The sequence below is a fragment of the Pteronotus mesoamericanus genome, unplaced genomic scaffold (assembly GCF_021234165.1).
Source record: "Pteronotus mesoamericanus isolate MK-2021 breed Mesoamerican mustached bat unplaced genomic scaffold, CSHL_Meso_final contig_46, whole genome shotgun sequence".
NCBI classification, from domain to species: Eukaryota; Metazoa; Chordata; class Mammalia; order Chiroptera; family Mormoopidae; genus Pteronotus; species Pteronotus mesoamericanus.
Genome location: NW_026555170.1, coordinates 7,780,867 through 7,925,045, shown reverse-complemented (window position 1 = coordinate 7,925,045; position 144,179 = coordinate 7,780,867). Strand labels below are relative to the sequence as shown.

Here is a 144,179-nt window from a genome sequence, read left to right as displayed (position 1 = left end):
GGACCTCTACGTGATGGTCACTGAATCGAAGCAGTGAGTACAGACTTAATATTAAAGGGAAAGCATTTAGTCTTTCATCACTAAGTATGATGCTAACATAGGTTTCCATGTGTCCTCTACCAGTTGCAGGCATGCCATTTACACGAGTTTGCTGAGAGTTTTTATCGTGAATGGATGTTGAAGATTGTCAAGTGTTTTTTCCTGAATCTATTGAGATGATCATAGGATTTTCCTTGCTGTTATTGTCAATTACTTTGATTGACATTCAAATATTAAGCCAACTTTGCATTGACCCTACCGTTTTTTATAGTGCTGGATTTAATTTGCCTATGTTTTGTTATGGACTTTAATGTTTAGTTTTCTTTTTTTATAATGTTTTCTGGTTTGGGATATCAGGGTAATGTTTGTCTCAAGTAATAAACTGGAAAGAGATTGTGTAGAAATGGTACTATTTTTTCCTTAAATATTTGGTAGAATTCATCAGTGAAATCATCTGAGCATGAAATTTTCATTGTGGAAACTTTAAAAATTAGGGCTCTGATTTCTTTAATAGGTATAGGGGTGCTCAGGTTATCTATTTAGAAAAATTGAGCTTTGGTAGTTTGTATTTTTCAAATAAATCATCTATTTTTATCTCAGTTATCAAATTTAATGCCCTTAAGTTGTTCTCAACTCTTCCTTATTATCCTTTTTAATATCCAAGAGCTGTAGTGACATTTCTTCTTTCTTAATGTTGATAATTTGTATCTTCTTTCTTTTTTTCTAGACCAGCCTGGCTAAACGTTTATACATTTGATATTGCACTTTTCAAAGAACTACCTTTTAGTTTGATGAATTTTCTGTATTTTTCTTTTCTATTTCATTGGTTTCTACTCTTTATCATTGGCTTTCTTCTGTTTATTTTGATATAATCTTCTTTTACTTTCCTACCTTTTTAATATATAAACTTAGAACATTGATTTAAGACTTTTTCTTGTTTTCTAATATCATCATTTAATGCTACAGATTTCCCTTCAGCACTGCTTTAGTTGCATTGGACAAATTTTGATATTTTGTATTTTCATTTCATTTGAAATATTTATTAATTTCCCATGTGATTTCTTTATTGGTTCATGGGTGGTCTAGGAGTGGGTCATTTAGTTTCCAAATCTCTGAGGATCTTCCAGATATCTTTTTGTTATTGATTTCTCATTAATTCTAATCTCTTCAGGAAATATGGTCCATCCTGATGAATGTTTTATGTTCATTTGAAAAAGTTTTTATTTTGCTACTTCTGGATGTAATATCTTACTAATATTAATTAGGTCAAGTAGATAGTGCTATTCAAGTCATCTCTTTCATTGCTGATTTACTTTTGTATTTGTTATATCAAACACTAAGAGAAGAGTGTGTTAAAGTTGCTTTTAAAAATTTCTTTAAAAGTATATTTTATTGATTATGCTATTACAGTTGTCCCATTATTTTCTCCTCTTTATCTCTCTCTGCCCTCCACCCCCCTCCCACCAGCATTCCCCCTTCCTTAGTTCATGTCCATGAATTGTACATATAAGTTCTTTGGCTTTTCCATTTCCTATATTATTTAACCATCCCTGTCTATTTTGTGCAAACTATTTATGCTTATTCCCTGTACCTTTTTCCCTGTTCTCCCCCTCCCCCGCCCCGCTGATAACCCTCCATGTGATCTCCATTTCTGTGAGTCTGTTCCTGTTCTACTTGTTTGCTTAGTTTGTTTTTGTTTTTGCTTTTTAGGTTCAGTTTATAGTTGTTTGTTGTCATTTTACTGTTCATAGTTTTGATCTTCTTTTTCTTAGATAAGTCCCTTTAACATTTCATTTAATAAGGGCTTGGTGATGGTCAGTTCTTCTATCTGGGAAGCACTTTATCTGCCTTTTCATTCTAAATTACAGCTTTCTTGGATGTAAGTCCTTACTTTTCATGATTTTGAATACTTCTTTCCAGCCCCTTCTTGCCTGAAAGATTTCTTTTGAGAATCAGCTGATAGTCTAATGGGAACTCCTTTGTAGGTAACTGTCTTCTTTTCTCTTGCTGCTTTTAAGATTCTCTCCTTATCTTTAATCTTGGATAATGTAATTATGATGTGTCTTGGTGTGTTCCTCCTTGGGTCCAAATTCTTTGGGGCTCTCTAAGCTTCCTGGACTTTCTGGAAGTCTATTTTCTTTGCCAGATTGGGGAAGTTTTCCTTTATTATTTGTTCAAGTAAGTTTTCAATTTCCTGCCCTTCCTCTTCTCCTTCTGGCACCCCTATGATTTGGATGTTGGAATGTTTAATGTTGTCCCAGAGGTTCTTAATACTCTCCTCATTTTTTTGAATTCTTGTTTCTTCCTTCTGTTCTAAATCATTGATTTGAGCTCCAGTTTCTTTCCCTTCACTGTTGGTTCCCTTTATATTTTTCTTTATTTCACTTTGCATAGCCTTCACTTTTTTCTCTATTTTGCATCTGTACTCAACCATTTCTGTGAGCATCCTGATTACCAGTGTTTTGAGCTCTGCATCTGATACGTTGGCTGTCTCTTCATCACTTAGTTCTTTTTCTGGAGTTTTGATCTGATCATTTGGGCTGTATTTCTTTGTCTCAGCATACCTATTATGTTGTAAAGGGCAGAGCCTCGGGTATTTGCCAGGGCGGGGCAATCCACTTTGCTGAATTGTGGCCCTGTATGTGGGGGAGAGGTCAGAGAGGGAACAATGCCGCTTGCTCGGCTCTCATCTGGCTTTCAGTCACTTTCCCCAATACCCACAAGCAAATTAGGCCCTTTTAGTGCTGATTCCTGGGTAGGTGGGTTTGTGTATGTTCTAAGACCCTGTGGGTCTCTCCAATGAACTCTCTCATGAGGTTGGGAGTTTCTCCCTCTGCTGCAGCCCCCACAGATTTTTACAGCCAAGGGCTTTGAGGCTTAATTTCCTGTGCTGGAGCCCTGGGTTATGCAGTATGCCTCGTTCCCCAGTTTTTCATCCTGATTTATCTGCATGCAAATGTGGGACGCCTGGTCCTCCAGCTGCCACCTTGCCACACTTCCCCTCTGCCCTGGCTGCCTGTCTCTGCCCCTCCTACCAGTCTGGATGAATGTTTCGTCATTAACTCCTTGGTTGTTGGACTTCCATACAATTTGCTTTTCTGGCAGTTCTGGTTGTTTTCTGTTTTAAATTTGCTGTCATCCTTCTTTGGTAGCATGAGGAAACAAAGCATATCTACCTACATTTCCATCTTGGCTGGAAGTTTTATCAAGTTTCTGTAAATAGTTGTAGATTTATCTGTTTTTCTTTTTAGTTCTGTCAGTTGTGCCTTATGTAATTTGAAGGCTCTGTAATTAGGTGTGAGCATATTTAGGAATGTTGTCTTCTTGATGAACTAACCCATTTATCTACAAGTAATGCTTCTTACCTCTGAAAATATTAGTTCAGAAGTCTACTTTGTTTGACATTAATACAACCTCTCCAGCTCTCTTTTGAGTGGATACACATAGTACAATATATCTTTCCCATTCTTTTACTTTTTAAAAATATTTATGTCTTTATATTTGTACTGGCAACCTTGTAGGTGGCTTTTTTCTTTCAGTATGACAAAATTGTATCTCTTAATTGTGTTAGACATTTATATTTTATGTAATCATCGATATGGCTGGATTTACATCCACCATCTTGCTAGTTGTTTCCCATTTGTTCTATCTTCCTTTGATTTTATTTTCTTTTTCTGCATTCTTTCAAATTTGTTGGGTATTTTAAACAACTCCATTAGTCTCCACTTTAGCTCATTAGTTACATGCTTTTTTTTAAAGGTTTTGCTCTTGGGTTCACAATATTATTAACTTTTCTCACTTAACCTTAAGACCATATATCTTATGACAATATACCTTTATTTTGTCCCTTTCATCCTTTGTGCTACTGTTTTATTTTTGCTTCTCCACATGTTATTAAATTCACAGTACCTAGTTTTTATTTATGGTTTAGATAATCAATAACCTTTTTAAAAGATTAAAAGTAAGGAAAAAACAATTAAAAAATTTATCTGCACTTTTTTTTTTTTTTTTTTTTACCATCTTCAGGACCCTTCCATTCTTTGTATAAATCCACATTTCCATCTGGTTTCAGTCTTTCTGCTGGGAGAACATCCTTTAACATTCACAGTGAATCAAAGCTGGCAATGAATTCTCTGTTTTTTTGTTAGTCTGAAACGTCTTAGTCATTATTTTTGAAATACTTTTTGCTGAGTATAACATTGTGAGCTGACCTTTTTTAAAATCATTTTTCAGTGCATAAACAATATCATTTCTGTTATCCTCTGGTTTTTATATTTTCTGACAGAAAGTATACTGTATATCTTATCTTTCTTTTTAACATTTTTTTCTCTTTTATTGTCTTTCTTCCTTATTCCGTAAGGTTTCTTATTTTCTGGCTGCTGTCTAGCCTTTCTCTTTAACACCAATTTCCAGCAATTTGACTCTGATGTGTCAAGGGGTGTGTGTGTGTGTGTGTGTGTGTGTGTGTGTGTGTGTGTGTTAAATTTAATGATTCTGAACCACAAAGCCAAGATGCTCATAGACACTATGAGCATCTTGGCTCATTGTGGTTCATTAATTTTGCAAAATGTATGACTATTATCTCTTCAAATATTTATTCTGCCTCATTATTTATCTTATCTCATTTTCCATCTATGATACTCCTATTTGGTATTGTTCCACCATACCTTAAATGCTCCTTTTCGCACTCTTTTCTTCCCCTTATGCTACAGTTTGCGTGATTTCTATATTCCTGTTTTCAAGTTCACTGATTCTTTTTTCTGCTGTGTTTAGTATGCTGATAAACCTATTCAAGGAATACATCATCTCTGGTGTCATATTTTTACTTCTAGAATTTCCATTCCACCTAAAATTAATTTCAATCTCTCTGCTGAAATTCTCCATCTGTTTAAGCATATTGTTCACTTTTTTCACTAGATCTTTTGTAGATTAATTATAGCTATTTTAAAATTCTTTCCTGATAATTTAAACATTGGTTCATTTATGGACCTGGTTCTGTTTGCTGTTTTATATTTAGAACATGGATTGTGTTTTCTTGTTTTTTGTAGTCCTCATAATTTTATTCTTTTTTTTAACTAGATGCTGGACATTTTTAACTGTATAGAAGAACAGAGAATGAAATAAATCAGAAATGGGCACATATTTTATCCTTTCAGGCCATTCAATGGAGAGTCAAGTTAATCTAGCCAGTAGTTTAGATGTGTTTGAGTTTTGTTGTTGCTATGGTTTACCTGCAGTGCACCAGACTTCAAATTCCTCTTTTGATGGGCTGCTGATATCTTATGCTTAATGAGTTACCCAGAATGGTGGAGGACTTTTCTCAGAGTTATGTCCTCTACCTGCAACTTTTATTAGGCGCTTGTAATCTCACAGGCTCCACAAAAGTTCAAATTTTGTACACTGTCCTGACCAATGTGGCTCAGTTGGTTGGGCATTGTCCTGTAAAGCAAAAGATCTCTGGTTTGATTCCTGGTCAGGGCCAGGTCCTCAACTGCAATGTGTGTGGAATGTTTCTCTCACACATTGATGGTTCTACCCTCTCTTTCTCCCTTCCTTCTCTTCTCTCTAAGAATAAATAAACAAAATATTTAAAAAATTTTTGTACACTATGTTATTCAGTTTTCTACATTGTTAGGGTTTCTTGTGGTTTTCTACATCTTAAGTGGAAGCAGGACTACACTTGATAGTCTTTTAATAATTCCTTTTCTGTTTAAATACATTCTATACACTAAGAATTTTGGCTGATGAAAGAGGCAATGTATGATAGTAGTTAAGGGCAAACAAAACAGTTCAGACACAACTTGTTTTGTATCCCAGCTCTACCACTCACCTTATCACTAACTACTAGCTAGGAGATCTTGGGAAAATTTTTTAACTCTATAATTCATTCTCCTCATTTGTAAAGTAAGGATTAAATAAAATAACGTATGCAAAGTGCTTAACACACTTTTTGACCCATAGAAAATGCTCAGTGAGTGGTCATTGTCATCTGATTTAAATCTCATATGAGTGAGCCTGGTGGCAGAGTGGAGGATAGCCTGTGGGGAAGAGAGCCCAAGAGGCTGGAAGGCCAGTTAGCAAATGCACTGAGATCTGGTGAGAGGACTTGAGATAGGGCTACAAAAAAGATAATGGAAAAGATGGACTCAAAAATACACACATAATTAAGTGTCATATGGTACCACGTGCTTGTTCTTTCATCATCCCTGTTATTCTCTACCTTCTCCATTAACTTCTGTCCAGTCTAGTATCATATAAGCTTATAATTGTTTATCGTTCTCTCTCTACTAAATGGGAATGTTTTGAGTGATGGGCCAAGTCTAATTCATTAATGTATCCCTAGTGCTTCATACAGTGTCCAGCCCATAGTAGGCATCAACAAGTTCATTGTATTAAACTCGACAGGTAAGTGTTCTGCTCTCTCTTCTGCCCCTGCAGCCAATATTCAGATTGTCTGTAGCTGAATGTTCAATGTTAGGAGAATTCTTTTCCAGTAGCTGAGGAAGTCCTCCATTTTTGATTCTAGCTAAATCCTAACTTTTCTGGTGATCTTGTCCTATTTCTTGGTGTTCTGTAGGAAAAGGCAAGGACAGTACAGATGTTAGCTGTGAAATGTGTTGGGGACAGAGGCCTCAATAAAGCAGCTACACTATCCCAGTGCTTTCATTTGTTTGGGTGTTTTATACTCTGTTACTCTCTACTTATGTCAGAGTCCCCAGATATACTTAAAAAAATTCAGGTCCTAATTTCTTTGCCTATTAGTACATAGTTAACTAATGGGTTATCCGAGGGGCAGGAATTAGTTACCTGGGCTGCCACTGAGTATCTTTTCCCCCATCACAGCCAGCCCACGTTGCTGTGAACTTTCTAGCTTCTTGAGTTTATCGGCTTGTTGCCCCATGCTACTTCTGCAAAGGTCCTTATGTAACAAGATAAAGAAAATTATAATCAGCAGAATTCCTTTAAGCAAGGAGGAGGTTTGTTTAGAAGAATTTCCTTGACAAACTTTCTTGGGATAAAAAAGAGGGAAAGAGAGAGAAACCTCAAGAGACCTCACTGGGAACAGAACAAATCTGAGTGAAAATATGGGGGATTTGTCTGTAGCCCCTGCAGGAGACCAAGGATCTGGAGCCAGAGAGATAGTGGAAGGCAGCTTGCTTTGTAATGTGACCCCTTTCACTCCTCCTTATGGTCCCCCCGCATGGCCAGCAAACTTACCAAGTTTGCATCATGTTTGGCATGGATGGCTTTACAAAATAAAAAAAAAAATTAATGTTAGAAAGAATTGAAAGCAGATGTCCAAACAAAAAACTTGTACAAAAATGTTTATAGCAGCACTGTTCACAGAAGCCAAAATATGGAAATAACCCAAATGCCCATAAGTGGACAAATGGAAAAATAAAATGTGGTACATCCACACAATGGAATGTTATTTAGCCATAGAAAGAAATGAAATACTCTTACATGTTACAATATAGATGAACCATTAAAAGACACAATGGAATGTTATTTAGCCATAGAAAGAAATGAAATACTCTTACATGTTACAATATAGATGAACCATTAAAAGACACAATGCTAAGTGAAAGAAGGCAGGCTCACATTGTGTCATTTCATTTATATGAAATATCCAGAATAGGCCAATCCATAAAGACAGAAAGCACATTAGGGGTTGTTAGTATGTCATGCAGAGTTACTGCTTAATGGTTATGAAGCTTCTGTTTGGGGTGATGAACAAGTTTTGGAACTAGATAGTGGTGATAGTTGGACAACTCTGTGAATGTACTTAGTGTCACTGAATTAATTGTGCACTTTAAAATGGTATATTTTAACCCTAGAACTGTGGAACATGATCTTGGAAAAGTATCTTATATTACCAGTGGTTAGTGAGAATAAAGAGGTAATACAGAGAAAAAAGTGGTAAGTTTTATGTTGTATATTTTACTACATGTGTGCACGTGCGCATGTGCACGTGCGTGCGCACACACACACACGCACACACACACACACCCAGGTTGAAGAGGGCTGCGAGGGCAAACAGGGGAACATAGGGTCAGTGAGAGGAGGAAAACTGCAAGAACACCTGGAAAGGAGTGGAAGGCTTTGCCTTTTTCAGCCTGTGGCACTGGAGTTTAGGCCAAGGTAAACCAGACCTGGTAGCCCTGGGGAGCACCCAAGGAGAAAGGAGAACATTACAGAGGGTTTTTAAAATTTGAAAGTCTAAGCAATGTCCAAATGACATGTAATGTAATGAAATCCAAAGTGCATAGAGATTTATAGACTTGCTGTCAATCCAAGTTTACAATACTGTTAACAATGATTTTTTTATAGTATAATGGACAGATTGTATTTTTTGTGTCCATCCTTCCTCCATTCATATTTTGAAATCCTAATCTCCTATGTGATGGTATTAGGAGATGATAGGGTTTTGGGGAAGTGATTAGGTCAGAGGCTGGGGCCCTCATGATTGGGGTTAGTGCCCTTCTAAGGAGAGACTTGAGAGAGCTTCCTTCCTCCATCTGCTCTTTGCCTTGTAAAGATACCAAGAGAAGATGACCATCTCCAAAGCAGGAACTGGGCTCTTGTCACTCACCAGGTCTGTCAGCCCTTTGATCATGACATCCCAGTCTCCAGAACTGTGGCAAATAGTATTTTTTGTTGAAGCCACACATTCTGTGGCAATTTGTCATCGTAGCCCAAATTAACTAAGACATGTAAGTGTTGGGTGATCACTTGATCTACTTACTCATATCAATGATGGGTATGGTTTAAGTCTATTCAATGGTAAAATTCTCAGATCAAAGTTCAGTTTTGTGCACATGGAAATATGTCCTGGGATCAATTTCTATCAATATTACTATATCTCAAGCATGGATATAGAAATTTATTTAATAAGAACAAATCTACTATGAAGCTTCTCTCATAATTGTCCATGGAGGATGATGCTAGGGACCCCAAAATAGTAGAGAGGCAGCCTGGCGCAGTTGAAGGAGAGGAACTTTGGCATTAGAACATCTGTTTGCATCCCCCTCACTATCAACTCTGAATGCATGATTGGGAACACTGCTAAATAGCTGATGCAAAAATCAGAGCCAGCTTCTTAACCTGATGAAGGGCACAGTGGTGCTAGGATTGTTTGCCTTTCTTTTTGTCGATACCCTCAGTGCCTCTGTTGGAATCCTGAGGGCCAGCTTATCCTGCATGCTGAGGTCATGGTGGCAATATTCCTTGCATGAAGAAATCTCACAGTACTTCCTCAAAGCTTCATCTCCTTTGAGTCTTTGCTCAGCTGTGACCTTTCAACAAAGCCAGCCCTAGTCTGCTTATTACTCCTCTTCCCAACACATCTCCCATCCCTGGCCTTGCAGTAATTTTTCTTTTTCCAACAGAATTTGTAAACTTTAAACACAATAGATAATTTTTTCTATTACTTATGTAACTTAAGTTTTCTATTACTTAAGATAACTTATGTTTTATTTTCTGTGTCTCCTCTCCATAATATAAACTCCATAAAGGTGATTGATCTACTTGTTCTTCACTTGTTAGGAATGGGTATCCTTCTCAGTGTAAATTATATTTGTGTTCTGCCAACTAGAGATGACTTTACCTACACAATGTCATCTGGCTATGAGCCATCAGGGATAAAGTTCTCATATTCCACTTTACCAAGATCATTTCTGCTGGCAACCCAGTTCAGAGACATTTGACTTCTGTGGAATTCCTCTCAATAAGAATTAGCTTTTATTTTGCACATTAATAATGTTGATTTTGAACTTCAGTAAAAGAGTTGAAAGTGCAGCATGTACCAATGTTCCACCACATTGGAAAAGCTAGATAATGATGTTGCCAATTCTTAAAATAGAGTTTATTTGGCTACTAAGAGTCATTTATTTTAGAAGTTTCAGCTACATAATTTAACATTTAAATTTTAGCTTAAAAGTAATTCATGTGCTTATTATAGTCAGAGTAGCTCTTTTTCTAGAATAATTCACAGCGGGGGGCATTTAAGAGGACACCCAGTGAGACCACACAACCCAGTGACATTGCCAAACATTTCCTTAAAAACATGAAGAGAATAGCCACATTGTTATAGACACAAACAGGTCAGTTCTGGTCCTGCTTGGAGCTGAGGACTTTGATGAGTTAGTCTATTTTTTACATCACAAAATTTACATGTTCTAAAAATAATTTGACCCAAGAGAAGACAGTGGCTGTTGGGAAAAGTCAGGACAAAGATAGTAGTTTGTGCTTCATCTCCTTTTCACCTGGAGGTGGATGTGTTCAAAAGGTTTTATAATATGAAGTTCATGGTTGTGATATTAGACTCATCCACCCATCTATCCCCCTATCCCTCTCTCTCCCCTCTTCTCTTTTTCCCTTCATTATTCCATCATTCCGAGCCTTTTTCATGAATCAGGCCTCATGCTAGGTAGTGGGGAGACTGAGATGAATACAACCTTGACACTATGCTAGAGGGGCTCCCAGTTTAGTAACACCTTATGGTTTAATGAGTAGGCCAGTTTGTATGTCGTAAATCGTTATCACTTGGATTCTGTGACACGCATTGCCATGATCGGGTGTGGTGGAGAAACACTTTTAGGAATAATATACTTACAGTGACAGTCTCACAATAGAAGAAACGTTATTTTCTTCAAAATAAAATTTTAAATATCATCAGGCCTTCATAATAAGAGCAATAAATCAGAGTCCTGGCTAAGGGGCCACTGGGATTTTCCTAGCCCCACAGCCATCCAAAGTCCAGGCATGAGAAAAGCACAAAACAGTTTTTGGTTGAAGCCAGCAATGTACGTTGGAGGTGGGAGAGCATTTGTGTTTGTTTAAACTCAGGAGACAATAAAAACAGTGGCAAACCTTGATGAACACGGGATGTTCTGTAGCATCCAGAAAGGAGGCCAGACCACCATTGCCATTGTTCTGTCATAGATGGGCCCAAGGACGTAGACAAAAGCCAACAAAGACATTGCATTGTTCTCAAGAACGAGGTGGCAGCTGGAAAGCTCCAGTGGATGTACCAGTTTTCAATATTGCTTTTTGCTGCCCAGCTCCCAGGAGTGTCAGAATCTCATTGTGAGGTGGAAAACAAGGTGATGAGTGTGAATACATTGATGGAGACATGAAGGCTCAAGAGAAGTGCTTGTGAGATTTGGGGGGAGGACGAGGAATACTAACGAGGCAGCAACATCATGAGAAGGCCAAGCCCCACGCCTTCCCATAAACCATGCTGTCTGCAGCTACCCATCTGCTTTCAGCGTTGCCACTGCTGAGACTCAAGTTGTATTGGAAGAAAATAGTCCCAAAATTTTTTCATTGAACTAGAAACTGACCCTGGTTGGTTGCTGGTTTAACAGTGTCATTCTTTTGATGGTTGCTAGTTGCTTGATTAAAGGCTCGCTCAGACTAACTCAGTGACCGGGTAGCTTCACTGTGAGCATTCACGCGGACGCAGGCTGCAGCTTCATTGCCAGGCCCGTGGTGACCCAGGACCAGCCTTGCAGCCTCATGAATATAGAAACTGGTCCAGACCCTGAAAGATCAATCAGGGTCCCTTGTGACTCTGGTGGCAGAGTCGTCTTCTCCCTTCAGTGCCATTAAATCAACTGTAGTTCTGTGCTCTCCCCTGCACTCAGCTGCTCTGAGGTCTGTTTGCTTCAATGGTCTCTGAATATCATTCTGCATTCACACCTGCTACTAACTGCTCCTTCTTTCTGCAAACTTTTTAAGAAAGAGGATCTTATGGTTCAGCTACCACCCAGTTGGGCTGAGACTGCCCCCTGCCAGCTTAGAGGCGGAGATGCCACTCGAATCCAATCACCAAGGCCAAGGTAATGGGGCCAGTAAATCTCCTTCAGAAAGGGCCAAATAGGAGGAGGCGGGTGGCCCAGGGGCTTGCTGGAGCAGTTTCATAGTGACTGAAAAGCACCTAGCCACAGTCTCCTGCCCCGGGTGGGGCGATGTCCATTCCATGCGAAGGATGGAGGACGGCCATGAGGCCAGGCCCCATGCTGCCCTGCGTAAATAAGCTCTGACTGCATGGAGGTCACACTAACACGTCACTTGTGTGCTTGCACACTTCTGGGCCTTTGTCCAGATAATGCAAATGCTGCTGAGTGGACAGGCAGCAAAGCAAGGTGAAGAGGAGTCTTTGAAAACACAGTCTTGACTTCTAATCCCAGCACCGTGACTCTTCTTTCTATACGGCTATATTGGAAAATTCCCTCTATGCCTTAGTTTTCCTTGCTCGTAAAATGGGTACATGAGTACCTATTTCATGAAGTTGTAGTGAGGCCTGAGGAAAGACAGTATGTCTTTTATGTCCCAGGCTTGACCAACATGGTCTAAAACGTAGGACTTGCTGCTTGATTCCTCTAATGCCACCTGGGCAGGCCCTCAAGGCTCCCTCTTCTTGTGGCCACTTTGGAGTCCCCTGGCAGGGCCTGGGGTTGTCATCCTCCTCACCTGGCCTACTTCCTGTGAATCCATAGGTTTTTTGTTGTTATCGTTGTTTTGTTTTTGACATATTCATGCTTTTGGTTTCTTTTGTCCGGCCCCCTGGCCATCTTCCCACTGAACTGTTTCCTTCCAACCAGAAGAAAACTGCCTTCCCCCACTGCGTCCAGTTCTAGCTGCCAGCTGAGCCGCACCCACAGTGGTAGCGGCTTTCATTACCCACCTCCCCTCCTCGGAACAGGGCACTTCCAGCGGCATGGGCTGGGCCATCATAGTCGTTGAAGAAAAGAAGGCTGGTGTTAGGAGTGTGACTTGCTCATGCATATGACAGTGGAATCTCCTGAGCTTTCTTACAGTTTGGCTCAGCTATATGAGGATGGCTCTGGTTGCCTCTGGAGGGAAACAGCCCTGACCGCGAGGACCGCGGGCCTGGGGAGGGGCCGGGTGGGAGAAGGTGTCATAGAGGGGGTTTGAGCCGTTCGACTGGGTTATTTGGGTTCCCCATGTAACGCTGAGCTTTTTTAGTCCTACCGTTTCAGAAGCTTTTACTAAGAAAATATTAAGGCAATGGTTTTTTATTCATGTATTACCATCTTTCTTTTTCTTTCCTTTAAAATAAAATTTTTTATTATACTTTTTCTTTTGAAAACAAGGCATGCAGCTTGGACATGTAGAGATGAGAACATAGCCTGAAGTCACATGACATGGTGCTATAGGTCCTTCATGCGAGTGCATGGGGATGCGTGGATTAGAAGGCAAACTAAATTAGAATATTTAAACATAGCTGGGAAAGGTTTTTCAATTTTGCTTGTCCCTGGTCATCTGTTCTCTGCATATGTCTGGGGTAAATCTATTAGTCTGTGGAGTTCTCTGTTGAGATGAAGGTGGGGTGTGTGAGGAGTTGGAGGAGAGAAGGAAAACATCAGGTAAGAAGGTCAATTGCTTGGAGAGGACAGAGGACAAAGGTCCCTTTGATGTGGGAGCTCACTTCTACTTTTTTGAAAATGATTATCTTTATTGTTACCAGCTTCAGATTCAAAGTGGTCTCCTCCACTCTCGCCTTTGGATTACTTTCCTTCTAAACACAAGTTGTTTGTTAGAGACCTGAACGCCCAGCACTCTGCAGGCAGAGGGTTGTCTCTGGGCTGGGTCTCTTCTCATGTCGGCATCAGGGCCGCCGGCTACCAGCCGCGCTCTGCATTCAGGGAGCCGGAATGCCAGGGCTCCCAGGCTGAATCCCGGTCTTTGTGGAGACGCTACAGCAGACTCCTGATGTCACGTCAGGGCTCAGAGTCCGTGCCAAGGCAGATGCATGGGATATGGACACTGGCAGGTTTGGACACACAGGCAGCCAAGAGAGCAGTGACAGCTGGCACCCATTATCCACATGCAGGCCACACGGGGGTGGCCACATCAGAGCTATGCCAGGAGGGAGGCAGAGCGAATCAGAGATGACACCTGAGGAACAAGAAAATTGGTTGACTTATTTCCTTTCCTTCCTGTTACTACAGCCTGGGGACAACTTGGGACATTTTGTGGTATTCCAAGAGGAGATATTTGAACTGCTGCTTACACAGAGGCTAGCAAGGGAGACTTGTCTTCCTAACTGGTGCAATGCGATTGCTAACGCATAGGAGGGGCACACTGTCGACTTTTAGCAGCTCGGAGAGGCACAGGATGGGCACAGAATCTTATTTTGCTATCTACAGAATCTCTTGCCTGCGCCCTAGAGCTTGTGTCAAGGCCACGGCAGGCTTCTTGAACAGCAGAGTGACAATGGAGTATTTAGAAGGATCTCAGGCCCGGCTCTGATGCAGCCACAAAGGGCCCAAAGTAGAACACAAAGGGAACAAAGTAGATTGTTCCTGCTCCCCATAATTATTTTAAGTGGTTCTTCCTCTTGTCTCAGGTAGTTTCCTTAAACACATGCACTGAATATATTCACCTGATCTGCAGATCTCCAGAACTCTTTTCCTGTAGAGCTCTCTTCTCTCCATTATTCTACCTTCTCTAGCCTGCCTTGACCTCTCCAGAAGCCCAACTCTATCTCTGCAACTCAGGACGGCCTCTCAGCTAGAACTGCCTGTGTTGCAGCTGAAAATCTATCTCCATAAAGTCAACCTATGCAATTACAGGGCTTACCTTGTTTATTTACCTTCTCTTAGGAATCACTGTCCTGTGCTTCCTGATGTCCGATGTCTGAAAATGATGGTTTTTTTGTATTTTGTCTGGTTTGCGTTTCTTTGGCTGTCTTAGGATGTTTAAGTCATCCATTGGATCCTTCTCAAGGCTGTGTCTGCCTCTGGCCACAACACTCAGGTTATACTATGGTTAGACCCAGGGGTTCAAATGATGTCATTAGGACACCTCTGGGCCCTGCACTGGCTTCTTCTTGGGCATCTCATGATGATGTCTACAGCCTCATGCATAAAACCCTCCAGTTTAAGTGCAGCAGAAAAGACACTGGTCTTCTTGTGCCTCTCAAGCAATGACCTCAGCAGGAGTCTAACTGCCTCTCATTGCCTGGGTTTGGTTACTTGTCTATCCCTTAATCAATTACATTACCAGGAGTAGTATTGGCTCCACCTGAAACATATGGGTGAAAGAAGAGCAGGGTGACAAAATTCAGGGAAAATGATGCTGGCCGGCAAATCAACGTATGTTATTACAGCCACTTAGCCATAATCCTTCAGAAGAGTCCTAGAATTCATGTGGCTGGGTCTGGATTCTTAGGGTACCATGCCATCTTGGTAGGCAGGGCTTACCTTTAACACAGTCTGCTGTTCCTCTTAAAATTGAGCCATGTTGATGGGGATGATGCTTGATAATTTAGAATCATCTGGACATTTTCTTTGTAAAAGCAGCTACAAATATTTAAAGCCTGGTACACATTGATAGCCAGGAATCTCTTTGGCTATCAATTTTGAAATTTCATGGTTCCGTTGCACCCAGGGCATTGCAGCTAAGTGGAGTTGAGTTAGTTCCAAATTCTCTCTGCTTAGTCTACATACATTTTGATGTGGTTACTGTAACAAACCAGAAATTCAGCTTCCAGTTTTCTTTATTCACATGTCACATCAGCTTCAAAAGCCCCTGGAGTCAGGATGCTCAGTATCATGCAACTTAAAAAAAAACATTAAACATTTTCTCTGATGTCTGATCTGGGTATATTTAAGTGAATTAAAATGTTCATACCCAGCTTTAACTTCTTTTAAATATTACCTGAAAATTGTACATTTTAAGGGCATAAGTTGAAAATTCACAATTTTGATCCCACTAGGATGTGAGTGTGTCTTGCAAACTGTCCCGGTACAAAATTACCTGATGGTGATGGAATGGAAGCCTCCATCTCAGGGCAAACATTTTTTTTTTTTTCTCTTGAATGTCCTATGTCCTTTTTATTTTGCCTTTTTCTTCCACTGTAGAGCCCCATCTATACCAAGTGAATGGACCTTTCCCACGTTATGCCAAACTGCACACACTCTCTCTGACAGGTGGCTGAGTCTGCCAGTGCATGCGTGTGAGCTCACTAGTATGGTCTTTGTTTTGTTGGCCATCCTGAGCTGGCTGGTTCAGGTGAGTGCCTTGCCTCAGGGCCCCAGGAGAGACGCTCCTGCTCTGTACAACTCATCACATAGCAGATAAAAGAGAGGGAAAGTGACTGGCTCAGGCTGATCAGTGAGGAGTGGCTTGGCAAGTCCCCATACCTCCTGTTTCCTTGACCAGGCAGTTTTAAGCAGTGAGAGAACACATTTGGAGCAGGTAATGTGCGCTGTGTTTGGCTCTACCTTGTACCAGGTATGACTTTGAACAGGGCACTTAACCTTCTGAGCTTTGTTTCCAACTATAATATTGGAGCTGCATTACCTACTTGTTACCGGAGAGAGCAGTTCCCTTTCCTATTGATCTCTACCCTTGATTGGGGCTTTCTCAGGGTGGTAATCAATTCTGAGGAGAACCACCCTTGGGAGACAGATAAAACTGTTTTTTTTTTTTTGATATAATAAATATATATTTTTATTTTTTATTTACTTTTTATTGTATTTATTAGCTGAGTGTGGCCTCGCTGGTCCAGGCGTGCTGCGCTGCCCAGCTCAAGATGTCAGCAACTGTGACCCAGGCAACATTGTGAACGGCCTGCTGAGTAAGCCTCACCAGAACAGATGGGACTGTGCTGTGGAGTTTGAGAAAGGCTAAGGTTTCCCCAGAGATTTTTTTTTTTCAAAGAAGACCCGAACTGATATAGGTGCCACAAAAAGGTTTCTTATCTCAGAACCTTCGCAATGACCTTCTTTAATGTGACAAGTTTAAAAAAATTATTATACATTCATTAATGAGAATATATTTTTCTTTCTTAAAAAATTGTTTTTATTTTTCAATTACAATTGACATACAATATTATTAGTATCAGGTGTACAATATAGTGATTAGATATTATGTAATTTACAAAGAGTGATCACCCTTGATAGGTATAGTACCCATCTAATACCATGCATAGTTACTAAATTATTATTGACTATATTCCCAATTTGTACTTCTTAATCCCTTACCTTTCACCCATCCTGCCCTACCCCCAACCTCCCTCCCATCTGGCAACCATCAGTTTATCTGTATCTATGAGTTTTTCTGTTTTGCTTTTTAGATTCTACATATAAGTAATGTCACATGGTGTTTTTCTTTCTCTGACTTATTTCACTGACCATGATACCCTTTCAGGTCCATTGATGTTGTCACAAATGACAAGATTTCACTCTTTTATTGCTGTGTAATATTTTACTATATGTATCTATATCTATTATCACTTCTTTTTTTAATCCTCATCCAAGGACGTGCTTATTGATTTTAGGGAGGAAGGGCAGGAGAGAGGGAGGGAGAGAAACATCATCGTGAGAGAGAAAAACATGGATCAGTGCCTCTTGTATGTGCCCTGACTGGGGACTGAACCCGTGACCTTTCAGTTTATGGGACGATGCTCAGTTTATCTACTGGTGGATGCTTAGGTTACTTCCATTATCTTGGCTATTGTTAAGTAATGCTGCAATGAACACAGGGGTGCATGTAACTTTGAATTAATGTTTTTCTTTTCTTTGGATAAATAGCCAAAACTGGAATTGCTGGGTAATATGATAGTCCTATTTTTAATTTTTTGAGGAACCTCCATACTATTTACTCTACCAATTTACAAATCTACAACAGTGGATGAGGGTTTCCTTTTCTCCACATACTTGCCAACACTTGTTTATTGATTTATTGATGATAGCCACTCTGACAAGTGTGAGGTGATATCTCATTGTGGTTTTAATTTGCATTTCCCTTGTTATTAGTGATGTTGAACATCTCTTCATATGTTTGTTGGCCATCCCTAAGTCCTCTTTGGAGAATTGTCTATTCAGGTCCTCTGCCCATTTTTAATTGAATTTTGGGTTTTTTTGGTGTTAAGTTGTATGAGTTCCTTATATAGCTCTGATATTAATCCTCAATGGGTGTATCATTGGCAAATATCTCCTCCCATTCAGTAGATTGTATTTCATTTTGTTGGTTTCCTTCTTAGTTAGATGTAGTCCCATTTGTTAATTTTTATTTAAAAAAATTTTTTTTAATTTGTTTTTTTTGTTCAAAAACACTTGTCTCCGCCTTCCCACTACCACTTTCCCCTGCCCCGCTTCCCCAACTCCCCCCCTCAGTCCTTCCCCACTTTGGCTTTGTCCATGAGTCCTTGCTATATGTTCCTTGACTTGACCCATCCCTTCCCTTTCCCCGCCCCTCCCTCCCTCCTTCCCTCTTGACTCTGTTGGTTTCTTTTTTCTTTCAATGTTGCTGGTCATATTTTCCTTGCATCTTTGTTTTGTTGTTTAGGTTCCACTTATAGGTGAGATCATATGGTATTTGTCTTTCGGCCCCTGGCTTATTTCGCTTAGCATAATGTTCTCATAATGCTCTTAGCATAAAGGGTACTAGTCCTTTTTTTTTCTGCTGGGTAGTATTCCATTGTGTAAATGTACCATAGTTTTTTGATCCAATCATCTACTGATGGGCATTTAGGTTGCTGCCAACACTGGGCTATTGTAAATTGTGCTGCTATGAACATTGGGGTGCATAGGTTCTTTTGAATTGGCGTTTTGGGATTCTTAGGGTATAGTCCCAGCAAGGGAATCACTGGATCAAAAGGCAGTTCCATTATCAGCTTTTTGAGGAAATTCCACACTGTTTCCCAAAATGGCTGCACCAGTCTGCATTCCCACCAACAGTGGACTAGGGTTCCCTTTTCTCCACAGCCTCGCCAGCACCTGTTGTTTGTGGATCTGTTTATGATGGCCATTCTGACCGGTGTGAGGTGGTACCCCATGGTGGTTTTGATCTGCATTTCTCTGATGGCTAGTGATGCCAAGCATCCTTTCAAATGTCTCTGGGCCCTCTGTATCTCTTCCTTGGAAAAGTGTCTGCCCAGACCCTTTGCCCATTTTTTGATTGGATCGTTTGTCTTCATTTATTAATTTTTACATATATATAATATATATATTACTGAGAGCAATGTTCTAGAGTTTTCTGCCTATGTTTTCTTTTTCCCTAGGAGTTATATGGTTATAGGTCTTACATTTAAGTCTTTAATCCATTTTGAGTTTATTCTTGTATATGGTATAAGAATTCTTTTAGTTTCATTTTTTTGCATATGTCTGTAGTTTTCCCAACACCATTTATTAAAGAGACTGTCTTTACCCCACAGTATATTCTTGCCTCCTTTTCATAGAATAATTTATCATAAAGGTGTGGATTTACTTCTCATTTCTCAGTTCTGTTCCATTGATCCATGTGCCTGTTTTTTATGCCAGGATGCTGTTTTGAATACTCGAGCCTTGTAGTATAGTTTGACATTGTGATCCCTCCCAATTTGTTCTTTCTCAAGATTGCTTTGTCTACTTGGGGTCTTTTGTCACTCCTTGTAAATCTTAGGGTTATTTGTTCTAGTTCTGTGAGGAATGCCATTTGGTATTTTGGTAGGGATTGCATGAGATCTGTAGATTGCTTTTACTGTGGACATTTTAATGGTGTTAATTCTTCCTATTTATGAACATGGTATGAGCTTCCATTTATTTATATTTCCTTCAGTTTCTTTCTTCAATGTCTTATTGTTTTCTGAGTACAGGTCCTTTACCTCCCAGGTATGCATTTATTCCTAGGTGTTTTATTCTTTTCAATGCAATTATAAACCGGATTGTTTTCTTAATTTCCCTGATAGTTCATTATTGGAGTATAAAAATGCAACCAATTTCTGAATATGAATTTTGTATCTTGCTACTTTACTGAATTCACTTATCATTTCTAGTGTTTTTTTTTTTTTGGTAGGCTTTTTATATATAGGATTCTCTCTCTATAATATCATGTCATCTTCAAATAATGGTATTTTTACTTCCTTTCCACTTTGGATGCCTTTATTTCTTTTTCTTGTCTTTCTTGTTGTGGCTAAGGATTCCAATACTATGTTGACTAAAAGTGGTAAAAGTACACATCCTTGTCTTATTCCTGATCTCCAAGAAAAAGCTTCCTTCTTGTCACCATTATGATGCTGGCAGTGGGTTTGTCATATATGGACTTTATGATGAGGTATGTTCCCTCTATTTCCACTTCGCTGAGAGGATTTTTTTTAAATCATAAATGGATGTTGGATTTTGTCAAATGCTTTTTCTGCATCTATTAATATGTTTAATTTTTATGCTTAATTTTATTTATGTGGTGTATCACATGAATGGGTTTGAAAATATTGAACCAACCTGACATCTGAGAATAAATTCCACTTGATCATGAAGTATAATCCTTATAATGTATTGCTGCATTCAGTTTGCTAATATTTTGTTGAAGATTTTTACATGAAAGTTCATCAGGGATAATGGCCTATAATTTTTTTTTTTCCTGGTAGTGTCTTTGTCTGGATTTGGTATCAGGGTAATGCTGACCTTCTAAGATGATTTTGGGAGCCTTTGCTCCTAAACATTTTTGGAATAGTTTGAAAAGGCAAGGTCTTAATTCTTCTTTGAATGTTTGGTAAAATGCACCTATAAAGCCACTTGGCACAGAACTTTTGTTTGTTGCAATTTTTGGATTACTGATTCAGTTTTGTTAGTAGTTATAGGTATGTTCAGATTTTCTGTTACTTTCTGATTCAGTCTTTGAAGATTATATGTCTAGAAATTTATATATTTCTTCCAGGTTGTCCAATATAGTTGGTTGTGGTATTTCCTTATGATCCTTATGATTTCTGTGGTGTTTGTTGTCACTTGTCTATGACTTCTAATTTTATTGGTTTGGATCCCCTTTTTTTCTTGAAGAGTCTGGCTAAAGGTTTATTAATTTTGTTTATTTTTTCAAAAAACCAGCTCTTAGTTTCATTGACCTTTTCTATTATTTTCTTAGACTACATTTTATTTCTGGTCTGATCTTTATTATTTCTTTCCTCCTACTTTCGTTGGGTTTTGTTCTTTTTTTTCTAGTTCCTTTAGGTGTAAGTTTAGCTTGTTTATTTGATATTTCTCTTGTTTCTTAAGATAGGCCTGTATTGCTATGAATTTGTTTTAGAACTGATATGTTCCATAGATTTTTGGGTCATTGTTTTTATTATTTGTCTCAAAGTGTTTTTTGATTTATTCTTTGACCTCATTGTTAAACCATTCATTGTTTAGTAGATGTTATTTAGCCTCCACGTGTTTGTGTTTTTCAATTTTCTTCTTATATAGCTAATTTCATACCATTGTGATTGGAGAAGATGCTTGATAGGATTTAAATCTTCTTAAATTTATTGAGTCTTTTAAAAAAAATATTTTATTTATTTATTTGTTGGGGGGGGAAGGGAGGAAGGAGGAGAGAGAAACATCAATGTGTGGGTACCTCTCGAGCACCCCCTCTTGGGACCTGGCTTGCAACCCAGGCATGTGCCCTGACTAGAAATCCAACTGCGACCCACACCAGGCTGGTTCACAGGCTGGTGCTCAATAAACTGAGCCACACCAGCCAGGGCCAAACTTATTGAGTCTTGTTTTGTGGCTTAACATGTCGTCTATTCTGGAAAATGTTCCATGTACACTTTAGAAAAATGAATATTCTTTTGGGTGAAATGGTCTTAATATAGCAACTAAATTGATCTGTTCCAGTGTGTCATTTAAGGCCACTATTTCACGGTTGATTTTCTGTCTGGTTAATTTATCCATTGGTGTCAAGGCGGGGGGGCGGTTATTACTATGAATCTCTCCCTTTATGCCTGCCAATATTTGCTTTATATTTGGGTGCTCCTATCTTGACTGCGTAGATGTTTACAAGAGTTATAGTCTCTTACTGAATTGACCTTTTATCATTATGAAGTGTCCTTCTTTGTTTCTTTTTAGTCTTTATTTTAGTCTGATCTATTGCTACCCCAGCTTTTCTTTTGTTTCATTTGCATGCAATATCCCTTTTCATTCCTTTACTTTCAGTCTGTGTATGTCTTTCAATCTGAACTGGGTCTCTTGTAGGCAGCATATGCATGGATCTGGCTATTTTCATCCATTCAGCCACCTTATGTCTTTTGATTGGAGCATTTAGTCCATTTATGTTTAAATTATTGATAGGTGTGCAACTATTGTTATTTTATTGTTTTCTGGTTGTTTTTATAGTTTTCTGTTCCTTTCTTATTCTCTTGCTCTCTTCTATGTTGATGACTTTCTATATAGTGTTATGTTTGGGTTCCTTTCTCTTGATTTCTTGTATGTCTCTCATAGATTTTGGTTTGTGGTTACCATTTTCTTTGTATATACCAAGATATGTATATAGCAGTTTAAGCTGTTTGCTTAAGCTTGAACACATTAAAAAAACACTACAATCTTTACTCACTGCCTCCACATTTGTTTTTGTCATTATATTTAACTCCTTCTGTGTTTGTGTATCTCTTACTTTATCATATTACACATGATCTTCCTAATTTTGCCTTTTAAACTTTGTACAAGCTTTATAGTTGGTTAATCCACTGCTTTTACTGTTTGCCTCTGTCAGTGAGAATTTTTTCTTTCCTGTATTTTCTTATTCATATATTTTTAGGCTTTCTGCTTAAAGAAGTCCCTTTAACATTTCCTATAACATTAGTTTAGTGGTGAAGAACTCCTTTAGGTTTTTCTTGTCTAGGAAACTCTACTTTGATACTAAATGATATCCTTGGTGGTTACAACAATCGTGGCTGTAGGTCTTTGCCTTTCATCACTTTGAATATTTTGTGCCATGCCTTCTGGCTTCAGCTGACAGTTTTATGGGAGATCTCTTATACATAACTGCTTTTCTCTTGCTGCTTTTTAGATTCTGTATGTCTTTAACCATGGCACTTTAATTGATACGTCTTGGTGTGGGCATCTTTTGAGTTCATCTTGTTTAGGACTCTGCACTTCTTGGACTTGAATGTCTATTTCCTTCTCCAGCTTGGAGATGTTTGTGGTTATTATTCTTCAAATAGCTTTTCAATACCTTGATCTCTCTTTTCTCTTTCTGGTACGACTGTGATGCAAATGTTGTTACACATGACCTTGTCACAGAGGTCCTTTAAACTATCCCCATTTTAAAAATTATTTTCTTTTTGCTGTTCTAATTGGCTGTTTTCTGCTTTCTTTTCTTCCAGATTGCTGATTCGGTCCTCTGCTTTATCTAATCTGCTGTTGATTCCTTAGTGTATTCACTTTAGTTATTGTAATTTTCATTTCTGACTGGTTCTTTCATCTGGTTTATATCTCCTTTTGTTTTGTTGACATTCTCACAGAGTTCATCTAGTCTTCCCCTAAGTTCATTGAGCATCTTTGTAATTAGTGTTTTGAACTCTACCTCTGGTAGATTGCTTGTCTCTATTTCATTTAGTCCTTTTTTGGGGGAGTTCTGTCCTGTACTCTCATTTGGGACTTACCTGTTTCCTAACTTTGGCCAACTTCCTCTGTTTGGACCTACTACCAGGTAGTCCTGCTCTGTCTTCAGGCTTGATAGAGTGGCCTTATCCTGTGGGGCCTAGTGGCAGAGTTGCTCGTCACCTGAGCTGGATGCTCCAGGTGTATCCCTTGTGTGGGTTGTGTGTGCGCGCTCCTTTTATAGTTGTGTCTTGACTGTGTGTTGGTACATCAGTGATTATGATTAACCTTCAGGGTGACTATGAGGGCTGGCCATGACTACTGTAGACAAGGTGTTGTGAGAGGACTGAACCTATGGATGGGAGTCTCTTTAGTGGGACTTTAGTGCTGGCTGTTTGCCTGTTGGGTACATCATTTGTGGAGCTGACTGGGTGGTAATCTGGTGTGATCTTAAGGGGCCATGTGGTGTTTTGGTTCTGGAACCTTTTCGGTGGGCCTCTGGTGTTGGTCAAGGACAGCCACCGCTTGTGAAGGTTGGTACTGTCAGGAGCTACAAAGTGATCTGCAGTTGGTTGCTGCTGTGATGGCGTTGGAGGAGCATGGGAGAGGCTATTACTGCAAACTGAGACCAGCTGCTGCTCTCAGGCTAGGGAGACTCTGATGGTCACCATATGAGCTGGGGTCAGCTCTCACTTGTACCAGGTTTGTGTCCATTTAGTTGAGGTCACCTTTTGAGACAAGACTCCCTGCTGCTTATGTCAGGCTGGGGGTAATGAGGCACCAGGCACACTGCAGCCAGCCACTGCTTACTGGGGTTCATGAACCACCAGGGCGAAAGCTTGTTAGGCAGGTAAGGGAGAGCCCAGGTTTGGAGCCTGCCTGCTCCTGCAGGCGCGTGGGAGGAAAGCTAAACAAAGAAACAATGACACCTGCCCTCTGCCAGTACTTCTGTCCTGGGAGAGAGCTGTCTTAACCCCTGCTCATCTAGCTCTTGTTCTGAGGCGAGTCAATTTAGTTCCTTCCTTCATGCTTTCTGAGTTACTCTGTGCAACTCAGTTTGTGATCAAGTTCATCTGCATGCAGTCCCTTTAGGACTTGCAGAGCCTTGGTCTGCAGCGCCCCTCTGTCTCACTTGGTGGCGATCTCTGCTGATTTTCACACCCATATGTGTCGGGGTCTCTTCTTCCTGGTACTGGTGCCCTGGGCTGGGGAGCCTGGCGTGGGACTCCTTACTCCTCAGGAAAACCCTCTGCAGCTGTGATGTTTCCCCCAATTCTTAATCACCACACAGTGTGTGTGGGACCTGCCTGTTCTATGTCTCCACACCTCCTACCAATCTCAATGTTGTTTCTCCTTTGTATCCTTAGTATAGAACTTTGGTTCAATTAGTGTTCAGGTGGTTCTCAATGGTGGTTCTATAATTTAGCTGTAATTTTGATGTGACTGTGGAAGGGGGCAAGCAACTGTTTATCTACTTTGAGATCTTGACTGGAAGTCTGAGTCTATTTTTAAAAAGAGAACATTAAAATAGACTACCTCCTTTGTCTTTTTTAAAAACAAACAAAAATGTCTTGGAACAGTCTGAATTCTCCTGAGGATACAGGGACATTGCTTCATCTCCTCTGTAGCTTAACACCTTGATTAGCCCTGTCTCTGCGTAACATTCTCTCCTTAAACTGTGGGCATGATACGGTGCTATGGACTGACTCTGTCCTTCCCTGCCCTAACTTCCGATGTAACTGGGTTTGGGTGAGGATAAGTGGGTAGAGCTTGTAAGGTGATAAAGAGGCCAGAGTGTGTTTTTTTCTCTCTCTCTCTCCCCCCACCATGTGAAGATACAAGAAGGGGGCTGTCTGCAAACCAGGAAGAGGGTCGTCAGTAGACACTGGATCTGCTGGTACCTTTATCTTGGACTTGCCAGCCTCCATAACTGTGAGAAGTATGTTTATTTTTTGAGCCACCTGGTCTATAGTAATGTGTTACAGCAGCCCAACATACTTTAAATCATATCCCAAAACTAAGTCAGATCAGCAGGCTGCTACCCAACAAATTATTTTTTCTTGACCTGTGCTTTGGTATGATAACACTGACTTATGTGGTTTGGGCTGCTGAAATGATCCTGTGAATCCCCAATTTATTCTCAGGATGTTCTGTAAATTAGACTCCTCTTGATGAGGCTATTAGGAGGAAAAGCTCCCTGGCCTATATAATAGGAACTTTTTTTTTTTTCCTTTGGAGCAATTGGTTTGCTTTATCTTATGACTACCCTGAATTATAGGATTGACAACATTTGTTCTTTATGCTGCATTCCAGGAAGGCTGAAGCCAAATTTAGCACTTGCTTTTATGTATGATTTAGAACTTTTGGGATAGATGTTTTGTGTATGTTCATTCTAGATTTTGTTAGTGTCTGTTGCCATTACATAAAGGAGGGATTTCATGTGATAAAATGTACGGAGGTGTGCTAGAGGGAGGATAAATGTTAAAGTGATTTTAAAATCCTCACTTAAAATCTAGATGCAATATGGGAAACCAAAACCCACAGGAAGGTGATTTTATAATTAAAATATATTCAATTAGGAGTGTCATGAACCAGTCAAAATACATTTGTGTATCATATTCTTCAACTTTTCACTAGCTTCAATAACATGTTATTATATTAATATTTCAATATTATATTTAGACAGCTTTCTTTCCTTCCCAGTACTCTCTCATTTGTCAAAGATAACAGGAGAGAGAATGTACAATGTTAAAAATTTATTTCTGAAATGCTTTATTCTTTTAATCAGTACACATTATATTAAGTATATAATTTCCTTAAAAATTAACAGACTCTAAGTTTCACTGTTAGGACATTGATACAGAGAATGAGACATCTGGCTCTTTTGACTTTTCTTTTTACATTTATCCAAGTCCGAGTAGATTGTCATGTTAAGGTTCTTCTGTGCTATTTTTGTCCAAGTTGTGACAGCTAAAACAAATCATAAGATCATAAATATAACATTTGATTAATCACAAAAGACAAATGCATTCAAACATTTTAAACACCTTAAAAATGCACTTTCATCATTGTAAAAATTAGTTCCTATTTCACTAACTACATTTCTAGAATTATAATATAGTTTTACTCATGTTGACCATTAACTCAAATGTTTAAGATTTGTAGACATTTCATTTTGTTTTTATTTTTAGCATGTTTTATTGACTATGCTATTACAGTTGTCCTACTTTTTCTCCCTTTGCCCCCTTCCACCCAAAAGCCCCCTTCCCTCCAGCAATCCCCAACCTTTAGTTTATGTGCAATTAAGTTCTTTGGCTTCTCCATTTCCCATACTAAACATCCTCTATTTTGTAACTACCAATTATACTTCTTAATCCCTGCATCTTTTCCCCCATCCTCCTCCTTCCCCCTCCCAGCTGATAACCCTCCAAATGACTCCATATGATTCTGTTCCTGTTCTAGTTGTTTGCTTAGTTTGTTTTTTTAGACTTTATTTTTACATTCAGCTGCTGCTAATTGTGAATTTGCTGCCATTTTAACATTCATAGTTTTGATCTTCTTTTTCTTAAGTAAGTCCCTTTAAACATTTCCTGTAATAACAACTTGGTGATGATGAACTCCTTTGGCTTTACCTTGCCTGGGAAGCCCTTTATTTGCCCTTCCATTCTAATGGTAGCTTTGCTGGATAGAGTAATTTAGGTTGTAGGTCCTTGTTTTTCATCACTTTGAATACTTCTTGCCAGTCACTTCTTGCTTGCAAAGTTTCTTTTGATAAATAAGCTGACAGTCTTATGGGAACTCTTTTGTAGGTAACTCTCTGCTTTTCTCTTGCTGCTCTTAAGATTCTCTCTTTATCAACATCTGGCATTTTAATTATGATGTATCTTGGTGTGGTCCTCTTTGGGTCCAACTTGTTTGGGATTCTCTGTGCTTCCTTGACATGTATATCTATTTCCTTTGCCAAATTAGGGACTTTTTTCTTTCATTATTTTTTCAAATAAGTTTTCAATTTCTTGCCCTTCCTCTTCTCCTGGCATCCTTATGATTCAGATGTTGGTACATTTAAAGTAGGGCCAAAAGTTTCAAGCCTCTCCTTGATTTTTTAAATTCTTTTTCCATCTTTCTGTTCTGGTTGAATATTTATTTCTTCCTGATGTTTCGAATCATTGATTTGAATCCCGGCATCCTTCCCTTCACTGTTGGTTCCCTGTATATTTTTCTTTATTTCACTTAGTGTATCCTTCATTTCTTCCTTTATTTTGTGGCTGTATTCAGTGAGTTCTCTAAGCATCTGGATCACCAGTGTTTTGAACTCTGCATCTGATAGGTTGGCTATATCTGATTCATTTAGTTCTTTTTCTAGGGTTTTGTTCTGTGCTTTCATTTGGGCCATATTTCTTTGCCTCCTCAATTTGGCAAGCTCTGTGTTTTTTTTCTTTTTTCCTTTTCTGTGTATGAGGTAGAGCTGCTTTTACTCCCTGTCTTAGGAGTGTGGCCTAAGTAGAACAGGCACCTGTAAATTGTGTGGGGCAGGGCCTTAGGTAATTGCCAGGGCGGGGCAACCCACTTCATTGCTTTGTGGCTCTGCGTTGGGGGAGGGCTTGGAGAGGTGACAATACTGCTGCCTGGCTTCTGGAGGCCGGCCCAGCACTCACCCTGCTTCCAGTTGTCACACCCACCTTCTGTATGCGAGTGGTGCCCTTTCAGCTGCTGCCGTTGGGTTTGCACACGTTCTGAGCCCATGTCGGCTCTTTAAGTGGTGAAAACCTGGCAGTTCTTTCCTGCTACCCCAACCCCCACTGGTTTTTACAGCCAGAGGTAATGGCGGTTTATCTTCCCAGTGCTGGAACCCTAGGCTGTGCAGTCTGGTTTGGTGCTGGGACTGCTTACTCTCAAGATATCCCTCCCAACTTTTATCCACCATACGTGAATGTGGGACCATCCATTTCGCCACCCCTGCTGCTGCCTCCCCACACCATGCCACCTCTCTGTCCCGTTTTCATGGCCTTGTCCCTCCTACTCCTCTGGATGAATGTGGCTTCATTAAATTCTTGGTTGTCCGACTTCCATACAGCTCGATTTTCTGATGGCTCTGGGTGTCATCTGTTCTTGAGATTTGGTTGTAATTCTTTCTATGGTTGCACGAGGAGGCAAAGTGTGTCTACCTACACCTCCATCTTGACCAGAAGTCCCAGAATTCTTTGCCTAGTCCTCTCCCTCCTGCTGCTTCAGGATCTCTAGATATTTTAAAACTAAGTAGCAATAAACACTGTCATGGCCAAAAACGTGCAAAATATTTATAATTTCAAATTCAACTAATGAGAAACAAAAATCCTGAGAATGAAAAAATTATTAACTCTATTAAAATGGGAAGAAAAAATATCACGTGGGACTTTGCTGACAGATCACGTCTCCATACATTTTAATTTTATATTTCTAAGAGGGAATGAAAAGGACAAGGCTTTCAATTTGGGAAGGCTGAGTTATCTCTTACTGGACGAATTCTCTCAGAGATAGCAATTACAAACTTTAAACCAAACCAACTATCTGAAGGCAATGGAGAACAACTGACAGGCAGGTCTGAAGACCATCTAAACTTGGAAGGAAGGGAACAGCATTGGCTGAGTTCCCTGCTTCTGTGATTCTGAGCCTGGAGGCAGGCCATAGTTGTTGCTACACTGGCAGCTAAAATTCTGATAGAAAAACTGCAGTCTTTCTGGCCTGAAGGACTAGAGGAAATTGGGAGCAACTGAAGACACTGATAGTGGGGGGGAAATTCTGGAAAGGAGAGAGCCAGAGTTAGGGATTCCCAAACTCTGTTGTAGAGACTTCTCCTAAATATATGGTAAAAGCCTGAACAACCTGTTATTGCAAGAGACTAAGAAGATTTGAACTGCTGCCCAAGAGACAAAGTTTGAAATTTGAGTCTAACCAAGTTACCTGCCTGCCAAAACCACTAATCAACACTCTTTAGAGAAACAGAATTCAGTCTCCAATTCACAATATTAAGGATACAAGCAAACAGAAAAATACGACCCATTCTCTACAGGGAAAAAAACAATGGAGACTGACAGATGGTCCAAATGCCATAGTTAATACATACTTAAAAAAATCCTCACAAAAGGAATTTTTTTTTTCCAAAAATTGATTTTATAGAGAGAGGAATGGAGAGAGTGAAACACCGATTGATTGCCTCCCATACGTGCCTCAACTGGGAACTGAACCTGCAACCTAGGTATGTGCCCTGGCCTGGAATTGAATCCATAACCTTTGGCATACAGGATGTCACTCTAACGCATTCAGTCACCCACACAGCCAAGGGAATAGATGAGGTTTTAAAAGCAGCTATGACAACGATCCTCAATGAAACTACAGAAGGTATGCTAATAATGAAATGGTAAGAAATCATAGCACATAAATACAAACTATATTGAAAAAACCCAAATGAAAGCTCTAGAACTGATAAGGAAATTCTCAAATTGGTAAATACAGCAATATTCAAACAGTAGAATGGGGATAACAGAGTAAAACTTAGTAAATCTGAGGAGAGGGCAACTTAAACTGTATACTCTAATGAACAGAATCCTCAGGGATCTGTACAATATAAAAGTTGGATACGTATGCAGATGGAGAACCAAAAGGAGAGGAGCGAGAATATTGGGCATAAAAATATTTGAAGATACAACAGCTGAAAATCCCCTAAATTTGGTGAATGTATAAATATATAGATTAAAAAAATTCAGTGATCCTGAAACACGATACACAAAAAAGTCACAAAGATACCTCATAATCAAACTGCTGAAAACCAAAGATAATTAAAAAAAAAAAAGAAATCTAAATGCAGCCAGAGAAAAGTTACATCAGTCTGAGTAACTCCTGACTTCCTATCAGAAACATAGGAAGGCAGGTTTTTAAAATGGCAGAATACCAAACTGGAATTGCGACTAAATAGTGGAGAAATCACCTGGAAAACAATGCAATGATAGAAGGAAAGGAGCCTTGAAGCTGCAGACAGACAGTGGATTCAACTCTCACACATCCCAATGGGTGAGAAGTGCGGTGGAGGCTTGAGAGGGTGGGCTGGGTGCCCATGGGCACCAGCACCAGAGGGACATTGAAATGGCCAGTTAGATCCCCCTGAGAAGAATAGGGTCTGAACCATAAACAGGGACCCCTAGACTACAGCAGCTGAAATTGGGAAAAAGCACAGAAAAAACGCAACCCCGAAAAGCTCAGGGGCACTCTCTGCCAGAGACAGGTGGCTGGAGATGCAAAGAGACATTTAAAAGGCCAACGCAAAAATTTGCAGTGGCAGCCGCCTTCCTTGACCTCTGGGTAGAGGTGGCAGGAGAGTGGGGTGGTGCCTGAGGAAAGATTGTGAGGAAAACTTTGTGAAGAGAACAAAGACAGTGGCCAGCGGAGCCCCAGTGATAACTCACCTCCCACTCTGCAGCTACCACCTCGCCCAGGCATAAGGGAATCAATTAGCCTGCATTTTGCACGCTCCACACTCAGTTTGTGGGCGTGTGGGCCTAGGGGCTGAGTGCAGACTGGCTGGAAGAAATAGAGGCTCCCTGGCCAAAGGGGACACACAGCTGCATAGACCCCTTGAGGAGAGACTAGACACGGAGGGGTTGGGGAAAGAACTGGAGGATTTTCTGAGATCCCCGGAGCAGAGTCCCTCCCTATTCCGCAGTCCTCATTTGTGCAGGCAGGACACACCCCCAAAGAGGCAGAAGCAGGCGCGGGAGCCAGAAGGCTCCCAATTACGGTCTGCAGAAATAGTGGATCCCTAGCCGAAGGGGTTACAGAGCTGCCCAGAGACCCTGGAGGAGAGAGTGGAGACAGGATTAACCGGAGAGTCCCGGAGCTGACTTCCTCCCATTTCCACAGTCTCCATTTTGCGTGGGCAGGCCACGCCCCCAAAGAGCCAAAAGTGGGGAAACCTCACAATAGAAGACCCTACTGATCAGTGCCAGGGCACACGCGGGGCGCGGATGACAGGCGAGTGCCGGAGGTCGGGCGAATAGGCCCGCACCCGCCTCCCCTGCTGGGGCAAGCCCCCGAGCCCAGGCGGGTGGGGGATCCTGCCCGGGAGCACGGGCCTGAGAGTGCAGAGTGATCCACAGAAATAGTGGATCCCTGGCGGAAGGGGTCAGAGAGCTGCCCAAAGAGGAGTCAGACACAGACAGTAGATTCCTGGAAGGCTCAAACAAATGACCCAAGGTCATATAGTGTCAACAACTGACATCATCAGAGGCAGGCCCAGAAAGAAAAGTAAAGAAAAGTAAAGAAAAAATAAATAAATAAATAAAAAGACCTGCCTGCTACCATAGAAGTTTAATCCACAAAGTCAGGAAATCTAGACAGCCCAATTGAAGCAGAAGCAAAAACAAATTAATAAAAAATAATAGACTCTCACAAAAATGGGAAGAAAAAGAAGTTCCCCCCAAATGAGTAGAAAAGGGGAATCCCCACAGAGAGAGAGCTAAATGAAATAGAGGCAAGGGAACTATCAGATATTGAATTCAAAACACTGGTTCTAAGGAAGCTCAATGAGCTCAGCCAGCTCAAAGAGAACTATGAAAAATAGTAGAGAAACTGTCAGGATCTTACAGCAAACTATATCAACCTGGAAAAGGACATAGAGACTATCAAGAAGACACAAGAGGATATGAAGAATACCATTTCTGAATTGAAGAACACAGTAGAAGGAATCCAAACCAGGCTGGATGAGGCACAGGATGGAATCAGTGAGATGGCGGATAAGGTAGAAAAAAGCTCCCAGAAAGAACAAGAAATGGAAAAAAGACTCAAAAAGAACGAAGAGGCATTTAGGGAAATGCAGGACAACCTGAAACGCAATAATATCCGCATAATAGGGATACCAGAAGGAGAAGAGGAGCGAAGGATAGAGAACCTCTTTGAAAAAGTAATGATGGAAAATTTCCCCAATTTGAGGAGAGAAAAGGTCTCATGGATCCAGGAGGCACAGAGGGCCCCACCTGAAGAGGCACCCAAGGAGGTCCACTCCAAGACACATAATCATTAAAATGGCAAATGTCAAAGACAAAGAGAATCTTAAAGGCAGCAAGGGAGATGGAGAAAGTAACATACAAGGGAGCCCCGATACGCTAGGAGCTGACTTCTCAACAGAAACACTACAAGCCAGAGGGGAATGGCAAGAAAAATTCCAAGTAATGAAAAGCAAGGGCCTACAACCAAGGCTGCTCTACCCAGCAAGGCTCTCAATTAAAATAGGTGAAATAAGGAGTTTCCCAGACAAAAGAAGGCTAAAAGAATACATCTCTACCAAACCAGCACTCCAAGATATGCTAAAGGGACTGGTTTAAGAAGATGAATGAAAAGAGTGAGAAAGAGAAAAACACAGACACAAAGAGAAGAAATGAATAGGTTTCTATCAGTAATAACTCTCAAGTAAATGCCCCAATCAAAAGACACAGGGTAGCTGAATGGATAAGAAAACATGACCCACACATATGCTGCCTATAAGAGACCCACCTCAGAACAAGAGACCTACACAGATTGAAAGTAAAGGGATGGAAAAAAATATTCCAAGCAAATGGGCAAGAGAAGAAAGCAGGGGTTGCAATATTTATATCAGATAAAATAGATTTCAAAACAAAGGCCATAAATAGAGACCCAGAGGGACACTCTAATACTTAAAGGAAGACTCTATCAAGAAGACATAAACATTGTAAACTTAAATGCACCCAACATAGAAGCACCCAAATATATAAGAAAAATCTTGGACGACTTCAAAAAAGATATAGACAGCAACTCACTGACAGTAGGGGATTTTAGCACCACACTTGTCATAAATGGACAGATCTTCCAAACAAAACATCAACAAGGATACTGTGGACCTGAATGACGCACTGAATTGAATAGACTTAACTGACATATATAGAACCTTACATCCCAAAGAAGAAAAATACACATTCTTTTCAAATGCTCATGGCAGTTTCCAAAGATAGACCACATGATAGGACACAAAGCAAGCCTCAGAAAATTCAGGAAAATTGAAATAATACCAAACTTTTTCTCGGACCACAAGGGCTTGAAACTGGAAATCAGCCTCGAAGAGAAACTTCAAAAACTTGCAAACTCATGGAGACTGAACAGTGGACTATTAAACAATGAATGGGTCAATAATGAGATAAGAGAAGAAATCAAACAATTTCTGGAAACAATTGAAAATGAACATAGAACAGTCCAAAACCTATGGGATACAGCGAAGGCAGTTCTGAGAGCGAAGTTCATAGCAATACAGGCTTACCTAAAAAAGATAGAAACATTTCAAATAATAGACCTAGCACTACAACTTCGAGAACTGGAGAAACAACAACAAATGAATCCCAGAGCAAGTAGAAGGAAGGAAATAGTCAAGATTAGAGCACAACTGAATGACACAGAGACAAAAAGAACAATTCAAGAGATCAACCAATCCAGGAGCTGGTTCTTTGAAAAGATAAATAAAATCGACAAGCCTTTAAGCAGACTCATCAAGAAAAAAAGGGAGAGGACCCAAATAAATAATATCAGAAATGAAAGAGGAGAAATAACTGATACCACAGAAATACAAAGGACTGTAGGAAACTACTATGAACAATTATATGCCCAGAGATTTGAAAACCTTGATGAAATGGACAAATTTCTAGGGAAGTATAATCTTCCAACACTGAAGGAGGAAGAAACAGAAAGCTTGAACAGACCGATAAGAACCGGGGAAACCGAAGCAGTAATCAAGACACTCCCGGCACACAAAAAGCCCAGGGCCAGACGGTTTCACAGGAGAATTTTACCAAACATTTAAGGAAGAGCTAACCCCTGTCCTTCTCAGACTATTCCAAAAAATCCAAGAGGAGGGAAGACTCCCAGACTCTTTTTATGAGGCCAGCATCATCCTAATCCCAAAACCAGATAAAGAGCCTACAAAGAAAGAAAACTACAGGCCAATTTCGCTGATGAACATAGATGCTAAAATCCTCAACAAAATATTGGCAAACCGCATCCAGCAATACATTCAAAAGATTATCCACCACGATCAAGTGGGATTCATCCCAGGCATGCAGGGATGGTTCAATGTACGCAAATCAGTAGACATGATACATCACATAAATAAAAGACAAAAACCACATGATCATCGCGATAGATGCAGAAAAAGCATTCGATAAGGTACAGCACCCATTTATGATCAAAACACTCAGCAAAATGGGAATAAATGGGGCATTCCTCAACGTAATAAAGGCCATATATGAAAAACCTACAGCCAACATCATACTCAATGGGCAAAAACTAAAAGCTTTCCCACTAAGATCAGGAACACGACAAGGACGTCCGCTTTCACCCCTTCTTTTCAACATTGTATTGGAAGTCCCAGCCACAGCGGTCAGACAAGAAAAAGTAATAAAAGGCATCCAAATAGGAAAGGAGGAAGTAAAACTATCACTGTTTGCAGATGACATGACAGTGTACATAGAAAACCCTGTAGACTCCACCAAAAAACTATTCAACCTAATAAGTGAATTTGGCAAAACAGCGGGATACAAAGTCACTATTCAGAAATCAAAGGCATTTCTGTACACCAGCAATGAAGTAGAAGAAGAAACCAGAAAAAAAAAAATATCATTTGATATAGCAAGAAGAAAAATAAAGTACCTAGGAATAAATTTAACCAAAGAGGTAAAAGACCTGTATGCAGAAAAGTATACAACATTGAAGAAAGAAAGTAATGAAGACACAAATAAATGGAAGCATATACCGTGCTCATAGATTGGAAGAATTAATATAATGAAAATGTCCATACTACCCAAAGCAGCTTATAGATTCAACGCAATCCCTATTAAGATACCAATGATGTATTTCACAGGAATAGAAGACATTTCAAAGATGTATACGGAATCATAAATGACCGCAAATAGCAGCAACAATTTTGAGAAAGAAAAACAAAGTAGGAGGGATCACAATACGGGACATCAAACTATACTACAAAGCCACTATACTCAAAACAATCTGGTACTGGCACAAGAACAGACCCATAGATCAGTGGAACAGAATAGAAAGCCCCGAAATAAGCCCAGGTCTCTATGAGCATCTAATATTTGACAAAGGGAGAAGAAGCATAAAATGGAGTAATAATAGCCTCTTCAATAAATGCTGTTGGGAGAGCTGGACGGCTACATGCAAAAAATTGAAATTGGATCCTCAGCTGACACCATACACAAAAATAAACTCAAGATGGATAAAAGACTTAAATATAAGTCACAACACCATAAAAGTCCTAGGGGAGAACATTGGCAGGAAACTCTCAGATATCCCACGCAGCAATTTTTTCACTGATACGTCACCTAAAGCAAGGGACATAAAGGAGAGAATAAATATGTGGGACCTCATCAGAATAAGAAGCTTCTGGACGGCTAAAGAAAACATCAGCAAAATGAAAAGGGAGTCAACCATATGGGAAAGTATATTTGCTAATGATACATCGATAGAGGTTTGATCTCCAAGATATATAAAGAACACACTTGACTCCACTCCAAGAACACAAACGATCCAATCAAAAAATGGGCAAAGGACCTGGGCAGATGCTTTTCCAAGGAGGAGATACAAAGGGCTCAGAGGCATTTGAAAGGATGCTCGGCATCACTAGCCATCAGAGAAATGCAGATCAAAAGCACAATGAGGTACCACCTCACACCGGTCAGAATGGCCATCATAAACAGATCAACAAACAACAGGTGCTGGCGAGGCTGTGGAGAAAAGGGAACACTAGTCCACTGTTGGTGGGAATGCAGACTGGTGCAGCCATTTTGGGAAACAGTGTGGAATTTCCTCAAAAAGCTGAAAATGGAACTGCCTTTTGATCCAGTGATTCCCTTGCTGGGACTATACCCTAAGAATCCCAAAACGCCAATTCAAAAGAACCTATGCACCCCAATGTTCATAGGAGCACAATTTACAATAGCCCAGTGTTGGCAGCAACCTAAATGCCCATCAGTAGATGACTGGATCAAAAAACTATGGTACATTTACACAATGGAATACTACACAGCAGAAAGATAAAAAGAACTACTAAACTTCGCGACAGCATGGATGGAACTGGAGAGCATTATGCTAAGCGAAATAAGCCAGGGGGCAAAAGACAAACACGATATAATTTCAAGTATAAGCGGAACCTAACCAACAATACAAAGATGCAAGGAAAGTAAGATCAGCAACACTGAAAGGAAAAAAAACCAACAGAGACAAGAGGGAAGGAGGGAGGAGTGGGTGGGGGGAAAAGGAAGGGAAGGGGCAAGTCAAGGAACATATAGCAAGGACTCATGGACAAAACCAAAGGGGAAGGACTGAAGGAGGGAGAGGGGGGAGGGGGCAAGGGAAAGTGGTGGGGGGAAGAGACAAAAGTATTTGAAAAAATTAATAAAATTAAAAAAAAAGAAACATAGGAAGGCAGTCAAGATTATGAAGTAATCTTTAAAGTGTTGAAAAACTGTCAATTCAGAATTCTATATCCAGCAAACATATCATTTAAGATTAAAGGTGCAATGCAGACATTTTCATATAAAAGTAAATTAAGAGAATTCACTGTTAGCATACCTGAGGTACACTGAATGCTAGAGAAAGTTTTTCAGCTAACAGATAAAAATTAGAATTATTCTCCATCCTAAGGGATGAAGAGCACTGGAAATCATATCTGTGTATATGCAAAAGATTTCTTTATATCTAAAGTAGAAATGATAACACTGAGCACTGTTAATGATGTATGTAGATATAAAAATATGACAATCAGCATAAATGCTGAGCAAATAGGTATATATGTTTGCATGGTTTCTGCATTTAATGCAAATGGTACAATATTAATTCAAGCTTATGAACAGTTAATGCTATATATGTATCTCCACAGCAACCAGTAAATTAATAACATAGAGATAGAGCTACAAAAATTGGTGGGTGAATTTAAATGAAATTCTAAAAAGCGTTCAAATAATACAAAGTAAGGCAGGAAGGAGGATCAGAGGAATACCAAATAGAAGAAAGGAAATAGTAAAATGGTAGCCCTAAATCCAATCATATAAATAATAAACCCCAAAGATCCAACTATATCCTACCTACAAGATATGCATTTGGATATAAATTCATAGGTAAGTTGAAAGTAAACAGATGGAAAAGTTATAATATGTAAACCATAAGAATGAGAAGGCTACAGTAGCTACGTTAGTATCAGATAAAACAGACTTCAATACAAAGATGTGCAGAGGAATACTGCATACTAACGAAAGGGTCCATCCATTAGGAAGATACAACAATCATATCGGTGTGTGTACCTAATAACAGAGCTACATTTACAAAAAGCATAAACTGATGGAACTAAAGGGAGGAAGCGACAATTCTACAATTCCAGTTGGAGATTTTAATATCAGTCTTTTAGTACCTGATCGAACTAGACCAAAAAAAAAAAAAAAAAAAATCAGTAAAAACACAGAATCTAACTACCTTAACCAAATTGCTATTTATAGAAACCTTCCCTCAAATTCTGCATAATGCATGTCCTTCATTAAGTACACAGGGAGTGTTTAGCAAAATAGACCTTATGTTGGGTCATAAATTTAAATTTTGATACAATGAAATTATGTGAATATTCTCTAGCCACAAGGGAATTAAATTAGAACTCAGTAAGAATAATATATATCTAGAAAACCCACTAATACTTGAAAATAATATATCCCTACATTATACATGGGTTAAAGAATAAAACACCAGTTAAATTAAAAATATCTCAAACAATGATTATGAAAATATAACATACCAACATTTATGGAATACTGCTAAAGCAGTGTTTGGCAAGATTTTTAATTTTATAGCTTTTTAAATGCTTATTTTAGAAAGAAAAACTAAAATTATTGATTTCATATTCCAACTTCATAAGCTAAGGAAGAGAATAAAGTAAATACAAAGTAATCAAAACAAAGGAAGTAAAGAGTTGAAATCAATGACTAGAAAATAAACAACAGAAAATTAGCACATACAACATCTGGTTCATTAGAAAAGATTAACAAAATTGAAAATCCTCTAGTTAACCTAAACAAGCAGACATTCTGTTTACATGATGTTCTAGGATAGGCAAAACTAATCCATAGTAGGAAAACATCAAAACAGTGTTGTTGGGCAGGGATTGGCTGGGAACGGCCATAAAGTAACCTTGTGGTGTGATGGTTCTGTATCTTTCTTCGTAGGGGTTTGGGTTACTCAGGTGAACATATCTGACAAAACTCAGGAATGTACACTTAAGATTTGTGTATTCACTGCTGTAAATTTAAACACCAAATGCTTAAACCCCCCCCCCCGAAACAATGAACTCTAGGTAACGGTATTGATACAGATGTGTTAAGGGGGAAGTGTACTGATATTTACAATTTACTTAAAACTAATAAAGTTGGAGTGATGAATAGAATCAATAATGCATAGATGGGTAGGTATCTTATAAAGAAAGCACAGTAAAACGGTAATCGGGAGTGTACATGTGCTCACTGCAAATTCTCCTCAACTTTTCCATATATTTGAAATCCTCATAATACCACTGGGCCACTGGAGTAAGAAAGTAATGTCAAAAAACGTATTAGGGCCCTGGATGGTGATCGATGTTTGTCTCTTTCATCAGTGTTTCTCCCTCTCTCTCTCCCTCCCCTCTCCTTCCCTCTCTCTAAAAATCAATAAGCAAGTTCTCAGGTGAGGATATAACTAAATAAATAAATATATAAAAGGGGAAAAAAGAAAAAATCATATTAGGAACCAGTGCTAATAATGAGTACAGGGAACAGTTACTATTTTTGTTGCAGTCAAGGCAAAGATAAGTAGACATTATTGATCAGTCTACTGAGCAACTCAGGTAGTTCAAGCTTAAAAGAGCTGAAGTTAATATAATTACTGACAACATTAGGGGGAACAATACTGAACCAATGTGTAGACTCTGCACACCTCAGCTACTGCTGTCATTAACTTTCAAGGTGAATGTAATTCCATTGTATCACCTGGGCACATTTGGTAGTAATGGCCCAAGAAAGTTACTTTATTTCTTAGCCCGATTTATGATATGCTTGGCAAAGACATAAATGTGGACAGTACGTAAGGAAATACTGAATTAAATTTTTCCTGAGTACACTACTCAAATTTTAAATTTTCTGAATTTACGTTTTTTATAGATTTGGGATATTGGAAATAGTGTTATTTACTAAAGTTTTCTTTACTGATGTTCATGGCAAAACCTTACATTTTTATAGCTCTATGGTTTCAGCTGGTTCAGATGAATATAATGATTCTCTTAATCTCTTTTGAAATATAACAACAGCAACTTAGGGGATGTTAACAGAAACAAACTGAAAAGGTATACTTACCTGTTTCAGGAACTGTGTGGCATTAAAAAGTTCACTGCAGCCATATAAAATGTGTTTCCCTTGTTTCCCCTGCAAAAATCACAGACAGAAAACAGATACAAGTAACAAGAATTCCCAAGAAAAGGGATTAAAGCCAGACCTTCTGTTATTCTTCAAGGTTTGTTTTTTTGGGGGGGGGGGGGTAGTGGTGGATTTTATCCTAAAATCGCATGGAATAAAGTGGTGAAGTGGCATAGTATTTTTTAAAAATATACATTATGGGACCCTACTGGTGACTTTTCTACTGGAAATATAAGGAATATGATGACTGCTATATTTCATAATTATCTATAAAATTACAGGTCAATATTCTTGCAATGTAGGATCTGTACTACTTGGAGAAAACATTCTTAGGCTTTTGTTATGTGGGAAGTAGGAGATGGTGCAAGCAGCATAGACTGTCATTTTAGTCTCATTTGTTCAATACAGTATTTATATGCTAATATACCCCATTCCATTTTGTATCAATAAATTTCATTTCTAACTTTGACAGAATGTGGGAACTCAATTACAGCAGTTAAAACTTTTCTACTAGGAATTTTGGTTAAGTCCTTAACGCTAAAATTTTTATATATTGTGAATTGAAGGTAACTTAGTAAGATTTCTTTTGTAATGTAAAACGTTTATTCCATAACAACAAATATAATTCATGAAGGTACAAAATAGTTACGGCTTTGTAATCCAAGAGAAGGGCAATTCTCTGTGATGTGTAAGTTACATAAACGTTGGTTGGATAAATGTCCTAGAACCGGCCATCTCTGAGAATACGACAACAGTCACACTTCACCCAATTTTTTCAAAATGAGCTGATATGTGCAGCAATTACACAGGGTCATAATATTGGGATTCTTGAAGCTACACAGGATATATTTACGTAAGACATGAATACAGGCAGAGGTCATCACATATAAGGACAAAGAAAGCATCAGAAAATATGAGAATGGTCCATAACTTCTAGACACAGTTCCCAGGATCCCATCTCAGTTGCACAGGACACATTTCATTTTTAAAGGGAGATACTTTGGTTCAGGGGAGCTCCAGTGTTGCCCAAGGAGGGGTCTTTGATACCTCTTTGGCCATATAGCCAAAGTCATAACAAGGCTCAATATCAGAAACAGAAAAACATGACAGAAACCAGGTACAAACCTCAATCTTTGTATTTTCTATTAAACAATGCTGTCAAGCTAGTGCAAGTTTCCCCCTGGTCCATCTTGGATACTAGCACATTTCATTCAGGATTGACCAAGTTTCTTTATCCATTCACCTACTGATGGGCATTTAGGTTGTTTCCATATCTTGGCTACTGTAAATAATGCTGTAATGAACATGGGGCTACATATATCTTTTGGCTTTCCATAGTGGCTGCACCAATTTACACACTCCCACCAATGGTGTACAAGGGTTCTCTCTTCTTGCTAACATTTGCTATTTTCTTGTCTTTTTGATGATAGCCATTCTAATAGGTGTGAGGTGGTATCTCATTGTGGTTTTGATTTGCATTTCCCTGATGATTAATGATGCTGAGCATCTTTTCATGCATCTGTTGGCCATTTGTATGTCTTCTTTGGAAAACTGTCTATTCAGATCCTCTGCTGATCTTTTAATTGGATTTTTAAATATTTTATGAGTTGTTCTTTATATATTTTGGATCTTAGCGCTGTATCAGATACATACTTGGCAAATATTTTCTCCCACTAATTTTGTTGATCATTTCCTTTCCTGTGCAAAAGCTTTTTAGTATGATGTAGTCCCACTTATTTATTTTTGCTTTTGGTGTCAGATTAAAAAAAAAAAATCATCACCAAGATTTATATCAAGGAGCTTATTGCCCCTGTTTCCTTCTAGGAGTTTTACAGTTTTGGGTCTTATGTGCAAGTCTTTAATCTGTTTTGAGTTAATATTTGTGTACGGTGTAAGACAGTGATCCAGTGTCATTCTTTTGTATGTGGCTGTCCTGTTTTCCTAAACATCATTTATTGAAAAGACTGTACTTTTTCCATTGTATATTATTGATACCTTTGCTGCAAATTAATTGACCATTTAGGTGTGGCTGTATTTCTGGGCTCTTTCTTCTGTTCCATTGATCTGTGTATCTGTATTTATGCCAATACCACACTGTTTTAATTACTATAGCCTTGTTTAAAATCAGGGAGCACAATACCTCCAGTTTTGTTCTTCTTTCTCAAGACTGCTTTGGCTATTGGGGCTTTTTTTTTTTGTAGTTTTATACAAATTTTTGGATTATTCTATCATTTTGAAAAATGCCATTGGAATTTAAATAGAAATGGCACCGAACCTGTAGATTTATTTGGGCAGTATGGACATTTTAACAATATTTACTCTTTCAATTCATGAGCACGGAATACCTTTCCTTTTATTTGGGTTTTCTTCAATTTCTTGTAGTTTTTAATATACAGGTCTCTTGCTTCCTTGGTTAAATTTATTCCCAGGTATTTACATCCCTTCATTCCCACTTTACTAAATAAATCAATTAGAATTACCATAGTATCTCCTTTGTCATTCCAGCAAAAATGGCACTTGCCCACTGTGTTGTGAATTGGTATAAATCAAGGGTCATACTAGATGATTCTCGATTAAAAGTATCTTTTAGGCACATTTGTTCCATATGACAAGGCTGTACTGACATGGGTTTCTAATGCGATAAGGGAGGCTGTCATAGACCTACTAGTCCACTTCCTCCTGAATGGGGCTGATAGGAAAAAAAGTTAGGACTGTTCACAACAAAGGAAAGAGTAAGACTCAAAGGGATTAAAAAAATAAAAACTTCCAGGACAATTAAACTGGCTGGCTTAGTAGCTACTAAAATTTAATTGCTCTATGAAAAACCTGTAACTAACATTATACTTAATGTGAAAGACTGAATACTTTGCCCCTAAGATCAGGAAAAAGATAAGGAGGCCTGCTCTTGACTCTTCTATTGAACATCTCTCCTGGCCAGGGTGGTTAGACAAGAAAAAGAAGGAAAAACATTCCAGACAGGATAAGGAAGAAGTTAAACCAATTCTATTCACAGATAACATAATCTTGTACATGTTACCCACTTAAAAAAAACTATTAGAACTATAACATAAGTTCAACAGGGTTGCAGGATACAAGATGAATATACAAAAATTAACTGGATTTCTCTACATTGGCAATGAACAAACCAAAAATGAAATTAAAAAAGCAGTTCCATTCCCAAATAGCATAAATAAATATGAATAAAATCAATGTAAGTACATAGCTTTCATTCTGAAAACAACAACAAAAACAACAAAAACTACAAAACAAAAAATTGTTGAAAGAAATTAAAGAATATCTAAGTATATAGAAAAACATCCCATGTCATGGATCATTAGACTTAACACTGTTAAATGAAAATATTCCCCAAACAGATCTATGGATTCAATGAAATTCCTCAGAATCCCAACTGACATTGACAAGCTGATTCTAAAATTTATATGGAATTGCAAAGGACCCAGAAATCCAAAATAGTCTTGAAAAAGAAGGATAAGTAGGAGGACTCTCACATTCTGATTTCAAAACAATGATATTGAAAATGATGTAGTACTGGCTCAAGGACAGACCTATGGTTCAATAGAATTGAGAGTCCAGAAATAAACCCATGCATGTAGGGTCAACTGATTTTCAATATGGCTGCCAACACAATTCAACTGAGAAAAAAACTAGTCTTTTCAATAAATGGGGACATTTATCCTGGGACAAACTGGATAGCCATATGCAAAAGAATGAACCTTACTTCATACTATACACAAAAATTAATTCAAATGGGTCAAAGACCTAAATGTAAGAGCAAAAACTGTAAAATCAGAAGAAACATAGCGGTAAGTCATCATAACCTGGGACCTGGCAAAGGATTCGTAATATGACACCAAAAGTATGAGCAACAAAATCAGACTTCACAAAAATAAAAAAAAACCCCAAACACTGGTACTTTAAAGGACACCATTTAGAAAGTTAAAAAACAACCCACAGAATGGGATAAATTATTTGCAAATCACATATCTGATAAATGACATGTATCTAGAGTATATAAAGAACTCTTATAACTCAATAATAGAAATGCAAAATTACCCAATTAAAAAAATGAGCAAAGGATCTGAATAAACATTTCTCCAAATAAGATATATAAATGTTCAATAAGCACATGGAATGATGCTTGACATCATAAGTCATTAGGGAAATGCAAATCAAAACCACAAATAAGACACCACACTTCACACCCGCTAGGCCAGCCAGGATCAAAATGATATCAAGTGATGGTGAGAAATCAGAACCCTTATACACCGCTGGTAGGAATGTAAAATGATGTAGTCACTTTGGAAAATAGTCTGATAGTTCCTCAATAGGTTAAACAATGTTATGATTACCCAGCAACTCCACTCCTAGGAATATACACCAAAGAGAAATGAAAACATTGACACAGAATTACTCTGCATCATTATCTATGGTTCCAGGTGGACAGAAACAGGTTTTACACACTTGGTGACTGAATCAAACATCTTCAACAGCATTAGAGGCCATCGCAAAGACTACTTCAATTTGGACCTGCTTTTTACCTATAACTTCGTAAAGAAACTGATTTTGCTGCAGGTGCAGTTCAACAGTGTGCTTAAGGAGCATCCTATATACTAGATTGACTGATTTCATACCTTACCAACCACAATGTAGTGCACTGAAAATTGAACAGACAATTGAAACACCTACTCTCTAAATTGGCCATATTTCTTACTAATAAAAGACAGAAAGAATGGCTTGCATGATGGAATGTGTGTTAAAACATAACAGGCATATAATTAAAGAGGGAAATCAACACTGGATAGAGTATTGAGATACTGCAGGGAAAATAAGAGAGGGGAGAAGAGGGGTATTAACACAGAAACTAACAGAGACTTCTGCATTTCCAAAAATTGTTCTTTTGCCTTGATCCTGTGGCACAGGGACACAAATTATATTTACAAGTTATGAGGAAAGGATCAATTGCAAACATGACACCAAGACAACACCTCTAAATCTGGCTGAGGAGTGCAGGAATGGGCTGTTTCTTCTTTTCATCTCTCTTAACTGGGATTAATGATTTCTGCATCTTTCCTAATCAGTGGACAAGACAGTCCTTTATGCTCGCACTTCATATGACTGGGAATGTGCAAAGGAGAGAGTGCTGGCCAGTCTCACAGTGCTGCCAGCTTCATAAATCAGTTGTCTGGCTGAATCTGACAGTCTTCTAAGCCAGGGGCCAAGCTGTGGGTAAAAATTAATGATGAAAGAAAGAAGGAGAAGTCTTGACTCTCAGAAAGGGAGCCAATAAGTTAATGCTAAAAGGGAAAGCTAACATTATGTTGGTACTTTGAAGAGGCTGAGAGAAGGAAAATCATACTCAGCTACATCTACAGACACCCTTAAGGCTTGCAGAAATTGCCTCCCTTATTTGAAGCTAGAGGTCCAAGATCGGGCCCAGGAAGTTTAAGGAAGATTTACTCTGCAGTTATTCAGTTATCTTAATGACGCTAAAAACATCTAGGGGATAAACAGAGTAATTTTAATGTTTCTTCTTTTGCAGGTTCTCATTTTACAGGTTTCATATATTTTAAAGGATCCCTTTAGAGAGGCAAAATTAGGATACTGTTGCTGTTCAAATGATTGCAAAAGATGTTGCTCAAAATCAGAGTCAAAGACCACTGTGTACAATTTCTATAAACGTAAGTGGTGATTTGTTTAGAAAGGTGCCTGGATACAGAGACATTAAAATATCTGCTATATGCCTGACTAGTCATAGTTCACACTGGAATGTTTGGTAAACTGCAATGTTTCCTTAAAGTTATACTTGCACTTCGGTCACTACACTACACAAATGATTTAGTATTTTGGTATATATCCTTGTTTTTTCTGTTCCATAAATGTGAAAAAGAAAAAAAAAGATGTAGAAAGAATGCTGACAAGTGTAATTAAGAAAGCTGAACCAAGAATGGGGGTGTGTGGAATGTATAAGCACAGGATTAATTGCAGCTGGTCTGTAGCAACTCTGTGTTTAGCCTTGGGAACACTTCGAACCAGTCATGTGCTTGGTCAAAACTGAATGAAACAACTAGTGATTAATATAGTCCTGTGCAAGGGGCATGGACAGACCACGAGACAACTTGCTCTAGCCTGTCAGAACTGTTTTTAGAAATTACACAGCTTGCACCTGGTTTCTGTTATGTTCTCTTGGTTTCCGCTTTTGACCCTGGTAATGCAGCTGATTCTGATGCCTCCTGAGACTAAGGTACCTTACATAGATCTTGGTAGTTTACATTCTGAAGATGAAATATGTCCTCTGCAAATGAAATAGGATCCCAGCAGATGTGCCCAGTAGTTTGAAGCTTTGTGGTATCTGCCTACGTATTTTTTGATTTTCTTTCTCCTGCTGTACTAAAATTTCTATCTTTATTAAAACCTCACGTAACATAGGATGTAAGGAATGATCATTGATTAATGTTAAGTGAATAAATGAAGATTACAACATATCATTTTAACAATCACTAATTCCATTGGCCCTACATTTTAATGGCATTTTTGCTCTTCAAGTCCTACCCTTTCCTTCACATCTCTCTGCTTAGTTGTCTGTTACTCCCTGATGCTGTCTGCTCTGAACACTACTTCCCTGCTAATTTACCTCTAAAGCCCTTGTTTGCTGAAAAGGCAGACATTCTACATTTGTTAGAAGTATGTTACTGATTTAAGTCAACAAGGGTGGGAGAAAAGTGCTTATGATTCAATAAATGTGTCTGGTAAATCATTTCACCAAGGGAGGCTTTTGGAAGAGGGGCTTACCTGAGGTCTCCAAACATTTAAAGTCAAATTAAGATAGATAGCTGCAAAGTACATTACATCAAAAAGATACATTCCATATCACATACAATTTTAGATGAGAAATGAATGTGACAGGAATAAAAAACAATGAATATATGGGTAGTTCCCTTGTATGCAGGATTTTTAAACTACCTTTAGAAAAGGGGCTATGCAAGAATCATGAGAGCCCCCTAGAGAATGCTAGAACTCTAAAGACAGAATCACTATGAAACATCAAATGACAGAATGAAAAGGCCTACATATACCTTTATGTAGTCAACAAGATTTTGATACTCAATGTAGTTGCCTCCTCCCACCACAAAAACAATTGCCTAAAATGCAAACAAAAACAAAATAGGTAAGTTAAAATAGTTAAAACAGTATTTTAATTTTCAAGCATCAGGGTTTTTAGGCTGATTTCACAATTTAGGTTAAAAAAAAATACTAGCTGGCAAAGGTCATATACATGCCTGACGATACCTCAACTCTAAAGAAATTTGTTTCTAAAAGTCTATAAATTTATAAATTTCTAATGTCTGTTGAGAAGTAAATGAGGTAGAGAATTTTCAGAAAAAAGTTAGAGGAAATAAACCACATTCTTCACTTAAGTAATAGCAAACAAATCCACATGCTTTCTCCAAAGGCATTTTTGAAGTTATTTATTGTAGGTAGAAAAGAAAACAGAACACCTAGCATTTGTATAATTTCTAATATACATGGTGGGGAAAAGGTAGATTACAGTTGCTTGTGTGGAAAATGATACAATAATTAATAAACAATAACCACAAGAATAAACTGTTTTGCATCCTCACAACTGTAAACCTACCTTTGCTCCACCCTGTATATTCTTTACTATATTTATTTTTATTAAGAAATTTCTTTGTATTTCAAATGAAAACAGCTGTGATATTGTCATAAAAGTCTGGAATCCAATAAATTCCAAACATGCAGACTTTCTTAAAGACTTCTTTTTCTGAGAATTACTTAATTTTGGGTCAGTTTTAAGCTTGAGTGATTCTCAGTATAAGCAGCTTTGTAAATCAGAAAAGCGTAGTTGCTAAGAATTCTTTTTAAAAGAATTGTGGGCACATGGAATTAGATTCATGAAGACTGCCCTACAGACATCGTAAGAAAGCCATGTTTAGGACGAAGATCTTCCTGACTGCTCGGTCACCTTTTCATCTTTCCTTTTTAGGGGTAGATTATTTTTATGGAACCTACCTCTTGGAATGGATTTTTATTCCTTGGAACTGAGCTGTAACAAAGAAAAACCATACTGAAAATTTCACCCAAGGCTTTTCTGATGGATAAAAATAAGCATGGGAAAAACACATGCACGCACACACAATCAGGTATTTACAATTCTTCCTCCTTCACCTTCTTGGAGGGGTAGGTCCTTTAGTTTTGTGTAGTCAGGTAATGAGTTGGGATGCAGAAGAAGAATATAGAAGAGGTCCATGTCTCAGTGTCTAAAAGGAAATGGACACTTTGCTGACTTTAAAATAAAATTCTAGGAGACTGAGCAGGAGAAGGAAAGGCTAAGCAGCACTGTCCTAAGGAGTGAAAGTCTGTGTATAAGGTGAGTTGATAAAGTATATATTTTAGTGGTAAATTATATAAAATTTTACCATACTCAACATAATATTACAGTATCTCTACATTTGTGGAAAAAACTATGTAGATACATGTAGGGGAAGGATAACCACTTAGGAAAGAAAGGGGGATGGGAGGAGGGGTCTGCATTTGCTGTAGTTTATTTCTTTATATATCTTTATATGTTAATCATACATATAAATTATATGTTTATTTGTATATTTATAATATATTTTTAAAATACTTTCTTGGTGTCCAACAGGTCTTTTAATAATGATGGTTTTCAAAGTTCTGTGATTATGATATATATTGTTTTGAGTGCCAAAATAGGCTATATAAAGAGAACTTGGTTTTTCCTCAGGAGCAACATTTGAAAATCCCAACCAAGAGAAGAGAGCTATTATAACTTCCCTTAATTATTCAGAGGTAGATTCCACGGTTTTATCATCTTTCCCCACTTTCTACGGCCCATCTAAACATTCCAGAGAAGGGACCAGAACCCCACCTGATTGAAACATCTCCTGAGTAGTTAACTCCCTCCTAGAGTGCTTTAAGTTCTTCTAAGAGCAGACATGGAGTGAGGAGGGGTGAAACTTAAATATTGAATAGCACAGCATTACTGGGTACTAATAACCAAAGTCTCATTGTGACGAGATAGCTCAGGAGAAGCAAAGTCTCATAAAAGTGAAAGCCTGTAACTCCTCTGTCTCATCAACGGCAGTATTCTCCCTCATTATCATACAAAAAACTCAAGTCAGATGAAGAGTTTCTCAGTAAGTTTCTAAGAAAAACATATTTACTTGTTAGCCATATGCAAATACAAGGAAGGAAAAAAAAGTAACCTGGGAAATACCAAGATAGGAAAAGAGTTGTACAATCCACCTTTTTAAAGGGTATACTCAGTGGGTTTTAGTATACTTACAGTGTTGTAAAACCAATTTCAGAACTTTTCTATCATCCCCAAAGAAGCCCTATACCCAGTAGCTATCACTTTTCATTTTCTCTCTCCCATAATTTATTCTTTGGCAAATTCCTTCTTACCAGCTGCAATCAGCAGCTTCTTTCGTAACATTGGTAATATTTCGAGTAAGTTCAGAAGAAATAAGGATAACGTTTTAAGTTACCAAAACAACCAATCAACCATCTAGTGATTAGAATACCTGTGCCGACCACCTACAAAGATGTGAAGGACTGGGGTAAAAGCAAAGACAAAGCTCTAAAGATCCCAAACATAAGGTATAAAGCAAGAAAGCAGCTTCACCCAAGTTCTGGTGCTAGAGACAACAATTTCAAGGTTTTTCTCTGTCCTAAATCGGCCTTTTCTTTCTCTGCATTTGTAGGCTATTTTGCATACCACCATGAATTAATTCTTGAAAAACAATTTTTATAATAAACAAGTACCTTATCACAGCATTTTTGTTATAAAATGTAGAAATTATCCACAGAGTATCTTGTTGCCATAAATAAGTATTTACAATCCATAGCAACTTAAGAGTAAATAGACCAGTTAAATTAAAAAACAACAAAATCTGGTATCTAATAAAGCCAATTTTTTTCATATTGGTCCCCGATAAATTAAGAATATTGATTGATTAACAGATTATCCAAATTCCCCCTCCTGCTACAGCTTGTAATACCACCATTATTTCACTAAAAACAAAACAAAAAAACATCTAGGGGTATTTTTTCCATGGGTACAAAATGATTTAGGTATAATTACCAGTGATTATCTCTGGGTAATGAGATTATACATACTGTTTACTTACCAGTATTCTATGTAGTTTGAATTTTTAATATTAAGCAGTTATTGATTTATACCAAAAAATCAGTTATGTTATTTCCAGTCTTGACAGGGGTGGGGGAACCTACAACAAACACAAAAGAACTGCTTACCTGTCATTGCCCCGTAGCATTTTGGGATCAAAATATCTATAGTCATCAGTTTCCTATTAAAAAAATAGAATTTTACCATAACTATGAAATTTCTTTTCAGAAATGTACAGTGGCTGAGTAATTTAAGGAGTCTATTAATTTGATAGAATGTGTAACCACCACCACAACCACCATTCACCAAGCATTTACTATGTGTTAAGCATTATTCTAATGTTTTCAATAGAATTACTTAATCTGGTAATATTTATGAGGTTATTATTATCCCTCTTTTTCAGGTGTGTAAGCTGGAGTACAGAGTGAGCATATAACTTTCCTAAGGTCACATGATCAGTAAGTAATGCTAACTGCAGGATTTGAGCACGGGTAGTCTAGTTTTAATGCCCAAGCTCTTAACCCCTAGGCTCCTTGAAAATATGAGGCCTGTCTGGAAAAAGTCCAGCCACTGTTAATATAATGAGAATGCTTTGTGTGACAGCAATGTAACCTGGCAGCCCGGAAGGGACTGGAATGTGCACATATGTGAACAATGACAACTTCACTGAACTAGTCAGGGGGGTGGTAGATACCACTGAGTGAGCATGTGTATCGTGCGGCTGTCACATTCAAAATGACTGTGCAAGTAGAGCAACAAATCTGCATCCGATTTTGCGTTAAGCTTGAACATCCCTCCATGGAAGCTATTTGGATGATTCAGAGGGCTGCAGCTGTGGGCAGCTGGTGATTGGCAGCTTCATCAGGACAACACGCCTGTCCTTCTCATGCAGAGTTTTTTGGCAAAACATCCCATCACCCAGGTGATTCAGCCCCCTACAGCCCACATTTGGTGCCTGGTGACTTCTGGCTTTTCCCAAAACTAAAATCACCTTTTATGTGGGAGAGGGGGTGTAGGCAGGGCAGGGGAGAGCAATGGGGGAGAAATGGGGAGAACTGTAATTGAACAATAAAAAAAATCTATATATTAAAAAAAAGAAATGTGGAAAACATGCCAAGATGACTTTGAGTGGCTCCTGGACAAACTCATACAAAATTATGTAATTACATGGCTTTTTTTAAACAAGTATTAAAAAGCATACTGCTATCTCAAAAAAAAAAAAAAAAAAAAAAACCACACACACACACAAAACACCTTTGAAAGGGAAGAGATTTCAGACCATTGATGAGATTCTGGAAAATACGACAGGGCTGCTGATGGCAATTGGGAGAACTGTGTGAGGTCTCAAAGTGCCTACTTTGAAGAGGACTGAGGTGCCATTGTCCGTACGTGCAATGTTTCTTTTATCTTGAATCTTTTTCGATAAATGTCTGTTTTTCATATTACATGGCTGGATACCTTCTGGATAGACCGTGTATATATTTTATAAGTTATGTAATTTTGTTTTTAGAATTTTATTATATTATCATTATTTGTCCACGACTTTATTGGAATGTATACAATACCTAATAAAGGTTCACAATCTCTCTTATTTAAAACATTTGGAGTTAGGTATATTTTGGAATTTTGAATTTTAAAGTAATTTTAGAAAGATATCGTGCATAAACTGTACATGTTACACTCCCAGGGGGCAGCACCCATCGTCTAACATGTTAATATTTCTGCAGCTAAATAGAAATTAACATAAAGTGGGATAAATAAAAACTATAAAGAGCCTCAACTTGAATTAAGGTTAGGTTTTGCCACCAAATGAATTACATAAAATCTTTTAGTTTTCAGAACTTTTTGGACTTTAGAAAAGATAGATAGGGGCTGTGGACCTCGTCTAAATTGGAAACTAGTTTTCTGATATTAAAGGAGTTGGAAAGTACTGCTTTACTGTTTATGATATAATCACTTCCTAATCTCTGCCTCCCTCTTAGCTACCATGGCCCAATCAGCCAAAGGAACTTTTTCTTTTCTGAAGTGTTGTATGGCACTACGCAAACCTGACTGAGGACAAATTATGCGAGTTGTCACTATCATGTCTGGTACTCAGTGGTCAACAGTGCTAATGTATCACAGAACTCTCAGTGAACCCAAACATAGTGTCAGAATCCATTAATACTTTGCTGCAGGAAACCACTAACAGCTAGATTTACAAGGCAAGATAAAACCTATCTGATACAGCCTTATCTCTTTCTTTCAATTTATTCAATTAAGACATCACAAAAGAGAACATTTCATTAACATATGTAAATGATAAGAATGGATTCAGAATTATCTTACAGCATTTTAAAGCCTTTCAGATAATACACATTTGAGATTACTAGCTAGGTCTCAGTCCATTTGCTAATCTCATCAATGCCTCTAAATGAATTTATCTGAAAACAGGAAAGGGATCAGAAAAAGTGTAAGCAGCTGCCTCACCTAGCGGATAGGTGAAAAAATGCTTTCAAAACAGAAAGAATTTATTCCATATTTTGCTGTGTATAATGCGTACTTTTTTGCCCAAAATTTGAGGGAAAAATAAGGATGTGCATTATACATGGGTAGTGCTAATTCCATATCTATATAAATGCTTTTAATTTTTTTATTTATGCTTATGCATTAAAAGTGTAACTCTAGAAAGCAATAACGATATCTGAATGCAAAATAATACCCTGGAATATGGTTATTGGTTTTGTTTCTAAATATAAATAAATAACTGATTTAAAAAATTAAAACAAAAGATTTTTTTCCCTGAAAGTTTGGGCTAAAAACATGGGTGCACATTGTATGTGGCAAAACATGGTACTTTTTCTAATTAAAGTATCTGTCTGTAATAATGTTCCTTCAATTATGAATTAAGAGTCAATAGAACTAATGAACTGATACAACTTGGAGAAACACCTGAATTAAGACTCATAATTTAGCAATCCATGTGTCTATGACAGAGACTTGCAGAAGGCACGTGTATGGTGGAATGAGCAGTATGCAAAAATACAGATTAACAGGTTTTGGGCTCCAGTTCTGCTACTAAACATGATGTGACTTGGGTAAAGTCACTTAACATTGCTTGGTTTCCTCTCTTCCATTTCCAAAATTTACTTCTAATGTTTCCTTAAACTCTAAAGTTTCGTGAAGGTCACAGCTCTTGCCCGCAATGATACAGCAGAGGCGAAAAATGTGGCCTGTCCAGTTCTGCCATTTATTAGCTGTGTGTCCTTGGGCAAAATAATTGGCCCCACTGTGCCACAGTTTTCTCATCTATAAAACAGGAATAATAATAAAATGGTATTTTTCTTAGAAGATTCTGAAAAGGATCAAATGAGGCAGCCTATAAAAAATGTTTTGAATGGTTCTTGGCACCTACGTGTGCAATAAATGTTAGATATTACCATTATTACTGTCGTTATTCATCATCTCAACTTCAAGATTAGGGACAGAAATAAAATATACTAAACTCCCTTAACCCCTTGTAGATTTGGCATCTTTCTAAAATTTTGCACTTATTTATATTTTATTCTTTATTATTGTTTGGAATATTTACTGTCTATAATAAAGCAGTATTCTCTAAGATAATTAGTTATAAATGTATACTGCTTGCAGGCTTTTTGAGAGCTCCTTCTTCATATTTTCTAGGAGGTAGTAAGAAAGCCTAATATTACTACACTGCATGCCACTTTCACTATTTTGGTTCCTAGATGGAAGAACCCTATTGTTTCTAGCTTATTATTATAGACAATTCTCTTACTCCTCTCATAATTCTAACTGCCCTTTTTGGGGACGATTTGTTACAGTTTCTTTGTTTTCACATGGGCAGATTTTAAAATTTGTTTTTGTTAATTGTCTTTAATACCATTATAATCATGTTTTAATAATTACAAAAAATTACTCATTAATCTGAAGATTCTGTTCTAATTCTCTTTCTTAGCATACCCAAGTTTCCATAGGAATATGTAATTCAAAACAAAAGGTACTTTTAATGCGCAGGTGCATCAAGTTTTTAGTACAAACGCATGTTTAGGATCTTAATCCTCGCTACCAAAGGCTATAATGATCCAGATCAACCCACACCAGGGTATTGTTGGGATTGGGATCGTGCTGCCTTTCTCAACTACTGACTCTGGTGAAGATAACCACTCTCTAGTTGCCACAGTAACAAGCTGGGCTGTTTTATAAAACAGATTACGGAATTTTTACATTCCTTTCTTGATTTGTAGCTTGTAAATCCATTCTTTAAATAAATGCTAACAACATTTACTTATTTGTCTCTTCACCCGACAATTTCTCTCTCAATTTAGTTTTCAGATCCAAAGAATTGAGTACCACCTGAATACATGCATTTAAAAATTCCATTATGCATTCCTCTTCTAATTTAACTTTCAGACAACTGGTCTGGTACTCTTTATATTATACCAGCTGATGCTTACTAGTCTTTTTCATTTACAGAAACTTGATCCTTAGGATATGTTTTACATTGTTATACATATAGAATATAAGTTACATTTAATTTGGATGAGAACTGGCCATAATGGAGGTAAGAGTAGCTGAGACACCAATTCTCATTATCTGCAATAGTGGCTAAACTGGCTTTTTGAGAACATGGACTCTTTTCTTTCCCTCATGTAGTCTATTGTGATTAAGGTCATAACACACTCAAATTTTATTGTCTTTAATACAGTCAGTTTAATACATTTAAGAATTTTACAAGTATAATGTTATGTGCTACTCACAGGGTTTGACTTCATCTCCATGAGATTGTCTAAAATGCGAGTAACAGGTAGATTCTGTGGAAAAGATTAGTATTTTTCATGAGAATAACAAATCAAAGTTCCTTATTTTCAAAACAACTTAATCATGCTACAGTTAAGTATGCTTACCTTTCAATTAAACACATTCTAAGTTTAAGCATTTGTGAATGGTTTCATATACATAAATACCATTGGAACTACTCAAGCTCCATAGAAAAATATAATTCTAAATCAAAAGTTCCTTTTAGTGTGTAGGTGTATCAAGTTTTTATTACAAATACATGTTTGAGCTTTTTACTTTGCTAGATGTTTGCTTTTTAATATTAGCAATTGCAAGCTTTTGTTTTTGATCACACAAGATTCCCAATGTTACTTTTTCATTTCCTTTCCCCAAATTTTAAATTTGTTTAAATACAGAACTTAATATTTGTGAAAAAGAGATTAAATGACCTAACAGCGTTCTTTCATTTCTAATGTATATTCTTCTAAGCTAAAAAGATACTCGTGCTCTTTAAAAAAATGGGGAAATGAATATATACAAACTTCACTGACCATTTTTATTTTGCCTGGGATAAATAAAATTTTCAATGACATACTGCAATGTCTTCTTACAGAACAAATTCCACCTTGCACATGAAATGTGTAACACTGGTGTTGGACTTTAGACATGCTTACATGCATTGGGATAAGGAATACTATTGTTACATTTCCATCTGATGATTTTTATCATTATTTTGAAAATAACACATGGAGTATAGAATATTTACTATGTGACTATTACACCTATTTAAAGTGCATTCCTACAGGGGTGGTATTCTGCCCACTCTGAACTAGTATTTCCTTTATGAACAGTACAGGATGTTCTGGAAAAAAGTTTTGTATCTTCATACAACAAAGGCAACATTAAATCTGATTAAATAACACATATTTTACAAGGAGTTTTACTTTCCTTAGGCCATAAAACATTTTATTATAACTAATATAGACTATCACTAAGAAAATTACTGCTTTGCACAAACAGAAAATAAGCATTTTTTCTTTGACTTCCCCTGGATTGGCAAGTAAAAGCCTTTTAAAATCATGTTAGGCAAGTAAAATTAAAACTATTTCATTATTCTCTGATATTTGTGTTGACTAGAAACTTTTAAATATAAACATAAGGAGCAAATGCTCAACCTGACTAAATGTGTTTCCTGAATTCTATTTAGAATTAAAAAAAAAGTAGCACAAAATTTTACCTTTTAAGTTTTGTTTCAAATAAAATTGAGCTTGTTCTTGTAAGAATAAGTATTAACCATGACTTTTCTCTAAAGAATAATGGTGCAGATTTAAATCTAGAAAAATGCTTTACCCAAAAGAAAAACCTACAGTTATAAATTTGTTCCAAGCAATACTAACAGAAGATGATGAAGCACTTTGCAACAAAACAGGGAGAAATAATTTTAAAAAATCTGGATGAGCCTATAAACAATTCTTTATATTTTTGTCTGGTCTTTACAGCCAGATAACAGCAAAAGAATCATCTATCACTACTGCACCATATTCACACACTGTAACAGATGAAGGAAAACTTCAAGTGTAGAGAATGACAAAGGATATAATGTTTTTAAAGGCATAAGAAAGAGTATTTCAGAAAACAACTTCTGAGACCTCTTTTTCCACCAACTAATGCTCTATCTAGTTTTATTCTTTGCCTAAATGAAGGCCTGAATTGAGTTAATCATTTTAAAAATCAGTTTTATATTAACAATAATTTCTATACAAGATTAATCAACTTTTATTGATTGAAAAAACAGAACTGTGGCAGCTAACATACCAGCAGAGAGAAAAGAGAACAAAATCATATAATTTTCTTTACTCAACAAATAGACTGTTTATTCATCTTTAGAAACATACAAAATTTGTGTACTTCAATATAAGAGGTATAAATGAAATTTAATAAAATAACTCAGTTTTGAAAAGTTGCTTAGCAATTTTTTTTTTTTTTTTTTTTGGAAACTGCTGCTTTAGAAACAAAGTAAGATACATTACTGTATAGGTTAATAACTGAATTTTTCTTAGTAGAAATCTTCTATAAATATGAATGAGAGTCAAATTCCATATACAATGAATAGCCTAAATTAAGGATCATTATTTCTAAAATCTTCAAATTTCATATACATAACCTAGGAATTTTACCTGGAGGAAAAACATAGTGAGATATATATTTCTAAAAACCCTTCTGTTTTATGATCATTAGTCATGTTTGTGATTTTAGTCACTGTAAAAGTCTATATAAAGTCAATGTTAATTTTATTTCTGATGACAAAACTGCTCAAAAACAAATGTGGAAAAAAAAAGCACATTAATTAAAAAATAGGCATCTATGCAAAACAACACAGCCCATGCCTAAAACAGTTAAAAATTATTTCCCCCTCTAGTTCTTCCAGACAGCCACTTGTTGCCCTAAACGGCCATCTGGTCTACCGTGACTGCTTCTAACTCTGCCATTGCAGCTTGGGCTTGGGCTGAATGATGCTGAAGTCAGCAGTGTGGTTGGGACAAGAGTTGCTGCTGCCCTGATTAACAAAGCCCCAGAGAATGAAGAGCTGTATGGACCTCCTTCAGGAGAACGCTTATTCTGAAGGCTGTGTTAGCCAGTAAAGAGTTAAGATCAAGTGTTGACATTGGAAATATATTGGGAATGAGGGATTAGCAATGATAGAAGGGGTGGAAAGCTGTCAGTGAAGATAGGGGAGGGGAAATAAGATGGATCATCTATTTCCAGAGAGTTAAAATTATAAATCAGGGGTCAACAGGTAAATTCAATATCCACAACAACATCTACAGATGAGGAAATAAAAAATACATAAAGTAGTATTTCCCCCAAAGTCATAGCATATTAATGACAATAAAATTAAAAACAAAACAGGATTACGTCAACCCAGTAAAACATGTCCAATCCTCCATCACCCAGCTTCAATAATTATCAGCTCATGGCAAATTTTACTTCATTTATACTCTCACCTACTATCCACTTTCCTAGGCTGTTTCAAAACAAGCTCCTCCCAGTATCAAACCATTTTAGCTATAAATATTTCAGTGCGTATCTCCAAGATACATCTTAAAAGAAAAAAATCCCTCGAATACTATTACTACACCCAAAATTATTAACAACAATTTCTTAATGTAGCTCAAAATCCGGTTAGTGTTAAAATTTTCCTGTCACAACTTATTTTTTAGTTTTCTTGTTCAAATCATAGTCTTAATAAGGGTCATACACTGAAGTTGAATGATAGATCTTTTAAGTCTTTTTTAATCTATTGAATTCTACTGCTTGCAATTTATTTGTTAATTCATTTTTAAGAGGGATTACCTTAGCAAATAAGCAAAATAAAGTGAAACAGAAAACTTAAATTTTGCAACTTTTTGCAACATTATCACATTGCTATACAATTATCCTCACAAATATATTCCAAATCTGTGATTATCACCTGAGTGGTTTTATGTGATAACTGATACTTGTGATGCGTAAAACTTATGTTGCCTAAGAAAGAAACAAAGCATACAAAGCTCGTGGAAGTGATCTAAAAAACGGAACATGACCAGCCTATTTTTTTCTATTTTATTTAAAGCTTCAAGTGTTTAATCAGGTAAAATCTAAAACAATATTCAGAGACATAAGAGGTATAAATAACTCAGAATTTTATATGTCTGATCATCTCTAGCAGTCTCTTCTCTGACATCTCTTTCCTCTTAGTTCCTCAATGGCCCTAGATCTCCCATCACAGTAGCTCTAAATTTTAGAACATTAGGACATTAGAACAATGTAACTATTAAAATGGATTTGTATTAGCTTAAATATTTCTAGAACAAGAAACTTTCTAAAGTAATGAACTGACAAATATTGTAAACACATGTCGAGATTTGAAAATGATGTAGAGAAACAGGCACTATAAGTCACAGCAAATTGGAACAACTTTTCTGAGGGCAATTTGGCAACATTTATTAAGAACAATTAGAAATATTAATTCCTTTGATTCTATAATTGAATTCTAGTAATATGTCATATGGAAATAATCAGAGATAAATACTCACCTGGAAAAAAACTAACACTTAAAGTTTAGGTTTATGAAGTACATCCTTAAGTATCCTCTATTTTTCTTCTTTCATCTTGGACTTACTGTTTTGTAATATGACTTATATTTTTACTTCACAATATAAATACACTCACTCCTAAATCAATATTTCCTCTAACTTGAACCTAAAATGTCCTCTAACTTGAACCTAAAACATCCACTTAAAAAAATGGCATGGCCCTTCTAGTAGTGGTGGCAGTAATGATGTATAGAGAGGATCACCAATCATTTCAAATTTTACTTTTATAAGTGAGAAACTTCCTATATCAAAGTTGTTTTTTATTTGCAATCTTAAGAAACCAAAGGGACTTAGGATCACAGAGCAAAATTTTTATATTTTAAGAACTTAACTCTAAATAAAACAAATTTTTTAAATTTACTTTTTTATTGTATTTTTCCCCATTACCATTTAGTTCCCTTATATCACCCTCAAAATTTTGTGTTAGCACAATAAAATATTTAAGTTGGTAAGTTTAGATACCTCTTACTGGCATCATTAGGGGACATACCATATGACTATAAGGTAATGAATTAAAAAATATGATAATTCAAAGATTTAAATCTGTAATGATGAGTTATTTATGATAAATTGTTTAGAGAATCCTACTATTGGGATTTCCTTCTAAAAGTGACATGTTAAAAAAATGTGATTCTCCTTAAAAATAAATTTAACTACATGTGGTTTTATACAAGTCTATCTAGCAAAAGGCAGAACTTATCTTAGGAATTGGTGGATTCCCGTTGTCTCCTGTAACAAAACATCCTGTCCATAGTAGATGGTAAATAGACTGGTGTGACAAAGATTCTCTCCCTCAAAAACTTCTACTCAGGCTCTTTTGAGCTCCTTCAACTGGGCCTCGACTTTTGAACTTCTGTGTTTGTCTTTGCATTTTCCAACTTTAGAAAGAATCCTGCTAGGTCAGTTTAGCCAGAATCCCCCATCTTCCATATCTGATCATCCTTGATATCTGATCAGGTTACCACAGCAATTTAGATGGGAGTGCTTCTACCATCTCCCAGGTGATGTTCAATCACACTGGTCTATCTTCAGCAAGAATCCTATTAGGTTCGTTTGGCCAGAACCCCTCTCTATCTCTGGTGTTTACTTTTTGTAATTTTCCATACACTGACCCTACCCTGCTCCCTGGCTGTAAATTCTCATGTTCACTTGATGTATCAGGATACATCAAGATGAGCCCAATCTCTTCCTTCAATTATAAAACACTGCTGCAGTGGTTCCCCATACCTTTTGCAACGGTCCCCCTCAATAAAGTCTGCCTTACTATTCTTTAATAAGTGTCATGAGAAATTTTTTCTTTAGGAGGTGTTAGGTTAAGCTGTATAGTACATTGGTCTCTACTGTGCCCAACTTCCTATTTTTGTGCCTTTTCACTTTTTGTAGTCCAAGAGAGTGAAGATAAACTGACTCAGGGAAGTACTGTGAACCAGTAAAAAAAAGTACAGTATTAATAGCAGGTTCTTACCAGGAGAGAGGTAGAATGGGAGGAATTGAAAATTATTCCTAATAGGGAGGAAGCTAAAAGTATTCCCAAGTATTTAGGGAATAATGCAATCTGGAATGTATCTGAAGGAAAGTGTGAAAAGTAATCAACCCTTTAATTAAATAAAGCAAATTAGGATTTTCACTGACTACATGGTTTTTGTAACAAAATGTTACTCATTTATTCACATAAAAATTAAATACCTATTTATGCAAAGCACTATGTAAAATCAAAGATGGGGAAGAAATTCCTTGCATCAAGGAACTTATCATCAAGAAGTAAAACACTGTGTGTCTATTACATCTCAATAAAACTGGTTAGAAAAGCAAAACAAAAATGAACAATGTCAACACAAAATACCACATGCAAACTTTAAAAGAAAGCTAAAAGTATGAAGGAATTAAGAGAAAAAGATCCTTTTTTCTGTAAACAAGCAAAAAAAATATTCACATCTGAATAACTGATAATTCCATCTTTTTCCTTAATTTGGGCTTTAAAAACCTTTTCATTATAAACTGACGTATTTGTGTGAATATTATGTTTCATATTTGCTTTAAAATATCCCAGTAAAAATAAATAAAAATTTAAAATATTTAGGTAGGGAAGATAAAACAAGAATGAAAGAACTTTGAGTTGAAGCTTGGTGAAGGGTTCAGCAGAGTTTGCTATATTAATGTATATCTAAAAATTTCCATACTAGAAAGTAAATAACAAATTCTGTTTGAAAAGAACCAAAGCAATTAATGACTCTCTGAAGCAGAATATCTATCTCTACATTAGAGTAACAGAAACACAATAAAAGTACAAAAATCATTTAAACATGTACTATGTATAAACCAAGACAGTTAAAGGAAGTGTTATTTAAATCAAGCTATAGTTTTATTAACCCAAAACATAAATTCTACTTAAAATATTTTATTTTTTCTAATTTATACAGGACTTTAGACTATTAAGCTTACTATTCTCTTAGTATGTTAAAATGTAAATAATATGCATTATGTACAAGGGTGTTACTTGAAATAGGTTTAGTTCGTTTCTTGCAATTAAGGTACTTTGACAAACCTGATGATAGTCAAAGAAAAATTAAAATGTCAATGAAGCCCAGGACCAAATTTTAAAAAAAGCAATAAAAGACTTCTGAAAACATACATAAAATTTCTTAAATATACCAAAAAAAGACCTTTAGTTTTATTTTATTCCTAAAAGTTATAACTTGAATATATCTAGAAGTTGCTTTAGTTGAGCAATCAACCTGTTAACACGTCAATTTACGCTTACAAGTTACCAGTATGCTAACAAGTGTACTTACTTGCTGTTTCAAAACCAGGTTTTTCACTCCTTCCATCACAAACTGTGACCCTGTATTCATGACTCGTGATAAGAGACTCGGGGCAAAAGAGAAGGATCACAATAAGCATAAATCATTGCTCCAATATGATTTAGATGCAATATTTGTCTGATTACATATCACATACCGATGCCCTCTATACCTACTGTCTTTGTTTTCACTAAACAGAAGTAACCTGAGAATTTCTGCTTCCATGGCATTATTGCTGCAATTTTATTTAATAATAAAAAAATAATAAAATACTATGACTAGTCATTCATTATTACTCAAATGTAAAAATAAAGAGCTGCCCTCAAAATAAACATTTTAATTACTTAGTCTTAGCTATAGTTCTTAGGCAAATTATAATTGGTGGAAAACTGCTTGCGTTCCTGACTGCCTTAATGCTAAGGCAATAAAATTAAAGATAGTAAATTAAGACAAGTTGCTTTAGTAATTCAAAACATACTAACATATTAAAAATGAACATGCCTATAAGTATGGTAAGTAGGTCAGAAGTTATTTTGTTGTTCTCTTTATCATAGCAGCTAGATCTAATCCTGCACTGTACACTGTCTCCCCCACTATACATAAAATCTATCATTTAAAATGTGAAGCATAACACACTTAATTCTAAAGAATGTTGTCTAAATTTTTAACATTAAAAAAAACCAACAAATGATTTGCCATATTAGATTTATATTTCTGTCTCCAATAGTTTCTCATTTGAGATCAAAGGATGCTTTGTGAGACAGATTGGTAATCTTGTACTGTGATATCAGAAGGCTAGAGATATCCTTTAAGTCATACAAAATTTTCTTGTAACACATTTTATTAAAATCCTCAACTATAAAATCCGTAAGAAATCTAAAAGTCTTTTAATATTCAATATGATCTCAGACATGAAACTGTTGTCTATTTATTACACACATCAAAGTAATTTTCCAAATATATTTTCTTTTTCCCTATTCTTATCCCTTCTGAAATGAAGGGATGGACAAGATGGAAATCCTTTGTTTAACAGAAACAATAGAAAGTAATCTTTGTTGGAATGGACAGTTTTCAGGTGATTACCTGGCACAAGACAACTCTGAGGACATGGGCTAACCTGCAGGGAGCACTGTCTGAGGGAGAGACCAGCTGGATTCATGTTGCCAAACCTTTACAAGGCCCTGCATTATGACAAATGCTTTTGTTTCGAAATTGTTTCATTCAGAAGGGTAGCTCAGGGTGGAGTTAGGATAAACCTGTTTTCCTCTGGGCTTCATGTTTTTGCTCTGAACTATAAAAAATAAGCTAAGGATTCAAAACTATAGGAAAGAGTAGTAAGAATTACCTTGTTCAGCTCCTCTGAAAATCATGCAGACTCCAGAGAATACTCTGGAGTCAGAAGCCATCCCAAGCCTTGGGGACTTCCTTCCTATTATTTAGCAGGACACCCGGGTCTACCTTGAAGTTACCTCTGGGGTGCCTAGCAGCAAGTCTATATTAGTTAACAACACTGATACAAAAATAGCTGTATCCTTAATATATCTTCTGAAAATGAAAAATGTAATGTTTTAAGAACAGGGAAATAAGGGAAGCCAATACTCATACCAAGTAAGACATATTAACTAAAATTTTAAAATGAAAATTTAAACTATCTAAGAAGCCAAAGGCATGTTGACATTTATTCTCTGTCACAAAGAAAATATTCTGCATGCAAAGTGTCTGTGTGTTTTTAAGGCATGAAAAGTCTAATTATGGTCTGGAGTACCAGATGAATCCAATCAGAACTATTAAAAATACTTACCCCATTGGTTTAGTGGTAGTGCTGCCATAGCTGGCAGGAGCTGAGGCCATCTTGGCAAAAGCCCTAAGACAGAAGACAGTTATATGTAAAGCTGATTATTAGTCCTAACATTCATGGTATTAAAATATCTATTGACTAACTTTAACTTTTACTATGCAGGTTTCTGAAAAGAGAAATAATTTTTTTTTTTTTTGTCCACGTCCATGGGTCATTCATATATGTTGTCTAGTCCCTTCCCCTTCTTTCCACCATTGTCCTCCTTCCCTATCCCCTCTGGTCACAACCTGATTGTCACAATCAGATTAATGAGTATTAAAAAATATTGGTAATATCAAGTATTGGCAACTGTGAAAGGAACTGGGTATTCATAGACTCTTTTTCTTCATTTTCTTAAAGCAGTCCCTTTATTATCAGGCATGTTTCCATGCCTGTGGTTTATTTGTTCATTAATTTATTTTGTTGAATACAGTCCACTCATAGGTGAGATCATATGGTATTTGTCTTTTATCAACTGGCTTATTTCACTTAGCATAAAATTCTCCAGTTCCATCCATGTTGTCGCAAAAGGTAGGAGTTCCATCTCTCTCTTTCTTTTTCTTTCTTAAATGCAGATTGAGTTTATCTATTTTTTAAATGTAAAAGTTAATTATAAAATATTAAAAAATTTAAATCCATGATAAAGTCTCAGCAATTAAACCAATATGACACTGGCACAGAAATAATCAAGTAGATCAATGAGATATAATGAGCATTCTAGAGACAAACATGTATATCTGTCTAACAATGTAAAATATGATTAAGCTGCTATTTCAACTCAATGGGTAAAATAAGGCTTATTCAACAAAAAGGTTCATGGACCACTATTACTTGAAATAAAACATACAGCCCTATTTCACACATTATACAAGAAATATTCAGGTGAGTTAAAAATCAATATGTAGAATCTAAGGAGTTTTAGGAGAAAACACAAAATTATATTTTTCTTACCCTGAAGTAAAATATTCAAACCCATAAGTTATAAAGTAAAATACTGACAATATTACTATATTAAACATTTAAGACTATACAGTAATATATGTATTAAAAAAGTTAAAGGACAAGTAATAGAATTGGAAAGTATTTGCAACACATCTAAAAAAGGCTTGATGGGTTTTTTTTTTTTAGGGAAAAATATCTACAAACATTTAATCAAAATATGGATAAAGAATACCGGAAAGTCATTTAAAGCTTTTTAAAAATAATAGAAATAGGCAAGAAATATACAAAAACAGGTTTAGTTTCAATAATAAAGGAATAATTAAAATACATCACTGTCACAATCAGATTAATGAGTATTAAAAAATATTGGTAATATCAAGTATTGGCAACTGTGAAAGGAACTGGGTATTCAGAGACTCATTTTTCTCATTTTCTTAAAGCAGTCCCTTTAGCATATTTTGGAGTGCTGGCTTGGTGGAGGTGTATTCTTTTAGCCTTCTTTTGTCTGGGCAACTCCTTATTTTGCCTTCTATTTTAATTGAGAGCCTTGCTGGGTAGAGCAGTCTTGGTTGCAGGCCTTTGCTGAGTATTTCTTGTATTCCCCTCTGGCTTGCAGTGTTTCTGTTGAGAAGTCAGCTGCTAACCGTATTGGGGTTCCCTTATATATTACCTCCTTCTCCCTTGCTTCCTTTAGGATTCTCTGTCTTTGATATTTGCCATTTTAATGATGATGTGCTTTGGAGTGGGCCTTATTGGGTTCCTCTTGAGTGGGACACTCTGTGCTTCCTGGACTTGTGTGACTTTTTCTCTCCTCCAATTAGGGAAGTTTTCAGTCATTACTTTTTCAAACAGGTTCTCTATCCCTTTCTCACCCTCATCTCCTTCTGGTATCCCTATTATACGGATATTATTACGTTTCAGGTTGTCCTGCATTTCCCTCAATGCCTCTTCATTCTTTTTGAGTCTTTTTTCATTTTCTTGCTCTTTCTGGGAGCTTTTTTCTACCTTGTCCTCCAGCTCACTGATTCAGTCCTCTGCTTGGTCTAGTCTGCTTTTGATTCCTTCTACTGTGTTCTTCAATTCAGAAATTCTATCCTTCACTTCCTCTTGTTTCTTATTGATTGTTTCTATGTCCTTTTTCATGCTGATACAATTTTCAGTAAGTTCCTCGTAGTTTCCCTGTAGTTTTTTGTAATTCTTCCTCAGCTTACTGAACTCATTGAGCTTCCTTAGAACCATTGTTTGGAACTCAATATCTGACAGCTTACTTGTCTCTATTTCATTTAGTTCTCTTTCTGGGGATTCCTCCTTTCTCTTCAAGTGGGGGGTATTTCTTTGTCTTCCCATTATTTGTGAGACTCTTCTTTTTTGCTTCTGCTTCCTAAGTTGATCTCTCTTCATTTCCTGACTTTGAGGTGTGATGAAAAATAATTTTTTAACTACCATAATATAGTATTTCAGTATAATTAGCACCAAAACAATTACCTAAACCAAGATTCTATAAATGTAAAATGCTCAAATACAGTACAATTAGTACTGAAACACTGAGATACTTTAGAAAACAATGTATTAATTTCCCCAACTTTACTATTTTTCTTCTTTTTCTTTCTATCCAATCATTACCATAAAACAGACTTGCTGCCTTAAAAGAACCACACGTACTGACTGAGTCTCTACTGTTTCACATATTCCATACTCCTTCCCAGACACATACCTTTTTGTTCATGTTGTTCTTGAGAAGTATAAAGTTATTGTTTTCTTCTCCAATAGAAATTGTACACATCCTTTTAAGACTCAGCTGAAAACCATTTTCTTCATTAACACTATTCTAATTCTACTACCCAATAATTTTTCCACTTAGTTATATCCTAAACAACAAACTTTTATACTTAAATGCTTATAGTCATTTACTTTCAAGTCTTTCTAAGTGTCCAGAATCCCTTTTAACTAAGCTACAAAATTCTTGAAGGATAGGCAAAAAGATGGCACTTAGGTGTGTTTTTCAAAATTTTCCTTTTGGGAATATGCTCACTGTAGAGAATCTAAAAATAGAATACTTTCAGAAGAACCCTTCTGTTTTGAGGTAGTTATGATTTTGGTGTATATTCTTCTCATCTTTGGACATATGCACATATAACATACATACTTTTAATAATAAAGTTAGTATTGCACATACTGTTCTATAACATTTAAGTAGCACACTATAAACATTTTTATGTGAATCTTAATTCTTTCATATCCTTAATTATTTCAAATACTTTAATAAAAAAAAGGTCTACCTAAGTACAAGAAAATCTTATAAGAGTAAGACAAAAAACAAAACAAAACAACAAAGGAATCACTTAGGTGATAGTTGAAATGCTAAAATATTCTATTTCAATCTGGAGAAATCTCAAACACAAAAATCACAATCTTGTTCAGAAAGTAGGATGTCAACTGTTTCCAGCAGTAGACTGGAATTTTTGCCTTTAACAAAAATGTATTTTTCACTAGAAACAACTATACCTGAAAAACAAAGAAGGGATAAATAAATAATACATTCAATTGGCTGAATATTGTGCAAACACTAAGTACTGCTATTGAAAACTAAGATAATGAAAAACTGGTATGATGAAAGGTACTAGAAAACTAGAACTATATCTGTAATAATGATTACCCAGTTTTTAAAACTGTATGTAATATGCACATTAAAGGATATACACTAATGTTTACTTGTGCATTCTAGATGCGGAGATTACAGGTGAATTTTTACTTTCTTTACACCTGAGTTTTCTAAAATTTTCTGGAGTAAACTGGCATAACTCTTATCATTGGAAAAAGGAAGTTACTATTAGAAATTAAAATTCTTTCTAACCACATGAAATGATGATCAAGACTACCCTTCTTATTAAAATACTAAATGCTTAACTGCGGAATTCCCACAGTCATAATTAAAAAAACAGTGACATATGCCACATAACCAAATGTGTAAGTATATATTTTATGAAAATTGGAAAAAATGGTTTTCAGTTTTTCTTTTTAAACTCAGTTTTTTTTGGGGGGGGTATATATTTTTTTCTTATAAGAACGCACTAAAATGAAAGAAAATTTGAAAAAACAAACAGAAGTATGGATAATAAAAAACACTCATAAACCCACAACTCAGAGATAACCACTGTTAACTTGTCATATTTTTCTCTATCCATGCCTATTTAAAAAAAATTTTAAATTAGAGTAGACATAATATATTAGTTTTAGATGTACAACCTGCAATAAGACATTTATGTAACTTATGAAGTGATCACCCTGAGAAATCTAGCACCCACCTGACACCTTACATAGTTATTAAAATATTACTGACTATATTCTCTGTGCTGCACCTTACATTCCTGTGACTATTCTGTAACTACTAATATGTAATTCTAAATGCCTTCATCTTTGTCACTCATCCCCCAATTCCTCTCCCATCTGGCAACCATCAAAATGGTTTCTGTATGTATGAATGTTTTGTTTTGCTTGTTTATTTTTTACATTTTACATATAAGGAAATCACTTGGCATTTGTCTGACTTATTATACCTGGCATAATATTCTCTAGGTTTATCCATGTTGTTGCAGGTGGGAAAATTTCATTCTTTTTTGTGGCTGAATCATATTACATTGCATACATGTATCACTTCTTTATCCATTCATCTATTGATGGATACTTCGGATACTTTCATATCTTGGCTATTGTAAATAATGCTGCAATAAACATATGGTTGTATACGTCTTTTCGATTTAGAGTGTTGGGTTTCTTTGGTTAAATATTCAGAAGTGGAGTTGCTGGGTCCTTCTCTGTCTCTTTTTAAAGCCTTTGTTTTAAAGTCTATTTCGTCTGGTATAAGTATTGCTACTCCAGCTTTTTGTTTTCTTTCCATGTTCAAGAAGTATCTTTGACAATCCATTTACTTTCAGTCTCGGTGTGTCTTTTGATCTGAAGTGATTCTTTTGTAGTCAATATATTATGTAAGTGTCTTGTTTTTTTAATCCATTCAGTTAGCATACATCTTTTGATTGGATACTTAATTCATTTGCATTTAAAGTAACTGTTGATAAATATCTATTACCATTTTATTATTCATATTTTAATTTTTTTCCTTCTTCTTCTTAAAGAAGACCCTTTAACATTTTTTATCCTTACCCAAGGACATGCTTATATATATTAGAGAGAGATGGAGAGAGGGAGAAAGACAGAAATAAAGACATTGATGTGAGAGAGAAACATCGATTGCTTGCCTTTCATAGGCATCCTAAGCTGAACCTGCAACCTTTCAGTTTACAGGATGATGCCCAACCAACTGAACCACACTGGCCAGGGCAACTCTTAAACATTTTTTGTGATACTGGTTTGACAGTGATGAACCCTTTACCTTTTTCTTGACTGGGAAGCTCTTTACCTGTTCTCCGATTCTCAATAATAGTTTTGCTGGGTAGAGTAATTTTAATTATAGGTCCTGCCATTTTATCACTTTGAATGTTTCATGCCAATCCTTTCTGACCTACAAACTTCTGTTGAGAAATCAGCTGACAGTGTTATTGGAGCTGTCTTTTGAGAACTGTCATTTTCTTGCTGCTTTTAAGATTTTCTCTGCCTTTAACCTTTGCTATTTTAATTACAATGTGTCTTGGTGTGAATCTCTTTCGGATCATCTTGTTTGGAACACTCTGTGCTTCCTGGACTTTTATGTCTATTTCCTTCATCAGGTTAGGAAGTTTTCCATCATTATATTTTCAAAAAGTTTTTAAATTGATTGCTCTCTCGTTTTCTAGGAACCCCAAGATGAGAGTGTTGGTATGCCGGAGGTTGTCCCAGAATTCATTTTTATGGATTCTTTTTTCTTTTTGCTGTTCTGATTGGGAGTTTTCTGTTTTCTTATAATCCAAATTGCTGATTGATTCTCTGCTTCATCTCTTCTACTGTTGATTCCCTGTAACTTATTCTGCATTTCAGTTAGTGTATCCTTCATTTCTAATTGGTTCTTTTTTTAATGGTTTCCATATCATTTTTAATGCTTTTGAGATTCTCACTAAGTTCCTTGAGCATCTATATAACCAGTGTTTTGAATTCTGTATCTAGTAGTTTGCTTGCCTCCATTTCATTTATTTCTTTTTCTAGAGATTTCTCCTGTTTTTTCATTTGGGCCATGTTTCTTTGTCTCCTCATTTTGGCTGCTTCCCTGTGTTTATTTCTATGTATTAGGTAGAGCTGCTATGTCTCCTGGACTTGGCAGAATGGCCCTTTGTAGTTGGTGTCCTCTAGGACGTGGGATGCAGCCTCGCTGATCACCTGAAGTTGATGCTCCAGGTACATATCCTGTGTGGGCTGTGTGCACTGCCATGTTGCAGTTGAGCTTTGATTGCTGTTGGCATGCCATCGGGAGACTGACCAAGGCTGACTGTGAGGACTGGCTATGATTATAGTGGAGGAGTTTGTGTGCAGGGGCCAACCCCATGGAGCAGAAATCACCACAGTGGGTCTTTGGTGCTGGCTGAGTTTGTCCCTTGAGTGTGTGTGAAGGTGGCTGTGTTATAATCCAGAGTTGTCGGAAGCTGACCATTGCGTGCACTGGCTCTGGGGATTTCCAGGAGATGCAAGGTCAGCCACTGCCTTCGTCCTGCCTGGGGACACTGGTCATAAGGTATAGAGTGATCTGCAGAATGCTACTACTTGTGCTGGGCTTGGAGGTGTCTGAGAAAGGCCAAGCTGTAAACTGAGGCTGGGTGACACTAGTGCCAGTCCTGGAGCCACTTAGCCAGAAGTATAGGGAACATCAAGTCCAGAGGCTGCTTGTTTGAGAGATTTTAGGAAAGTCTGAGGCATGTGTCATGAGAGGCTGTTTGCATGGAAAAGCCACTAGAAACAGCTTGCATGGCCTGGAAATTGGATGAGGCAGAGTCTCAGGAAACCACCAGGGCAGGACAAAGAGTGTTAGCCAAGTTGTTGGAGACTCAGACATGGCGCCCACCTGCCAGTCTGCAAGGGGAGGTCCCATGATAAGGAACAATGTCCTCTGCCAGCACTACCAGTCCCGACGTGGCTTCTTCTCAGTATGCACAGTTATAGGACTTCTGCTCAGCTACACTATAGGCTAATTCTGAATGACGGTTGTTCTGTCTAGCTGTGCATATTTTTTGAAAAAGCTGAGATCAGAAAGCATTCTTGTAGTCTTAAGACAATGATTTTAAGAAATATTTTGAAAGTAAAGTTTGTTGTAGAAAAATTTGGAAAATAAAGATAAGCATCCCCAAAGAAAAAATTCTACCACTCAAAGTTAGCTACTAACAACATTTAGGTGTATGTCATTTCACCTACGTAATTATATGTATATATGTGTATGTTCATACACATACATGGATGGATAAATGGATATTGGGGATCGTACGGTAAAAAATGTCATCTAGCTCTAGCTGGTGAGCACCAGCCTGCAAACCAAAGGGTCTCTGTTTGGTTCCCAGTGCAGGACACATGCCTGGGTTGCAGGCCAGATCCCCAGCAGGGGGCCCGTGAAATGCAACCACACATTGATGTTTCTCCCTCCTTTCCTCTTTCTAAAAGTAAATAAAAAAAATAAATAAAATCTTTTTAAAAAGTCATGTAAGTTTTGGCTCAAATATTACCTTCCAGAGACTTTTCATATCCCAACAAATTTTACTATCGTCCTCAACAAGTTAAGATATTATCACTCAGTTTTATTTGCTCTATATTACTGAGGATGATTTAGCATTATTCTGTTCATCTGTTTGCTTATTTGCTGATTTATTGTTCCCTGGACACAAATGTAAATTCAGTAGGTACAGGAGTCTTCCTTAGGGGAATACAATGCTCACTACTGTATTCCTGAGGTCTAGAAGAGTCCCTAGAAATACTGGCAAAGGAAATAGATATTTATCAAACAAATCACGATATTCTGTGATAAACTACTATTTCAATATAACATGGACATTCCCCAATGCCATTAAATAGTCTTCTACAACATATTAGTGACTCCACTGTATTGTATCTTATGGAAATGCCATAATTCATTTACTAATCTTATTGTTGGACATTTAGATTGGTTTTCAAAATTTCATTATCGTAGTTGTTTCTAAGATTTTAGAACTCCAATACTCTTTGGGATAAATGCTTAAGAGTAGAAGCTTTAGATCAAAGGCATTTTATTAAAAAACTTTATACCATGCAGCAAAATTGTGGCAATTCATATTTCTAATAGCAGAGTATAAATGTACAAATTAATTTGCTTGTATCCTTGGCACACTACTTTGTAAATCTTTGCATTATGTTCATTTGCATTTCTCTGATTACTAGTGATATTAACATTTCTTTTAATGTTTTTAAGATGTTTGATCCAAAACTTCATTTTTTGATTTTCTCACACCTTATCAGTGAAAAAATATAAACATGTATAGGAAAGAAAAACATCACTATTTTATATAATTTTTAAGTTGTAAATAGGGAGGGACAGAAAAAATATTTATACTATTGAATAAAAAAATATTAAGGCATAGTTCAACTTTCTTAGTAACACTGCCACTTTCTTGAGCACTCAGCTGCCACTGTACTCTCCTAAATGTAAAAAAATTAAAAAAGAAAATAAAACTTACTTCCACTGTTTGATATATTGTAAGGGATTAAGGTTGCATCCTGCATCAGTTAAAGCTTTTTTGTATTGCTCCAAATCAGCCTGAAATAAGCAAAGAAGAATATGACAAAAAAATTTCCTTTATGAAAGAGAAGACCATTTTGTTTGTCATCATTTTGATTACTCAAAAAGCTAGACCAAAGACAAGTTTGAATTCGAGGAACGCAAGTCAAGTGCACTTATGTCTGAAGTGAGTATCCAAGTGCGCACCTGATACAAAAAACACATAATGAAAACTATCTTTGACAGGCTCCCAAATCACCTATAAAGCACAATATTTTTTCATCTCTCAGTTATGTCCAACATAGTCAGTGTTTTTCTCTACTGCTGAAAGATTGCCTTTCTTTAGGATAAGCATTCAATGAAATATTTGGCCTGACCAAGAGTATTTCAAAACAACAAACACAAGAGGAGTGACACAGACTGAAGGGAACTGTAGATTCAGGTTTTCCCATCTCATCTTCACTGGAGAGGCCAAATTCAGTAATGGAACAGAAGGTGTGTTACACTTTTTAAATGACTGTTTTCTCTTTCTTGCTCTTTTTATTTCTTGATAAGTAAGTCTAGTTGAAATTATGTAATTTATAGGAGCTTATTATCATAGTGAATTCGTTATACAAACTTTATAACACAGAAACCTTTTAGCTTACTTTCAACCACAGATATTTACTACTTTGCATTTTTGAGGCTATTAAGCTGATTAACAGTAGTCATAATTTGGCTTCAAGCCTCTTTGTGATCACTTAGGAAAAAACATAAACCTCACCAAAAATAAATGAAAATAAAAAATGTGGTTAAATTTCAAAAATCTTGAACTAAGTTTTAAAATCATATACTCTTAAGAAAATATTATGAGAACCCCCCTAAGATTCAGGTACACCCCCATTAATCAGAGAAATATTTCTAAGAAGAAAATGACACTTTCTTACTGAATTAAAATAAAGGTCAACAGATGTATTCCTAGGATAAAATAAAACTGGCTGAAAGCAAATGATGGGTTAACAGTTTGTTGTTTCAATGTGCCACAGATTTTTGACCAAAAGCCTTGTAATATACCAGATATTAAAAATAAATGCTACTAGCAAAGGAAAAGAGGTTGTAAGAGCCAAATCATTCTAGATGTCATCTCCGAGCTTTTTATGCTTGATGCTTATCCAGTAAAGTGATATACTGAGTTAGCATGAGAAAGAGTTAACAGGCCTCTAACCCAGAAACATGACTGATGTCAAAATCACTGCTTTCCTTCAGAGTAAGTTAATTGCTATATGTACTTAAATTATTTTTTCCTCAAAAGCAACTGATAAATCATTAAAGAAAAAGCCCCCAAACAATTAAATTACCCACTACCACAGTTCCAGTGAGGAAAAAAATTGTCTAGAAGGAAAATTTGTCATTTTCCAATTATTCTTAGGAATTTATCCTGATATAAACATAGTTATTTTATTGCAATACAAAGTATTTCACCTTTTTACAGAACTTTTGGGAACACTAGATATTTTCTTTCAAATGACTCCTCCTCTGTAACAGACATTGACAAGACCAACCTTTCAAAAGCATAGCAAAGTTCATTAACCTAGTTTAGAATTGCTATTTTCCAGAAATAAGAATTTTGGCTACTTGAATTCAGTTCATATTCCAACAACTTGAAAGTGGTCACACACTTAATGAGAGCACAGTTCTCTTGGTGACAATAAAAACTGCTATAAAATTCAGCAGTAAATAGAACCAGCCTTAACAAACTGTTTTTCTTTTTTAGAAAGGAATGAAGCAGTTACCTGGCCATAGTGATTTTTACTTCTATTTTTTAAACAAACAAGTTACTTCCCTTTCTGCTCAATAAACGAATACAGAAAACATACCTCAGAAGGTGCCTGCTGTGCGCTTATATAATAGATAAGAAACAGCCTCATTTTATCTTCCGGAGTTCCTGCTACATAGGGGAAAACATAATTTAAACACTTAATAATTCTGGTTACATATTTAATTAGCACTTAAAAGTATATAAACATTCACGGCATATCTAAATGTGACTAGACAAAATTTGGTTCTTGATTCAGCTGATTTAAGGTTTTAAACACTATTATTACAACCAGATAAAATACAGATATGAAAAAAGATTATATACTTTGGGATTAATGAAGGGATGGGATATGGAAGTGTCTCCATTCTATCTTCTACATTCTGTATAATATTGAGATTTATCTTTTAGATATAAACTCAAAAAGAAAGAAAAATGTAGGTAGAGTAATCATACAACTCTAAAAACCGGATACCACTGAGATGGAAGGGGGATGTAAGTAACAATTATGTAATTACAACCGGCATAAAAATGGCATTGTCCTGGGAAACCAGTTGTATGGTCACCCTAGGTATTAGGTTTTGAAACCTTGCTGGCTAAAATCACCTAGCTTAGCCTAAAGTTATACTTCTCAAATTAGGGTCACTAAATATACGTGTCTCTTCTTTCTGAAGGGCATTATATTAATTTTGTAAGATTTAGAAAAATAATACATTTATATTAAACGCTGATATTACTATGCATAATATATTTCTCTGAAATTTTAAGACAGAACATAAAATTTCAAAGAATTTCTTGCTTACAGTGGGCATGTTGGGCTACTCCTATTACCCAAAACCCCAAACTTTCCAGAGAAAATAATTTATTCTCCTCTCTGCTACTGGGTTTACTCGGGTGCAAAGTGATAAAAGTCATAGGTAGCTCAGTTTCACTATTCGACAAATAACAATATGCACTCTTACTTCAAATTGTGTCCTAATACTCATGAAATTAGAACTGTTATACTTTATTACAGAATAAAAACTAGAAGAATTTTTTCAAAACATGACTTATGAACCATCAATTAAAAAAAATGGTTAGAATGCAGACACCACCCTCCTTCCCCTCTAAGAAGAAATAAAATCTTAAAAAAAAGGAATCCAGATGCACATTCTCAAATTATCCTTATTCCCTATATATGACAAAGAATGACGATAAAGAGCTTTCTCCAAAATTCTCATGTTTACCAATAAATATAGTATCTTGGACACTTTGAATATTAGGTTATGACATCCATGGTTTTGTTTAAATCCTAGGAAAAAGCTTAACAGGTAATTAGCCTGGCTGGGTTCAGGCCAAAGTTCCTACTACCTTCCTGTGGGTTGTGGTTCCATCGCTGATTCTATTTTCAAAGCCTTTTGCAGTGCTATTGGGATGTGTCTTACTGCCCAGTGGCCAACATGGGAACTGGGAGGTCATCTAGATCATCACCCCACAGTCTTTGGAATGCTATTTTAAGATCAGATTCACATATATGTTGTTCAGAGATGAGCCCAGGAATTTATCAACAACTTGACTGGGTTGCTTTCCCGGGCTCCTTTCTCTCTGTAACCCCCCTGGTAATTCCCAGTTCCCTTGGCCCTCTGTTTTTGGTGCTCTAGCCAGAAAGCTTTGACTTTAGTTACCCTGCTCCACTGTACATTTTCTGCAACTGTGACTAAGCAGCTAGAGGAAAAAGAGAGGAAGTGGGTAGATGTGGAAGAGGGTATAATAGGGGAAATAAATAGTAATGAAAAAATGCAATAAAAAGTAACATAAAAAGATAAAAGGATCTGGAGGAAAAAAAAAAGAGCAATGGAGCTTGCTCTAAGCTCTTGGGACTACGGCTCCTAAGATAGAAGAGAAAGTGTTCCCTCCCACAGAGTTTTAGGAGCCTGTGGGTCCCTGCTGTTGCTTTTAATATCCTCAGCATTTAGCACAGCCTTTTCTCATAGTAGGCACATATTCTGCTTATGGAAGGAACAGATTCCAGTCTTCAAGGAGAAATATTTTATAGTTGCTACAGTGTAAATAAATGCCCCCAAACCTCTGCTAAGGTTTTTTAAGAGTCATGACGGTAAAGATTATAGAGCAGGAGTGTCCAATGAACAACCCACAGTCCGCATGCCACATGCAGTCCAGGATGACTCTAAATGCAGCCCAACAAAAAAATCGTAAATTTACTTAAACATTATAAGGCTTTTTTTTCGTGATTATGTGTCACGATGTATTTAATGTATGGCCCAAGACAACTCTTATTTTTCCAGTATGGCCCAGAGATGCCAAAAGGTTGGACACCCCTGTTATAGGGCATCCAGATGCTTAAAATGAACATGGATCACGGAGACACCTAATGAAAACTGTAAAAATGTATCCTTTACAATTACAAGTACTCTAGAGCCTGTAGCTACAGCCTGGATCTTCTTGTCACACGTAAGTTTTTACTGTAACTGCACTCTATTTTAAAGACAGAGTTTCCAGCTTATCATATACTTTCTTTCCCTATTTCAGCCCTGGAATCAACCACTTCTCCAATGAGTTCCAGTGTAAAATGGTATTGATAAGCTTAAATCTTTACTACTGGGTTATAGTTGCTCCCAGCCCTGTTCAGTTGGCAGAGCTAGAATATACATATTATATGTACACACATGCTGTTTACTTCTCTACTTGATATAGTGAATATATATAGTGAAAACACTAAGCCCATACCAACACCTTCAATTCTAACCCAACATGACAGGATTCATTCTTGTTTTCTCTCTTTCCATATTTGTAACTCCTTTCACTGACTCCCTTTATATTATCTGATATTTTTACTTATTTAACCAGTCCCTAGTATGAAACAAATATCTTATCTCTGCTGCCACCCCATGCCTGCATGGAAGGCTTCTCACTCTACTTGGGCTCTGTTTCCCTACAACAGACCCACCTGCATGTCCAATATTTCTCACCCCATCTATGCTGAGGGTAGGCTGACCTGTGCAGCAATCTGTTAGAGCTATTACACCAGGGGCTGGGTTGTTCCTATGTGTGGATACTGCTCACTTCACTCAATGTCAATGCCTTACTCTGGGTTACCAGCACTCCCATTACCCAATACATAGAAGCCCTTCTAATTCTGCTCAGGTTCCAATATCTTGTTCTGAGCGAAAGTGAAAACCAGACTTCTACTTAGCATAAATGCCTACCTTGCTCTGCCTTATTTAATGTCTTTAAAAATAAACTGTTTGGCACTGTGTGGAGGGATTGAACAAAAATGCCAAAAAAAAAAAAAAAAAAAAAAAAAGGACAATGACAGGGAAAAGAAAAGTTCTGTTTGCCATTTTATCCACACACTATTTGCTTTAATTTTACTCAACCGTTATTGTAAAGAACTCTGAAGAAATGGGCATGTATATTTTGCATTTTTTCATTGTGAGGTGCAAATATTTAAAATGCTGTGCTCTTACTATAAAACTAGATTTTTAAAAGTGTGAGCAATACTTATGGCTTCTCAGAAGTTTTATGAATAGAACCCTTAATTACAAACAGTTTTGACTTTTTAAAAATTGCTTTTCAACTTGAAGTAAAGTTTAAAGCTAATACCAAACCTCTAACTCAAAAAGCATCACCATTCAGGTGAGTAGCTTTTGTGCAAAATATGAGATGAACAGAGCTTATATGCATTTTATTCATTTGAAAAAGAGCTGAGATTTGAATTGAAAACTATTCTATAATGATCAATAAATCTCTCAAGTTTAGAGATTTTTAGAGGCTAAAACCCTATGTGTTGGGAAACACTCCGTCTGGTTTCAGGGACTGTAGCCCCGCCAATTGGCAAGAGGGCCCCAAGGCTGGAAATAATCAAGGAGGCCTTGGGAATACAGGCCACTGAGGAGACAAAACCTGTCCCCTGGCAGGGGCACAGCCCCTGTCTCCCTCACATCACCCTTCTTGGCCCTGTGATGGTTGGTAGACAATGACGGGTAAGATTCCTCAAGAGGAAGGGCAGCCTAAGCCAGACACAGCTGATATGGGCAGCAGGACAAGAACTTGGGGGACACGGAGAAAGGGCAAAAAGACCCGCAGCCCTTGGCTCAGCTTGGACATGGCTGGGGTCCTCATTCTATCCGAAAGAAGTCTCCTTATCTCCTGGTGGCTCTGTCCCGCCTGCCTGCCTCAGACTTGAAACAATATTAAAGGCAGGTACAGACCTAAACTGGATTGGGCAGTGCCCAGGGAAAAACAGGCCTAGAAGTAATAAGTTCCTTGAAGCATGTTTTGTTCTTCCCTCAAAAGCTATGATAACCGGCTCATACTGGGAAGGAAATTTACATTATTCATAGAACCTGACCTGAGGCAGATCTCTTGTGTTCCTTCAATTGTTATCTATGATCTTTACATGTTTTCTGTGAACATAGCCTTTTGACATTGATTGATGAGCTTTGCTGCATACTCCTGTGCATATGGTTCTCAATAAAAGCCTTTGGACACAGGGGTTCAGGGCCTTCTCCACTAGAGGGAAGAACCATGTCTCCTCTCCTGGCAGCCAGAAGTGTTTGCGATGACTCATGTTTATTCCCCCATCCGTGACCACCCCGCGACAGGCTCTGTGGGATTCAGAGCCCCGCTCCCTCCTCCACTGGCTCTGGACAGTAACCCTCAGATCCAGGAGCGCCCCATGCAGCGCTCCCTGCAACATCTATATAGATCCAATCATTATAATAACTGAAAACAATGATTAAATTACATTTTCCATGTACAAAGAGTTATATCTTATTTTAAGAAAAATCTAACATACAAATAGTTAGATGAATATAAAATACAAAGAGATTGTCTAAAGAGTTTCTTTAAAAGTGAATTCCCTAAGTCCTGGCCAGGTAGCTTATATTATTAGGGCATTGTCCCGTACACCAAAAAGATGAGGGTTTTGGTTCCCAGTGAGGGCACATGCCTAAGTTGTGGGTTCAGTCTCCCATCAGGGAACTTGGTTTCTCTCTCACATTGACATTTTTCTCTCGTTCTCTCTCAAATCAATAAAAACACACCCTCAGGTTAGGATTTAAAAAAAAAATGGATTAAAAAAAAAATGAATTCCCTATATATTTAAAATATAATTCATTTTTAAATACATCTTTTTAGAAAACTCTTTAGGCTTAAATCAAAGTAATTAGAAAGTGTATCACTTAGAGACACCTGCTTTGAATCTTCCTGGAACCAGCAGAAATTGAGCTTAAGATGTATCACTTTAAATAAATGAAAAAAAAAAGTGCTTAAATACCATTTAAGGAAAGTTCAATGAAATAAAATGCAAACCTTTTTCTACTTTATGAACTGCCATGCTACAAACTTCTCAACAGAAAATAGTTCGTTTAATTATCTCATTACTAACATTGTCAGAAAAATAACTATTCAGATTTTCCTAAAATTAAAAATGCTGGATTCATCAGATGTGAAATTTACATTAACCTCAAATTTCTGGTACATACCATCAGGGTCTGATATTACATCTAGAAGAGATTTATCCAGAGTAGTTTTGCTCATTATTTTTTCTTCACATTCAAAATATACATCTAGTTTTCTTGCCTGTTTCAAAATAAATATTAGATTAGAATGCTTCAGGTATTAAAACAGACTAAAGGGTTCTCAGCTTACAAATTTCTATTTTCTATGATCAATTTTAAAAGCAAATATTCATTTCCTGGTAGTGTTTATTTCAAAGTTTCTTACTTCTGATCATATACTTAATGCAAAAAACAACAGACTATTTTGTTTACCATATTTGACTTACAAATTCAAAATTAATTCTCCATGTCATATTTACATTAGCAAAGCTAATAATTACAGAAATTGCAATACTGTGTGAATTAGTAACTAGCATACAAATAATACTGTATTCCATGCAAATTAATGGCCATGTTACAGGGGGTATTTTTTAGTGCACAAATCCACATATTTTCACCTTAACTGAACAGAAAATTAACCTAATTAAATTACTTCAAATTTTTTAAAAATAAAACTGGTTTTCTTCATTAAAGGTCCCACTTAATACTTTGAAGTTTTAGATAATGGAACAGTAGTCAAACTTAGCTTTTTGGTACCATACCTTTTCCTAAATTTGAAATTTGCAGTTATACAAATGAATTCAACATGTTAGGATCCTCCAAAGGAGATAAAAATTATTACCAAGTACCTATTAAATTATGTTTTAGATAATACAAAAGAGAGAAAAGAACATGTTTTCTGTTGAAGGTGCTAACAGTCTAAGGCAGTGATTTTCAACCTTTTTCATATCCTGGCACACATAAACTAATTACTAAAATTCTGTGGCACACCAAAAATACAGTTTTTGCTAATCTGGCAAAAATAGGTATAATTTTGATTAATTCATAGCAGATGGTTTTTATTGTGCTGGCTGCTGTCATTTTGTTATTTGCTAATCTACGGAAAAAGAGGTCAGTTCTCCTGCTTAAATAGTCAGGTATTATGTGTTTTAAAAATTCTTGTAGGACACCAATTGAAAATCGCTGATCTCAGGGGGACAGAAACCAATCATGAAATAAGTTAGAATATTTACAGATACCTACAAAGAACCAATATATAAATATAGAACATAAATAAATATACTAAGCTAGATAACAGAATTAAATAGTTGACCAACTGTGGAGGAAGTGATAAAATTTGAGCTCATTCTGGAAACTGATTTGGAGACATGGACAGATAAGAGTTCATTTCAGTTAACAGGAACATACCAAAACATCATCAGATTGGAGAAATATGAATGTTAGACTAAGAAGTGGTTTCATATGAGGCAAAAGGAGATCAGCCAGAGTCCCTCAATCCCACTACTCCTCAGTGGCACACAAGGCCAGAGTTTTAAATAAATGAAATATTAAGTTTAAAATTCCAAATACAATAAAAAGGTATACATTGAGATCTGTCCTTACCCCGGTCTCTTCCACCCTATTTCCACCCATTCCTACATATATTTGTTTCTTGTATAGTTTTCCAGTTTTTCTTTCTTGCAAATGTAAGCAAATAGAGTCTATATCCTAATATCCCTACATTTTCTGACACAAAAGGTAATATACTGTATTATTCTGTCCCTTGCTTTCACTCAACAATATACCTCACATCAGTACATTGAGAATTTCCTTATCAGTGAGCTCCTGATAAGAATAAAGTTTAGGAGTTTTCCTTTTCATAAACTCTTTGGCCCCTTATCTTCTTCAGACTCTCTGATATAGGAACTATTTTAGCTATTGTACAAACCTACTTTGAATATCAAAATAGAAGAGGTGAAGTTTTAGGAATGGAAAAATATAGTATTAAAAATGGATGAAAGAAAAAGAGATCCTAGGAAGGAGACCATGGTAGTAGCTGTGGACTTGGAAAGACACAGATAATTAATAATTACTATGAGAATAGCTATGAAAAGCAAAGTAAAGTCAAAGATAACTCCTAAGGAACTAGGATGACGGTAGTAGGAATTATATTAATGCATATATCAGATTGGGAAAGGCTAATTATCTGCAGACTGAAGCCAGAAATGGGGGAGGGGAATGTGATAAAATAAGGTGTTAAGCTGACTTGCAGACCCATACAATCTGTGCCAGCCAACCTTTTTGTTTAACCAGTTATATGCTAGGATAAGTTCCCTCTAGTCACATCCAATAACTCAACTTTTCATTAAACATTGTGCATCTAGGCGTAGGCTCCGATTACTCTGTTAGCTTTATTAAAAATGTACTCTTTTTCAACCTCCTACCTGGTGAATTCTACCCATTTTTCAAGGACCAGCTTCTTCGTAACTCTCTTCAATCTCTGTTCTTTCCTCTTTTTGCTCCTCCCTCAATCTGTTTCTCAGCTGTTAGAATTCATTACCAACAGCACTTTACATACCTTTCCATAATAACAATAATCACACTATATTATTCTCCTTTATTTACATGCTATCCTTCTAAAACTGTAAACTTCCTAGAGTGTCTCTAATTAATCATTTAACCCTAATAGTCTAGTGAAGCACCATGGCTCATAACAAGGGCTTGAGGAAACAACCACTGAATTTCTAAGCTAAGATCAGGACACACATAGATAAACAGTAATCTTTAAAAGTCATGAGCCCTGGTTGGGTAGCTCAGTTGGTTAGAGTGCTGTCCCAACACACCAAGGTTGTGGGTTCGATCCCCAGTCAAAGCATATATAAGAATCAGTCAATGAATGCATAAATAAGTGGAACAACAAATTGATGTTTCTGTCTCTCTCTCCCCCTTCCTCTCTAAAATTAATACGTCAATAAATAAACTTAAAAAAAAAAAATCATGCCCTGGCAGGGTGGCTCAGTTAGTTTGTTGGAACATCGTCTGTATACCAAAAAGTTTACAAGTTGAATTCTGGGTCAGGGCACGTAGGTTGTTGATTCAGTCCCCAGTTGATGCACAAACGGGAGGCAACTGATTGATGTTTCTCTCTTTTTCTCCCTTCCTCTCTTTCTAAAATCAATAACTAAAAAAAAAAACCCATCCCTACTGATATGGCTCAGCTGGTTGGGTGCTGTCCTGCAAAGATGAAAGGTCACCAGATCAGTTCTGAGTCAGGGTACCTGCTTGGGTCATAGTCTGGTCCACGGCTGGCATGTGTGAGAGAGGCAACAGACCAGAATTTCTCTCTCACATTGATGTTTCTCTCCCTCTTCTTCTTCCTCCCTACTCATTCTACCCTCCCCAACTAACTAAAATCTTAAAAAAAATAAAAATAAAAAAGTATCCTCAGGTGAGGATTAAAAAAATAAGTCAAGAAAGTAGATTAATGAACTTTTAGAGGTGAAAAATGTAAACAACAAATATTTAGTGATTTCATATATAAAACTAAGTATGCTAAATGGCATAATATAATATAATGTATGTACCTACATAAATCAATAAAGAAACATTAGATTCATTTTGCTCTTCTTGATGTATTAACTTACTTACACTTTAACTTCTAATAAGCAATGAAAACAAAATCCAAAAGCAACTTAGTTTGATTGCTAATGGGTAGTGAGCTTCTTTTGGAGTTGAAGAAAATGTTCTAAAATATATGATGGGTGTGGTTGCACAACTCTGTGAATATACTAAAAAACACTGACTTGTACATTTTAAATAGGTGTGTTATATGAGGTGTGAATTATACCTCAAAAAAGCAGTTAAAAGTAACTAAGCCTTTCAATACACCGATTTGAAGAGCATCCCATGAAGAAAGGAATGGACTGAGGAGAAATTTTCTAACCTGCATAAAAGAACTAGTATCTTTCAGCATCTGTTATGTACAAGGTACTTTACTTACAGCTATGGCATTCAAATGTTTTTAAACAGTGAATCTCAGAACCCTTTCTTTCAAACCAAATCTCCTGCAGATCCTAAACATAAAATAGATGCAACTGACCCATTAAATGTCTCAAGTGTACCAGAGAACAGCGTTTAAAAACTACTGACTTAGATTATCTCATTTTAATTCTCTAAATAATACTATGAGCTAGAAATTATTAGTTTCATATTAAAGATGAGGAAACAGACACACAGAAACATGTATTATTCAAGGTTACCAGAGTAGAAGTAGGAGACAGTTGAGATTCAAATCCAGGTCAGACTCCAATGTACACCACAGATAAAGAGTAGAAAAAATTATATTTTCCTCAAGTACAATGTATTGCTTCCTTTGTATATGCTTCATGAAAAAAAGTATATTTGTCAATTAGTACATATTTGGGTTTTTGTAATATACATAATTTATGTATATGTGCCAAAAGGTTATTTTAGCTAGAGACATAATATTTATAGGTCCTTTCTCAGTTTTTTGAAATAAGGGATAATATACATAAGGGATTAGAGAGACAGTTTCTGTAATTCCAAAAACTGACTACTTTTACGCAGTATGAGTTCAAAGGACAATACAATTTGGATAACAAGAATTATATAGAAAAATTAAAAATATAAAAAAATAAGGTCAAGATAAACAGATTTTTGTTAGATTCAGTAAATTTTAAGATATGAAGAAGAAAAAAATTTAGAGAAAACCGAAAGACTATGTATGAAATATAAATCTTAGCTAGTAAATATAAATTCAGAGAACCATGAATTTCTCAAAAATCCCATTAAAAAATCAGCTGTCCCCTCTCCCCACAGTAATAGAAAACTCTTAAGAGTTATCTGGGATGTACAAGTACACTTGACCCTTGAACAACAGGGGTTTGAACTGTGCGAGTCCACTTACACAGGACGTTTTTTTTCTTAATTGATATACAGTTGGCCCTCTGTATCCTGGGTTTTGCATGATTGTATTAAAACAACCTTCGACCAAAAATGCTATTTTTGATTTCCACTGGAGGTGAGTGGTGCCCCTAACTCCCTGTGTTGTTCAAGGGTCAACTGTGGCATACAAATTTTGTCTTTTAAAAATCATTAACTAAAAACATTTGTTGTGATCCATACAGGACATGAAGTGAATCCCCTTTTCCTTCCGACAACTGAGGAGTATTTTTCCTTCTTTTTATTATTCCTCTTTTCATTCTAGCTAGATGATCTATGAAATTATATTTCAAGGTGTTCTATAACACAGGTGGTAGGCAGCAAGATTTACTTTGGGGCACTTGCTCATATGTCAGAGTGACTTAGACATCCTAAATAAAATTCATCCTATACCTGTACCTCACTTCTGTGCAGAGATGGGACAGCGTAGAGGTGTGGAACCTGGTTAGAATATTCAATTTCTACAACAGACTATAAACCTTACTACTTGGTTATCTCATTTCCAAATATATACATTTTTTTCTCTCAACCCAAACCACTGACGTTCTAGCATTCTAGACCCAAATCTGAATGGGTAACCTCAAATTCTCTGCTGTCTAACTCCTATCAGGAGTCCAATGGAAAAAAGTGATAATATATTTAAAAATGTGCAATTCTTTAAATCTCTTCACTCTAGATAGTAAAACAGTATAAACTTAGACCATACTACCTGGGTGACTTATAAAACTGCCCTCATTTAATTTTATTTTAATATTATATCCTTTACTTTTATTAAAGTTGCCGTGAAATCCGTGATTGTAACTGATACTAAAATACGGCACATTAGATCATTTGATTTAATTTAGGTTATGCCTGATATGAGCAATGTTTTTTGTAATATGATGCTAAGAAACACTTTGCTTAGAATAAAAAAAAAAATTTCCCTTTCCAATGAGTTTAAGTTTTGGATTTTTTAAAAAACTTAATTTTGTCCTCTTAAACTTAAACATGTCCTTAAAACAAGTTTTTGTCCTCAAAAACTTAAACATGTCCTCTTTAAAAAAAAATTTTAGTTGCCAGAAACCCCAAAGCCAAATTTGAGAATTACCATTATAATTATATAGCAACTATTATGAGCATTTATTTCATTATTTTGTCATATGTGCTCTGTACGAAAGCTGCCTTAAACTTGTTTAAGAATAAGGATACAACTTTATTTATAAATTTATCCTATACATTGATTCCTAGTAAAACTATTTAAATTCTGATTAAAGTGATCTATTAATAAAACATTTAAAATGTACATGAAATAATCTTTATAGATGACAAGTATTAGAACGTACAAATATTAGCCCTGGCCAGTGCGTCTCTGTTAGAGCATCATCCTGCAAACTGAAGTGTCGCGGGGTTCAGTTCCCAGTCATGACACAAGCTTAGGTGGCAGGTTTGGTCCCTGGTCAGGGCGCATGTGAGAGGCAACGGATTTACGTTTCTCTCTCACACTAATGTTTTCTCCCTCTCCCTCTCCATGCCTTCCCCTCTCTAAGCATGTCAGGTGAGGAAAAAAAAATGTTAGCAACCTTATAATAAAGTATCAAAAACTGCTTCATAATATTTCTGGAAAAAATAGAGGTTTACGTGGCACTTGTAAACTATTATAAGCTTTATTTTATTGTGGCTCTCAGAAGCATTTAGTTTTAATAAGCAAATTAAATCTGAAGTAAGCAGATGAAAAGAAATCATAAAACTCAGAGCAGAAATCAATGAAATTAAAAACAAGAAATCATAAAGAAAAATCACTGGAACCAAAAGCTGGTCTTAAAGACCTTTAAAACTGATAACTCTAGTCAGGTTAATTATGAAAAAAGGAGAGGGAACACGAATGACTAATATCAGAAATGGGAGAAGGGCCATTATTATGGATCCCATGATATTATAAACCATTTCCTGAAAGACAATCCACCTAAACTCACTAAAAGAGAAATAGATAATTAGAATGGGTCAATATCTATTAAAGGGACTAATCAATAATTAATAAGCTTCCAAAACAGAAAGCATCAGGTCTAGATGGATTCATAGTGAATTCTCCCCAACATTAAGGAAGAAATTATACCAATTCTTTTCAATGTCTTCCAGAAAACAGAATGCAAATGAGAAACTAGAGGATTTCCTGCTAAGATCAGGAAGAAGGCAAGGATGCCACCTCTCACACTCCTATTCAACATTATGCTGGAAGCCCTCGCTAATGCAATAAAAATAAAATGAAGTAAGAGGTATACGGATTGGAAAGATAGAAATAAAGTTGTCTCTCTTTTTTTTTTTTTGCAGATGACATGATTGTCAATGTAGAAAATTAAAAAGAAACAGCACAATATCTCTACAACTAATAAGTGACTATAGCAAGGTTTTAAGACAACAAGGTTCATAAACAAAAGTCAATGGCTGTATCAGGAAAAAAGGCAAAAAATATCCCCACACTCGCTGTCAACATCACAGTGAAGGTCCCAGCTAAAGCAGTAAGACAAGGAAAGGAAATTAATGGAATACAGCATGGGAAAAAAAGAAATAAAACTGTCTTTGTTCACAGATGACACGCTTGTCTATATAGAAAATACCAAAAGAAAAACCACAAATTTCCAGAAACTACTAAGTGCCTATAGCAAGGCTGCAGGGTACAAGGTTGAAATATAAAAACCAGTTCTTTTTTTCAATATACTAGCAATGAACAAAGAAATTTGAAATTAAAGAACAATACTACTTCGATTAGTACTCAAAGCATAAACAAATGAAAGTTATAAATCTAACAAAATGTGTACAAAAACTATATGAGAAAAACTACAAAATTCTGATGAAAGAAATAAAAAAAACTAAATAAATAGATACCTCATGTCCATGAATAGGAAGATGCAGTACTGTCAATATGTCAGTTCTTCTCAGCTTGATCTATGGAACTGACCAATCCCAATGAAAACTGCAGCAAGTTATTTTGTAGATATTGACAAAATGATTTTTAGGTTTATATGGAGATATGAAAGACCCAGAATAACTGACACAATATTCAAGAAAGAAAAAAATAAAGGACGACTGACAATACCTGATTTTAAGACTTACATAATAAAGCTACAGTAATTAAGACCATGCGGTAGACAAATACACAAATGGAACAGAAAAGAGAGTGCAGAAATAGATCCATACAAATAAAGTCAGCTGATCTTTGACAAAAAGCAAATGCAATTCAATAAAGAAAATCTTCAAAAAATGGTGCTGGAACAAATGCATATCCATGTATAAAAAAATGAATATAGACACAGACCCTACAACTTTCACAAAAATTAATTAAAAATGGAAGATAGACCTAAATGTAAACTGCAAAACTATAAAACTCCTAGAGATTACTTAGGAGAAAATTTAGATAACCTTGGGTATAATGATGACTTTTAGATACGACACCGACGGCACAATACATGAGAGAAATAATAATCTAGACTTAATTACAAGTTTCTGTTTTCTTAAAGACACTGTCAAAAGAATGAGAAGACAAGCCATAGGAAGGACAAATTATGTGCAAAAGACATATCCATTCAAAAAACTCTCCCCACTCAAAGTACATAGGACTCTTGAAACTCAACATTAAGAAAACAATCCAGTGAGAAAATGGGCCAAAGACTTGCACACCTCACCAAAGAAAGCATCAGGTCTAGATGCCACATAAGCATATGAAAAGATGTTCCACATCATATGTCATTAGAGATTTGCAGATTAAAACAGTCCATGAGAGCAGCTGAAATCCAACAATGACAATACCAAATGCAACAGGAACTCTCCTTCATTGTTGGTGGGATTGCAATGGTATAGCCACTTTGGAAGACAGTGTAGCAGTTGGTAGCTTGTTACAAATCTAAATATACTGTTACCATATAACTCAGCAATCATCCTCTTTGGTATTCCCCAGTAAGAGTCGAAAACTTGTATCTACCCCAAAACTTTCATGTGAATGTTTATTGCACCCTTATTAGTATCTGTGAAAAAGCTGGAAGCAACCAACATATCCTTTAATAGTTGAATGGATAAACAAACTTTGGTACATCTAGACCAAAAATTACACACACACACACACACACACACACTTTTATATATATAGTCAGCAATAAAAAAGTATTACACACACATACACACACACAGTCAGCAACAAAAAGGAATGAGTTATCAATCCACAAAAAGACATGCAGGGATCTTAAATGCATATTACAAAGTGCAAGAAGCTGATCTGGAAACGGTACATATTATGATTTCAACTCTGTGACATTATGAAAAGGATAACACTGTGGAGACAGGAGAAAGATCAGTGGTGGTCAGGGATTCAGGGGAAAGAAAATAGGGATAAAAAGGTGGAGCAGAGATGATTTTTAGGGCAGTGAAACTATACTGTAGTAAGAATACATGTCTTTATACATTTGTCAAAACCCAAAGAATGTACAATACAAAGAGTGAAGCCCAATAAACATGGGCTCTAGTAATAATGTATTAATACTGGCTCATCAATTTTAACAAAGGTATCACACTAATGCAAAATGTTAATAAGAGGGTAAACTGGGTGTGTGTGGTTCAGGGGATATATGGTAATTCTCTGTACTTTTCACTTTTTTTCCCTACAAAAATAAAACTGCTCTAGCTTTTGTGTGTTATCCCAAGAAGGACCCATACAGTATTGTTTTCAGTCTCAGGTCACTTAAAGGGAAAGTTTCACAATGTCCAGAGCCCTTGATGTGCTGCAAATGAAAGAGGACGACGTCCTCAAGTTCCTTGCAGCAGGAAGCCACTTCAGTGGCACCAAACTTGATTTCCAAGTGGAACAGCACAGCTACCAAAGGAAGAGCGATGGCATCTACATCATAGATCTGAAGAGAATCAGGGAGAAGTTTTTGCTGGCAGCTCATGCCACTGTTGCCACTGAAAACCCTCCTGATGTTAGTGTCGTATCGTCCAGAAATACTGGCCAGCGAGCTGTGCTGAAGTTTGCTGCTGCCATTGGAGCCACTGCTGCTGCTGACCACTTCACTCCTAGAACCTTCACTAACTAGGTCCTGGCAGCCTTCCAGGGAATGAGACTTCTGGTGGTGGTTACTGATCCCAGGGCTAACCACCAGCCTCCCACAGAGGTGTCTCATGTTAACCCACCTATCACTGCTCTGTGTAACAGAATCTTCGTCTGTGGGATGTGGACACTGCCATCCTTGGCAACAAGGAGGCTCACTTAGTGGGTCTGATGTGGGTTAGTGGGTCTGGAAGCCTACTAGGGGTGCTGCCCTTCCAGATAACAGGGAAATAATCCTCGGCAGACTCAGACTAGTGGCTCGGGGGCGGGGGAGGGAACACACCCACCATCTTCCCTGCACCTGAAAGGCACCTGCCACGGGCGATCCAGGAATCACAGCCCCGGGCCCACCAGAAGCCCTTTTAGAAAACAGTTGGGTCTGCAACCAGTCTATGACTGACAGCAGACCAGCAGGCAGACAGGCAGAAGCAGATCCTATGGTGATTTGGGACATTTGCTCACATACCCCTGGAGCCAGTGCTGATAAAAGTCAGCTTTGCAGAGCAGCTTGGCCCATCCAGGGAGCAGCCAAGCACGGAGGAATTAGCCACAAACTGTGGATCGCTTGTAGCTTCTAAAAGGCTGCTGAGGGCCAGATGTGGACAGCACCTGACATTGGCTTACACCAGACTCAGATATCGGAGCAGTTTTCAAAGGGAGGAACCAGAAGGCAAGATCTAAACTGTGCTGAGACAAATCCACTTGGTTCTTTCCCCCAACATTTTTGCTGTTTTTTCTTTTTCATAGCCTTTTAATTATTTTTTTCTTTTTCTTTTATTTTTGGTGCTCTAATTTTTCTTTCACATCTCTTATTCTACTTTTATCTTTCATTACTCCACTGTTCCCTTCCTCTTGCCTTTTATTATTTGTTACGTTTTCTGTGTTCCTTTTCCCCGTGTTCCTCTTTCATTTATTTTGAGTATTAGTTCTCTTCCCCTTTCTTCTCATAATCATTTTTCTTTCCATTGGTTTCCCCATATTCTTTTTCCTTTTCTCCTTCTCTACTATTCCAGTTCTCTTTCTGCTTTTATTATCCTTTGCTCTCTTGTTGATATTGCTGTGGTTTGGGGGGGAGTTGCTTGTTTTGGTATGGTTTTGCTTTGTTCTGCCAGCACTTTTGTAAGTGTGCAACACGTAGCAGGGGCTGAGCATCTTAGCTAGCCAGCCAGAGGGGAGTTCCCACCAGTGAAGGAGCCAACAACAATCAGGACCCAAATACAACAGAAGGGTCCACATAAACCACATAGAGGACACTCCTAGAACATTCAGATCAGGAGATGAAGGGAGTCTGCACCACTGGGTTCCACAGGAATCCTAACACACAAGGCTACCCCATAAGACAGAGAGTCAAAGCAAACCAATCTAATATATAGAAACAAATACAAAGAGACAACTAAAATGGACAGACAAAGAAATACCACCCAAACGAAAGGAGTTTTTAGAAAAAGAGCTAAATGAAATTGAGGCAAGCAATTTATCAGACAGAATTCATAGTAATGGTTATAAGAACCAGTTGAAAGTGAAGAATGCAATGTCTGAAATGAAGAACACACTAGAAGGAATTAAAAGCAGGCCAGACGAAGCAGAGAATCAAATCGGTGCATTGGAAGACAAGGTAGAAAAAAAAACACAAAGGCAGAGGCGACAAAATGAAAAAAGACTCAAAAAGAATGAGGACAGTTTAAGGGAGCTTTGGGGCAATGTGAAATACAATATTTGCATCACGGGGATATCAAAAGGAGAAGAAAAGGAGCAAGGGATAAAACACCTTTTTGAAAAAATGATGACAGAAAACTTCCTTAACTTGATGAGAGAAAAAGCCATGGAACTTGGGCACAAAGGACCCGAATCAAGATGGATCCACAGAGGTCCCCTCCAAAACACATCACAACCAAAGTGGCAAAATTTAAAGACAAAGAGAGAATCTTAAAGACAGCAAGGAAGAAAGAGTTAGTAACATACAAGGGATCTCTGATAAGGCTACCAGCTAATTTTTCAACAGAAACACTACAAGCCAGAAGGGATGGCATGAAATATTCTAAGTAATGAAAAGCAAGGACCTGCAACCAAGACTGCTCTACCCAGCAAGGCTTTCATTTACAATGGAAGGCAAAATAAAGGGCTTCCCATACAAAGGAAGGTTAAAAGAATACATCTCCACCATGCCAGCATTGCAAGAGATGCCAAAGGGACTGCTTTAAGAAGAAGAAGAAATAGAGAGGAACACAGGGACAAATGGCAATGAATAAGTAGCTATCAATAACAACCTTAAATGTAAATGGATTAAATGCTCCAATCAAAAGACATAGGGTAGCTGATGAGATAAGGAAATATGACTTGAATATATGCTGTCTACAAGAGACCCATCTCAGAATAAAAGATCTACACAGACAGAAAGTGAAGGGATGGAAAAAAATCTTCCATGCAGATGGACGTGAAAAAGAAGCTGGGGTAGCAATACTTAGATCAGACAAAATAGACTTCAAAACAAAGGTCATAACAAGAGAAAAGAAGGTTACTACATAATACTTAAGGTAGTAGTCCAATAAGAGGATAAAACTGTTGTAAACATATATGCACCCAATAGAGGAGTACCTAAGAAAGAGATACACAGCAATACAGGTAGTGTAGGGAACTTTAACACGCCACTGTCAACAATGGATAGATCTTTCAAACAAAAAAATCAACAAAAATATTGCAGCACTGAATGACACTCTATAGCAAATAGACTTGAACTCTAGTGCACTGTTGGTGGCAATGCAGACTGGTGCAGCCACTGTGGAAAAGAGAATGGAAATTTCCTCAGAAATTTAAAAATGGAACTGCCTTTTGGTGCAGTGATTCCATTGCCAGGAATATACCTAAGAATCCTGAAAGACCAATGCAAAAGAACTTATGCACCCCTATGTTCACAGCAGCACTATTTATAATAGTCAAGTATTGGAAACAGCCAAAGTGCCATGATTAGATGAATGTATTAAAAAACTGTGGTACGTTTAAGCAATGGAATACTACACAACAGAAAGAAAGGAGGAATTCCTACCTTTTGTGAGGCCATGGATGGAACTGGAGACTATTATGCTGAGTGAAATAAGGCAGTTGGTGAAAGACAAATATCATATGATCTCACTTATAAGAGGAATCTAAAGAGGAACAAGAAAACAATCTAAACAGAACCAGAGACAGAAAGATGGAATAGACTGACAGCTGCCAGAGTGGAGGGGAGAATTGAGAGGGGGAAATGGTGGAAAGAAGGGGAAGGGATTAATGACCCACGGACATGGACAACAGTGTGGGGATTGATTCTGGGAGCAGGGAGTGGCCTGGGTGGAGGTGGGCAAAGGGGGAAAAATGGGGACAACTGTAACAAGCATGAATTGAAAAAATCATACAAAAAAGATCAGTCAAAATCTAGCCAGAGAAATATTCTAATTTCTAGTACAGTAAAATTCCTTCCCTACTGTTATCCAGAGAGTAGTGAGCAATTCATCAAAGTCAGTTAATGTAAAGAAAGATAAAAAAAGAATCTATGCTGTATATATACATTTTAAGTATTTCTTTTAACTTAAGACCTAAAATGTATAATTGTCTGTCAATCTTGATGGAGGTCCAACATGTTTTCTTTGAGTACAGAGGTTCACTAACTCTTTTTCCTTTCTTGCATAAAGCACATCTACAAGGGATCACCTATGATTTCCAGTTTTAGTTTCTTTGAAGTGGAACAAAAAACTTATAGACATTTGTGAAGCAATTTTAGTATTTTGAAATTTTCTTTTGCAGTTTTTTAAATGCACTACTAATTTAAATAATAATTAAATCACTACTTTACTGAATCTTTCTAAGGCATGAACTTAAGTTTTCTAGCAACAATCCTCTTTCCCTATTCATAAACTGATAAAGGTATACTGAAATCAAATAGAAAAAACTTTCTTTGGTAAGCAAAAAATTCAACCTGTAAAACATAACAGCTGTCAGTTAGCAGCATGTCAACAATGTGGCCAGTTGCCACTATGTTTACAGAAGAAATAACAGGCATCAGTTAATTTGGTATATTGACTAATAGGGATCAATTAAGAGACTTTCTACTTCATTTTGAAAGCTTATCTTCTCCTAAGAAAAATAAAAAAGTTGAGTGAATGAAAAATTAACCCCCTGGAGGAAGGGCTGTGGACAAGCTAGCATTGCTAGCAAGAACTAAACTTTGCTCAGAGTGTAGACCTAAGGCCGTCCATGTTTGCTTGATCAGATGATGTCTTTAGATCTACTTCAGTACCTCTTAACTTTCACCGTAAGAAGTAGCAAGACAAAAATGAGGATTCAGAACCCATGAAGAGCAGATCCATAACAGCTTATTAAGAGCTTGCTCCTTGCTGGCTACAAGGGAATGGAGCATTCTGATGTTAAAGCTCTTTCTCTGAAGTGGGAGCATTAGGTGAACAAGCACATATGGCATTTCTCTCTCATATATTATCATTTACGTGTAGGTATCTTTTCCTTTTCTCAGGTATCAGATGCTACAGAGTACTTAATTCATTTGGCAATGCAGGTAAGGTGAAAACAATTAAAATAAATTAAAATTTGTCTGCAAATTATTTTAAGTAGTCCCAGAAGCCATTATGTAACAATAGCAAGCAGGGAAAGTCATGTCTGTGTGAGAAATAAAATAACTGTTAAAGGAAAGGTTTAAAAGGTATGAATTACTGGGCTTTCAGTCAAGATGGCAGAGTAGGTAAATGTGGTACTTGCATCTCCCACAACTACATCAAAATTACAACTAAACTATGGAATGACCATCACTGAGAACTGTATGAAATCTAGCTGAGCAGAAGTCCTATAATTAAGGGTGTACAGAAGAAGCCACCTCCAAACTGGTAAGAGGGGCAGAAATGCAGAAAGGGCTGGTCTCACACCAAGTGTGGTGGGTAAAAATTGGGAAGGATATCTTGGCTGTGGAAGTTGCCCCTGAGAAGCAAGGAGTACCAGGCCCACATCAGCTCGCCCAGCCCAGGGTTCTAGCACCAGGAAGGGAAGTCCCTCCAAGTTCTGACTGTAAAACACAGCGGGGACTGAGACTGAGTGAGATAGAGGACCTCTGGACTCCCATTCATTCCTCTCAAAGGTCCCATACATGGACTTAATTGAACTTTAGCACTAGGGCAGCAGCTCAAAAGGCACCCCAGCTCAAAAGGCACCAGAGACATACAGGGAGAAACTGAATTGTCTGGCATCAGGGTGAGAGTTGGACGGGTAGCTTTCTCCCAGGCAGATATGCTGGCAGAGACCATTGTTCCTTTGCTGAGGCCTCTCCTCACAGAGGCAGCAGATGGGAGTCATATCTGAGTCTCTAGCAACCTGGCTATCACTCTTCCTCCAATACTGCCCTCCCAATTTTTGGGCCCACCTAAGCTGCTTTCAGTGGCCTTTCCATACAAACGGCTTGCCTTGGCTCATGCTGTGGACTTTCCTAAATCTCTCAGAGACCTCGGGTAAACAGTTGTGGGCAATCTTTTCCCATTTTACAGAGTTGCTACACAGAAAAAGGAAAATATCAGCAGAATCATTTCTAGACTAAATTGTTTCTATTCCTGTACGTACTTGAAAACAACAATTATCAACCTCAAGATGTAGAACAAAGAAAAAAATTAAGTAGTTAGCTTATAGGAATTATGCAGGTTTAAATCCATGCTGCACAATGCTCATTATCTATCTATATTAGCTCATTTCTAATGCCCTATGACTTTTTAAATCATTAAAGAACAAAAATGTTTAAGCTCCTTTTCCATAAACCCGAAGTGTTATCAACATCTTTGACAGCTAGTAAGTATATTCAGCTTCTTTACATAGCTTTTTCAAATATATCATATTAAATGGATAGTAGGGGATCACATCGTAGCATATGGTCAAACTATCATTGGAATTCAGCTCTATGTCCAGAGAATAAACACTTGTTGAATGCTGAAGAACAAATTAAGTCAAGCTAATATGGGGTAATCACGAATACAGTAATGAGAAAAAACTATGGTAACAACTTATAGAAGGTCTACTATATTTGTTTCAAAATCACAGTATAATAGGAGATCGTAAGGAGCTGTAATGCTAACAATTGTCTAAACTAAAATGTTCAGAACCAAGGTACATAATGAAATGATGTTATTAATGAATATTTTAGATAGGACTATAATAAAATGGATTTCTAAATCTGTATTACTGATGGTTAGATACAGGCCTACTGTTGATAGAACAGTATATGTAGAGACAGTATTAAGGCAGTGTGCCATAATAGAAATATCAGATTCTAATGTCTGTTTACTGAATGTGTGATCTTGGGCAAATTAATTCTCTCTCTACATTACTAAGTTTCCTCATTTGCAAAAAGTGAAGGTAATATTACTACCTAAATGTTACAGTGAGAGCCAATGAGATAGTGAATATGAAAGCATCTTACAAAGTATAAAGCCCTACATAAATAGAAATTATATTTTGGGGGGGATAAAAGTTAAATTTACCTTTATATGTTCTAAAACAGCAGTGGCAACATTTGTGTGGAGATCAATAAGTCTTTTCTTTTCAAGGAGCTCTGGCAAAGAACTACAAATATCAAAAAATTGAAAATTAACCATTAAATTTTCTAAGAAAATGGCACAGACCTTAATAAAACCCATAACCTGGGTGTTTCCTCTGAGGAAACTTAGAGTAGTAAACATAACAAGTTCAACTATCAACTGACAGTTTGATATAGGTGAAATGCCTCTTAGTTTAAAATAATCTGCTTCCCAAATATCATTATTTTACCATTTCACTCTGTGGTTCCAAAATTTGGAGGTTCAGAATAAAATCAGATTAATGGAAATATAATTGTACCTATATTTCTAAAACACATTTCTCTCTCCTTGATGGCATTTAAAGTATCCAAAAGAAAGTGCTTAACCTTTAGTTAGTAAAGTAATAGTAGCAACGATAATTTAATAATAACTTGCACTACTTTATCATCAATATTATCTTCATGGTAAAATTATCCTCATTATGCAATTCTCCAACTAGTGAAAGAAGAAAATGATCTGCTATATAAGGAATTTAAATCAGCTTGAATGTGTTAAAAACACAATTTAGTTTTTTAAATGTAGATGAGGTCCGTGCAGAAGGTATCCAGCCATATAATATGAAAAATAAGAGACATTTATTGAAGACAGAAGATACAGGAAACATTGCACATAGGATGATGACACCTCAGTCCCCATCAAAGCAGGCAACTTGGGACCTCACACAGTTCTCCCAATCGCCATTAGCTGCCCCACTGTATTTTCCTGAATCTCAGCAACGGTCTGAAACCTCTTCCTTTTCAAAGGTGATTTTAGTTTTGGGACAAGCCAGAAGTCGCAGGGTGCCAAATCTGGGTTACAGTGGTACTGAGTCACCAGGGTGATTTGATGTTTTGCCAAAAAACTCTGAAAGAGATGTGATGCATGAGCAGATGCACATGATAAAGCTGCCAATGGCCAGTTGCCCATAGCTGCAGTCTTCTGAATCATTTAGAAAGTTTCCACAGAGGAATGTTCAACCTTAAGCAAAACTGGATGCAGATTCGTGGCTCTACTTGTGAAGTCATTTTGAATGTGAAAGCCCCATAGTATACATGCTGTCTCATCGTCATTTACTGCCCCCACTGACTAGTACAGTGAAGTTGTCATTGTTCCTGCATGCGTAATCCAGCCCACTCTTCTTGGCTGCCAGGTTACACTGATGTCCTGCAAACCGTTCTCATTATATTAAGAATGGCTAGACTTTTTCTGGATAGACCTTGTATGCTATTATCTACTATTTCCCAGTATTAAAAATTATTAACAAATTTTTTTACCTCCTAAATAAACCTTATCAAGAGAAAGACTTCAAAGAGGATATATTCCTTATTTACCTAACAGCTGATGTTAGCTTGGCAGTATTGTCAGAAAGCATACTTATGGCTCCTTCATCTTCCCCTTCTAGTCCCTGGGAAGGAAAAAAAGTTCCCAGTAATTATTCACACAGACCAAGTTCTAGCATAAAAATCAATATATTTCTAAGATCACTAATAAACAGTAAGATTTAGGTCACCTGGAATAACAATTATTCTTTAAGGAGCAAGCACATGCCTTTGGCAGCTACAGAAAAGTTCTAGCCACAAATAGCCTAATAAATGGTTAATGACTACAAAAAAGGATCAGCTGGTATTTTCAGATAAAGAAATCGGCCCAGAAACTTGTCACAGGTCACACAGTAATAAATAGTAGAGCTAAAATCTGAAGTTAGATCAAAACAGAATGAGTGGTGCTAGAACACATATTTCTAAAATAAAGTCACATTACATGTATTTTTTTCAAATCATAAATTCATATTATTCTTTAAAAAGTTTTTGCTCTACTCCTCAGCTTTTATATTTCTTTATGAAGAAAATCTTTTATATAAGTTTTTTTTTGTTATTAAAGTAATGAATGACCTTGGATTTTTATGAGAGGAAAAAATGTTAACTTCTTTCTCCCTCCAGATGACCTTCTGCTTCCCTGTAATTCTAAAAAAGCAAACAGAATCTTACCATTATACTTTTAAGTCGTTTAACCTCATCTTCTTGTGCTCTGTAAGATTCTAGTTCTTGCTGAACTGATTCGGCAACTTCTGGGAATGGACTGAAACAGTATTGCACAGAAGGGGTTAATATCCAAAATTTACAGAGAGCTCAAGATAACTCCAAAACACAAACAACTGAATTAAAAAGTGGCTAGAGGACCTCAATAGACACTTCTCCAAGAGGACATACAAATGGCCAATAGACATATGAAAAGATGCTCAGTATCACTAATCAGAGAAATACAAATTAAAACCCCAATGAGATATCACCTTATATCTGTCAGAAAGAACTGCAACTATCAAAAAATTTTCAGAAAGGCTATCATCAATAAATCAACAAACAACAAGTGTTGGCGAGGATGTGGAGAAAAGGAAATGCTCATGCACTGCTGTTAGAGATGCAGGCTAGTGCAACCATAATGAAAAAAGTGTGGCGCTACCTCACAAAATCCAATATAGAACTGCCTTATGACTCAGCGATTCCAGTTCTGGGTATATATCTGAAGAAACCCTAAGCACTAATTTGAAAGAATATATATACCCTTATGCTTATTGCATCATTATTTACAACAGCCAAGATTTAGAAGCAATCCCAGTGCCCATCAATAGTTGAGTAGATTAAAAAACTGTGGTACATATATACAATGAAATATATTACTCGGTCATAAAACAGAACGAAATCTTATCATTTGTGACAAGATGGACCTAGAGGGTATTATGCTAGGAGAAATATACCAGACAAAGACAAAACACCATATGATTTCACTTATATGTGGAATCTAAAGATCAAAATAAATGAACAAAATAGAAACAGACACATAGATACAGAGAAGAGACTGATGAATGCCAGAGGGCAGAGGGTTTGTGGGGCTGGGTAAAAAAGGTGAAGGGATTACAAAGTACAAATTGGTAGTTACAAAATAGTCACAAGGATTTAAGTAAAACATAGGGAATATACTCAACAATATTATCATAACTATGTATGGTGCCAGGTGGGTACTGGAAATATTGGGGGGAACATTCTGTAAAGTATATGACTGTATGCCTCTATATGGTATACCCGAAACACACAAAAAATAATGCTGAATGCAAACTGTAATTGAAAAAAGTTACATGCAGATTTTTCCACTGTGTGGTGGTAGAGACTGGGGGGAGGTTGGTGCCCCTAATACCCTGTGCATTGTTCATGGGTTAACTGTATACTACAAATACCATTTCTTTAAAATGCATATCATAATGCTATATGTCTAAACAAATTTAATTTCTATTCTCTTCATTAACCATATTACATTTTCTCTTTACCTGTGTGCTATTAGGAAGAAAAGTAAAATATCTAAGTGACTAGAAAACAAAGAAGTCATGGTGTATAATCATCAATTAAATGTTACTACTCAAATTAAGTCATAGTGTCAAAGGGTCCATGCAACCACCAAGCAGGTATTTAAAAAGTTACTATAGCCCTGGCTGGTGTGGCTCAGTTGGTTGGAGCCACACCCATAACCTTCCCATAACCTAAGGGTTGTGGGTTTGATCCTCGGTCCAGGCACGTACTGTCCCCAGTCCAGGCATTACACTCAACTGGTTTGGATGCATACAGTGCCCAGTCTGGGCGCCTACAATCCCCAGTCTGCAGATGTCCTGAAATGGTTTTGAGGAACACAGTCTAGTTTTACATGACAAAAGGAGGCACAAACCCCAACTCTAGCAGAGTCTATGTTGGCAAAAAATAGCACTAAGCATGTAAAATATGCTGGGTAAACTGGATGACCCTGAAAATCTCTAGAGGCTTCAGGTCTCAGAGCTAACAGACAATAATGACAGCTTATGCTTACTGAGCACTTACTGTATGCCAAACACTCTGCTAATAATTTGTCTCTATTTTCTCACTTAATTCTGACCATTCCTGGGGAAGTACACACTATTAATGGTTAAGAGCAGGGACTTTGGGTCTGTCACAACTGAGTTTTTTTTATCCCTGGTTTTACCAATGAAGGCTAGATGGCCTTGTAGTTACTTTGTAATATCTCACTTAATCTAATAATCTTCTGAAGTAGAGCAATAGGTAAAATGATCATCCTTACATTTTACTGATGAGGAAACTGAAGCTCAGAGAGATTTAAGTACCTGTTTAACTCTACGCTGTTTCCTAGTGTCCTTTGTGTGCACATCACTACTGTGGTACAATATTCAGAGTAAGAGCTACTCAGGGCTATTCCTACTTAAAAACAAAAATTTAAAGTCCTTCATATTCACCTGACTTTTTGCATTATTCTTAAACATATGGTTGAAAGAAAATATTTGAAATTTCCTTATTTGAGTGAAGAGATATTTTTTTCTATTAGGGAATGTAAACTTTAAAGTTAACTTAAAAATATATTATGTCCTTTATAAATAACCTAAATGTAATTCCTTGCATTTCACCGTTCTGAATGAAAATGTAGCCTATGGAGCTCTAAAGAGAAAAAATTATTTAAAATAAAGTAAATCATAACAGTACTCAAACTTGCCATAGTCAGAAAGAGGAGGATAGTGACTTTCTTGGTAGAGAAAATCAAATTCTTTGCTTCGACAATATGACGTTCCAGTGTTAAAAACTTACAAATAAAAAGAAGATAATACAAAAACTCCCAACATATTGAAACTTTATATTCTCCTACTCTTGCAACATAAATGAGACCAAAAAGAACAGCCATATTAAGGACACAGACATGTATATACAGAGTAACACTTGAAATATTCAAAATAATATATTTCTATAATTGTTGATGAGCAACATTCTTTTTCTCTCAGGGGAATAATTTTCTGTTTGTTTAGAACAATTTCTCTAGCCATAATGACCACTAGCTAACTTTTATAACAGTGACCCCATGATGTAGTCTCAACTTAAAGGGGACAGAGCAGCGCATGGGATCTATGTAGTGGCCTACAATAAATCACATGACAACTTTACAATTTCTTCACCTATTATTTTTAATGTACTTTAAATAAAGCTGTTTTTCAGGCTTAGGTATTCTTTGCACAGATATATGAAACTGGGTTCGTATGAAGGCAAACATGGACCAAAAAGGGCAAACAGACCTTAAACTCATTTTAATGAAAGCAGAAATGGTCTTGTTGAAGTCAGTGGGTTTACCAACAAAATTAAGAAAGAGGAAACGGTCCCTGAAAAACAATTAATCAGACACAACCTAGGAGTCAGGGAGACATCAGGCAATAAAGACACATATCTATGGACTATTTATAGCTCCTATTCATTGTGTAGATGGACCACCATGATCTTTTTGATGCTTTTTTATTCAAATAAATTAAGTCAGATGAGATCTTTTTTTTTTAAGGGTGAATCTTTTCCTTAGTGATGTTTTTCTTACTTACCTTCCTTTATGTTTCTGCCAAAATTTATCAACTGGAGTTAAATCGTAAGACTTCTTGTTTTTTCTCTTTGGTCTAGCACCAGCTGGAGAATTTTCCAATCCTGAAGATTCTTCCAAATTAACTCTGTTTAAGTGAAAATCCTAAAAAAAAAAAAAAGTAATCTTGCATTAAATAATAGCTTTCTGAATTTAAGAACCAAACATTTCCAAAAATAAGAAAAATAACGGATTCTTGCTGTCTTTTCTAAGATTTCTAAGGATAAATAAATACAGGATCTAAAATAAAAAAAAAAATCCTTCCACTGTTTTGTTACACAGAAATGTACTTTTAATTGTTTATGTATTTTAATTAATATAATCCTAGCTGTATAGGATTAAAATTTTAAAAATATATAAAAACCATGTTAAGGTTCTGTGTATACTACAAAATATTTTTCATATGACAGTATACAGGTATCCTTTTAATTTTACTTTCATCTTCATCATGTCTACATAGTAGTACAATATTTGGCTAAATCTACTTATTTGACCAGACCTCCTGATGCTTAGTTATTTTCAATACACACAATGTTAAATATGATTTTTAAACTCATAGAGCCTTAGCATTCTGATCTATTACTTGATGAACTGCATTAAAAAAAAATTCTGATAGAGGTTACAATAATACAACTATTCCCTTTCACATAAATTCTAAGAGCTAGTCAGAAAAGTGGTTGCTACAGCTTTCTGCCTAGAATTAATTTTATGCCTGCGGGGCTTAATTTTTTTTGTTCTTTCTCAAAAAAACAGACATTAAAAAAACAAACAAAATAAATGTGAATATTGTTTCTATCCATTTCCCCTCCTTCTTGCATTAGACCTGTGGGTTCCTTCATGTAATAGCAGTACTTTATGGTTCAACTCTGTACAGTAAGCTAGAGATAAAACATGGCTATCAAAAAGTGAGTAAAAGAATGATAAGAAAGAAATTATATGGATAAATTATCTAGCATGACTGCAATACAGTCTCCTTAGTTCTAAGATATGTTAATAATTAATGATTAATCTTCTAGTATTAGCAAATTCAATGTACTAAATACAACTTAATCTCCTTTTAATAAAGAAAGGTCATCAATACTGAGTCTAGATCCTTTGACCATACCCTGTAACTTTCTCAAATAAATCAGTCACATGGCTTATTTCCTTGGTGTTTTCCCTATGACAAAAACCCTCCAAAAAACCAAGAGAGCAAACTGTAGATGTCTAAATGCCACAGTGGCATAAATAACAAGAGAATATATTTCCTGTTAATATTATGCCTTTCCTATAGATTCCTCATATTATATAGGATAAACGTAATCAGTAACCTTTTTAAATTAATCTTACTTTCCCAGTCACACATCTTAACCTTACACTTGCACAACAAATCACCCATATCAAAAGTACAATAAATACTACAGCTATATCTGAGAAGAACCATTTGTTTAAAAAAATTATCTAATGAAACAAAAGATACTGAAGAAGAGAAACATTTTTAAATAGTTAAGCTTTATTAACTACAATTTCTACAGAGGTGCTATTTCCATGGTGATAACACAGCACATTCACAATAAGAGAGATTTATTAGCAAAATGACTGATCTAAAAATAGGACAGCATATTATTACTAAAGTTATGTGGAATACTAAAGAAAACAAAATGATAAAGAAATAAGGATGTTAAGAGTTTTGAGAAATAACAAACAATGACAAGAACTTTTCCATTGTTTGCATAATAGCCAGGCAAATAAGGAAAAGTAATTTCAGCTCTGAAAATTGGGAAATTAGAACATTTTGTGCTGTACTCAACTATGTTAAAAAAAATACTGAACATTCATACAAATAAAAGAAAACAGAACAAGTTCTAACATGGTAGACTCTAGTCTGTTTCCATTGATAATGCATACTTTTCTGACTTAGAAGACTGGATATAATGGTGTCCCAAATCACCAAGTATGAATAAATCCCAATGGGAAGTGCTAAAAGCAGTCTTATTTTCTTTTTTCTTTTTTAAAAAGAGGGAGAGAAACATCAATGTGTGGTTGCCTCTCATGCGTCCCCTACTGAGGACCTGGCCTGCAACCCAGGCACGTGCCCTCACTGGGAACCCAACTGGTGACCCTTTGGTTCACAGGCCAGCGCTCAATCCAATGAGCCACACCAGCTGGGGCCACAGTCTTATTTTCACTTCACAAATTAAAAGAGACCAGTAGAGCCAGTCAGAGCTTATGTTAACAAAATGACATTTTGATAATATAGGTGACATCTGCTTATTCAGAGCTAAGATTGAATATTCACACGAGAAAAGAGGCAGAGTAAAATAAAAGTAACCTTTATTTTGGCAAGGAATTGAGACAAATCTAATCAAGTCTCTAGATCTGTTATCAGTTTACAGGAAATACTCTAGATAGAGAAACATGCCAAATTGTACCTGACAAGGTTACAATCAACCAAATGCAGAAATGTAGAAAATTTTCTACAAAAACAACCCAATTCCTCAACTCCAAATATGGCAACTGAAAAGGAGTAGGAAGAGAAGGACTTGTTGTAAACTGAGAAACTTAAAAAATACATCAACCAAATGCAATGTAAGGATATTGTTTGGAACTCTATTTAAACAAACTAACTGTAAAGGTGCATCTTTGCAACAATTAAGAAATGATGAATACAAAAATGATTATAAGATATTACTGAAGAATAACAATTTTGCTGGGTAGGATAATAAAATTACATACTTTTTCTTTTAAAGATATAGGCTGAAGTATTTATGCAAAAGATCATATAATGCCTTGGGTAAGATGCGTAAGATGAATATTGTTTGGTAAGCTAAACCCCGTACATGGAGGTTCATTACAGTATTCTCTGCTTTTGTGCTTTTACATAGACTATTCCCTAATAAAAATCTTACGATTTTATTCATAGCCATGAAACAAGATTTAAAATACAATCCACTATTTGCCCCTTGCCATAGTTACTGTGAAAGAACACGTTGAGACAGGGCCTCATCACCCCTATTTCATGAGCAGAGCTCCCTGTTGCCCATCTACATTGGACTAGGAACAGGAAATATTGTGAACAAAAAATAAGTATTTGTATTTTAACCCACAGGAGTTTGAGGGTTGTTTTAGATTAAGTAGCACAACTTAACCTATTCTCATTCAGGGGCCAAGGTATTCTATACAGATTCTGCAATATCAGTGACACTTTGGTAAGCTTGTTCATTTGCATTAAAGTAGAATTCCTTGTAACTCTAGGAATCATGACCTGAAAACTCCCCACAGATATACTGTTGACAATATGCAAACTATCTTACCAGTCTTCATGTGATAATCTCAACTCAGAAGCAATTTATTTAATCTCTAAACTAGCAGAGAATTTGGGCCCTAAGGATTTAGAAATGTAACTGTTCCCATTAGTTACATGTGGCTGCTGAGTATCTAGAAGGTGGCTGGTATAAACTGAGATGTGATATAAGTAAAAGTATACACAGAGTTTTTAAGACTTCATATATAAAAAGAGAATATAAAATATTTAATTAATATTTTAAATTACTTATGTGTTAAAATGCTAGTATTTTTGATATATTCTGTTATATAAAATATATTACTAAAATAAATTTCACTTGTTTTTTAATCTTTTGAATGTGGCTACCAGAAAATCTAAAATTACATCTGCATCTACATTTATTACATTACATCTACATCTGATAGTACTGATTTAGAAACACTGAATTTTGATCAATGATGACAAGGAGAGAAAAGAAAAAAAATGTATGGAAGACAAGAAAAAAGAAATAAAAATCAAATTTAGAATATTTATAAGAGTCATTTAATTGAAAAAGAAAATACTTGTAAAATGGTTAATCGTAAACACTGATAAAGTGTCAAAATCTTATGTAGTAAGCAACGAAGATTTAAGAGGAAAAAACCAGTAGCATCTAAAGCTAGGTTAGTAAATAATAAATAATAATACTCTTCTTTCTCTTAGGGTAGACGATTTTTTAAAAAAATTTTCACCTGAGGTCATGCTTACTGACTTTAGAGAGAGGGAGGAAGGGAGGGGGAGAGAAGGAGATTAAAAAAAAAACCCATCAATATGAGAGAGAAACATCAACCAGTTGTCTCTTGCACACACCCTGACTGGGGACCAAACCCACAACCTGGGCTTGTGCCCTGACTGGGAATTTAACCTGCAACCTTTCAGTTTAGGGCTGATACTTCAACCTAGCTACAGTGGCCAGGGCAAAATTTTAACCCAAGTTCAGAAATAGCAATGAATATGGTAACTCTAAGACAATACCATGCAAAAAAAAAGTAATGAAATCAAGGCTGTCTTTTGAGCTTTTACATGGCCTACACTTTTTTTACTTATAGTAAAAACATCCTATGAATAGTTTTTTGTGCTTATACTAAATGAATGAAAGTTTACATTTATACTTTTGAGGCATATGCCTGAAACTATTCCAGCACAGTGTAGTTGAAGAGGTTTTGTCTTAATAAAGATTAAAGGATCAACAGAACATCAACCTTCAAGGTATCAAATTTTGAACATATACTTAAGCATCTGTTATATTGGTATCACACATCTTTAAAAAAATAAGTGCTTCTATAATAATTTTAAATGAATATATTAATTTGGAACCTACTTCCTTTTTTTATCCCTTTGAGTTAGGTAGCAGAGGGCCAAAAGCACAAAAAGAGCCCTTAAGATTTGAAAAACAACAAAGGCAAAATAAAGGACAAGATGCTGAGATGGAATAACATCTGCCTCTTTGTCTAAGGATAACTATTTGTTGTACCTAAACAATCAAATCCATCCTTCTAGCAACCAAGATATAATAAAAGGAATCCTCATTTTCTAACCACTAATTTTGCTTTTTATAGTCCAATAAAAAGAAAGGGCACTGCAAAGTTTTTCACCAACTACCTTTCTGGAACATAAGGTAGTAGCTGTGTGACTTTTCACAGTTGTGTCCAAGGTCTGATATATAAACATTATCAATGTTCCTGACTTGTAGGCAAAGATATTTAATATAAAAGAGCAAGCTCCAATTTCTAGTTTTTGGTTCCTATCTAGAACTTTTACTCCATCTTGTGGAGGTAAAGAGTATAATTAAGAATTTTATAAGCTTGGAGGAAGCTTCAAAAGCAGAAGTTTTAACAATCAACAAACAATAGTGTTGTTACAATTTATAGCACCCTAGTTAGAATTTTTTCACATCTAGAAAAAGCATTAAAGTTGATGAGCAGGATTAAGTCAATATAAGTTGTATAGTTACTAAAACAAATCTCAAAAGATTATTTTCATAACACCTAAATATTCTAATAATAATGCTAAGACTGCTTAAATGATAATACAAAATCTGAGAACCTACGCCTCAAAAGTTAGAGATGTGCACTGCTCTATTATTTATAATAGCAAAAAATAAAAACAACAATAACCCAAATGTCCATAGGAATACACTATTCTACCCAACATGCAAGCAGGGATAACATCTGCTTTGTTCACCTTGTATCCCAGTGACTGGCACAGTGTCTGGCACACAGTAGGCACTTAATAAATACTTGTTGCACTGAATTCTTTGGAGACACAAGGTAGCCAACTTTTTATTCTGTGAAGCGAAGTGAAGAAACTTAGAACAAAACCAAAAAACCCCCTACAAACTATTTTTACCATCTCGTATTTTTAAAAGAATACTTTAACTTCAAAGAGTAGAAAATAAAAATTAGTATAGCTTACAATAATACAAGAATAAAAGGTAAAGCACTAAAAAAATTAATATAGAGGTTGGTCATAAAAACTCCTTTCACAGTTCTTATTCTTAATATTCTCATTTCACTCTGGGACAGTAAAACCCTCAAGGACCAGTATAAGCCTTGTCTGGTTTGGGGGTTCTCTGCCCTAAGTTACATTTCCCAATTTTCTCTTCTGCCAGTCAGGACTCAGAACATATTTCATTTATTGCAACTACTTGTACATACATCTTATCTTCTGTAGGCAAAGCATCATGTGCATTAATTTTCTGCAAGAACTCTTCAAGTTCAGTCATTAGAAAGGAGCAGTATCTCAAAGCTCTAAATAGCTTCCATATACTACTGGCAGGAGTGAAAAGGTGACCCCCAAATTGCATGTTCTAAGGCCTTGCCCCTCTGTCCTACCCAGTAGTTGGGGCCCCATCAACCAACTCTAACGAGACAATCAAAACAATTTTATCATGCCCATCAATCCCTGTATGGCTTTTCATATTCTACCCACTCCCCCACCCCAAATCTCCTCATTTTTACCTGACTTCTAAACACTTCTGTTATATCCTCTGAATTCATACTCAGTCATCAGCAAAATCTTCTATTCTGAACATCAGCTCTAAACTTCCACAATACTTTCTTTACTTTCTTGCTCTAATTGAATCCCTACTGGCTATCCCCTGTAACCTCCTTAGTCATTAACTTTTTATTTTCTTTCCTTTTTCCCTTACCTTTCTTCTTCCCTCCCTCCCTCCCTTCCGTTTTCTTTTTTACTCGTCATACATCTCCCATCAGTGTACCTGACATCAGCACATGTGTCTTCCTTTCCTCAGATTCTTGTCCTCCTCCCTAAAACACCACCAACTTTGAAACTCCCACTAGGGCTTATAACAGCAGTTCTCAGAGGCAATTTTGCGTCCTTACACCCCCTGGATATATTTGGCAATGTGTAAAGATATTTTCGTTGTCACAACTGAAGGAGTGCTACTAGCATCTGGAGGGTAGATACCAGATTGCTGCTAAACATCCTGCCATGCGCAGAACAGCTCCTCGCAACAAAGAATTATGGAGTCCAAAATGTCAATGATGCCAAGCTTGAGAAATCCTGGTCTATAGTCATCCTTGTTACTAATGCCTCCTACAGACCTGCAGGATATTATTTCCTGCATCAAATTTTCTCTTTTGATCATTCCCATTGAAGTATAACGGTCTAATAATTTCTCTCATTTAAAAATGTTTTTTTGACCTCATAATCACCTCCCAAAAATTGCCCCCTTTTTTCTTAGCTCTCTTACACAGCAAAACTCTTTTAAGGTTTGTCTATATGTATTAATTCTCTTATGCCTCTCTTTCCAATCTTTCTTAAACCACTTCAATATTTTGCCTGTACACTATGGAAGCTGCTCTTACCAAAGTCACTAATTGCATTGCACCACATGCAATGGTGACTTAATCCTCAGCATCTGTCCAAGTTGATGCCTGCCTCCTCTGAAACATTTAATTCACTGGCTTCAAAAATAACACAGATCTAGTTCTCATACCTCACTAGTTGCTTCTTCCTGTTAGTTCATACTCACATCCAACTGTTCTTAGACCTCTTCTCTCCTCTATCTATACTCATTCCCTTGGTGATCTCATCTTATCTCTTGGCTTTAAATGCCATCTATATATGGATTACTCCTAAATTTATTTCTCTAGACCAGAAGTTTCTCCAGACTGATGTTTTTAATGACCAATCTGATATCTACACTTGAATACCTTAATAGGTATTTCACATTTAACATGTCCAAAACTGAACATCTGATCTTCTCCATGAAATGGCTCTTTCCATTTCACTAAATAACACCTGCCCATTTGAAGGTGTTGAAGTCATCTTTGACTCCTTTGTTTTTTAGATTCCACATCCAATTCATCAGCAAATCTTATACTCTACATTTACTAGATTATCACAAACTGCACCATTTCCATTCTGGTGTAAGCTATCATCCTCTCTTGCTAAGGTAGCTGGAACAGCCTACTAATTGGTCTCCTTGACTCTTCCTATGCCCTCGAGGAGTCAGTTTTCAACATAGCAGCTAGAGTGATACTCTTAAAAAAGTGTATCATATGTCCATCCTTCACTCAAAATTGCACGTGACTCAACATTTCCTTCAAATTAGAAGTCAATATCCTTGCCCTGGCTGATGTGGCTCAGTTGGCTGGAATGTCATCTCATTAGCCAAAAGGCTGCAGGTTCAATTCCTGGTCAGGGCACACGCCTGGGTTGCAGGTTTGTCCCCAGTTACAGAGCTTACAACAGGCAACCGATCAATGTTTCTCTCTCACATCAAAGTTTCTTTCCCTCTCTCTCTACCTCCCTTCCCTTTGCTCTAAAATCAATAAGCGTGCCTTCAAGTGAGGATAATATAATAATACAAACAACAACAAAAAATAAAAGTGATAGTTTAAGAAACTTGGGAAAAAAGTAAATATACTTACAATAGCCTATAATGTCCTGTGGCAGTGATTTTCAACTGGTGTACGCTGCAAGAATTTTAAAACACGTAATACCTGACTAGTTAGGGGCACTAACCTCTTTGCCCTTAGATTGTCAAATTAAGAAAAAAAAAAAAAGAAAATGGCAACAGCCAACACAACAATAGCTGTCTGGTATGAGTGAATCAAAACTATATCTTTTTTTTTTTTATCAGATCAGTGAAAAGTATCTTTTGGTGTGCTGCACACCTTCAGTACTTAGTTTATGTGTGCCATATGAAAAAGGGTGGAAATCACTGTCTCCTGCTATATTACTTCCTGTGTCCTATTTAATTTCATCTCCTGCCTTAGTTTGCTCCAGCCACCAGGGCTGCCTTGACAGTAGGCATCCTTCTACCTGGAATGCTGTCCTCCCATTAGAGCTTTCCTCAAATGTGTCTCTTTTTCAGTAGGTCTTCCCTATTTTAAAACTGCAATCCTATTCACCATCATTTAATTTTCCTCTAGAGTATTTTCTACCTTTTGAAATGTTACATATTTGTTTATTTTACTTGTTACCTGTCTCTCCTGCTATAGAATGTAAGCTCTCGGTAAAAAGGAATATTTTCCTGTTTTATTAAGGCTAAAACAGGATCTAGAATGTTCTGTCACAGGGCAGGCACTCCAATATTGGTTGAGTTGATTTCCTCTCTTTCAGCCTCTTACTTGACCTCCTAACACTAGCTTCCATGCTCCATTACTCAGGGGTTAATTCAGTGGCCCTTTGATTCTTCCTTCTCTGTCCTGAATCAGAGCTGACTACTGTTTCACTAACACTCAGCCTGGAGAATGGCATAGGAGCCTAGAATGGAAAATTGTGTAAAACTACGAATTTCCATTAGTAATCCTGAAATCTGATTTACTTTTAAAAAATACAGCTTAATCTGGGTTTTAAAGAAATAAACTAATAAACTCTTTATATATGACATTTCAAGCAATCTTTGTGATAATGATACTACTATATACTATAATCCCCAGAGGCCTTATAGGAGTTAATAAATTAGACATATATTCTTGACAGAGCCAATGATATGAGTTCACATTCTTTTAACTTCTGTGTCCCAATTTCCTTTCAAATGGAAACTGTTTTGGCCCCATCACGTAGTGTCTTGTGCAGAAATTACTTGTGTATGTATTTTCTTCCCATTGCCACTGAAGATTGGGACTGTTTTACTTATCTGTATATCACCTTGCTATACACAATATTTAGTAAATATATACATAAATAAATATGGACTTTTCTTTTAAGCCTGAAATTATATATGTGAAATTACTTCAGAAAACATGGTGTTATATAAAAATAATGTTTATTTTTTACCATAAAATGAGGCTTAACTGATTCCTAGAAAAATGGGAATTACAGCTTTTCTTCCTAAAGAGAACATATTTATTTATATACTCAGTATATAATAAGAGTAATTTATTTTCCTTCATTCCCCTTCTTCCCATATGACCACAATACCACTGATTCATCTTATAATTTGAAGATCATATGTTTGGAACGTCACTATCCTTCAGCATCCATGTCCAGTGATACCAAAGCCCACCACTTTTTTGTCGATGTTTCTCAGCTCCATCCTTCTCATGTGTGTTTCTGCAGCCATGATGTTTATTTTAAATGAAGGGGACCACTAAATATTACATTTTAGTGAAAAGTGTTAACTTAGCCTCTTACCAGCACATCATGCACCAATGCTTGATAAGTCCAAGTATGGTGTAAAGGAGTTGCCAAGTCGATGTTTCTGTCAACCAGGACTAATAAAGGCCTTTGGAAGCTGTAAATATATAGAAAAAAATTATATAAATCTTGATACCAGTGTATACATCTAAATTTTCCTAATACTTTCCAGTATATGTCATTCTGATACAAACAAAAAGTACAGTAACACTGACATTCTATAATACTTTGCTTTAAAAAAAAACTTCTAGTTCAGTCAGTTAATCAAGTAATGCTTTGGACTACGTAGAGCCTGCGTATAATGTTGGATTATAAGTCTTACTCAGGGAACTTTATAAAGGGGGGTGGGGGAAAAAACTATACAAATACTTTTAGAGAATAATTATTCAAGTTATCAAAATAAGAGTAAGTCACTTCCAACTGGATTTATATTTCAGTTTTGGGAAAAAAAGGAAAAGCCACTGTCAGCTTCAGAGAAAATATAGAATCTTAAAAATTTAAATAAATTTCCTCTTTATTAACTACAAATTACATTCTTTTTCTGTTAACACAAATTCAATAGTGCAGACTCTAGAGAAGAGCCTCACAAAACCCTACCTCATTATAATTATATAAAACAAACATCATGCAATAATGGTACCTAATTATATAACTATTCACTTCCCAAACACTTCATATATTGTTTCACCCCATTATTACAATTTATATGTGAAATAGACTATACTTAAAGCAAATTGAAGCAGATGTCATTTGTTTATCATGTGTTTTCAAAAGTTGTAGAGATCTGCTTTAGAGGTACTACTATATCAGAAATGCACATTACTTTTCTAATCATTGCTATCTGATTGTATTATGTATATTTATTTTGTTCTGCAAGAGGCCTCTGACCATTCAGTAACTCACTATACTTTAATGAGTGTAAGACAGTGAACTCTCTCAACTGCCCTGACTGAAGACTAGCAATAAAAACAAGGACCTTTACCACCTACTATCATTTATTACTCCAGAGCTAGGTGGAAGGAAGGCAAGGAAGGATAGCTCATGACAAGGTTTCTTAAGTCAGCACTACTGACATTTGGTGTTGGACTCTAATTCCTCATTATGGGTAGTTGTCCTATACACTGCAGGATGTTTAACAGCATCCTATAACTCAGCCCAGTAGTTTTCACTAGCATCTACCCAGTTGTAACAACCAGATATTTCTTCAGATGTGACCAAATTCTTGTTGAGAATCATTAGCCTACAACTGGGTTCAAATGTATTTAACAATAGTCTATCAAGGTTGCTGACCCTTAATTAAAATAATTTGGAAATGCACTCAACAATTTAAAAATAAGACTATATTATTATAAATTAAAAAAAATTATCCAATTAAAATAGTGCCTTTCTATTTGCGAAATAAAAAGGGAACTACTAAGTAAAGTATGACAACATAGTGATTGAGAATTTGATGTTTCTGCTCCACTTAATGAGAAACATTGTGGAGAATATTAATGACCAGCAGTGAAATCACAAATAGAATTTACAACAGTACAGGAGCTGAGACAAACAAATAACTGAAACACAATGTTAGTGTTAATTCCAAATTATAAAAATAATATATAAATAGGAGCCATCAAAATTGACTTGTGTCTCTGAAAGACTACCATGAAATTATTATTTCTAGAGGGCAGTTTATACTCTGAGTATTAACTTATTATTCAGTTTTTTACATTTGTTTATTTTTACCTGAGGATATGTGAGAGACAGAGATTGAGAAAGAGAGAGAGATAGAGAGAGAGAGAGAGAAAAAGAGAGACAGACAGACAGACACATGGATGTGAAAGAGAAACACTGATTGGTTGCCTCCCTTACCCTTACCAGAGATAAAACTGAGAACCTAGGTATGTGTATTGACCAGGAATTGAACCCACAGCTTTTTGATGTACAGGATGATGTCCTAACCAACTGAGCCACCAATCCAAGGCAGGCTTTATTTATTAATTCACATAAAACTGAGGGTAAGAATTAATTTTCCAAAATATTGTCTCTTGAAATAATTCTCAGTCATTTGTGTGAATTTCTTTATTTCTTCACCCCAATTTGTCCATTATTTTTAATAATCAAATGTTAATGTAATTTTTTAAAGCATTTATATTCAGTAATAATTGATCAGCCAGTAACTTTGACATTATCTACTCATGTGAGATATAGTAACAAGGACAAAAATGCTTTACAAGTGTAAGCTATTAGTATTTCAATATAAAAAGGAAACTAGAGAGAAACAGATATAAGCATGACAAGTTTTTCACTTACTTTTTTTCATTACCAAAAAACTGATAATTTAAAGTGGATTCTGACCGTCAAAGCCATATAAACTAAAAATTTCTCCAACAGATGATAAAAATATAACACAAAAATTTCTAACAAACGAAAGTAAATTAAATATTCCATCTGTATTTCAAAAACAATTTGAGTCAAAACCCTGATCCTGATTATATCACTTTTAAAAAGAAACAAATTTCAACTACAAGTATAAGAGTATTCTATCAGATAAGAAAACCCCCAAAACTCTATAAATTCAAGTTCTGTAAGTATACTACCTAACATAGTACCTGAATTGGCCAGCTCCAAGTGTGTCACCTGTGAAAAGACTGTTTCTTGCATCTCTTAGATTTTCCCGAAGTTTCTTGTCTAGTTTCTGAAAAGAGCAAATTTTACATTAACCTTAAAAAACAGTTTTACAGAACTTTATATAGAATAATATATAGTGTATTCTTGGTGTGATAACTAAGAAACTTGGATTTTTTTTTTTATCCTTAACTGAAGACTTTTTTTTCACTCTTTTTAGAGAGCAAGGAAGGGAGAGAGAGAGAAAAACTGATTTGCATGCCCCTACCACGGATTGAACCCACAACCCAGGTATGTGCCCTGACCAGGAACTGAACCGGCAAGCTTTTGGCTTATGGGCAACGCTCCAAGCAAGCCACACCAGCCAAGGGGAGAAACTTTGAATTTTTTCTTTTTAATAAAACAGCAATTCTAAAATCTAAGTACTTTAGCTTCTTCACTACTCAACAGCATCATAACTTGAACCTTAAAAGACAAATGCTTCTTCTACCATGACTCAGGCCCAATTTAATTAACAATCACTTTTCCTTGACTATTTATACTTTATGTATAGGAAATGCTGTGCAGTAATGAATGACCCACCTTCTCAGCCCAAGCCTGACTCTGTTGTACCAAGGAAGGTGACTATACAGTGGTGGCTGCAAAAGGCTCCAGAATAGAAATACGGTGTGTGAAAGAAAGCGGCCCTCCACCAGTCGGTGATTCATTTGGGCTAATAAACTCAAAAATGTTAGTGTATCTTCCTCCACCTTTCCATACTATTTACCCTCTTTCCTTTGCAGTAACTTTGCAATTTCTCTAATCTCTTATTTACTTTTTAATCTTTAAAGCAAATTTTTGAATGCTCAATTTTACTAAATATTTTACTCCAATATAGTGGGGTAGCACAATACACTTCATCTTTTTAAAAATGGTTATGACTGTTAATAAATATTTGTTAAATAAAGTTAAATATTAAATTATTTGGGGGTTCAAACAGGCATAAAATACTATTTGGCAATATAAGGCTGAATGAGGACTATATATTTAAGTAAAAACAGAAAAAAAGGAGTCAATCATTTTACTCCATTATTTAAAAGAACACAATGCTTATTTTTTATATTTGGTGGAATCCCAAAGTTATGAAATAAAAATATTTGCCTTTGGTACTTAATATGTAAACTATAGCAATCACATACTTAAAATTAACAAAAACATTTGAGGTACTGATGGAAAACAGCTAACACAATATTATTTATCCCCAATGAATATTTGCATAAACTCACCACTGCTACCATTTCTGCTGCTGTTCCTCTTGAACATCTGATTATAGGAACAGCACCTATTTTAACAATAGATATTAGCAATGATTTCCATGCTTAATAATTAAAATGTATCTTACATTTTACAAAATATATCAGCATCAAAAAGTAACATACAATAGATGCATACAAATTTAAGTTACAAACAAAAGGATTTATAATCTCGAGAATAAAAGCAAAATTTCAAAAATGGAACTGTTCATTTTTAAAGAAAACATTAGGGAGTCAGAAAGGCTATTTTAATTGTTTTTCCTTTTCCAATTTTTTTTTTAATTCCCCTGGAAGACATGTTTATTGACTTTTAGAGAGAATGGGAGGGAGGAAGAGAAAGAGCAAAACATGGATGTGAGAAATATTGAATGGATGGTTGCCCTACACACACCACCCATAACGGGCACTGAACCCACAATCTCGGCACATGCCCTGACTGAGAACCTAACTGTGACCCTTTGGTTTATGGAATGATGCTCCAACTGAGCCACATCAACCAGGGCAGAGAGTATATTTATACAGTGTTGGCCAATCACTGTGACCAGATTTTTTCAATGGAGTCACTGAATCAGCATTTTGACTCCCTAGAGGCAGTTTCAAAGAGTAAGTGGACTCTATACTCACAGGACTCAATTTAATGACTTAAAGGAAAAGAATGAAGAGAGTTTAGCTAATTTTTAGCTAATTTAGCAGTTCGTTACAGTTATTTTTGACAAATTAACAATAAAGGATTATAGTCTCTTTTCGAAAAGCCAATTTAAAAGATAAAACATATTCTTCACCTAATTTAAAATGCTCCCCCAAACTGGCTTCAATTCATTATCAAATCAACTCATTAGACCTCTTAATTTCTTTATTATTCCACATTTTATCAAAGGTAAAGATCCTAAAATAAAAAAAAGCAATTGTACTGAAAAGTTCATAAAACAAACTTAGAACATTGTTGTTATATATGTATTGAAATGGTAGCATTTTAGATTTTATACAAAACATGCTTAGTCAACTGCGGAAATAAAAGTGTGGACTATTAGAAAATTTTTAAACTTTGTTTTGTTCTGATGGTAAGTTATTCATGCATATTATTCATGCATATCATTTAAAAAAAATTCAAATTTCAGCCATGTATAATGTTAACCCTCTTGATTTCAACACAAGACAATCCTGAGAATTAGATACGGATTCTCTCAGGTTACTTTTTACATATATTCTAAATAAGTGCACGTGTTTAGTATATTTAAAAAAAAAAAACAACAGGATATTATAGTGTAACAGATTAAAATGAGATGTTAAATAATTTACTTTGAAGAAATAACCAGAAAGACTTACAAACTTACCCAGTGTAACAAAAAAGCAGAAGAGGCTGTCAACAATAGTATCCATAACAGTTTCCATTTCTGTGTCTGTGATATCTGGCCTGTTAATAGCTAAAATGACACAGGTAAAGGAGAAAAAAGGTGACTAAAATTTATGCCTTATTTTTATTAAACTCTTAAAATTATCCCTAAACTCTTAATCACTACTCAGTTTGGTAATGTATGTAATGTTCAAACAAGTAAAATTTTTTATGCTTTAAACTTTACAGTATTCATTGAAATTACCTACCTCAAAAAAAAAATACATCAATATCAGTAGTAATGAGTAGTATCAGTATCAGAGTAATAAGAAAAAGAGCTACCACATAAAACACAAAATTTGTGCCAGAGTAACAGAAAAATAAAGTGTATTTCATAATTTTATTCACAAACACTACATAGCCTAAAGAAACTATTGGATCTTTACTGCAAAAAAAGGACAATGCAAATCAACTATGGCAAGACCAACATCACTTATCACTTTCTTTTATTATAAGGAATTATATGAATTTTTTCCTGATCTACTAGGCTTTATATAAGTAGTTTCCAAACTTTATTAGGTATAAGAATCACTCTAGGATATGAAAGAGAGAGGAATTTCTATGGAATTAATGGGAAAATTAGAAATTTACTCCCCAATTCTTAGCCCGTTCCCCTAGGAATATCCCCTATGGATATCAATTCCATAGATTTGAAACAATTCTAAGAAATATGCAATTGTGATAAGCACCTTCGGTGATTCTTGGAGGTACATTTTCAGAAACATTGCTGCGAAGGCTGTCTTTGACAGTCAAAGACTTTGCCTTATTCATTTTCCTGCCTCTCATAATACCTAGGCCCAGTGGCTGACAAGGAGATGTTTAGTATCTGTTTGTTAAAAGATTACACTAAAATATTATCTATATAATGTTTTTCATTTCCCAACATCTTGCATATGAAAAAAATATTAGATTCAATAAACTTGTAATTAACATGAGAGAAAGGCAGAATCCAACTGGACATACCAAAATATTTAAAGAACTACTTTGTCCATGGAGAGAGAGAATATAAAAATAATAAAGAATTCAGCCAGGCAATTGAGACTCTGGGTGAAAAAATGTGCTGTTACTTGCTGGTACAGGCTGCCATCTACCCACATCAGATGACAGAAATGGCATAAGGATACATTATGAATTCTGTACCTTCAGGGGACACCAATCCAGGAGAACACTAAGCTCATTTTGTTAATCCCTGGTACAGGTAAAATCTATCTGGAAGCTTCCAGATGCTTGGGCCTATACCCTAGTCTCATATTCTGAGAACTGCCCTGAATAGTCAAAAACCTGTCCTCGGTAACATCAACTCACTTGCGGTAACAAACGGGCTTGTCTAAGATAGCAGCCTGAGTCTCACTGAGATAATAAATCTGCCTCCTTTACTGGAAAAATTCCCAACCCATGAAAAGTAGATCATCAAATCCACGGCATTAGTATATTGGCCTAATGTTCGGAATAATCTGTGTAAGATCAGTTAAAGCACTTGCATTGTTTGAGAAGATTTGGCACATAATTACATAATAACTAACAGTGTTGTCTCTGGAGTGAGTGCCTGCGTTTAGAAACCTGGTTCTGCCATTTTCTTATTAAGTTACTTATATCTGAAACTCAGTTTCTGTATTTGGTAAATGGAAATAATAAAAAAACTACTACCTACTTCTTAAAGTTATTCTAAGGAGTAAATGAGTTTATATTGTAAAGTGCTTACAAAACAATCTATACTTATTATTATAACTACTACACTATTGAGAATCTAGGTGATTAAAGATGTGATTATACTTAAATACATTTATACTTTTAAATTTAATTAAATTTGCTAATTAATTTAAAATTCAATTAATTATAAACAGACTTCTGTAAGTAGAAACTACCATAAAATCTCTTACATGGGCAATTCAGCAAATACATCCTTTTATGAATGTTGTTTAATTTCCACAAGAAAGCACAGTCAGGAGCTCAGTGAAATAAAAATTCAAGTTCTCTTCCTTCAGTTAGCTTATCATTTGGTCCAGTGCTCCATAATAAGGTATCACTGGCATTTCGGGCAGAACAATCTTCTGCATGAGCATGGGTTATACACTGCAGAACATCTAGGATCCTTAGTCTCTGCTCACTAAATGCTAGTAGCTGTCCTGCCAATTGTGATAATTGGCACTTAGACATTTCCAAGTGCTCCCTTAAGTGGGGACATACTCTCCACTTAAGAACCACTGAAACTCTAGTCATTATCAAACATCTCAATCCTTAAGTAGCAAATTAATGATTATTTCACTGAATTGGCTAATCACATCCTCTATGGTCTGCAATTTTCTCTAAAATAATTGACATAACTAATCAATGGGCATAAAATTTCAGTTAATCAAGATGAATTAAGTTATAGAAATCTGCTATACAATATTGTACCTATAGTCAATAATACTCTATTGTACACTTTAAAATGTTAAGAGTAGATCTCATATGAAGTGTTCTTAAAAAACAACAACAAAGCATCATAGACAATAATGTAGATTCTGTGTGTGTGTGTGTGTGTGTGTACACAAGTACACACACACACACACATCTGTTAATTTTAATCTACATCCCAGGAATGGTCAGTCTACCAAAACTGGAATACAAACTCCAGAGGTGGTTAGTATTTGATTCAACACCAATACTCAATACCACTACTGTGGATTCTAACAACCTATATTTGAGAATGGCACTTATACTTCATTCAACAACAGTACTACAGAAGCTGCAGACTTCTGTTTTTGTCTGATCTTGATAAACAGCAACATTAGCCAACTTTTTCCGAGTGTCTACCATGTGCAGAAACTTCTCCAGGCATTTTACACATACTGATGCATTTAATGCCCACAAAAACTTTATGAGGTAGACAGTATTATCATTCCCATTTTACAGATAAAAAACTGAAGCACAGAGAAGAAAAATGACATGTTTTTGTCAAAGGGTCAAAGTACTAAAGGATGAACTGAATCTTACTATAAAATATTGTCTTACTTGCCATGAGTGAACCACTCATGGAAGTTCCTGTGCAGTACCGAAAAGGTGAAAAAAACTGGTACTTCACTTAGCTTACAAGTTTGGTTTATTAAGTAAATGTTTATATATGACACAATTTGGCCTGAGACTTGCGTTCTTTTAAAAATCTTATTCATCTTTATTGCTGTAAACAAAGCTGGTTTTAGAATGCACTAAACATGTTCATTGTTTTTTATAGTATACCTATTTTTACATACCACGATATGATACAAGCTCCTTATTTTGATTACATAACACAAACATATCATCTTCCAAAGTAATAAAATTGAGATACTGATCAAAAACCTAGAAACAAAAGAAAAAGTTTACAATTTTAAAATATTTAAAGCACATTTAGTTTGATTTAATCTATCAATGGCAAAAAATGGAAAACAATTATAATTATATTCAATATAATTTTATTCTACTCTAAAAATTATTCTATGTAACAGGTTGCCAAATTGGGCAAGAAGGAAATGTTATTATCAAAACAGCAATAAAAATAAGGCTTTGAGTAATAATTATCAGGGAGGAGATTAACAATTTCAGAAAACAAAATTTATGGAGATAAATTTTTTAAAAAATTATGGTTGGGATGGAAATGGATATAAATTTTGAGAAAAAAGCACAATTAAAATTTTTATAGTCAGTTTAACCACACTTTCCTAGAAAAGTCATAGTAACTGTTTTTCTATCATGAACATTTATAAGTGGGAAAAAATTACACTAGTTTTTTCAAAGTGCAAATTAGGAAACAAATTAAGAAAGCTAAAACTGTAAGAAGACTATTTGAATCATGTTAAATTCAGTTAAATAAACGGAAAACCATTCCTATTATTTTAAGTAAAATTAATAAATTTTGCAAGAGCAAGAACATTAAGACACAGACTCACAAACTACTGTATTTCGCCGTGTATAATGTGCTCCTTTATATAATGTGCACCCACTTTATTGACCCAAATTTTAACTCAATTATTTATAGATACTTGTTTTTATATTGTAAAGGAATTTCAGCATTTATTTTTGAACATATGGATAGCATTACTGCTCTCTAGAGTTACACTTTCAATGCATAAGCATAAATAAAATAATTAAAAACACAGATACAGAATTAATACTACCCATGTCTAATACACATCATTATTTTTCTCTCAAAAATTTGAGTAAAGCGTGCATTATACACAGCAAAATATAGGTAATAAGAAATAGCAGTGAACTATCTAAATCTATGAATGAACATTCTCTAAATCTGTTAGTGAGAAAAACGGGAGAAAATGCATGTTTTAGTCTTTTATTTGCTCTATAGCACTCCACAGAACACCATTTATGTCTTGTCTAAATTCAAGAAGTACAAGGGAACAACAGGGCTTTAACCAAGAATATATTTTACAGATTTATTTATAACTAAGCTGAAACTATCACTATGATGTAGAATTGCTGTCCTACTGTGAATTTCATCTTTCTTACATATGCAAAACGGCTTCTTTGGATTCTCCTCAGTAAGAAAAGTTCTAGTATGGTGAATACACTGATTACATATAAAAAAAACAATGTCAATATATTTGAGTATAATTTATGGCAATACAACTGTCCAACTATTTCTAAATTCAGCTAAAAAGATTATACAAATCCTAGCCTAAAACAAAAAGATTATACTAAGCCTAGCCTAAAAATAAATCGATTCAGCTATTTATTTTGGTATTTTAAATTCACTGAATAGGTTCCTTTAGTTTACAGTTTATTTCACCTAGGTCAAGTTGAAGGCAATTTACATTAGCACAACTCTTTCTAAAAGTATAGTCTAAATACTTCTTTGGTTGTTCTGGTCCTTTGTAAATTAGATACCTGTATTAACAGGTTTCAGAATATTACTAAATTTTATATTAACAAAATGTTATTAGCTCTCTCACCTTGGCTACCTGTGGTACTGCATTAGCTGCTAATGCTGCATTTGCAATATCTTCCAGTTTACTTCTTGAAATAGCAGAAATAAAATTTAAATAATATGATTCATAGAGTTGATTCCGAAGATCCTATAAATACAATGAATATGTTATTCTTACAGTACAGTATAAAGGATGATCACAAATAAAAATCTTTTAGCTACTATAAGAGCAAGGTTTTGAAGGATAATATACACATTTAAAAAGAGGTTATATAAAAACAACAATCAAAAAAAGTATCTCATGAGGACAAAGTTATAAAGATATATTTGTTACTTAGTTACCAGGTATAACTAATATATATTTTAATAAGTTATATTTTATATCATCAATAAAGTCCTATTATTTACAGTATTTCACAGAACTGTTTTGAAATAGCATGTTTGTATTTTTCTTAGAGATACCAAGAAATGGCTCTCATATAGTGAAATGCATATTATATTTGGCAGAAGACAGTTACCTTCTACTACTTTGATCATGTAATGACACAACAAATATTTTTGTCACTATGCAGAAATAATTCCAGTGAACAGTTCCAGGAACATTTCTTCTCAATCATCCAAAAGTAGTGTAATTTAAAGTTATAAAAGTTGTTAAATTTAATTCACTTCTTAAACTCTGGGCAAACAGACCTCTAAATAGCCACATTTTTTCAAATCTAAGATATTGTTGATTTTAACAGGCACTATTATTTTATGTAACACTAAGAATTAATGCTACCAATAAATTCTGTAACACCACATCAATTCTAAGATACATCTGATTTCAGAGATGTTGAAATGTGAAAAACCAAGTGAGGGAGGTGGCTGAGCAGGGCAGTGGTTCGACAAAGGCTGGGAGATTCATTAAAGGATTGAGAATTGAGAGGACTGAGAAAGTAAGTATGTTGAGGATACTGAAAGGCATGTTTCTCATTGTCAGAGAAAGAAGTTACAAACTTGTAAAGGGAAAGAGGAAAATCGAGAATGAATTCTGTATTTTTGAACTGAAACAGTTTTGGAGGTTATCTATCTATCTAGAGAGATAATTAAGGTTTATAGAATTAAATATAGATATGTGTGTACATATGTACATACATATATTTCTTAGCTCTGTTCATTGAGAGAGCCTAAGAATCGTAATATCCTAGTTCCAGTGCCCAGATGCTAATTTCCAAATACTATTCTCTATAAAAAGCAAACAGGCCTCCTTTGACTAATGGTTGAAACTTGGGCTGGTACAGAGAAAGTACAAGATGAGATTGGAACATTTTATCGTGCCAGGAAATTAAGAAAGTGGTCAAAGAATGATGGAGACATTTCAAAAGGACACAGAAGCTGAACAAGGCTACAGGATACAAGATCAATATATAAAAGTCAACTGGGTATCTATACACTTGCAATAAGCAATCCTATAAATGAAATTAAGAAAACAATTCCATTCACAATACTATTAAAACATATAAAGAATAAACTTAGCAAGAGAAGTGCAAAATATATTCTGCATACTACATAACATTACTGAAAGAAATTAAGGATCAAAATGAAAGGAGAGATATTGTATGTTCATGAATCAGAAAATTTAATATTAAGATGGTAATACTCCCAAAATTGACCTATAGATTCAATGCAATCCCTATCAGAACCCCACATGGCTTCTTGATAGAAATCAACAAGCTAATCCTAAAATTACTATGGAAATTCAAGGGACCCAAAAAAGCCAAAACAATGTTGAAAAGAAAGTTCAAAGTTGAAAACTCAACTTCTCATTTTCAAAACTTGTTAGAGAGCAAGAGTAATCAATACAGTTTGGTACTGGCATACTGTACCAAAGGTCAAAGGACAAACAAAGGTCAATGGAATAGAACCGAGTGTCCAGAAAAAAACCAATGTATCCACTGTTGATTAATTTTTGACAAAGATGCTAAGTCTGTTCACTGGGGAAAGAATAATCTCTTCAACAAATGCAACTTGGGACAACTGGATGATTACATGCAAAAGAATGAAGCTGAACACCTAATCTTATACCACATATAAAAATCTTTGAAGAAAACATAGAGATTTGGCAATGGTTTCTTAAATATGACACCAAAAAGTACAAGTAACTAAGAAAAAAATAAACAAGTTTAAAACCAAAATTTAAAAATTTTGTGCTCCAAAGGATACCATTAAAGTGAAAAAACCCACAAAATGGGAGAAAATATTTGCAAGTAATATACTTGATAAGGGTCTAGTATTTAAAACATGTAAAGCACTCTAACAACACAATAAAAAGAGAACCCAATTAAAAATTGGATAAGGCATCTGAATAGACATTTCTCCAAAGATATACAAATGGCTAAAAAGACATTAAGTGACACAGTATCATTAGTTATCAGGGAAATGCAAATCAAAACCACAATGAAAGCCACTTCATATCCACTAGGAGGGCTATACATGTCTATACAGGAACTTGTACACAAGTGTTTCTAACAGCCAAAAGGTAGAAGGTACCCAAATGCCCACCAATGAATGGATAAACAAAATTTGGTATATTCATACAATAGAATATTATTCAGAAATAAAAAGGAATAAAGTACTGATATTGATGAACCTTGAAAACATTATGCTGAAATAAAGTTGGATACGACAGACCATGAGTATGATTTCTTTTATATGTAATATCTAGAATAGGCAAATACATGGAAACGAAAAGGAGCTCGGGGTGGAGGATTTAATAGTTCAGGATATGAAAATGTTCTAAAATTGATTATAGGGATAGTTGCACAACTTTGAATATATTGAAAGACACCGAACTATATACTTTAAATAGACTGATTTTATGGTATGTGAACTATATTTCAATAAAGCTGTTATAAAAACAGGAAAGAGGAAGGGATTGATAAATTGCACCTCTTTTAAAAATGGCATAGTTGGATTTATGCAGGGTAAGAGAAGGCCAGGCATCATTAGCTACACAGGACACAAAATATATGATCTTCATTAACTGTAATTAGTATCTTCATTCAACAGTAAATAACAGATGCTTGTGATTTGTGGCCGCCACTGTTAGCTACCTATCCAATAACCACTTTCCCCCTTATTCTTGCTAAAAGAATACAGATTTTGTTGGGGGTGGCAATACATTCCTCTACACATTAACTTTCGCAGCTTCTTTTGAAGCTCATTCTACCCAGTGAGGCTTACATGGAAGCTTCCTGGGAGTTGTGGGAAAGCTTAGGTTCCTGATCAAAATGAATAGCTAGGGTTGGCATAACCATTTCCCCCTTCCTCTTGCCTTGAGATGTGATGTCTACAGCTGCAGCTACCACCTTGCATCCATGAGGTAACAAGCAAGACAATGAAAAGCAACAAAGTAAAGATGATAGATCAGAAAGAAAGAGGCCTGAGTCTTTGATTACCTCATAAAGCTACTGTACTAGCTCGGACTTCCTATTTTCAGGCTTCCTATTATCTAAGAAAAATAAAACCCTATCTTTCAAACTATATAGTTAGGTTTTCTGCTTTTTGTTTTTAAAGCTAGACTCAATTTTAATCAATATAATGCTTCTTCAGCCAAAAATTTTTATTGTCAGTCTAGTATATAAAATTAAAAGAGAGTCTCAAAAATCAAAGTGGGAAACTGAGTAAGTCAACTGTTGAGTTTTCACACTAGACATCTAAGAATTTTTTTTTTTAAATCTGTTTGCATATTCCACAGTCAAGTACATAAGAAATCACATTACCTGGCACATTCTGTCAATATTTTCTTCAGTTGGCATTACAAAATACACAGCAGGAACATCTGGAATAGGATCTCGATCAGAATGCAAGAGCCTAGAAGACATAAGGACATAAAACTATTTAAAAGTCACTTATCTGAAAGGATAGTTTAGAACAGTATTTCTCTAAGAGTTCACTAATTCAAGAACAGCAAGCAGCACGCTAAAAGCTCTTGCTGCAATTATTCATTTAACCCTGCTTTCTCCTATAGCAGTGTTACTACTATTATTAGTAAGCTCCAAGCCTCTTCATAGTCTTCATTTCTACTACTCCAATCGTCTTGCTTTTAATTTAATACCTCTAATGGTCTTCCACCAATATTCTCCTTGAATAAGAACTAAAGCACATTCACAATCAATTTTATTCCCATTTTTTCATAGAAAAATGTTTGGGGGACACTGAGTGGGAGGAAAGTAAAGTTCTCTAAGGGAGGAAAAATAGAAAGTTGAAAAAGTTTTTAGAAGCAATGATAAAAATTAATCATAAATAAAATCAAATATATTTTTAAAATGAAAGGTATATAAATGCTTCCTTAAGACAATTTAATTTTTGTATGTACTGCTTCATAAGGGAATGCGCAAAAGATCATTTAAACATCTCTAAAGATTTTTATCACTTGATAATTTTATTTTTTTATAATCCAGGGAGTATATTCATTCAAATATCCAATTTCAAATAATAAAATATCTTTATTCTTCATTATAAGATTTTACCATGCTTATATCTGGAAATATGGCTAATATTCTATTTCTATAGTATTTATAGTTATTTCTCTCTAAGCAATATTCTAGGTACCATCTTCTATATACATTCTTCAATATACAATATTTCTAGTCATCCTTCTATAAAGAAGAAGAGGCATGTGCAATTATCAAACATATCAGAAGCAATATAATCAAATAAATTCAATAATTAAGAAGACAACACAGATAGCTTCCTATGGTGATTAACAGTCATTATTTCATAGTTACTTAAATTTTTCATATTAATGGTAAACTAATTTGGATAACTATCTTTTAAAAAGTGTATTTAAATTAAAGGAATAAAAAATTCCCAGAGCTGAAAGAGACCTTAGGACAACTGGTATTTTGCCTTTGCATAGGAGGGTAAACAACTCTCTAGGAAAAGATACAAGAGAGAAAATTTAAATTCTTAAATTAGAAAGCCTTAGATTGAGGATTATTTTTTAACTTCAGAAGTAAAGGGTTGAAGAAAAGAAGAAAAAAAATGTTCTATACAAGTACTGTAACTTAACATTATGTACTCTATAAATGCCCCTTAATGTGATTTTAGGGTAGCCAAAGAAATCTTTAACAATGTATTTGAAAACAAATGCCATTACTAGAAATATGTTAAGACTCACAAATGCAGAGTAATTCCCATGTCTCTCAGTTCCTTCACAGACAGGAGAGGGGAGATGATATCTTGGCCAAATCTGTCATAAATGAGCACCTAGTAAAAAAATTTATTTTTTAAATATCATTATCAGTGAACAGTCAATAGAGAACCCATATAAAGACAACGTTGAGCTATACTTTTTGAATAAATCAAGTGTATTGAATTCATATACATAACCCAACTTAATACTTTCCATCATTTTCCACTAAAATGTCTATTCATGCAGTAATCCATTCTTGAAAGCATTATTTAGGGTAAAATACAAGAATGACTGTATAAATTTCTTATAACTACTTTTTCTAGGTCATTAATATATACTAGAGGACTTCCAATCAAGATTACAGAGAAGATAAACACTGTGCTTGCCTCCTCCCACAACCATATCAAAATTACAACTAAATTACAGAACCACCGCCCTTGAGAACCACCTGAGGATTAGCTGTACAGAAGTCCTATAACTAAGGACATAAAGAAGCCATGCTGAGACTGGTAGGAGGGGCAGAAAGGCAGAACAGGCTAGTCTCATGCCCATGTGTGGAAGATAAGAATTAGGATGGATATCTTGGCTGTGGAGGTACTCCCAGAAGAACAAAGGATCCCAGTCCATAGCACCAGTTCTGGAAAGAAGAGTCCCCAAAACACTGGGCTGTAAATCTGGCAGGGACTGTGTCTTATTGAACAAAGAAGTGGTTTGGGGGTTTCTTGCTGTAGACCTAGGTACTGCAGGTCTTAAAGGACCTGAAACAAACTTACTCACTCTCTAACTCACATACTCTGGGCTCCAGCACAAAGCAGCTGCTTGAAAAGCACTAGCGACGTAGGGGAAAGACCTGAATTATCTGGATTCAAGGTCTTTCTGGATTCAAGGGGAGGGCTGGAGGGGAAGTTCTCTCTGGGACGAGAGTGCTGGTGGGTGCAATTGTTCCTCTGTTGAGCCCTCCCCTCAACCCAGCCTGCAGGTGCAGGTGGGCGCCAAATCTGGGTCTCCATCAAATTGGATTCACCCTGGTAACTCTCTGAAGACGTGCCCTACCCAACCCATGCGCCAGCCTGAATTTATTTTATTGGCTGTTCCTCACAAGCTGTTGGCTTTGGCCCATCACGCGTTGGACTTTACTAAAATCTCTCAAAGCCCACAAACCCCAAACAGGCAATGGCTGGCCTCGGCATTCCCATGCCCTGGCTTTAGACCCTGCCACCAGTGGCAGTCAGCCTCATTTTGCAGCACAGCCTCTCTCCCAGGAAACTCCAAGTCCAGTACAAGCTGCAAACAACCAAAGAGTATGTTGTAATTCCTACCAGGTGGCCCTGGCCAGGTACAGGCATCGGCTGACCTGGGCCTGCACTGAAGTCCCTCTCAAGAGGCCCCAGAACCAACACTCCCAGTGGCCAACTTCAGACCATACCAGGGCATCACCCAATTAGCTACACAAATGATACACCCAAAGGCTGTACTTGGCAGGCACCAGAACCTCACTACAGTGAATTCCACTGCATGGGGTCAACCCTTGCACAATAGCTTGTTCACTATAGTCATGGCCAATTCTCACATCCAATCAGCTGAAGGTCAATCCTACCCACTGATGTACCAACAGCAGGCTGCACACAATCCACACAAGACACTCCTGGTCACCCAGATCAGGTGATCAAGGAATGTGAACCAATAAACGCTACTCTGACACCTACTATAGGACAACTATTACATAAGGCCACTCTGCCAAGACTGGGAGCCATAGCAGATCTATCTAGTACCTACAAACAAACATAGGGAGTCAGTCAAAATGAGGAGAAAAGAAACATGTCCCAAATGAAAGAACAGGACAAAACTCTATTAAAAAGAACTAAACAAAATGGAGGCAAACAATCTACCAGATACAGAGTTAAAAACACTACTTATAATGATATTCAATGAACTTAGGGAAAGAATAGATACACTTAGTGAGAACTTACACAAAGAGATAGAAATCATAAAAAAGAACCAATCAGAAATGAAGAATACAATAACTGAAATGAAGAATACATTACAGGGAATCAACAGCAGATTCTGTAAGTCAGAGAACTGAATCAGTGATTGAGAACACGAGGTAGCAGAAAACACAATCAAAATAGCAAAAAGAAAAAAGAATTTTAAAAAAATGAGGACAATTTAAGGGACATCGGAGACAACCTTAAGCATTAACCAAACAACACTTTTTGTACCTGAAGAAGAGGGAGAGCAAGGGATGGAAAACCTATTTGAAAAGCTTTCCCAGAGAGCCTTGCGTGGGGTGATTCAGTGGGTTGAGCACCAGCCTGCAAACTGAAAGGTCACCAGTTTGATTCCCAGTCAGGGCACATGCCTGGGTTGTGGCAGGCAACTACTTGTGAGGGGCAGCCTATGGATGTTTCATACATAGGTGTTTCCTCTTCCCTCCGTTCCCCTCTCTGAATATATAAAAAAAAAAAATCTTAAAAAAGAAAAACTTTCCTAACCTGGTGAAGAAAATAGATATACATGTCCAGGAAGTGCAGAGTCAAAAACAAGATGAACCCAAAGAGATCCACACCAGGACACATCATAATTAAAATGCCAAAGGTTAAAAACAGAGAATCTTAAAAGTAGCAAGAGAAAAGCAATTATGTACAAGGGAGCTCCCATGAGACTGTCGGTTGAATTCTCAACAGAAATTCTGCAAGCCAGACTGGCATGAAGTAATCAAAATGATGAAAAGTAAGGACCTATGACCAAAATTACTCTATCATTACTCTACCAAAATTAGGCTAACATTTAGAATCAAAGGAGACACAATGAGGTTTCCAAATAAGAAAATGCTGAGGGAGTTCATCACCACTAAACCAGTACTGCCAGAAATGTTAAAGGGACTTCTTTAAAAAGAAAAAGATAAAAAATATAACTAATAAAATTGCAATAATGACATACCTATCAATAATTGCTTTAATTGTAAATTGTAAACTCCAAAGATGGAGGCATAGGTAGATATACTTTGCCTTCTCACACAATGAAAAGGAGGACAACAAATTAAAAAAAAACCCCAGAACTGACAGAAAATCAAACTGTATGGTAGTCCAACAACCAAGGAGCTAAAGAAGAAACATTCATCCAGGCTGGAAAGCGTGGATATGGACAGCTCGGGTGGAGAGGACGCACAGCAAGGTGGTGGCTGGAGGACCGGGAGGTCCACCATTTACACGCAGATAATAGGGGTGGAACAGTTGGGGAGCAAAAGAGACCATGCAAACCAGGGTTCCAGTGCAGGGAAAGGAAAGCCTCAAAACCTCTGGAGGTAAAAACCTATGGGGGTTGTGGTGGTAGGAGAAACTACCAGCCTCACAGAAGAGTCCATTGGAGAGACCCATGGGATCCTAGAATGTACACAAACCCATCCACCTGAAAATCAGCAACAGAAGGGCCCAATTTGCTTATGGGTTAGCGGGGGAAGTGACTGAAAGCCGGCTGAGAGCTGAACGGCACTGTTCCCTCTTTGACTCCTTTTCCATACACAGTGTCACAACACAGTGACCTGAGTTGCCCTGCCCTGGTGAATACCTAAGGCTTTGCCCCTCCCAATGTAACAGGTGCACTGAGACAAGGTAATATGGCTGAAATGAAAGAACAAAGCTCCAAAGGTAGAACTAAGTGATGAGCAAGAGCCAACCTATCAGATGTGCAGTTCAAAATACCGGTAATCTGGATGCTCACTGAACTGGTTGAGTATGGTTGCAAAATGGAGGGAAAAGTGAAGGCTATGCAAAGCGAAACAGAAAAATATACAGGGAATCAACAGTAAAGGGAATGAAACCGGGACTCAAATCAATGATTGGGAGCAGAAAGAAGAGAAAAGCATTCAACCAGAAAAGAATGAAGAAAAAAGAATTCAAAAAAATGAGGAGAGGCTTAGGAACATTTGGGACAACTTTAAACATTCCAACATCCGAATCGTAGGGGTTCCAGAAGGAGAAGAGGAAGAGCAAGAAATTGAAAACTTATTTGAAAAAATAGAGAAGGAGAACTTCCCAAATCTGGCCAGGAAATAGACTTCCAGGAAGTCCAGGAAGCTCAGAGAGTCCCAAAGAAGGTGGACCCAAGGAAGCACACACCAAGGCACATCATGGTTACATTATGCAAGATTAAATATAAGGAGAGAATCTTGAAAGCAGCAAGAAGAAAAGAGACAGTTACTTACAACAGAGTTCCCATAAGGCTATCACCTGATTTCTCAAAAGAAACCTTGCAGGGAAGGAGGAGTTGGCAAGAAATATTCAAAGTCATGAACAACGAGGACCTACATCCAAGATTACTCTACCCAGCAAAGCTATCATTTAGAATGAAGGGGCATATAAAGTGTTTCCCAAATAAGGTAAAGTTAAAGGAGTTCATCATCACCAAACCCTTATTACATGAAATGTTAAAGGGACTTATCTAAGAAAAAGAAGATCAAAAACTATGAACAGTAAAATGACAAACTCAACTATCAACAACTGAACCTAAAAAAAACCAAAAACAAACTAAGCAAACAATTAGAACAGGAATAGAATCATAGAAATGGAGATCAGAGGGGGATGAGGAAGAATGGGGGAAAAGGTACAGAGAATAAGCAGCATAAATAGTAGGTACAAAATAGGCAGGGGGAGGTTGAGAATAGTATAGGAAATAGAGAAGCTAAATAACTTGTATGATGAACCTATGGACATGAACTAAGGGTGGGGGAATGCAGGGGGTGCTGTGCAGGATGGAGGTCAATACGGGGAGGAAAGAAATGGGACAACTGTAATAGCATAATCAATAAAATATATTTTAAAAATAATTACTCTAAATGTAAATAGATGAAATGTTCCTATCAAAGGACAAAGGGTGGCTAAATGAAAAAGAAAACAGGACCTAAACATATGCTGCCTAAAAAAGACTCACTTCAGATGGAAAGACACACACAGGCCGAAAGTAAAGGGATGGAAAAGGAAATTTCATAAAAATGAGAAAAAAGCTGGGATAGCAATACCTCTATCAAACAAAACTGACTTAAAAAAGGCCATACTAAGAGACAAATAAGGACATTTCACATACAATTGCTTAGATATGGAAGCAACCTACATGTCCATCAACAGATGACTGGATAAAGAAAATGTGGTGCATATAGATACAAGTACAATGAAATATTACATGGCCATAGAAAAAAGTGTGAAATCTTACAACTGGCAACAGCAAAGATGGACTTAGAGGGCATTATGCTAACTGAAATAAGTCAGAGAAAGATTTCACTTACTGGTGAAATCTAAAACACCAAAGAAACAATTGAAACAGAAACAAATTCACAATACAGAAAACAAACTGATGTTGCCAGACGTAAGGGGAGTTGGAGGGCTGGGTGACAAAGGTGAAGGAATTAAGAAGTACATACTGGCAATTAGACAGTCATGAGGATATAAAGCACAGGGAGTAGTCAATAATATTTTAATAAACGTGTACGGTGCTGGGTGAGAGTACTAGACGTACTGGGGGGGTATCACTTCATAACTTATATAAATGTCTAAGTACTATACTATACAGTTGAAACTAATGTAATATTGAATGTCAACTGTAATTGAAAAAATTCTAAAGACTGTAAAATCTTCATCATAGCTATAATAAAGGACTTCTGAACATACCAAACTTACATACACCCCTTTACTCAATTTTCATATATGCTTCTAAAATGACCAGAGTAAATTAGTCACTCTCAAAACTAAAGTGTAATAAGTTCCAAGACTGTAAAGAAAATTTAGTAATTTAAACATCTCACATTAATAAGATACTCATTTTAAAAATTAAGTCCCTGAAGCGTACTTGCTTACCTTATTCTGTCACATGCATTTCCTCACAATCTAGAAGTATTCAAACTGACGCCTTTGAGGAATGGTAAGAATTCTAACCGAAAATTAGTTTTACAGTTAAGGCAAATAAAAGAGATGCCCACTAGTGTTTTTCACAACCACCTCAATAGGTCTTTATGGAGTAATAACGTGCTACTGATAGAATGAAACATGCTGTCATAAAAACATGGTTTTCTTGAATGTCAGTATTATCCTTAAAAAGCAAGAAATCTTCCTGTTCTAGTTATGAGTTTGGATGTTGTATCCCTCAAAAGCCATTTCTCTTTAAAATCTCAGTATCAATTTATCCTGTGCCATAGAAGTGATGGTAGGGCCCTATCAGGAAATTGCCTGCCTCCTAACAACCATTCATGCCTATTTCTGTGCTGCCTCTTCTAATCTCTACAAAACTCACTCTGGCCCCAAATTCCTTCAGAACAATGCACTGGTGCTTGGGAGGCACTGTACACCCCCGATCCATGGAATGTTTTCCCTTGGGGAAAAAACAAACGAACCAAAACGAACCAACATCAAACCCATTACTAAATTATTTTAGTTTCATCATTTGACAATTTTGTAGGCTTAAATAGGACCAGAAGATGGCCGCTGAGGATTCCAGGGAGAGCCCCTCTGGTTTGCTGCCTCTTCCCCATTATTGGGATCTCAGAGAGAGAGCAAGGGAGAGAAACACTGATGTGAGAGAGAAGCATCGGTTGATTGTCCCCTGTACACGCCTGGACCAGGGAATCATTCATCCTAGACAAGGGATCAAACCTGCAACCTAGGCTTGAGCCCTGATGGGGAATTGAACCCGCGACCTTTCAGCTATGGAACAGTGCTCCAACTAAGTCTCAGCAGCCAGAGTCGAGGGACCATCTACAGGGGATTGCCGCCTGAAATGAACTATGTGAACATGTGCGGAGAGGGATGGAATGTCCTCTTAGGTAAGACAAGTTTGTCATTTAGCAAGACAAAGGCCAGGGTGTCATGAGAGGTACAGTTGCCAGCGTAGGTGAGATCTATACTCAGAACATGCATAAGCTTTGTTAACATTTTTATATATTTTCTTCTCATTGAGAGCTCTGGTCTCTAGCTGACTATTCCTTGTCCCAGGTTATCACCTCATTCTTCAAGACTTCCCTTTCTGGCCTTGCCTTGCCACTTTTAATAACTTAGTCTCCCATCCCCCTCCCAACATGCGGGCTGCTGAACACTGCAGGAGAAAACCATGCGATCTTTTTGAGTACTATGACTACAGATCTGTGGTCTCCAGTAACACACGGTTCCTAAAATGCTGCGTTGGTGAGTTTGCTCTACCAATCACATCAGGACTATACTCAAATTCCTTGCCCTGTAGTTATCACCCATATTTTGTATGTGCTGTACTGGATATGGTTTTAAAAGTGTGTATTTTTATGTATGTGCAGATGCATACAGATCAGTTCTATCATCTCTGAATAGCTCATTGTTTCTGAACTTATTATATGAGTAAATTTTATAGTGTATACTCTTTTGTGTCTGGCTTTTTTGCATTTGTGTAAAAATGGTAGTATTTTTTCACCTGTGAATGTTTAGAAGAATTCATTAGTCTATAATGCACTGAACTATTTGGGCCTGGAGCTTTCTTTCTGGGAAGGTTTTAAATTATATATTCAATAATTTTAATACATATAGGACTATTTAGATTTCATTCATGGGTTGCAATAAATTATTATGTTCAGAAAAAAAAAGAAGTGATGGTAGGAAAGAATTTGACAAAAATCTATGAGGGGGGACCCCCCCGAAAAACCCCGGAATTTATTTATAAAAAATTGTGTATTTATTCTTACATATTTAAACTTCAGTCACCTTCAAAGTATTCTCCATTTGACACAATACACCTATTGAGACGTTTTCTCCACTGCTCAAAGCAGTTTTTGGACTTGTGGATTTTGACACTTTTTAGTGCATCTGCCCTTTTTTTGTTTGTTTCACCTTTTCCATATTGGCAAAACGTTCCCGTTTGAGGACTTTTTTCATCTGGAAACAAAAAAAAAAGTCACTCCCGGGGAAACAAAAAAAGAGTCACTCAGGGTAAGATCAGGTGAATAGGGAAGATGGGGCACGGGGGTCATGCCGTTTTTGGTCAAAGCCTGCTGAATACTCAGCGCAGTGTGGGCAGGTGCACTTGTAAGTCACCCACCATGAAATAGGCAAACCGCTGGAGAAGCCGTCAAAAAAATTTCAATGAAGCCCAACGCAGCCTCTCACAAAAACACCAGCTGTTATACTGACACAGATGGGTTCCTAGGACACTCACCTAGAAGGGGAAGTCTGTTCTACAAGAGGCCTGCCCTCCAGAAGTTAATTTGGGTTTTTTGGGGCTCCCCCTTGTATACCCAGAAATTCTCAAGTTATGTAATTCAAAAGCTCAATACAGGCTTTAGAAACAATAAACAAGGATAGTTTAGGCAAGGTACAATAAAAAGACGCCCATAAATAAAGAGGCAGAAAGGGGGATATTAGGGGACATGCTGAAGCTTAAACTACGAATTCACTATATTGGTAGATGGCTTTAACCACCTTATGAGTTAACCCAAAGTACTTATAAAGACTCATGGAGAATTTTCAAAACCTCCAAAATTGTAACCAAGTTGACTTGTTGTTAATTCCGAGCAAAAGAGAAGTTTAAAGTGATTAATAAACTAGTAAGTCTGAACCTAATCAACTGTAGTATCTTTTTGAAGAAAGAGCTAGAATAAGCATGAAATTTAGCATAGAGTGGCTCAAAGAGTAGGAATTTTTAAAGATTCTTCAGCATTTCTCCGGGAGAAAGATTATGGGCTGCTTTATGGTCCAATTAACAGTTTTACTGATAGTTTTATATATCACTAATTAATAAAGTGGTATTTTGGTTTACAGATCATTCTCTCCAGAGTTAGTTAAAATGGACCAGTCCTCTGAGTCTGACTAACCCTGAGTGAGCTGGCAAAATCCAAACTCTGGACTTGCAAAGCTAAAGAACAAAAACATCAGCCGCAGTGAAGACCTATCAGACTGGCACCACCCAAGAGATCAGGATTCCGTACACCAAATGTCACTATCACTGCCTGTTTTACTCCATACGTTTATCAAAAAAAATTCACAGTAAGCCCTGGACTGGTAGCTCACTTGGTTAGAGCATCATCTAGATCACCCACAAGGTTGCAGGCTCAATCCCCAGCCAGGGCACATACACGAATCAACCACTGAATGCATAAATAAGTAGAAAAACAAATCGATGTCTCTTTCTTTCGATCTAAAATCAATTAAAAAAAAACAGAAAAAGATTCATATGAAGCCACACTAAATATTCACACATTACAATTAAAGGGTGCTACCATTCTGTATTAACAAGAAATTCCCTCCAATCATCACCAATAAATACTGAGAAAAAGGAAATAGTTCCCAACAAAAATAAACTCACTTACCTTCCATACTGGTTCTCCAGTGCTGTTTTTAACATGAGGCACATTGAAATTCAACATACGTTTCAAAGCCACTGAAAATGAAAACAGTCTCATTAAATGTCACCACTGCTTTCTAGGATTTCACTCCCCCCCCCCCATTTATTACTTACCATCTCAAAACAAAAGGTACAAATTATTCTAGTAATACTTCTTAATCAAGCAGTGGTGCTCAACAGCAAACTGGTGCTATTGTCCACTGTATTGTTGAAAGCATAGATTAAGAACAGACTTTATGAAAACAAAATTTATCTATATATTTAACTGGTTCATAGGCAAAATCTTCATACAACACATCTGTATTTTAGTTATCTTGAGCTACATGTTAGGACCGATTTATCTTGTCAGATTCACTGAAAAGTTATATTGTTTATTACATGATCCATGGAAAAAGTAAGTTTCACATAGAGATGGCAGATAACAGAACTCCTGCTAAGAAAATATACAATTTCAAAAATCACAGCAATTATGTTTTATGTTGTAGTATTTTGTGGTTTATTGCTCATCTATTCATGTGTTACAAGAGATGCAGGTATACTTTCTAAGGTAAAGAAAAATTTTGGTATACTTGTATGTGAAGATGAGATGGCAAATAGTCATGGCAGGGTACTCGTTAGGTGATTTAATTTTTAAAAGACTAGCAACACTAAAATCTACTTGGTTGATTTTAAAAAAGCATTTTGATTAGGTTTTATTTAGTAACACAAGAATAATCTACAAACCCAACTCCTACCAGAGAATTATCTAATACTCAAATCACCTGAATAGCAAGTTATAGCATATTCATTCATTCACCAGAAAACTTCTATTTAAATGCTTGTTACTCAAGGCAGATAAAACAAGAAACTGCACTTAAGTGATATAGTGTTTGTATATTTGTGTGTGTACATACAGACATAATATTTTGGTAAAATATTAATACCTAATGCCCAGTCAGTAACACACATTGCCAATACTAATTTACACCTACTTCAGAAGCTCTTGGATGTTATGGTGTTATATAAAAAAACACAAAAATAAAAAAAAACACTTGGCACTAAAATAACACAGGAGGCACAGAATGTGCTCCATGATTAACTCTCCCTCTGTAATTTAAAAGAGCTCTTCCTCCCACCTCCAGGCAATACAGATACCACGAGCCAGGCACTTGCAGCCGAAGAGAGAAAATCTTGTTTTTAGGAACAGCTGTTTACACCGCTGACATAGGACAACTAGGAAGAACCACAGCCTGAGCTACGCATGAGTCCCATGTGTGTAGTATTCTCTAGAGGTAGGCCTTAACTAAATGAAAAAGGCCAGTAACAGCAGGTATTTGCTTTCTCAGCCCCATCTAAGTGAATATCCCCAACTTTGAGCCTTGACTAACTTGTTAATGGGGATCTGACACAGTGGGTTGTTAATAAACACCAGGCTGGTGTTCAAATAATGCATAAGAAAGTAATTTTACTTTCATCAGAGTAATACCCTAAAGGCTTAAATCATTGTTTTTAACTCAAATGACAAACTAGTTTTCTTTCTTGGCCCTAAACATGCTATTCACAGTCCTAGACTTAGTTAATGTAGTTTCACCTTTACCTGAAAGGATTTTTTTTTACTCATTCACTATATACTCAACTATATTTACCACTCATTCAACAAATGTTTAGTAAGTGTTTACCATCTATCGGGCACAGCTTTAGCTGTTGACAGTAAATAAAACAAACTGAATAAAAATGACCTATTCTCAGGTTGCTTTCATTCTTGGGGGAGAAAAACAACAAAATTAATAGGACATGTGGTATGTGAGATCATGATAAGTGCTGTGGAGAAAAACAAGGGAAGAAGTGAGAGGGAGTTGTGGTACAATTTTAAATAGGCAGGAAAGGCTTCCTGAGAAGGTAACACCTGAGTAAAGACCTAAAGGAAGTGAGGGAGTGAGCCACAGATACCTATAAAAGAATATTCCAGATAGAGGAAACAAACATAAAGGCTCTGAAGTGGAACTCAGCTGTGTTCAAAGAAAAGGGAGTAACAGGGAGTGAGGTCAGAAAGTTCAGTGCAGATCACTGTGTAAGATCACTTTGGTTTTTATCATGGCAGAAATGGGAAGCAGCTGGAGAGTTTTGAGCAAATATGTGACATTTGGGTATTGTGTGAAGATGCAAAAGCAAGGAGACCAAATAGCCAATTACTGCAGAAATTGACGGGTGGCTTGGACGTGGGTGATAGCAATGACAATGATCAGACTCAGGAAATGTTTTCAGAGTGGAATTGACAAGATTTATTGACAGGTATGATGTAGGATATGAAAGAAGTAAAGAAAACTTCAAAGTTCTTGACCTGACCAACTACAACTTAGCTAAGAGGCTCAAGATTATCACGAGAGAAAGCAGTTGATCTGCGACTCTCCAATGCTGAGAAGTGGGGGCGCTGAGCAAGAGCCGCAACAGAGAGAGGTATGTGTGAAGGACCATGGTGACACAGGATTCTACCTGCTGAACTAAAGATAACACTAGAGAGGGGAGTAGTCCAGGACACTTTCACAAACAAGATGACTTTTGAGGTGACTTTTGAAGATGAATAAAGATTCTTCAGACAGGCAAAGCAAGAATCAGGCATCTGCAAAACGGAGATAATAATACGTACAAAAATCACTTAAACTAGTGCCTGGCAATACTAAATGCTCAATATATAGCAGCCATTATCTACCCAGATAGATTGCAAACTCCTCTGTATCACAATGTTTGGAACTTATAATATTTGAGAACTGACTCTGAGTTATTTGCCAGGACATTCTCAGTAGACATCAGGGAAATGTTTACTTCTGCTACACTGCATACATAAAAGGGTTTAGCTTTCTCTGAAAATAGACCTCGACTAGAGTACTAAAGATGGGACATGATTAATCTGGCATAACCTATCTAGTAACGATGTGAAATCCTGCTATAATGAAGTTCATCTCCACAGAAATAAAAATTATACCACTGGGTTTTAAGTTCTACAAAGGTTCTATATATGAAAATGACTACTATACAATTTTCATTTTTCAGGAAGCTCCTTTTGTATTGGTACAGAGTCTTCCTTAAAATTTATTTTCTTTATTTTAACATGCAGTATGACCTAATTCACTGAGCTTCATTAAGCTGTCAGAACCATACCTCAAGGACAAGTGGGGTTTCTGTTTGCTTACACAGGTAAAATGAATAGTAGGTATTCCCCAACTCTTATTTGGACTTTCATATACTTAGGGTATGCTTGCATTCATCTGATAGCTTATACTAAATTATCCACTGGGGAAAGCAGAACACAACTCAGTATACACCATGTCACTGGATTGAAGTCTGTCATTTTTTTTTTTTTTTTGAACTCCAAAGTAAGGAAACAGGCACAGCCAAAATCCCTGCTATAGGTCATGTGAATTGTAACCGTTTTCCTCTTCAGATTTATATGCATAAGAAAATAATTACAAGAGACAGAATTGCCAAGCATGCACATTCTTGATAGCTTATTTTCTAAGACAGAAAAAATATCAAAGCTCAATGGAAGAAATGTTTCGTTTTTCCACTACATCTCACTATACATGTAGTTTTAAAACACTAATTTGTCAAACAGTTAAAAATGGGAAACCTATTATTGTTTTTTGTTTTTCTTTTTTTGGTCATTCTTCAATCTCATTCCAGCAAGCTGGTGAAATCTTTATCACCAAGTATTTTTCTTCAGGTACCTCCAAATGCTTGGTCCAAAGGTGAAATGGCAGAACGTAAGCTGCCCTGAAAAGAATACTTAAATTTTGTAATTGTGGCGAAGTGCCAGAAAACGAACCTCAACACTAAAACTGGGAGAGAACTGAACCACGCGGAGAAACAAATCCAGAGATCTCGTTAAGCGGCAACATAGAAGGGGGAAAAAAAATGCCATCAGCCAGATCCTGTGATGATGGCCTTTTGAGGCTCAGCAGGAAAGCGACAGGAGCAGGACCAGAGCAACCGGTCCACTCCTGAAGCCCCTTCTGCTGCCCCACTAATGAGGGACCAAATTCTCAAGTCAATGGCATCTCTTCCTAAAAACTCAAAAGGGGAGGGGCTCTCGAAGCTCCGGGAACTAGCTTGAACTACTGGAGGTCCGTCTCCCAGCTGCACGCAATGCGACCGAGTGAGGGCGACAAGCGGAGGAAGGGGGCATTCCCATGGCAGGCACAAAACCTCAGGGAGACGAGAATAAGTCAGTCGGTACCTGTTTGTCTCTCTCGAATACTAGCTGCCGCCATCTTGGCTCCCACCATCCACTGCCTGGTTGGCGAGCAGAGGCCGAGGATGACGTGGCCGCCGCTACCGCCCCGGAAGCAAAGCTCGGAGGGGCGGGGCCAAAGGAAGTTCTTGGGGGTCGGACTCTGCCTCCTGCCGGGCAACCGGCGTGGCAAGAACTTTCTAAAGAACTTGGAAACCCAGTGCAGGTTATAATGCGTGAACCCGGTAATACTTTTCAGCTGCGGAATAGTAGGAATTTCTATTCTACCTAATCGAGCCATCGCTTCTCAAATGGTAGCTGCTTTCAGTTGAGCTCTTACGATAGGAACGTGGTGTAATGCTAAGGACATAAATACTGAAATGTTTGATCATTTACAGATCACTAAATGGCGAGAATACTTTGGGTTTTAAGGACCACAGGGCTAACGTTGTGATGCTCCTGAAACAAAGTAGGCACTCAAATGTTAGCTCCCTCTTTTATTTCCTTGATCCCCTTTCCCGGAGCAACGTTTTTTCCCCGTGTCAGCCTATCAGGCAAAATGGTTTATCTTTATGGTGTTGTTTTGCTTACATGAACACAAGAGTCAGAAGGGTGCATAACAGCAAATTGCTATTTCCTCTTATCCTTTGTGTTAACTGCAAAATCACAAATCATTATATTAGGGGAAAATCGTGTAGGTGGATGGTGATGTTTTAATATACACTTGAAGCCATGTGATCAAATGTATCTAAAACTTGATTGCGAATTTAATCCATAACTTTTATTGGATGTAAAAATACACAATGAAAACTCATTTTCCTTATGTTCAGTAGAGTTCACTGACACTGCCTTAGCTGTTGAATATGTTTATTATAAAGTGCACCAAGTTCTGAAATGAAATTTTAGACCCTGTGCCTCAACTGCTTCGAAAACAACTTTCAAATTTGTGTTAAAAGTTATCCTAAAAATTATACAAAAAGCACATTTTTATAATAAAACATTAGCTTCTCTATTTCACAATTATGATGCTTGAGAGAAACATTGATTTGTTGTTCCACTTATTCATGCATTCACTGGTTTATTCTTTATGTACCCTGACAGGAGATTGAACTCACAACCTTGGCTTATCTGGCGATGCTCTAACCAAATGAACTACCAGGCCAGGGCCAAGAGAGATGATCTTATTTTAAACACCATTAGAAAACACCCTAGAATTGAGCCTACATTCTTTTTCTTTGTGTATTTTTTAATTTTATTTTTTAGCTTTATGGAGAAATAGTTGACAAAATTTGTAAGATATTTAAGGTGTACATTGTGATGATAGGTATACATATACATTGTGAAAGGATTACACCATCTAGTTATCACAACCATCACCATATATATAAGAACTTAAGTTCTACTCTAAGCAAATTTCAATTATATAATGCAGATATCAATTACAGTCACCATGTAATATATTAGATTCTCAGACCTTAATTCATCTTGAAGCTGAAAGCTTGTTACTGAATTGTATGACTTATATGTAAAATCTCTTAAGAAGTCAAACTCATGGAAACAGCAGAAAAGTAGTTATCAGGGGCCGGGAGCTGGGGGCATAGGGAGAGATTGGTAAAGGTTATAAGCCTTTAAGAATTGCATTCTCTCTCCTTTTTATGGCTAATTGGCATATTCACTAAGAATTTAACTAGAATATTTACAGTTTTACTCAGTGCTATCACCAATATTTTGAAGGAATCACCAATTATCTAGGTATGTTTAAACAGAAATGACAGTTCCTGCCTATGGGAAAGTTCTACTTCATTTATTGTGCCCATAGACTATAAAATATACAGGCTTTCCTACTTTCCAAAATCTACAAGCCTATTTTGTTCATTTGAGTACTTGTCCTCTCAAATACAAATCTATCATTTAACCATTTCAGCTCCATCAGTCTTTTCCCTAAGACTCTGTCATATTAAAATGTTAAGAAAATGTTTAACATTTATAGACAGTATCTACATGGGAAATGGTAAAAATTGTCCTGAACAAGGAGTGCACATAATGTGGACAATAAATGTATAGAAAATTATGCCCCGCAGATCAGTAGCAGTAGACATATAGGCTCTGTAAGGCTAAGACAAAGTATTTGTTACATATTATTAGAATCAGGAATATCAAACTGTTGCTTGAGGTTCAGTTAACCTAATTAACTGTATCCTTTAACCAACTCTACCTACCCATATTTTTGGCCTAAATAATTAATTCTGGTAAACTTATTTTTCATTAGGGGGTCGTTTTAACATACAACAACTCAGAACAGTTCGTTCAAGAGAGCTTCCTAGGTGTAAGCCAACGACTGCAGTACCTCTCATATACAGAGAGAAAAGAATGTTCTATCTACTTAATATTTTTGGAATCTTAAATCCTGTCAAGTTACCTAATTGAGTTTATGTAAGCACTTCATGTTTAGTAGCATGAACATATTTATTTAGAAAACTTCATTATAAGTAAGTGTAGTGTTTTTTGGTTACATCTCATGTTTTTTAAAAGGAGAGGAACAGGCTGACAAATAACTATCACCTAGTACAATACCTGGCATAGAGTAGGTATTAAAATATGTTTGACAACTGAAAAATAGTCAAAATGAGAACTTAAACATTGCATCTCTTCAAAGCAATCTAAATAGTCCTAAACTACATGTAATACACATTCAAGGAATCCATCATTCAACATGTTCTTATGCTTTGTATTGAATTATTTGAAGCATAAAACTTTGTATTTCTTGAAGCATAAAAACCAGTTTAATTGCTTACGGTAAAAGCAACAATGAAGCATGTAATAATGACTACATATAAAAGATTACATATTTATAAATAGAATCTTGCTTTAATAATTTTCTTACAATGACTAAATGCTAAAGGCAGAGTCACTGAAAAGCTTATCTATTATACTCTCCTGAGCATTAAACATCAAATACAAAAGTTCCACTATCTTCCATATGATTAGGGAAAAAATTATAATAAGTTTTGGTATAAAGTAGAAGCCAAAGTGATTTCTCAATTTAATAATCAAATGAAGGCTTTTTACTTGACCCAAACAAGGAATGGCTTATTCATAATATGGGAATTAAATATGACAAAATATAAAATCAGAATCTAGTTTCTAAAATTTTACAGAATATTTACCTTAAATACTAAAACAACCAAGTATAATAGTAGAAAATTGTATAAAAGGCTTTCAGATATTCTCAACCAAAAACTTTAAAAACTGTTTAAAAGCAATTAATATTAAAAAACCAAAACCCATTAACAGTAGATGCATAGTAGGCAAATTTCTGATTTTCCTTGGTATTGAAAGCAATAGAAAACAAGCTTGAAAAATATGGCATTTAGATTGAAATATTTAAAAAATACATACACATATTATAAAGGCCTATAACATTATTCCTTTTAACATAAACATCAGTAAGAACTGTGCACTGGCTATAACAATGAATGGAAAAAAATAATCAGTACCAACCATGTGATATAGCAACAGTGCAGAAAACAAATAACCTACAGGCTTCTCTGATATGCCCTGATTACACAGATTAATCTAAAAAAAAAATCACACTAATGGAACATCCTTAAAACCAGAAAATATTTTTCAATATGAACACTTATGCTTCAGTTTAAACTGTGAATATCCTAAGTGATTATTTACACCCCCTTATCCCTAAAGCACTGTCTATGCATAAAGTAAGTGAAATGAGGAAGGGAAATGCTGTTTTTAATTGTAGTCAAACCAATCCTGCTTCCTCCCTGCTACCCTCCTCACCTAAAAAGTATGAGTGATCATCAGCTTAATTACCATTGTAGGGGAAATTAATTAAAACTACAAAGAACCAGAAAATAGTTTTGATTTTTTGTCTGTATTGGTATAATGTGTTTTTAAATTTTATAAAACTAGGTACGTTAAGAAATAAAATACCCAATTTATCAACACATTTGAAATAAAAGCTATATGGCAAGTTTGAGGTTTAT

General features: G+C 36.2%; 1 protein-coding gene across 2 annotated transcripts; it reads right to left on the bottom strand.

Moving 5' to 3' along the window:
* Window positions 1-26,052: 26,052 nt before the first annotated feature.
* On the bottom strand, window positions 26,053-140,280 carry SCFD1 (sec1 family domain containing 1). 2 transcript variants are annotated; one of them, XM_054577901.1, is made up of 25 exons: window positions 140,182-140,280; window positions 135,934-136,004; window positions 126,603-126,691; window positions 125,203-125,293; window positions 121,467-121,589; window positions 119,775-119,862; window positions 116,483-116,572; window positions 115,122-115,177; window positions 113,841-113,926; window positions 111,244-111,343; window positions 101,296-101,435; window positions 97,892-97,982; window positions 97,235-97,308; window positions 95,829-95,910; window positions 79,452-79,548; window positions 74,027-74,097; window positions 72,130-72,209; window positions 63,530-63,592; window positions 61,720-61,795; window positions 54,773-54,826; window positions 50,144-50,196; window positions 47,879-47,912; window positions 46,924-46,989; window positions 39,770-39,838; window positions 26,053-26,324 (listed from the first exon to the last, which is right to left on the bottom strand). In XM_054577901.1, the coding sequence occupies exons 1-25, from the start codon at window positions 140,228-140,230 to the stop codon at window positions 26,301-26,303; spliced, it is 1,917 nt and encodes a 638-aa protein (XP_054433876.1). In that variant the 5' UTR covers window positions 140,231-140,280; the 3' UTR covers window positions 26,053-26,300. The 2 variants fall into 2 exon arrangements, 1 of the variants encoding a protein (XP_054433876.1); XR_008529511.1 differs by lacking the exon at window positions 47,879-47,912.
* Window positions 140,281-144,179: the final 3,899 nt, after the last annotated feature.

What these genes read in the sequence shown, in the direction of transcription:
- SCFD1 (XM_054577901.1), bottom strand. Translation starts at nt 140,230, where the DNA reads ATGGTGGGAGCCAAGATGGCGGCAGCTAGTATTCGAGAGAGACAAACA. An exon ending in GGAGCTTGTATCATATCGTG is followed by an intron (nt 116,573 to 119,774) that starts GTATGTAAAAAT and finishes GTGTCATTTTAG; the next exon opens with CTATTAACAGGCCAGATATC. An exon ending in ATGCTACGGGGCAATGACAG is followed by an intron (nt 47,913 to 50,143) that starts GTAAGCAGTTCT and finishes TCTTTGTTACAG; the next exon opens with CTCAGTTCCAAGGAATAAAA.